The following is a 144179-nucleotide window of genomic DNA, read 5'->3' as shown; positions in this document are numbered from 1 at the left end:
AATTCCAGCATGACAATACAGCTAAGGAAAGGTAAAACTATGACCAAAGATGGACGCAAAATCACATCAGGAATGTTACAAAGTAAGACAGAAGTAGAGAAGCTGGTAAGAAATAAAGATGCAATCAGATTATTAGTTTATTAGTTAGTTTATTAGTTTATTAGTTTCAGATGTAGCCATTCTTGTATTTGCTGGTTTGTGTTGTTGTGTTTGCACATCTCTGTTGCTTGTGGGGCTCGCACACAAGAATTTCACTCGCATGTGCTGTGCCAATGTGCCTGCACATGCGATGTGACAATAAAAAGTGATTTGATTTGATTTGATTTAGATTTATGCAGCCACTCAGAGGAACCCCAGCTTACTGGCAGAAAACTACCAAAGATCTATTCAGTATGGTTCGCCAAATAGGAACACCTCAGTTCTTTGTCACTTTCTCTGCTGCTGAGATGAGATGGCCTGAAGTGATTCAAGCAATAAAGAGACAGCAAGGTGAAGAGGTTGGTTTTGAAGCCCTGGACTGGTCAGAAAAGTGTGAAATTCTAAGATCAAATCCAGTAACCACCATGCGAATGTTTGATAAGCGTGTTCAGGCTTTGTTCAGAGATTTGCTTTTTTCTCCTGCACAGCCCCTTGGTGAGATCATTGATTACTTTTACAGAGTTGAGTTCCAGCACAGAGGTAGTCCACATATACACATGTTGCTGTGGATTCGAGAAAAGGTAGAAGTAGATGAGGATGATGACCAAACTGTCTGTGACTTTGTGGACAGATACATCTCAGCTCAGCTCCCTGATCCAGAAAAGCAACCTGAACTGCACAAAAAAGTCACTGAACTACAAAAGCACAGCAAAAACCACACAAAGACATGCTTTAAGAGTGTGAACTCTGGTTGTAGATTTGGGTTTCCAAAACCACCAGCCACAAGAACAATGATTGTGAGACAGGATGAGGATTCAGACACTGAAGCTGCAAAAGCCAAACTCAGACCTTTGTTGAACCTGCTGAAGGAACCTGAAGCTGCTTCCCTCACCATAGAGCAGATTCTGTCACGATGCAACTTGACAATGAATAAGTATGAACAATGCCTCCAGGACATAAACAAGAAAACAGCTCTGATTCTGAAACGTGACCCAAATGAGTGTTGGATCAACAATTACAACCCAGACCTGCTTGAAGCCTGGAACTCTAATTTAGATGTCTCATTCATTTTGAATGCCTATTCATGTGTAGAATACCTCTGTAAATATATAACGAAGAAAGAATCTGGCCTCTCTGAATACCTGAAGACAGTTATTGACAACTCTGATAAGAACACCGTCAATGAATGTGATGAAATGAGAGCTGTGATGCAGGCTTACTCAAAAAAGAGAGAAATCAGCGCACAGGAGTGTGTGACTCGAGTCTGTGGCCTATAAATGAAAAAATGTTCCCACAGTGTTGTATTTGTACCAACAGATGATAACCCGGTAAAAATGAGTCGGCCCATGAGCTTCCTGGAAAGCACAACACACGACAGTTGTAATATTTGGATGACAAGTTTGACTGATAAATACAAATGCAGACCTGAGACCCCAGAATATGAGGAAATGTCACTGGCTGATTTTGCTGCCTTGTGCAGGTTGGTGAGTGGTCCAAATGAAGGAAAAGATGTGCTTCCTCTTCTAAACCAGCTTGGATTTGTACAAAGGCGAAAGAATGATAAACCAGCTATAATCAGATATTACCACTGTTCACAGGAAAAAGATCCTGAGCAATATTATGGTCGACTGTTGAGACTTTACCTTCCACACAGATCAGAGCAGGAACTGAAACCACAAGGGTTCCAAACCTATCAGTCCTTCTACAACTCGGGTTTTGTGCGACTTCCATGTTCAGACCACAGTGAGTCTGTTAAACGGATTGTGAAAAGAAATAAAGAGAAGTATGAGAAGAACTCTGAGGATATTGAGAGTGCACTGGAAGAGTTTGAACAAAATAGGGATGTTGTGATCGATGAATGGTGTAATCTGGCTCCTGAATCTGAAGTTGTGAGGCTGCAATGTGATGAGAATATTCCTGAGAGACATTCTGATGATGAGAACGAACAGGAAAATGTTCCCGACTACAGTCGTCAGTCTGATGCTGTAACAGAGATCAGAGCCATCAGAGAACAACCTGCAGTAGATCCAGCCGTGGTACGTGTAATGTATCAGAATCTGAACCAGAAGCAGGCCTGCGTGTTCTATGCTATAAGAGACTGGTGTATTCTGCGAGTTTGTGGTTTGAACCCAGATCCATTTTTCTTTTATATCAACGGTGGTGCAGGAACTGGAAAGTCACATCTGATTAAGTGTATTCACTCTGAAGCATCAAAGATCCTGAGCAGACTGCCTGCTAATGCAGAAGAAGCTGACATATCAAATCCAACTGTTTTACTTACTTCATTTACCGGGACAGCAGCTTTTTCTATCAGTGGCTCTACATTACATTCTCTACTGAAACTACCCAGGAGTCTGAAACCACCCATTCAAGGACTTGGTAACCAACTGGATGAAGTCAGATCTGAGCTTATGAATGCAGAAATTATTGTTATTGATGAGATTTCAATGGTTTCAAAACCCCTTTTTGCCTATGTGGATGCAAGACTGAAACAAATCAAAGGCACTCAGAGACCTTTTGGTGGAATGTCAGTTTTAGCTGTTGGAGATTTTTACCAGCTGCCACCAGTGCGACAGTCTAAACCTCTCTGCGTTTACGATCCAGAACAGATTGACCTATGGCAGGAACATTTTCAGATGATCACTCTAACCGAGATCATGCGTCAGAAAGATGATGTGGCCTTTGCAGAGATGCTGAACAGGATTAGAGTGAAAGAAAAGACAGATGAGCTTTCTCAGTGCGACAGAGATTTGTTGTCACAGGCTGTGACTGCACCAGAAGAATGTCCAACTGAGGTCTTACACATTTATGCCACCAACAAGAATGTGGAATCCCATAACACAGATACCCTGAAGAAGCTTCATTCAAACATTATAATCATCACTGCAGACGATTTCCAGAAGGATAAACGTACAGGCAGTATGGCACGAAGAGACAAACCATTTACAGGTGGGAGAAATGATTTACCCGACACCCTGAACGTCGCTGAAGGAGCTCGAGTCATGCTGACCAGAAACTTGGACACACTAAACGGTTTGGTCAACGGTGCTTTTGGTATACTGGTAAAGGTGGTGAGATCTGAAAATGATGGACACATAATCAAACTGGGGCTCAGAATGGACAACCGGCAGCCTATGAGACACAACCGCAGTTCTAATGCAGCATCTGATGATCTGGTTTACATTGAGAGAGCAGAGGAGAGTCTGAAGTTTAAAGGAGCGGTATGCAGACAGTTTCCTGTAAAGCTAGCATTCGCCTGCACAATTCACAAAACTCAGGGTCTTACAACACAGACAGCTGTAGTTTCAATGAAGAACATTTTTGAACCAGGTATGGCTTATGTTGCTCTCAGCAGGGTGACGTCTCTCAGTGGACTCTATTTGCAGGACTTGGATGAGAAAAAGATTTACTCCAATCCCGAGGTAACTGCAGCGCTCCAAACCATGAGACAAGCCAGCGTTGAGGAAATGATGCCTCTTCTTCAGGTCAGAGAAACAGCCAGCAGACTTGACACTCTTACACTGATCCATCACAATACGGAGGGTTTGCCATCTCACATCAGTGACATCAAGAGTCATCATGAAATGTGTTTAGCAGATGTTTTGTGCCACACAGAGTCTCACCTCAAAGGCTCCTTTGTTGCAGACAGTCTACACCATGTTCAAACGCAACAGACATGTGTGCTACACAAACTTTCCTCACATGGCCAGCAGAAGTGGTGGTGGAGTTGTTGTGTATTTGAGGAATCATTTTCAGGTTCAGGTAAAACAGTATCTGCATAATGTCACTGATCTTGAGTTTTTAGTGTTGAAGGTTCAGGCTCCATTCCCTGCGCTCATTGCTGTTGTGTACAGACCCCCTGACTACAGTTTGACACCATTCATGCAAAACCTGGTAAGTCTTTTAGATTCACTTGAAATAATGGACTGTCACCCAATAATTGTGTGTGGAGATTTTAATGAAAACCAGTTGCAGAGTGGAAGAAAACAGATTCTGGAGCAGTTTCAGTCGAGAGGGTATACACAGCTGATCACTTCTGCCACTACAGACAAGAACACCCTGCTTGACCTCATTTTTATTTCTCAGCCACAGCAATGTCGTCATTCAGGTGTTCTGAGATCATACTACAGTTACCACAACCCTGTGTTTTGTGTCCTGTCCTCGAGCCAATCATGAAGGCGTCTGGTGAGTTTTGAAACAATTACAGATCATGTTTGTTACAGAGTTTACTGATTGTAGAGCATGAAAAATATTTTTCATTGAAAAAATTGTCTTCCCTACTCTGTCTGTAAGAAGACCCTTTCTTATTGCAATGTTATTAATCATTTCACCAAATCATGGCTGTACTTCATGCAGAGCCGGGAGATCTGCTTTCTGTTATCATGCACCTCAGATCTGAAATATACTGCAAAAAGTATTAAACGGACATAATTTATTTTTTATTCTCATGTTTTAAATGACTAAATCTACTTATACATTTTTTCATGGATGTTAATTGTCATCTCCTTTTTTGATACTTTTTTTACTGTGACGTATGTATGTCAACAAACGAGATCTTCCCCTCCAAGATGCTTTCAAATATGAAATAGTAAATAAATAAATCCCAGATAAATGCAGGTATTTATTATGGGTCACATGAATAAATACAGACAATTATATTTTCTTGATTATAGTAAATTTTGTAGAATCAAATGTTTTTGGGATGAATGAGGTTTTGCTTATCATGTTTTACAGGTAAAAAATGTTAAAAGTTTTAAACTATCTTTAGGCTACCAGAGATGTCTATAATTATACATTATATAGAGAAAAACATTTTTACAGCTTACAGAATATGTATAAAAACTGATTTAGAAGTACATGGAAAGTTTCTGCATCCATTTTCTGACTTGGCCTTTATCCGGGTGGGTTTGGGTTTGGGTGGATAAAGGCCAAGTCAGAATTCTCATAGCAGCTGGAAAAAGCTGCTAATAAACATAGACATCAGAAAGCGGGGGCTTTAGGTGTAGCCCCCACTTTCTGACGCACTAATTAGATTTAGTAACTGACACCCCATACCAGCATTATATAGACACTTGGGGGCTGAGATGGGTGGGTGGGGATGGTGGGTGGGTGGTGTTAAAAGCACTTTATGTTTTGTAGATGTATTTTTTTTTCAGACAGGGCACACACAGTCCTGTTTCCTTTGTGGGAAAACCTTCAAACTTCACCATCCTCAGCTGAAACAACAACATCTTAACACCATCTTCATCAACTGCTGAGCCAAACCTGATCTATCAGTGCTGGACTGCACAGATAACTACATGCCACACAGAGACTGCTGTTTTATGAACTGCCATACCAGTGTGTCTTCAATGGAGAAGATGACACACCCATCACCTGACCTCCTGCCTGATCTGGATACCATCATGATGCTACCACACTACACACCTCTGAGACCATGAATGATGACTCCTACTGAGGAAACTGTATTTCCTGTCAGAGATGCTCAGTGATCCTCAGAGCAGAGAGAGGTATGATTCTTTATCTTTGATAAAAAATGTCAGTGTTTTTAATTCAATTAATTAATTAAAATCCTGTTTATTGCATAAATAATTCCACACTCAAATGATTATACTTGTTGACACTTTTTGAGTTTTAATTCACATTATGGATTACAAATCTATGCTTTTTCTACTCTGTCTCTCTGTGCAGGTATTGCTGTCTTCTGAGTTCTTCAGTGTCCCAACTGAGACATTCAAACCTCATTGCAGAGCTCATGTCTTTCCTCACCATCATGTGAGTGTGAGATTGCTCTGGATTCTGGTTATGTGGCCTGCAGCACCTATAAGGTATTTCAACATTGTTCATTGTATAACTTATTTGTAGTTTTTAGGCCTTAACACAAATAAAATGTTCCTTTTTCTGTATTTTTTAGAACAAGCTCGTCCAGTGTGCCTGCATTCCAGCTTCTTAGACTCTACTCAAGTGGACAGAGTATCAGTGTTTGACCACTCTTACAGACACCAACTTCTGTCAACTCACTGCTACTGATCAGGCACCTCACTCCAGGAAGACAGAGGGCTGCAAGGCTGTCATCGTTTCCAGTGTGGCTTTGTATTCCCAGGGTAGCATCAGATTTTTCCCACAAATATTCAACGGTAACACTTATTTTGAGCTTATTTATTAAATCAAAAGTCTTCCATTGTGTAAATTATATTTGATATGTTTTTGTCTTCTTTTAGATTTAGATGCAGTGATCGGATGTGCTGGAGCTTTGTTAACTGCGTGGAAAACATCTGTTTGTGATGGTATTTAAAACTAGAAAGCGAAAATTTCTGAAGAAATTTTAAGTGTGCCTATGCCGCCGCTAATCAGTGTAGTTTGCCATTCAAACGGCTACAGAGAGCAAAACTCAGCAGAGCAGCCATTCTCCACCATAAACTATGGTAAAACCAAACACCGCTCGCGCCTCACAGATGACAGCTTACAGTTTTGAGTAAAGATGAGGTGACTTCGTACAGCCCCGATTTGTAGACGCTGTGCGCAGAGGTTCATAAGCAGACCCGACAATGTTTGCATGAACACGCTGTGAAGCATTACGTTATGGACCACTTTTCACACATAGTTGCTGTACCCACACAGCCGGCTGTAGCTTTTCATCTTACAGCCCGACACATACAAAAAAAAAAAAAAAAAAGAAACAGCCGAGAGAGCACAGACTTTACGCCTGAGAGGCGTGATTGCAGATGCCGCTGAGGTGGGTCCACCTCCCCTGCAGCGGCACAGCAGACCACGCCCTGCCACACACATCAAACACGTAAAATAAATATTTATGCACTTTTGCATTCACTTTTTGTTTTTTGTTACTTTTACAAAGTGTTCTGAATGATTAACAATGGTCTACAGCCAATCTTGTGTATTATTATACAAACTTTGGTTGTAAGATTCAGATAACTATTTAATAAAAGCTAAATATTTTATATGAGAGTAAGAGAAAAAAGTATATCTTTGTGTCCCCCTCTCCCTGTTAATGCCCTACTTGGCCCCGTGGCAAAAGCTGTGCTAGCTCCGCCCCTGCACAGTTACCAGCTGTCAGCTACACAAAAAAAGGAGCTTGGTGTTAGTTGTCTCTCAGAAACAGTTCATAACTTCCCTTCAACTCATTCATGTCACCTAAAAGGTAAACCTGTTTCTCCATCACCAGTTCAGCTCTGATGACTCAGTAAGGACATCTCATGGTTAGGACAAGCCCTTTTTTTTCAGCTGTGGCTCCATCAAACATCAGCTGATACTAGAAATTAAAATCAAATGAATTCTAACAACAGCTGATCAAGCTTAAACGTGCTGCTGTTGTTTAGCGCGATAAACAAACAAGAGAGAAAAGCCAATCATTGATCAGTTTCACGATTGAAGTTGCAACAGGCGAGAGAATGACAGGGGAGGCTGAGTAACGACAGAATAAATCCAGCTTTGTGTCTTCTTCCATTCTACCTGAAGTATGGGACAAACTGTGTTCCTTTTCAGCTCAATACGAAACGCGTAATATTTTCTCTGAATGCGGGATGATTTCGTTTGCACGGGACGGTTGGCAACCCAATAACTAACCTTATGAATACAATAAAGTTCACCATCAGTAACACAGCACCCACCCAGCTGTACGACTTATTGGTCGTGTCCAAATTCATGGGCTGCATCCTCCTGAGGCCGCATTTGTAGACCGATTACGTCATGGCGCGGCCCAGCCAAACTCCAGTTTCCAGCAATGGCAACTGAACTTGAAAGTGTTACTCATTTGTTTTATGACTGTTTATATAGTGCTACATTTTGGAGAGAGCTTGAAAATTATATACTGTGCAAGACAACATACGAAATCAAAATTGAAGGGAAGAACATTATCACTTATTTTGAAACTAAAGAAAAAGAAAATGTGCCATTGTCAATCTTTATATCTTATTAGGGAAATTCCATATACATAAATGTAAATTTCAAAACTCAACCCCATCATTTAATTTGTTTTTGATTGAAATTGAATATCATTTAAACTCTCTTAAATTAACTTCCAATAAGAAAGGTTTATCACTGATTGAAATTCATTCAGAAATGTTTAACAAATGAGCTGTCACAAGTACTAAATTATGAAGTCTGTCACATCCCCCCCTTTTTTTTTCTTTTTTCTCTCCTTTATTTATTTGTCCTTCTTGTTTCATTGTACTGTATATTGTTGCTTTTGTTTGTCTTGTATGTCCACTATTCAGGCTGAACTGGAATGACTGGCTGTTCATTTTGTAAGTTCAATAAAGTTTGAAAAAAAAAAAAACGTTTCCAGCAATGGCGGCCGCTACTAAGTTTTAAAATTACTCTTACTAATCTTTCTGGGTCACAAAATAAACTTTTAACATATTTTCAGGCGAGAAAGTAGCTGTGTAAACATCAAATATCTGCTCGGTTTATCAAGATATCGCATTTTTGCCAAAGTGCTTCGACAGGTTAGGGTTCGGCTGCTTTTTAAGCGAAGCGGCGCTAGCTAGCCGGCTAGCGTCAGTACACAGGAACTACTTCCGGTAGTTATACAAAATAAAAGCGTCCCCCATTATAATCTGCTACAATGCTCTTATTGTGAAGGGCAAGCGGGACGCCATACTTCCGGTCAAACTACGTTCGCTATTTTTAGAAACGTTCCTACCGTTTAACATTTACCTGATACTACAAGTAACAGCGCACACAGATGTATAGAAACTCCGTCGTGCTAGCTAGCACGCAGTACGAGTTATCGTTAGCCACCACCGGTTGATCGGGGGTGAAAGGAGAGACTGAAAGGGTGTTTTTTAGCGAAGGGTCGCGAGCCGCGGCTAGCTAGCCGGCTAGCAGCAACATCGTGAGAAATCTCTTGCTAATATGGGATGTTTTGACAAAAAGAGCAGATATTTGACGTTTGCACACCTACATTCTCGCCTGAAAATATCTTAAAAGTTTACTTTGTGACCTAGAAACACGAATAAGAGGAATATATTAAACGAAATGGTGGCCGCCATTGTTTGACTCCGTAGAGGCGTGCTTTGAATTGTGGATTATGCAGTTTTCCACCAAGCATACACCCTTGCGGTTACCGTAACTAGTAAAAGGTTCGCGCAACCTTAAAAATTCCAATGGTTCCTGAAAGCAGCGACGCTGTGCGCGCCGTTAATATTGTCGTCATTACGGTAATCCAAATACTCCCGACATACCGCTAGAGTGAGCCAGCACACCACAAATGAAGTTTTCCTTAAGGTTCACTTTGTTGTCCATTCATTTCAATGGGCAAAAACTTGCATTAAAATATTCATATTTAAAAAACTATAGAAGTAATAAACACCAAAAGTCATAGCAACTCATTCCAGCTCCAGCCGCACAAAATGATATAACATTTGTGAACCTTGTCTCAAAACTGTGGGGCGAGTTACGGTCCAAAATTTCAGGCGGAAAAAGGAAAATAATAAAAACTAGAAAAATTTGCATTTCCTGCGAAAATGCAGTGTGGATGCTTAAAGCTGAAGCTGTATGCAAAAAGTAGCTGAAAAAGCTGAAAAGTTGCAGAAATTGTAAAAACTTTGCAGAAGCAAAAGAAGTTTGCTAAAATGGAATAACTTAGCAAAACTGCAATATCTTAGAGGAAACATAATACTTGGCAGAAATACAATAGCATAGCAGAATTTAGCAGAAATATTGTAACTTACCAGAAACATGATAACTTCTCAAAAATACAAGAATTTAGGAGAAATAGTATAAGATAACAGAAAGAATATATTTAGCCAAAAATACTTAAACATTACAGAAACACTATGATTTAGAAAAATAGTACAACAGAGCAGAAATATTGTGATTTACCAGAGACACTGTGATGAACTATGAATATTGTAATTTTAAATTAAGACTATGTTTTAGCACAAATATTATAATTTGGCATAAATACTATAATTTAGCAGAAATACTATATTAAGCACAAATCCTATAAAAAGCAGAAATGGTATGATTAAGCATAAATACTACATTTAGTAGAAATACTTTGTTTTAGCACAAATCCCATAAAAAGCAGAAATACTGTACTATGATTTAGTAGAAAGACTATAATTAATCAGAAATACTAAATTTAGCAGAAATACTATATTAAGCACAAATCCTATGAAAAGCAGAAATAGTATGATTAAGCATAAATACTACATTTAGCAGAAATACTATATTAAGCACAAATCTTATAAAATAGCAGAAATAGTGTGATTTAGCACAATAGTAATAAGTTAAACAGAAAAATTGGAAAAGCAAAATGGACAGCTGAAAAAATGCTGAACATGCTGAGGTTCCCTCAAATATACTTGTTAAATGACAAAAATCAGCAAAAAAATTTATGACTGCCACACAATTACAAATATGTACACATGAGGAAACACACATGCACAGAGAGACACACACACAAGATCCAATTCAGTCAACCAGTCTAAATATATTGAATTTGAATCTTACAATGGGATCATCCCATTAAAAGGCTTTCTCTCTCTCTCTCTCTCTCTGTCACACACACACACAAACACACACACACACACACACACACACAGGGAGAGAGGACTAAGTTTCTAGGTCAGCCTGGGAGCTGCTGAATTTGAATCCACCAATCAGAGAGGCTGTTTACGTTTTCCCGCCAAAACAGGTGCATCTGTTTACACACGCAGCAGCACAGAGAGACACAGGATTTTTGCAGTCTATTTCTCATAGTGACGACTCCCCTCAAACAAATGACCGTAATTTCCTAACCGTAGGGGCTAGAACGGTCATTCTTACACCGTTTTGTTCAGAAGAGATGGGGGAATCTTCAAGTGTTGACAATTTAATATTAAAATATGAATTTTTAGAGATATATGACATGGATGACTTGTTGACTTGAAAGCCACGAATTCCCCAATATGCAAATTTGAATGCCTGAGACCACATATGTGATTGGCTGGCTGGGAAGCCGTGCAGGCCCTGATTTGTGGATTTGAATTCCTCAGCCCTCAGATATGATTGGCTGGCTTAGAAGCCACGAAGGCCCCAATATGCAAATTTGAATGCCTCAGGACACTTATTTGATTGGCTGGGAAACTGTGCAGGCCCTGATTTGAAAATTTGAATGTCTCAGTCCTCACAGAGGATTGGCTGCCTGGGGACCTGGCAGAAATATATAGAAATACTATTATTAAGCATAAATACTACATTTAGTAGAAATACTATGTTTTAGCACAAATACTATAAAAAGAAGGAAAACTATAATTTAGCAGAAATACTATATTAAGCACAAATCCTATAAAAAGCAGAAATACTATAATTTAGAACAAATAGTATAAAAAGCAGAAATACTATAATTTAGCAGAAATACTATGTTAGGCACAAATCCTATAAAAAGCAGAAATACTATAATTTAGCAGAAATACTATGTTAGGCACAAATCCTATAAAAAGCAGAAATACTATAATTTAGCAGAAATACTATATTAGGCATAAATCCTATGAAAAGCAGAAATACTGTATTTAGCACAAGTACCGAAAAGTACCAGAAATACTATGATTTAGCAGAAATACTGTATTTAGCACAAGTACCGAAAAGTACCAGAAACACTATGATTTAGCAGAATAGTAATAACTTATTGAAACACAAATGCACAGAGGGACACACAAACACAGGCTCTAATCCAGTCAACCAGTCTAACTATGTTCAATTTAAATCCTACAATGACATGCTGTCAAATAAGGGCAGGGTCCTCTCTCTCCCACTAAACACACACACACACACACACACACACACACAGGGAGAGAGGACTAAGTTTCTAGGTCAGCCTGGGAGCTGCTGAATTTGAATCCACCAATCAGAGAGGCTGTTTACGTTTTCCCGCCAAAACAGGTGCATCTGTTTACACACGCAGCAGCACAGAGAGACACAGGATTTTTGCAGTCTATTTCTCATAGTGACGACTCCCCTCAAACAAATGACCGTAATTTCCTAACCGTAGGGGCTAGAACGGTCATTCTTACACCGTTTTGTTCAGAAGAGATGGGGGAATCTTCAAGTGTTGACAATTTAATATTAAAATATGAATTTTTAGAGATATATGACATGGATGACTTGTTGACTTGAAAGCCACGAATTCCCCAATATGCAAATTTGAATGCCTGAGACCACATATGTGATTGGCTGGCTGGGAAGCCGTGCAGGCCCTGATTTGTGGATTTGAATTCCTCAGCCCTCAGATATGATTGGCTGGCTTAGAAGCCACGAAGGCCCCAATATGCAAATTTGAATGCCTCAGGACACTTATTTGATTGGCTGGGAAACTGTGCAGGCCCTGATTTGAAAATTTGAATGTCTCAGTCCTCACAGAGGATTGGCTGCCTGGGGACCTGGCAGAAATATATAGAAATACTATTATTAAGCATAAATACTACATTTAGTAGAAATACTATGTTTTAGCACAAATACTATAAAAAGAAGGAAAACTATAATTTAGCAGAAATACTATATTAAGCACAAATCCTATAAAAAGCAGAAATACTATAATTTAGAACAAATAGTATAAAAAGCAGAAATACTATAATTTAGCAGAAATACTATGTTAGGCACAAATCCTATAAAAAGCAGAAATACTATAATTTAGCAGAAATACTATGTTAGGCACAAATCCTATAAAAAGCAGAAATACTATAATTTAGCAGAAATACTATATTAGGCATAAATCCTATGAAAAGCAGAAATACTGTATTTAGCACAAGTACCGAAAAGTACCAGAAATACTATGATTTAGCAGAAATACTGTATTTAGCACAAGTACCGAAAAGTACCAGAAACACTATGATTTAGCAGAATAGTAATAACTTATTGAAACACAAATGCACAGAGGGACACACAAACACAGGCTCTAATCCAGTCAACCAGTCTAACTATGTTCAATTTAAATCCTACAATGACATGCTGTCAAATAAGGGCAGGGTCCTCTCTCTCCCACTAAACACACACACACACACACACACACACACACAGGGAGAGAGGACTAAGTTTCTAGGTCAGCCTGGGAGCTGCTGAATTTGAATCCACCAATCAGAGAGGCTGTTTACGTTTTCCCGCCAAAACAGGTGCATCTGTTTACACACGCAGCAGCACAGAGAGACACAGGATTTTTGCAGTCTATTTCTCATAGTGACGACTCCCCTCAAACAAATGACCGTAATTTCCTAACCGTAGGGGCTAGAACGGTCATTCTTACACCGTTTTGTTCAGAAGAGATGGGGGAATCTTCAAGTGTTGACAATTTAATATTAAAATATGAATTTTTAGAGATATATGACATGGATGACTTGTTGACTTGAAAGCCACGAATTCCCCAATATGCAAATTTGAATGCCTGAGACCACATATGTGATTGGCTGGCTGGGAAGCCGTGCAGGCCCTGATTTGTGGATTTGAATTCCTCAGCCCTCAGATATGATTGGCTGGCTTAGAAGCCACGAAGGCCCCAATATGCAAATTTGAATGCCTCAGGACACTTATTTGATTGGCTGGGAAACTGTGCAGGCCCTGATTTGAAAATTTGAATGTCTCAGTCCTCACAGAGGATTGGCTGCCTGGGGACCTGGCAGAAATATATAGAAATACTATTATTTAGCAGAAATACTACATTTAGTAGAAATACTATGTTTTAGCACAAATACTATAAAAAGAAGGAAAACTATAATTTAGCAGAAATACTATATTAAGCACAAATCCTATAAAAAGCAGAAATACTATAATTTAGAACAAATAGTATAAAAAGCAGAAATACTATAATTTAGCAGAAATACTATGTTAGGCACAAATCCTATAAAAAGCAGAAATACTATAATTTAGCAGAAATACTATGTTAGGCACAAATCCTATAAAAAGCAGAAATACTATAATTTAGCAGAAATACTATATTAGGCATAAATCCTATGAAAAGCAGAAATACTGTATTTAGCACAAGTACCGAAAAGTACCAGAAATACTATGATTTAGCAGAATTACTGTATTTAGCACAAGTACCGAAAAGTACCAGAAACACTATGATTTAGCAGAATAGTAATAACTTATTGAAACACAAATGCACAGAGGGACACACAAACACAGGCTCTAATCCAGTCAACCAGTCTAACTATGTTCAATTTAAATCCTACAATGACATGCTGTCAAATAAGGGCAGGGTCCTCTCTCTCCCACTAAACACACACACACACACACACACACACACACACACAGGGAGAGAGGACTAAGTTTCTAGGTCAGCCTGGGAGCTGCTGAATTTGAATCCACCAATCAGAGAGGCTGTTTACGTTTTCCCGCAAAAACAGGTGCATCTGTTTTACACACGCAGCACAGAGACATAGACCTGCTTCTTTCAGTTTATTTCACATAGTGAGGATTCCCCTCAAACAAATGACCATAATTTCCTAACCATAGGGGCTAGAGCGGTCATTCTTACACCGTTTTGTTCAGAAGAGATGGGGGAATCTTCAAGTGTTGACAATTTATCATTAAAATATGAATTTTTAGAGATATATGACATGGATGACTTGTTGACTTAGAAGCCACGAATTCCCCAATATGCAAATTTGAATACCTGGAGCCCACATACATGATTGGCTGGCTGGGAAGCCGTGCAGGCCCTGATTTGTGGATTTGAATTCCTCAGCCCTCAGATATGATTGGCTGGCTTAGAAGCCACGAAGGCCCCAATATGCAAATTTGAATGCCTCAGGACACTTATATGATTGGCTGGGAAGCCGTGCAGGCCCTGATTTGAAAATTTGAATGTCTCAGTCCTCACAGAGGATTGGCTGCCTGGGGACCTGGCAGAAATATATAGAAATACTATTATTAAGCATAAATACTACATTTAGTAGAAATACTATGTTTTAGCACAAATACTATAAAAAGAAGGAAAACTATAATTTAGCAGAAATACTATATTAAGCACAAATCCTATAAAAAGCAGAAATACTATAATTTAGAACAAATAGTATAAAAAGCAGAAATACTATAATTTAGCAGAAATACTATGTTAGGCACAAATCCTATAAAAAGCAGAAATACTATAATTTAGCAGAAATACTATGTTAGGCACAAATCCTATAAAAAGCAGAAATACTATAATTTAGCAGAAATACTATATTAGGCATAAATCCTATGAAAAGCAGAAATACTGTATTTAGCACAAGTACCGAAAAGTACCAGAAACACTATGATTTAGCAGAATAGTAATAACTTATTGAAACACAAATGCACAGAGGGACACACAAACACAGGCTCTAATCCAGTCAACCAGTCTAACTATGTTCAATTTAAATCCTACAATGACATGCTGTCAAATAAGGGCAGGGTCCTCTCTCTCCCACTAAACACACACACACACACACACACACACACACTCACACACACACACACACACACAGGGAGAGAGGACTAAGTTTCTAGGTCAGCCTGGGAGCTGCTGAATTTGAATCCACCAATCAGAGAGGCTGTTTACGTTTTCCCGCCAAAACAGGTGCATCTGTTTTACACACGCAGCACAGAGACATAGACCTGCTTCTTTCAGTTTATTTCACATAGTGAGGATTCCCCTCAAACAAATGACCATAATTTCCTAACCATAGGGGCTAGAGTGGTCATTCTTACACCGTTTTGTTCAGAAGAGATGGGGGAATCTTCAAGTGTTGACAATTTATCATTAAAATATGAATTTTTAGAGATATATGACATGGATGACTTGTTGACTTAGAAGCCACGAATTCCCCAATATGCAAATTTGAATACCTGGAGCCCACATACATGATTGGCTGGCTGGGAAGCTGTGCAGGCCCTGATTTGTGGATTTGAATTCCTCAGCCCTCAGATATGATTGGCTGGCTTAGAAGCCATGAAGGCCCCAATATGCAAATTTGAATGCCTCAGGACACATATATGATTGGCTGGGAAGCCGTGCAGGCCCTGATTTGAAAATTTGAATTTCTCAGTCCTCACAGAGGATTGGCTGCCTGGGGACCTGGCAGAAATATATAGAAATACTATGATTAAGCATAAATACTACATTTAGTAGAAATACTATGTTTTAGCACAAATACTATAAAAAGCAGAAATACTATAATTTAGCAGAAATACTATATTAAGCACAAATCCTATAAAAAGCAGAAATAGAATGATTAGGCATAAACACTACATTTAGTAGAAATACTATATTAGGCACAAATCCCATAAAAAGCAGAAATAGTATGATTAAGCATAAATACTACATTTAGTAGAAATACTATGTTTTAGCACAAATAGTATAAAAAGCAGAAATATTGTAATTTAGCAGAAATACTATATTAGGCACAAATCTTATAAAATAGCAGAAATAGTATTATTTAGCACAATAGTAATAAGTTAAACAGAAAAATTGGAAAAGCAAAATGGACAGCTGAAAAAATGCTGAACATGCTGAGGGTCCCTCAAATATACTTGTTAAATGAAAAAATCAGCAAAAAAATGCACAGGGAGAGAGAAGTAAGTTTCTAGGTCAGCCTGGGAGCTGCTGAATTTGAATCCACCAATCAGAGTGGCTGTTTACGTTTTCCCGCCAAAACATGTGCCTCTTTTTACACACGCAGCACAGAGAGGCACAGGATTATTGCAGCCTATTTCTCATAGTGAGGACTCCCCTCAAACAAATGACCATAATTTCCTAACCGTAGGGGCTAGAGCGGTCATTCTTACACCGTTTTGTTCAGAAGAGATGGGGGAATCTTCAAGTGTTGACAATTTATCATTAAAATATGAATTTTTAGAGATATATGACATGGATGACTTGTTGACTTAGAAGCCACGAATTCCCCAATATGCAAATTTGAATACCTGGAGCCCACATACATGATTGGCTGGCTGGGAAGCTGTGCAGGCCCTGATTTGTGGATTTGAATTCCTCAGCCCTCAGATATGATTGGCTGGCTTAGAAGCCATGAAGGCCCCAATATGCAAATTTGAATGCCTCAGGACACATATATGATTGGCTGGGAAGCCGTGCAGGCCCTGATTTGAAAATTTGAATTTCTCAGTCCTCACAGAGGATTGGCTGCCTGGGGACCTGGCAGAAATATATAGAAATACTATGATTAAGCATAAATACTACATTTAGTAGAAATACTATGTTTTAGCACAAATACTATAAAAAGCAGAAATACTATAATTTAGCAGAAATACTATATTAAGCACAAATCCTATAAAAAGCAGAAATAGAATGATTAGGCATAAACACTACATTTAGTAGAAATACTATGTTTGAGCAAAAATCCTATAAAAAGCAGAAATACTATATTAGGCACAAATCCCATAAAAAGCAGAAATAGTATGATTAAGCATAAATACTACATTTAGTAGAAATACTATGTTTTAGCACAAATAGTATAAAAAGCAGAAATATTGTAATTTAGCAGAAATACTATATTAGGCACAAATCTTATAAAATAGCAGAAATAGTATTATTTAGCACAATAGTAATAAGTTAAACAGAAAAATTGGAAAAGCAAAATGGACAGCTGAAAAAATGCTGAACATGCTGAGGGTCCCTCAAATATACTTGTTAAATGAAAAAATCAGCAAAAAAATGCACAGGGAGAGAGAAGTAAGTTTCTAGGTCAGCCTGGGAGCTGCTGAATTTGAATCCACCAATCAGAGTGGCTGTTTACGTTTTCCCGCCAAAACATGTGCCTCTTTTTACACACGCAGCACAGAGAGGCACAGGATTATTGCAGCCTATTTCTCATAGTGAGGACTCCCCTCAAACAAATGACCATAATTTCCAAACCGTAGGGGCTAGAGCGGTCATTCTTACACCGTTTTGTTCAGAAGAGATGGGGGAATCTTCCAGTGTTTACAATTTATCATTAAAATATGAATTATTAAAGATATTTGACTTGTAATGCACCATAACTGAGTAGAGCGAAGCAAAAACTGCCTTGACTTGCCCTCAAACAACGCTTTGTGACTTGAAATCTATTTGGAGTATCGATATCATTCTTTCACCGTAAGAGACAGCAGGCTTTGGTGAACAATCATGGAAATTTTCAGGTCTCTGTGGAAATCCAACAAAAAGTTATGACGAGAGAAAAAAGTGGTTCATTTCCACAGTTTGAAATCTGAAGAAATCTGAGCGAAGGACGAATTTCCTACCCTCAAACAAGTCCAACTCATTTCAGAACGGTAATAGGTGAGAAAGAAATTCTTGAATTGTGAGCGTCAGGGGTGTCTGAAGATATTCGGGGACAAGCCTCATGTCTTAACTTTGCTTCGTTAAGGAGATATGACGATTCGAATATGCCTCTCATTACAGAAATCCAGCGGTGATTTTGAACAAGCTCTCCATTCACTTTATATGGAGAGTTTTGAGACCTTGTGTTGGTCTGAGGAGATTTGCAAAAATTCTATAAATCCCACAACAATGATGGTGACATTTTCTGAAAGCCAGCAAAAATACCTACGTTTTGATGTATAATTTGTGGAAGTTGAGTGAAAATTGAGCAAGTAGCAGGAAGTTGTTCGGACATGAAGTGAAAATTGCAAAACCTTCAGTGGAACACTGGAAGCCAAGAGCATAGCAACCATAACAACACATGTATTTTGTGAAAAATCACAATTTTGCAACTCAAAACTTTAAGAGGCATAAAAGTAAAACAGTAAAAGATTTGAAAAAGCTGAATCATACCTGAATAGCCCAATAATTTGTGAACATTTTAAAGTTTGAATGGTTGTTCTAGGTGAAAATATGAGGAAGTAGTTAAGTTTCAAAAACAAGCAAATTTTAGCAGAATTGCTGAAGTTTCCCATTCATTTCAATGGGACAAATTAAAGGAAAAAAGTGGAATATTTTAAAAAGTATAATAGTTAAAAATAGCAAAAATCATAGCGTAAATTAGCAGAAATAGCAGAATAGTTTAAAATTTGAACGGTGAAAATCGGCTGAAAATTGTGGAAGTAGTTAAGTGCCAAAAAGTGTACGGAAGCAACTAGAATAATAACTAGAAAAATTTGCATTTCCTGCGAAAATGCAGTGTGGATGCTTTAAAGCTGAAGCTGTATGCAAAAAGTAGCTGAAAAAGCTGAAAAGTTGCAGAAATTGTAAAAACTTTGCAGAAGCAAAGGAACTTTGCTAAAATGGAATAACTTAGCAGAACTGCAATATCTTAGAGGAAACATAATACTTGGCAGAAATACAATAGCATAGCAGAACTTAGCAGAAATATTGTAACTTACCAGAAACATAACTTCTCAAAAATACAAGAATTTAGGAGAAATAGTATAAGATAACAGAAAGAATATATTTAGACAAAAATACTTAAGCATTACAGAAACACTATGATTTAGAAAAATAGTACAACAGAGCAGAAATATTGTGATTTACCAGAGACACTGTGATGAACTATGAATATTGTAATTTTAAATTGAGACTATGTTTTAGCACAAATATTATAATTTGGCAGAAATACTATAATTTAGCAGAAATACTATATTAAGCACAAATCCCATAAAAAGCAGAAATGGTATGATTAAGCATAAATACTACATTTAGTAGAAATACTTTGTTTTAGCACAAATCCCATAAAAAGCAGAAATACTGTACTATGCTTTAGTAGAAAAACTATAATTAATCAGAAATACTAAATTTAGCAGAAATACTATATTAAGCACAAATACTATGAAAAGCAGAAATAGTATGATTAAGCATAAATACTACATTTAGCAGAAATACTATATTAAGCACAAATCCTATAAAAGCAGAAATAGTATATTAAGCACAAATCTTATAAAATAGCAGAAATGCTATGATTTAGCACAATAGTAATAAGTTAAACAGAAAAATTGGAAAAGCAAAATGGACAGCTGAAAAAATGCTGAACATGCTGAGGGTCCCTCAAATATACTTGTTAAATGACAAAAATCTGCAAAAAAATTTATTACAGCCACACAATCACAAATATGTACACATGAGGAAACACACATGCACATAGAGACCCACACACAAGATCCAATTCAGTCAACCAGTCTAAATATATTGAATTTAAATCTTAGAATGAGATCATCCCATTAAAAGCCTTTCTCTCTCTCTCTCTCTCTCTGTCTCTGTCTCTGTCTCTGTCACACACACACACAGACACAGACACAGACACACACACACACACACACACACACACAGGGAGAGAGAAGTAAGTTTCTAGGTCAGCCTGGGAGCTGGTGAATTTGAATCCACCAATCAGAGAGGCTGTGCACTTTTCCCCACCAAAACAGGTGCATCTGTTTACACACGCAGCAGCACAGAGAGACACAGGATTTTTGCAGTCTATTTCTCATAGTGACGACTCCCCTCAAACAAATGACCGTAATTTCCTAACCGTAGGGGCTCGAACGGTCATTCTTACACCGTTTTGTTCAGAAGAGATGGGGGAATCTTCAAGTGTTGACAATTTAATATTAAAATATGAATTTTTAGAGATATATGACATGGATGACTTGTTGACTTAGAAGCCACGAATTCCCCAATATGCAAATTTGAATGCCTGAGGCCACATATATGATTGGCTGCCTGGGAAGCCGTGCAGGCCCTGATTTGTGGATTTGAATTCCTCAGCCCTCAGATATGATTGGCTGGGAAACCGTGCAGGCCCTGATTTGAAAATTTGAATGTCTAAGTCCTCACAGAGGATTGGCTGCCTGGGGACCTGGCAGAAATATATAGAAATACTATGATTAAGCATAAATACTACATTTAGTAGAAATACTATGTTTTAGCACAAATACTATAAAAAGCAGAAATACTATAATTTAGCAGAAATACTATATTAAGCACAAATCCTATAAAAAGCAGAAATAGGATGATTAAGCATAAACACTACATTTAGTAGAAATATTATGTTTGAGCAAAAATCCTATAAAAAGCAGAAATACTATATTAGGCACAAATCCCATAAAAAGCAGAAATAGTATGATTAAGCATAAATACTACATTTAGTAGAAATACTATGTTTTAGCACAAATAGTATAAAAAGCAGAAATACTGTAATTTAGCAGAAATACTATATTAGGCACAAATCTTATAAAATAGCAGAAATAGTATGATTTAGCACAATAGTAATCAGTTAAACAGAAAAATTGGAAAAGCAAAATGGACAGCTGAAAAAATGCTGAACATGCTGAGGGTCCCTCAAATATACTTGTTAAATGACAAAAATCAGCAAAAAAATGCACAGGGAGAGAGAAGTAAGTTTCTAGGTCAGCCTGGGAGCTGCTGAATTTGAATCCACCAATCAGAGAGCCTGTGTACTTTTTCCCGCCAAAACAGGTGCCTCTTTTTACACACGCAGCACAGAGATGCACAGGATTATTGCAGCCTATTTCTCATAGTGAGGACTCCCCTCAAACAAATGACCATAATTTCCAAACCGTAGGGGCTAGAGCGGTCATTCTTACACCGTTTTGTTCAGAAGAGATGGGGGAATCTTCCAGTGTTTACAATTTATCATTAAAATATGAATTATTAAAGATATTTGACTTCTAATGCACCATAACTGAGTAGAGCGAAGCAAAAACTGCCTTGACTTGCCCTCAAACAACGCTTTGTAACTCGAAATCTATTTGGAGTATCGATATCATTCTTTCACCGTAAGAGACAGCAGGCTTTGGTGAACAGTCATGGAAATTTTCAGGTCTCTGTGGAAATCCAAAAAAAAGTTATGACGAGAGAAAAAAGTGGTTCATTTCCACAGTTTGAAATCTGAAGAAATCTGAGCGAAGGACGAATTTCCTACCCTCAAACAAGTCCAACTCATTTCAGAACGGTAATAGGTGAGAAAGAAATTCTTGAATTGTGAGCGTCAGGGGTGTCTGAAGATATTCGGGGACAAGCCTCATGTCTTAAAGTCGCTTCGTTAAGGAGATATGACGATTCGAATATGCCTCTCATTACAGAAATCCAGCGATGATTTTGAACAAGCTCTCCATTGACTTTATATGGAGAGTTTTGAGACCTTGTGTTGGTCTGAGGAGATTTGCAAAAATTCTATAAATCACACAACAATGATAGTGACATTTTCTGAAAGCCAGCAAAAATACCTACGTTTTGATGTATAATTTGTGGAAGTTGAGTGAAAATTGAGCAAGTAGCAAGAAGTTGTTCGGACATGAAGTGAAAATTGCAAAACCTTCAGTGGCACACTGGAAGCCAAGAGCATAGCAACCATAACAACGCATGTATTTTGTGAAAAATCACAATTTTGCAACTCAAAACTTTAAGAGGCATAAAAGTAAAACAGTAAAAGATTTCAAAAAGCTGAATCATACCTGAATAGCCCAATAATTTATGAACATTTTAAAGTTTGAATGGTTGTTCTAGGTGAAAATATGAGGAAGTAGTTAAGTTTCAAAAACAAGCAAATTTTAGCAGAATTGCAGAAGTTTCCCATTCATTTCAATGGGACAAATTAAAGGAAAAAAGTGGAATATTTTAAAAAGTATAATAGTTAAAAATAGCAAAAATCGTATCAAGAAAGAGCAAAAATAGCAGAATAGTTTAAAATTTGAACGGTGAAAATCGGCTGAAAATTGTGGAAGTAGTTAAGTGCCAAAAAGTGTACGGAAGCAACTAGAATAATAATAATAATAATAATAATAATAAAGAATAAAGAGAAACAGGAACTCAATAGTGTGGATGCTTAAAGCATCCACACAATAATAATAACTAGAAAAATTTGCATTTCCTGCGAAAATGCAGTGTGGATGCTTAAAGCTGAAGCTGTCTGCAAAAAGTAGCTGAAAAAGCTGAAAAGTTGCAGAAATTGTAAAAACTTTGCAGAAGCAAAAGAACCTTGCTAAAATGTAATAACTTAGCAGAACTGCAATCACTTAGAGGAAACTGTAAAGCTGAAGCTGTCTGCTGAAAATAGTTGAAAATAGCTGAAGAAGCTGAAGAAATCAAAGTCAGTGTTTAAAAAGTTGCTGAAATTTTAATAACTTTGCAGAACAATATCAAGTTAAGAAAAATGTAATAACTTAGCAGAAATGCAATAATTTAGAATAACATAACTTAACATAACATAACAAACAAAAGTAGTGTAACCTAGCAGGAATAATATAATTTAGTAGAAAATTAAAAACTTGGCAGAAATATTACAACTTATCAGAACTGCTAGAAATTTGCAGAAATGTAATAATTAGGCAAAACTGTCAACAGATAACAGCTGAAAATGCTGAAGTAACCTCAAAGTTACTTGTTTAACTGTGAAAAATTACCAAAAACATTAGAAAAGGAAGAAAACGTGCCAGCAGATAAACTAATGTGGAACAAAACCAAGGTAAAATTGCGAGTTTGCACAGCTGGTGAAATCTAAAAATGGCAAAAAAACATAACAAAGGCAAGACCCACACAAACAACATTTAGGTAATAAATGCACAAGATGCTGCGGTCAGAGATTAAAACACCCAAAAATAATGTTATTGAAATGCCAAAAAGTGGCAGAAAGTTTAGAAAGTAGAAAACCAGTAGTAGAAAAGTAGAACATTCAAATATTTTTAGAAACATATGATACAAAATATTTACTCAGTTGTTTCCAATGATTACAATAATGGCATAAAGAAATAAAAATACCATTTGGGACAAACAGAAAAATATTAATAGAAAATGCAAATCAAATTGATCTAAAATCTATACAAACAATTGAAGCATCTGTTGGAATTGTGAACATATCCTTGTTTGCCATGTTTATGTTTATGGCCCTAAGATGCGCAGACACATGATAGGCTATTAACTGCAAAAATATACACATATATAGCAAGTGAGAGACAAAAATATATCCTCTGATTTGCTGGAGTTTTGTGTAAATACCATTTGGCAAGGATAAACAACATGTTCCTATGCCACATTAAAATTTTCATAAGCTTAATTTTTTCAATTAGTTTACAGTTTCCTGATTTGATGATAAATATGGTACCAATCTACAAAATACTGTCAAAATGAAGTCCACATTGTGATATATTTGAGGTGTGGAGAGTCACACAGCTGAACAATCGATTTGCATATTTAAAGAAACAAGGATCAAATAAAGAACATCGTTGTGGAATAAATTACAGTGAAAAATAATCACTGCTTTGCGTTAGTGAGTGACTTATGATGAGGTATTAATTGGCTTAACTTTACCTCTAACAGCTTTTCACATAGTGCTGTGACCAGGGTGAAATCCATCATAAAGTAACTGTAAACAGTAGAACCATTAGCATGAATGTCATGGTTCTACTCTGATCAAAACTCAAGTCAGCTGTTTGACCTGATATAAAATGATAAAGAGGAACACATATAAATGACCTTTATGAACTTTTCAAAATGACTTTATATGTCTGACCCATTATCTATATATATTACAGCAGCGGTCCCCAACCCCCGGGCCTCGGACCGGTACCGGTCCGTGAGTCGTTTGGTACCGGGCCGCGAGAGATGAGGCTCAGGTGTGAAATGTATAGTTTTCAGGGTTTTTATCGGTTTTCAGCGTTATTTTGTTATCGTTTTTATCGTTTACTTGGTTTTCCTGGGTCTTTTCACGTGTGTTATGAATAAATTTTCTTTTTTTCAGTACCGGTACTAGTTTTATTTTGTTATATTTATCCGCGACACCTTAAAGGCCGGTCCATGAAAATATTGTCGGGCATAAACCGGTCCGTGGCGCAAAAAAGGTTGGGGACTGCTGTATTAGAGCAGATGTGGAAAACCACTGTTAGACCTACTCTATACTAATGTAGTTACTGACACCCCATACTAAGGCAGGATTCATACAAACACACATTATTTATTCTCTTAAACACTTTCTTTTTTCACATTTTGAGATTGTGTAATTTCTAAAAAGAATACATGTAATGGTTCAATAGATATAGTTATTTAAATGTCCATAATAATCACATGATCATTTTTGTACATCCTACAATCCAGGATTTAGAGCTGTGTGTCTGTATGAATTCAGCTTGCTATACTTATAGACTTAGATATATTAATCCACTATTTACCCAAACAAGTTACATTGTTTGGGTAAATAGATTGGGTTTGTTCTACAAAATAATTATTCAACAATAAAAAAAAACACAAAAAAAATCTGCACATTAATCCAGAGTTCAGTTTCATATGTCTGATATTGTTAGTTAAATCTGATGACACAAACACAGTCAATAATTCATTGCTAGTGTGACATGTGGTCCTTTTTGCCTTTGACCAATGATATGCTGGGTACTTGGACCAGTTTAGTATTTGCTGTCACAGAGGAATGTTAACCATAAATCCAGAAGATAAAACTTTAAAAAAATATGTTAATTGCAAACATGTTTTTGCTTAGTAAAAGGATTGAAATTACATGGAAACTGTCACCTTAAAGCCTCATTGTAAATATCATCACAAACAGATGTTTTCCACACAGTTAACAAAGCTCCACCACATCCGATCAGTGCACATAAATCTAAAAGAAAACAAAAACAAATAAAATAAAAAAAATTAACACAAGGGAAGACTTTTGATTTAATAACTAAGCTTAAAACAAGTGTTACCTTTGAATATTTGTGGGAAAAATCTGATGCTACCCCAAGAATACAAAGCCACACTGGAAACGATGACAGGCTTGCAGCCCTGTGTCTTCCTGGAGTGAGGTGCCTGATCAGTAGCAGTGAGTTGACAGAAGTTGGTGTCTGTAAGAGTGGCCAAACACTGATACTCTGTCCACTTGAGTAGAGTCTAAGAAGCTGGAATGCAGGCACACTGGACGAGCTTGTTCTAAAAAATACAGAAAAAGGAACATTTTATTTGTGTTAAGGCCTAAAAACTACAAATAAGTTATACAATGAACAATGTTGAAATACCTTATAGGTGCTGCAGGCCACATAACCAGAATCCAGAGCAATCTCACAGTCACATGATGGTGAGGAAAGACATGAGCTCTGCAATGAGGTTTGAATGTCTCAGTTGGGACACTGAAGAACTCAGAAGACAGCAATACCTGCACAGAGAGACAGAGTAGAAAAAGCATAGATTTGTAATCCGTAATGTGAATTAAAACTCAAAAAGTGTCAACAAGTATAATCATTTGAGTGTGGAATTATTTATGCACTAAACAGGATTTTAATTAATTAATTGAATTAAAAACACTGCCATTTTTTATCAAAGATAAAGAATCATACCTCTCTCTGCTCTGAGGATCACTGAGCATCTCTGACAGGAAATAGTTTCCTCAGTAGGAGTCATCATTCATGGTCTCAGAGGTGTGTAGTGTGGCAGCATCATGACGGTCTCCAGATCAGGCAGGAGGTCAGGTGATGGGTGTGTCATCTTCTCCATTGAAGACACACTGGTATAGCAGTTCATAAAACAGCAGTCTCTGTGTGGCATGTGGTTATCTGTGCAGTCCAGCACTGATGGATCAGGTTTGGCTTAGCAGTTCATGAAGATGGTGTTAAGATGTTGTTGTTTCAGCTGAGGATGGTGAAGTTTGAAGGTTTTCCCACAAAGGAAACAGGACTGTGTGTGCCCTGTCTGAAAAAAATACATCTACAAAACATACAGTGCTTTTAACACCACCCACCCACCCTCCCCACCCACCCATCTCTGCCCCCAAGTGTCTATATAATGCTGGTATGGGGTGTCAGTTACTAAATCTAATTAGTGCGTCAGAAAGCGGGGGCTACACCTAAAGCCCCCGCTTTCTGATGTCTTTGTTTATTATCAGCTTTTTCCAGCTGCTCAGAGAATTCTGACTTGGCCTTTATCCACCCAAACCCAAACCCACCCAGATAAAGGCCAAGTCAGAAAATGGATGCAGAAACTTTCCATGTACTTCTAAATCAGTTTTTATACAAATTCTGTAAGCTGTAAAAATGTTTTTCTCTACATAATGTATAATTATAGACATCTCTGTTAGCCTGAAGATAGTTTAAAACTTTAAAAAAAATTTACCTGTAAAACATGATAAGCAAAACCTCATTCATCCCAAAAACATTTGATTCTACAAAATTTACTATAATCAAGAAAATATAATTGTCTGTATTTATTCATGTGACCCATAATAAATACCTGAATTTATCTGGGATTTATTTATTTACTATTTCATATTTGAAAGCATCTTTGAGGGGAAGATCTCGTTTGTTGAGATACATACGTCAGAGTAAAAAAAGTATCAAAAAAGGAGATAACAATTAACATCCATGAAAAAATGTATAAGTAGATTTAGTCATTTAAAACATGAGAATAAAAAATAAATTATGTCCGTTTAATGCAGTATATTTCAGATCTGAGGTGCATGATAACAGAAAGCAGATCTCCCGGCTCTGCATGAAGTACAGCCATGATTTGGTGAAATGATTAATAACATTGCAATAAGAAAGGGTCTTCTTACAGACAGAGTAGGGAAGACAATTTTTTCCAATGAAAAATATTTTTCATACTCTACAATCAGTAAACTCTGTAACAAACATGATCTGTAATTGTTTCAAAACTCACCAGACGCCTTCATGATTGGCTCAAGGACAGGACACAAAACACAGGGTTGTGGTAACTGTAGTATGATCTCAGAACACCTGAATGACGACATAGCTGTGGCTGAGAAATAAAAATGAGGTCAAGCAGGGTGTTCTTGTCTGTAGTGGCAGAAGTGATCAGCTGTGAATACCCTCTCGACTGAAACTGCTCCAGAATCTGTTTTCTTCCACTCTGCAACTGGTTCTCATTAAAATCTCCACACACAATTATTGGGTGACAGTCCATTATTTCAAGTGAATCTAAAAGACTTACCAGGTTTTGCATGAATGGTGTCAAACTGTAGTCAGGAGGTCTGTACACAACAGCAATGAGTGCAGGGAATGGAGCCTGAACCTTCAACACTAAAAACTCAAGATCAGTGACATTATGCAGATACTGTTTTACCTGAACCTGAAAATGATTCCTCAAATACACAACAACTCCACCACCACTTCTGCTGGCCATGTGAGGAAAGTTTGTGTAGGACACATGTCTGTTGCGTTTGAACATGGTGTAGCCATCCAAATGAAGACTGTCTGCAACAAAGGAGCCTTGGAGGTGAGACTCTGTGAGACACAAAACATCTGCTAAACACATTTCATGATGACTCTTGATGTCACTGATGTGAGATGGCAAACCCTCCGTATTGTGATGGATCAGTGTAAGAGTGTCAAGTCTGTTGGCTGTTTCTCTGACCTGAAGAAGAGGCATCATTTCCTCAACACTGGCTTGTCTCAAGGTTTGGAGCGCTGCAGTTACCTCGGGATTGGCGTAAATCTTTTTCTCATCCAAGTCCTGTAAATACAGTCCACTGAGAGACGTCACCCTGCTGAGAGCAACATAAGCCATACCTGGTTCAAAAATGTTCTTCATTGAAACTACAGCTGTCTGTGTTGTAAGACCCTGAGTTTTGTGAATTGTGCAGGCGAATGCTAGCTTTACAGGAAACTGTCTGCGTACCGCTCCTTTAAACTTCAGACTCTCCTCTGCTCTCTCAATGTAAACCAGATCATCAGATGCTGCATTAGCACTGCGGTTGTGTCTCATAGGCTGCCGGTTGTCCATTCTGAGCCCCAGTTTAATTATGTGTCCATCATTTTCAGATCTCACCACCTTTACCAGTATACCAAAAGCACCGTTGACCAAACCGTTTAGTGTGTCCAAGTTTCTGGTCAGCATAACTCGAGCTCCTTCAGCAACATTCAGAGTGTCAGGTAAATCATTTCTCCCACCTGTAAATGGTTTGTCTCTTCGTTCCATTCTGCCTGTACGTTTATCCTTCTGGAAATCGTCTGCAGTGATGATTATGATGTTTGAATGAAGCTTCTTCAGGGTATCTGTGTTATGGGATTCCACATTCTTGTTGGTGGCATAAATGTGTAAGACCTCAGTTGGACATTCTTCTGGTGCAGTCACAGCCTGTGACAACAAATCTCTGTCGCACTGAGAAAGTTCATCCGTCTTTTCTTTCACTCTAATCCTGTTCAGCATCTCTGCAAAGGCCACATCATCTTTCTGACGCATAATCTCGGTTAGAGTGATCATCTGAAAATGTTCCTGCCATAGGTCAATCTGTTCTGGATCGTAAACGCAGAGAGGTTTAGACTGTCGCACTGGTGGCAGCTGGTAAAAATCTCCAACAGCTAAAACTGACATTCCACCAAAAGGTCTCTGAGTGCCTTTGATTTGTTTCAGTCTTGCATCCACATAGGCAAAAAGGGGTTTTGAAACCATTGAAATCTCATCAATAACAATAATTTCAGCATTCATCAGCTCAGATCTGACTTCATCCAGTTGGTTACCAAGTCCTTGAATGGGTGGTTTCAGACTCCTGGGTAGTTTCAGTAGAGAATGTAATGTAGAGCCATTGATAGAAAAAGCTGCTGTCCCGGTAAATGAAGTCAGTAAAACAGTTGGATTTGATATGTCAGCTTCTTCTGCATTAGCAGGCAGTCTGCTCAGGATCTTTGATGCTTCAGAGTGAATACACTTAATCAGATGTGACTTTCCAGTTCCTGCACCACCGTTGATATAGAAGAAAAATGGATCTGGGTTCAAACCACAAACTCGCTGAATACACCAGTCTCTTATGGCATAGAACACGCAGGCCTGCTTCTGGTTCAGATTCTGATACATTACACGTACCACGGCTGGATCGACTGCAGGTTGTTCTCTGATGGCTCTGATCTCTGTTACAGCATCAGACTGACGACTGTAGTCGGGGACATTCTCCTGTTCGTTCTCATCATCAGAATGTCTCTCAGGAAGATTCTCATCACATTGCAGCCTCACAACTTCAGATTCAGGAGCCAGATTACACCATTCATCGATCACAACATCCCTATTTTGTTCAAACTCTTCCAGTGCACTCTCAATATCCTCAGAGTTCTTCTCATACTTGTCTTTATTTCTCTTCACAATCCGTTTCACAGACTCACTGTGGTCTGAACATGGAAGTCGCACAAAACCTGAGTTGTAGAAGGACTGATAGGTTTGGAAACATTGTGGTTTCAGTTCCTGCTCTGATCTGTGTGGAAGGTAAAGTCTCAACAGTCGACCATAATATTGCTCAGGATCTTTTTCCTGTGAACAGTGGTAATATCTGATTATAGCTGGTTTATCATTCTTTCGCCTTTGTACAAATCCAAGCTGGTTTAGAAGAGGAAGCACATCTTTTCCTTCATTTGGACCACTCACCAACCTGCACAAGGCAGCAAAATCAGCCAGTGACATTTCCTCATATTCTGGGGTCTCAGGTCTGCATTTGTATTTATCACTCAAACTTGTCATCCAAATATTACAACTGTCATGTGTTGTGCTTTCCAGGAAGCTCATGGGCCGACTCATTTTTACCGGGTTATCATCTGTTGGTACAAATACAACACTGCGGGAACATTTTTTCATTTTTAGGCCACAGACTCGAGTCACACACTCCTGTGCACTGATCTCTCTCTTTTTTGAGTAAGCCTGCATCACAGCTCTCATTTCATCACATTCATTGACCATGTTGTTTCCAGAGTTATCAATAACTGTCTTCAGGTATTCAGAGAGGCCAGATTCTTTCTTCGTTATATATTTACAGAGGTATTCTACACATGAATAGGCATTCAAAATGAATGAGACATCTAAATTAGAGTTCCAGGCTTCAAGCAGGTGTGGGTTGTAATTGTTGATCCAACAGTCCTTTGGGTCACGTTTCAGAATCAGACCTGTTTTCTTGTTTATGTTCTGGAGGCATTGTTCATACTCATTCATTGTCAAGTTGCATCGTGACAGAATCTGCTCTATGGTGAGGGAAGCAGCTTCAGGTTCCTTCAGCAGGTTCAACAAAGGTCTGAGTTTGGCTTTTGCAGCTTCAGTGTCTGAATCCTCATCCTGTCTCACAATCATTGTTCTTGTGGATGGTGGTTTTGGAAACCCAAATCTACAACCAGAGTTCACACTCTTAAAGCATGTTTTTGTGTGGTTTTTGCTGTGCTTTTGTAGTTCAGTGACTTTTTTGTGCAGTTCAGGTTGCTTTTCTGGATCAGGGAGTTGAGCTGAGATGTATCTGTCCACAAAGTCACAGACAGTTTGGTCGTCATCCACATCTGCTTCTACCTTTTCTCGAATCCACAGCAACATGTGTATATGCGGACTACCTCTGTGCTGGAACTCAACTCTGTAAAAGTAATCAATGATCTCACCAAGGGGCTGTGCAGGAGAAAAAAGCAAATCTCTGAACAAAGCCTCAACACGCTTATCAAACATCCGCATGGTAGTTACTGGATTTGATCTTAGAATTTCACACTTTTCTGACCAGTCCAGGGCTCCAAAATCAACCTCTTCACCTTGCTGTCTCTTTATTGCTTGAATCACTTCAGGCCATCTCATCTCAGCAGCAGAGAAAGTGACAAAGAACTGAGGTGTTCCTATTTGACGAATCATACTGAATAAATCTTTGGTAGTTTTCTGCCAGTAAGCTGGAGTTCCTCTGAGTGGCTGCATAAATCTGATTGCATCTTTATTTCTTACCAGCTTCTCTACTTCTGTCTTACTTTGTAACATTCCTGATGTGATTTTGCGTCCATCTTTGGTCATAGTTTTACCTTTCCTTAGCTGTATTGTCATGCTGGAATTAGCCAAATGTATTTCAGTGACAAACTGTGAGAAAAACAGGTAATTTGTGTCTTTAGCAAATCTTGCATCAATGTTGAAAAGCCTTGACTTGAAGTAAGCACTTGGTGTGAGTTTAAGAAGTCTCTTTTCATCCAGTGTATTCTGACCAGTAGGAAACTGCACAGGAAATGCCATGGCTTCCAAATGAGGAGTTCTGAAGAAGCTGACAGGATTGTTTCTTTCTGCAGGAGCCACACAATATGTGTTATCACTGAAACAGAGAATCTCTTCTGAAATGTCAACAGGCTGCAGACAACTTTCTAGAGCAAAACCTCCATTGTTCAAATCACTTTCTGGTTCATCTGGATTTTGTTCCTCTGGTTGTTCATCACAGGATTGCATATTAATAGCTTGTTCACTTTCAGACTCACTTTCGCACAAAAGGGCATCTTTTTCATAGTTGTCAATTTCCATTAAATCTGCTTCATCATAATCATCACTTCCCATGCTGGCTTCATCACTGCTGTCATCATCAGGTAATGTTGGATCACAAAGCAATGCATCATCTCTGATAACAATATCTGTGTACTGTGGGTGAATCTGTTTCAGTTTACGCAGGGCTTCGATCAGTTTAGACCAGGTGACAGTCTGGAACAGCTGATGGCCTTTGTAGCACAGTCGTCTTTTCAATTTCACCCTCATGATCTGTGATTGGCTTCTGAGCCGAGGTAGATAGTCAACTGTTTGTTGGACTTCAGATGGTACACACACCACATTACCACGTATGAGTCTTTGTCTGCCCTTTGGAAGAGGAATAATCTTTGCAAATGGTATGCATTTGGCAATCAGATGTCTCTCCAGAATGTTGAGATCACACAGTTCAGCTGGAATATCCTGCAGTTCTAAACCGTTGACAGCAGCAAGCCTGGGCATGCATCCACTTTTGAGGGAACTGTGACACGTGTGACAGATATACTCCTTTTTTCTCTCAACGGGAAAGCTGCAGTGATCATTACATGCTTCATCACACACATGAACAAATTTACCAGTTAGACACTGCTGAGCTACAGTTTGGTGTTTTGAGTAATTTTCTCTTTTGCAGATTTTCACCTGATTAGGAAAAGAAGCTTTTAGACAAACAGTACAAACATAAGATGGTGCTGACTTAATGTTGGATCTGAAACGAGATATGGCCTCATTCATTAAACTGTTATCTGGATGACACTGTAAACTTTCAGCTGGTCGATGCATCTGACGATATTTTCTTTTTATGTTCATTGCACATCTGATATTATGCATCTGTCTAAAAGAAAAACCGTTCCAATATTTTACTCTCATTCGTTCTCTCATATTCTCTTTGTGTTGTTGCTGAAATTGTCTCTCTTCTCCATAACGTTTAGTGATGTAACATTTTTTTTTCTGTCTAAATTCTACACTTTCTTTATATAGGTTAGAAACATATGACCTCATGTAAGCTTTATGTTTCTCTCTGAATTCGGCACAAGTTCTGTATGTTCTTGTTATTCGTTCCTTCTGCTTTTCTCGGAACACGGGAGATTCTCTGTATGTTCTTGTTATTCGTTCCTTCTGCTTTTCTCGGAACACGGGAGATTCTTTGTATGTTCTTGTTATTCGTTCCTTCTGCTTTTCTCGGAACACGGGAGATTCTCTGTATGTTCTTGTTATTCGTTCCTTCTGCTTTTCTCGGAACACAGGAGATTCTCTGTATGTTCTTGTTATTCGTTCCTTCTGCTTTTCTCGGAACACGGGAGATTCTTTGTATGTTCTTGTTATTCGTTCCTTCTGCTTTTCTCTGAATAAAGAATCTTCTTTATACATCCTTATGACACGTTCTCTTTTTCTCTCTCTAATTTTAGCACTTTCTCTATAGATCCTTCTCATTTGCGCCTTCTGTTTTTCCTTAAAATCATCTCTTTCCTTATAGATCTTTCTCAAATGTTCCCTCTGTTTCTCTCTATATATAGGATTTAGCTTATATAGATTACTTTTGTACACAGTCTTCTTTTGTCTGTGATCAGGATCCTTTCTTTTTGGTAGTTTTTGTTGGGCCAATGATCTTCTCCTCATTTTTTTCCTTCCCTGTTTACTATATTTCAGCAGTTTATGTGAAAGTTCCTGTGTTGTCTTTGTTGAACAGCGGTTGGCAGCGGTTGGATCCTTCTGAGGAACAGAATCTGATGTTACCTGAGGTTCTCTCACAGAAGATGCAGAGGTTTCTATTTCTAAATAATCAGAATTGTTCAGCTCAGCAGCTGGCTCATTTGAATAATCCACTCTGGATGACATCACTTCAGTAGCTAAAGTGTCGGCCACAGTTTTCTGTGTCTGCTCAGTGGACTTTGGGGTTTCAAATTCAGGTTCATTTAAAGCTGGTGCTGAAACAGTTGTAGCTGTTTGTCTGTTTTCATCAGCATTTCTTTGGTCAGCAGCGTTTTCACTGTGGAACTCAACAGGCTGTAGCTCATAAGCACAGGTTGGTGCGATGCTACACATTCGGTACAAACGTTTGATCCTGTCAATCATGTCGTTAAGACGTGTGAATTTTAACATAACTGCAGTTCCACCACTTACACTTAGCGACAATGGCATTCCTGTAGACTTACGTGGGTGAGGGTCAAAGTATGCGTATTCACCTGAAGTCAGCCTGGAAACTGCGATGGCTGTTCCTCCCATGACTAGCAAAGCGTAGCGAAACTCTGAAGCCAAACGCTGTAGTCCCTGTTCAAGGCTCGGAAGATGATCTGTACCGTCAAATGTGCCATAATGAGCAAACTGAGACATGTCGACTTGATACTCGTGTCTGCGGCTGATGATCACAGTGGGAAGTTCATCACAGGCTAGAAACACGCTGTTCACAAACCTCTTTCTGGCATCTGAATACACGGCATGGCCTTTGTCCAACACACGGTTGAGATCTGCTCTGGTAATGAATTCATCCTCGTGTAAGAATGACAGGAAAACCAAACTGTTCGCCATGCATTGCTGATTCCGGTACTTTCCATACTTAGCATTGGCCTGGCTTCGAGACGCACAGATGCTACTCACTCGTGGACGACTTTCACTGTTTGTAACCTGTACATGAGACGGTCCTGGAGCTTCTCCATCATGCTGCGTTTGCACAGTTAGCTGGGGTTCAGTCTGGATTACCTGTTGTTCTTTAGCATTTGGCACAGATGATGAGCAAACACCTCTCTTTACCACATCTGCATAAGACACTGCGGCCGTCTGAACGCTGAGCTGCACTTCTGGACTGGGAATACTTGTAACAGACACCTTTACCTGCTCACCGGTCTGAGAAAGATTTACCTGTTCCTTCTGCTTTTGCCATCTAAGCTTCTGGGACTGTGACCTTTGACCTTTCCTTGGCATTTTGTGCAAGTACAAATTGGACCTTATATGTATTTATACACAAATGTATACAAAACTCAACCTGTAAACACTGAAAAACTCCTCAAGTTTCTATTAAATGGATCAACTATACAAATGGTAAAGTGTTCTTATGACCGTTTAATTGATGTAAAAGGCTGGCTTAAATACAAACTCAATATAAAAGTTATTGAAAGATCCTTAAAAACGTTTTATTGTAGCTTTTTCAACAACTGTATATTATTACTTCTTTTTTTTAACCAGACTGGTTAATGAATAGGTCTATACTTCTGTGAAGTAATATGCAGAATAAATCTCAACAATCAATCAACAGGCTATAATAAAACTCTTAGCTTTGAAGTAGACTTTGTGTAAATCTTTGAGATATCTAAAATCTAAAGCAAATATAAGGAGCTGTGGTGGTGTGGTGATCAGATGACAGGCAATGAGGATTCTTCAGCTGGATGTTCTGCAGCAGTCAGGAAACAGGAAGTCTGGGTCCTCAGGGCAGCTTCTCAATGACAATTGTAACTCAATACTTACACTGAGTAATAGAAATGGGTTTGTCCTTAAATAATATTAGTATAAACTTACTGTAGTCAAATGTTATAGTCAATGAAACAGACTTGAAAAATGTATTTGAATCTAATTTAATATTTATGTAAATAGAGCAGTCTGAATGTATATATTACAAAATAACCAGATTGTCTTATTACAAATAAACCTTTAAGAGGTGTATATTTTATATAATTTATCAAAGCAATTGCACCTGTAAGCCAATCAATGTTTATTCCAAAGTGTAATGCAAAATTAAAATGACAAATGTAGGGCTGTGTAAGTAGTTTCTACAGTGACTTCTACTGTACTGTATATTCAACTTCTTACTTGTAATTTCCAGTAAAATGAGTGGATATGAGAGAGTTTAACGACAGGAAAGAAGGAGCAGTGAGAGCAGAGATCTCTCAGATTTCTGAAAACAGATCGTCGAAGTTGCGGTAACTTCAATTTCCAAAAACTTGGTTTGTTGTCAACCTTGGTTTGTTGTCAAACTTGGTTTCTTGTCAAACTAGGGCTTATGCTTGTCAAAATTAGATAGAGTACATGGCGGAGAAATGATAGAAGATAGAATCCCTTGTCAAAAAAGATGGAGCAGGGAGAGGGAGAGTGATAGGACAGACTGAATTTGCTTGTTAATGGCTTGTTAATGATAGAGGGAGAGGGTTTTCTGCAGCAGGTCACCTGTAAGACAGAAAGAAAGTGGAATTAGACACACTTCCAATAAACCTGGCTTTACCGTATTTTTCAGACTATAAGGCACATTTAAAAGCCTTTAATTTTCTCAAAAATAGACAGTGCACCTTCTGTATGGTTGTGCTTACTGATTTCAAACCAATTCTATGTGGTACACGGCACTCTGTCAAATGTTTTAGTATGACTTTGGTAAGCTACAAAGCAGCACCACTTGATGTATTGTCGGAGCATGGCTTTTCTTTTTTTTTTTTTTCTTTTTTTCTAAGGAGCATGGCTAACATAGTCAGCACCCTCATAGAGCAATTCGTACTGTGCTTCAACATAATATGGTGTGTGTGTGTATAAGGGCCTGGCACCTGTTGAGAGCCATGCTTATGAAGCAGATTTCAAACTGATCAATCCACATTCATCAGTCCATAAATCCTGAAAAGTGAGTGTATTGTTCTGTATTTTATGTCTTACAACTGAACAATTTTGAGAGTTATTGTAAATGAGTTGAATAAAGTTTGACTTATCTGTTTTGTTTGGCTTAATGTGCCTTAGAATTTAGTGCGCCTTACAGTCCGAAAAATACAGAACACATATATCATTACACACTGAAGAGTCGTACAGTACATTATTAGATTCAACTGAATGAAAATGTTTATCATATGGTGGTGGAACATTTCTAAGGACATTTTTGCATTCTATTAACACAATAAAAACAAACACAGTCTGTAAACCAAGATGTGGTGCTACAGTAACTTACTATAAACATTATATGGTCAAGCTAAACCTACACAATGAAGTCAGAGCAGACAGTTTCAGACCACCTGCTTTAAACACTTCACAGCACTCAACTCACATGATCCTAAATGCCCAAAGGTCTCAAATTCCCGTTTCTGTGTGTACTTACCTGGTTCAACAGTATATCATAATGTCTGGGGAGCCGTTAACATAAAAGTAAAAAATAATTTACTCAGTATGACTTTTGGCAAAATGAAAAATTTGGAGACAGATGACTCCTAAACAGCAGTTTGTACATTTTTCAGTCAAATATGGGGCATGTTTAATACACACTCCACTAAATCTACAATAAACTTAGCATGGCCGATATTAGGGCCTAATTAAAAATGTACTATGATGATAAGAGAGATCTGTAAGTCTGGAAATGTTTACACAGACTTTTCTACGATCTGATTATTCCCAAGAGCTGTGCTGACTCACTCCACTAAACTGAATGTCCTATAATGAGAAACATTTCCCAGCACTGTACCTCAGACAAACCTTTACTTACCAGACTGGAGACGATCAGATCAGCAGTCTAGAGAAAGGAAACAATTCATCAGATCACTGTTTGATGATTCAGACTGTTGAGCCTCTTCACACACAATCCAATTTACTGTGACATAAATTAACTAGTAAAATTCTTAATTTATTTAAGGCTTTATGAGCTTAATGTAGTCTAAAGAGGAGATAAATGAACTGCAGCGTCTCACATGGCTGTAGCAAGTGTAATAAAAGCATTCATTACTACAGAAATATAAAGAATAGCCACCAATATTTGTTGGCACAAGTGCAGGATATACCAAATATTTCCTACACAGAAGCTTTGTGGCTCCAACATTTTCTACAACAGGTCAGTACTACTAAAGTGTGAAAGCCAAAACTTTTAAAAATGTTAGATACAAAATAATTATATAAATCAGAAGCAACAGAAAACCTCGTCATGTCTGATATGAATATGTAAATCTTAAAATAGTTTTAAATATTGACATGTTACAATAGCAGAGGTGCACCATGTTTTGTAATTAAAATTAAATGTCTTAAATTTTTACACTAAAAAGTCCTTTCATTATACCTGTTGCTAGGAATATTTATGTATTTTGCAGTGTACCTTTTTGGCAACTTTTCTATTAAATTTTAAAACACATTATATTCACCAAATAAGTGATAAACTAATTAGACACACTGGCTGTAATGTACCTAACAATGTCCACTCACACCTCTGGTTTTCTTAGTTTTTCATTATTGCTTAACTGTACAAAATACTTCTACAGTGTTCTGACTTTAATGTAACACATCAGCAGAATTTGAGAGACAATATGAATCAATACCTGTGCAGCTCTTAAGTGTTTGAGCAACCACTTATACTGACTCCCCTAAAACACTTTCATTGTTTTGTCTGCTACTTAAATCCACAAACATAAGGAGAAAATGAACAACTGACATTTAGCTATGTTTGGATTCAATAAGCCATAAGAAATTTAAATCATACATAAATGGGCTATTAAACTTCAGGGACATTTTCAGGGACAGTCAGAGGTCCCGTGTGAGGACTTTGCTGCTACAGGTAATAAATCCTGACTTTGTGTTTTTGCCCATCAGTAAATGGAAACATATCACAAAAAGTCAAACTACTGTATGTAAGTTGCCAAATGTGCTACGCAATGCCAGGTTCATACTGCCTCAGTTACAATCACTGTTTACTTACCAGCAAAGGCAAAACCAAAGATCTCTTTCACTCTGCGTAACAAAAGACAAAGCACAAAAATACAGAATGAGACAACTCAAATCAGCATCACAGTCAATACTGCATCACTCTGTGTAGTACAAAAGATTCAGTACATTCTTTGTTTACCACAGCAACAAACAACTCACCTTTTTCTACACCTTATTAAAGATTACTGTCTTCATTAAGGTAAAATATGGTTTCATCCATTTGTAATAAGCCACACACGTCTCTTAGTTATGTGATAGCTCTATTAGTTTGGTGCTATTAGATAACACAGTAGATTTAATAAGCAATGATTTGCTACACCTAGCTCTGCACACTTTATCAAATTCTGACATCACAATTTCAAAGCATGAACAATCATAAATGAAAGCTTGGATGATATTTTTGTAGGCTTCAACATTTGAGTTCGTCTGCATTCAAATTCTGCTTCCTAAAAATATTATCACCTGCACACAGTATCATTTAATATGCTGTTGTTTTAAATATCTACATATCATATTTATAATATTAATGGTGCACTGCTGCATTTTATTTATTTGAAGGTGGACTTTTTTATATTTCGTTAGTTTTTCACAAAGTGAGAAGTTAAACAGAGCTGCAGGTGTAGGTTTCATTTAAAAAAAAAAAAACAACCTGCACAAACAAGTGTTTGTTAAACAGTTCTTAAAATTTAACTAAAAAACTAAAATTACCTAATTAAAAAAAACTTCTTGTTAAGAGATGTTATTATTCTTATATTATGTGTTTCATCCTCACTCTCTCTCTCCCTTCTGTTAATTAACCCACAGCACAAAAACACACCGGTACAGGCACGTGACTCTTTTTCTCCCGGCTTTCAGTCAGAAGCTGTGTCCCAAAATGTCGGCTGCATCCTCCGGAGGCCGCATTTGAAGGCCGATTATGTCACAGCCAGTCGACGAAGGCTGTCTCAAATGCGGCCGACAAATGAGTCCTTCATTTCCCCGAATAAACTTTTAACATATTTTTAGGCGAGAAAGTAGCGGTGTAAATATCTGCTTGGTTTATCAAGACATCGCATATTTGCAAAAGTGTGCCGACGTTTTCAGAGACGTCTGTCACCCACCGGCTCGATGGCAAGCCGGGAGGGGGGTTCAGACCCCCGCTCTTTCGCTACTCAGGTTAAACATGATATACAAGTCACTCTGATAACTTAAAAATGTAATTGTTTGCCTTTTTCTGTGTTTTATTTGTTCTGGAGTAAATCGGTTTGGCTGAGATCAAAGTTATTAGATTATTAGATTAAATAAAGCTTTATTAATCAATCCGGTGGGTTCCTCCGGGATTTTCACACAGCTCAATAAACGTTAAACGGTCGAGAATTTACGCCAGTGTCCTGTTATATTTTAAATAGCAAGGAGCAGACGGCCGAGTTTATTAAACTCCAGCGAGACAGCGGTGACGCAAATCTGAAGGCTAGACCGTCCAGTTTCACAGCCTTCTCGGTCCACGTAGACCGCGAAGGCTGGGTCCTCCGAAAGATGCAGCCGACGTTTTGGGAAACAGCTAATGGCGGTAAAATGGCTCCTTTGAAGTTGCCGACCCTGCTGCTTCAGCAGCTAATCAGTGGTTCTAAAATGACGGCTCATTACCTTACAACCGAAAGAATGAGGCCGTTTTTAACTGACTGATTTGTGAAGAGAATTAACTTCAGCTTCCCTAACAGACTCAGAAACACTAACACACCGAATGAACCAAATACAACACAATAACTGTAATAAACAATCAAATGAACCATATTAATTTCACACTGGGCCTATAGCAGCTAGGCTAGGCATTAGCACTTAGTGCTAGCATACCAAACACTCCTTTTAAATAGTAAAATTACAACGTTTCACTAAAAAAGCAGCCATTGTGTTACTTTAACATGACTTATACTTCGACTGGCTTCATAAGTCACTAACAACAACTGGGTAAATCCCTCATACAGCTTATAGACATTTCATTTCAGAAAAGAGAGACAGAGAAGCAGCGCTTACCGGTGGGGATCGAGCTGAGAGTGGACGGAGATTCAGGAGTCAGGCAGAGACGTTAAAAAAAGAGGCATTCACGGGTAGTGGGAAACTCCGCAATTACACAAAATTGGCATGGAAAACGTGAAAAATATATGTAAATTTAAATATTATTATACTAGATTTTTTTGCAACAAAAAGCAACTAGCAGAAATTTAATTCTATAAGTTTAATAAATGTTTAAAACAGGATTCTTTGAATTTGAAATAATGGTTAAAAGACATAAATAAACACAAGGTCATTATGTTAAAATGTACTTTATTATGATAGATTTATTTAACTGACTGCAGTAATAAGAACAGTCTTCTGCTGAACACCAACACCAAGGAGCTGGTGTTGGTGATCGCCTAAGCATCCTCACAGTAGGAGCTGCAGAGGTTCATCTCACTCCACTGCAGGACTCAAGAGGTTCAGGAGGTCCCTTAACCACACTGCTATGAGACTTTTTAACAGGGACTCCTGATATGTTCATTGCACATTTGTTTCTTTTATTCTACTACATATTGGTTGTAATCATGAATTCTGAATTGCTTTAAAGCTGAAGCTGTCTGCTAAAACTAGCTGAAAAAGCTGAAAAGTTGCAGAAATTGTAAAAACTTTGCAGAAGCAAAGGAACTTTGCTAAAATGGAATAACTTAGCAGAACTGCAATATCTTAGAGGAAACATAATACTTGGCAGAAATACAATAGCATAGCAGAACTTAACAGAAATATTGTAACTTACCAGAAACATGATAACTTCTCAAAAATACAAGAATTTAGGAGAAATAGTATAAGATAACAGAAAGAATATATTTAGCCAAAAATACTTAAACATTACAGAAACATTATGATTTAGAAAAATAGTACAACATAGCAGGAATACTGTGATTTACCAGAAATACAATTATGGAGGACTAATACTTTAAAATGGGAGACATATTGATACACACACACATACACAGAGCCTAAAGGGAAGAGTATTTGTGCCATGGAGTCTTAACAAGAATGTGAGGTCCATATTAGAAAAGCTGGTAAAATCATAAAAGTTTGCAGAATTGTAATAAATGATGAATATGAATTACTGGTCTGTGACAGTGTATTAATTTGTAGGGAAAAAAACATGTTGACCAAGGTGGAATCGAACCCACGATCTTTGGCTTGCAGACCCATGTCATTACCAACTGCGCCACTGGGAAAGAGAGGAGCCGTTTTGAAAAACAGGGTAATGAGGAGTCAGAATTAGATTGCGGCGAGAGGCGAAAAACGCCGTTTTTTGGAGTTACAAAACGTTGTGTAACTCAAAACCTAGGTGGACTAGAAGCATATTTCTTGTACTGGGTGAATCAGCGGACTTTGGTGTACTTTGACTGCGATTTTCATTGCTCTATGTACATCCATCGCTGAGATATGACGAGAGAGGAAACGGAAAACCTCAGATATGATTGGCTGGCTGGGAGGCCGTGCAGGCCCTGATATGTGATATGTGTCTGAGTCTTCACAGAGGATTGGCTGCCTGGCAGAAATATATAGAAATAGTATGATTAAGCATAAATACTACATTTAGCAGAAATACTATATTAAGCACAAATCCTATAAAAAGCAGAAATACTATATTAAGCACAAATCCTATTAAAAGCAGAAATAGTATGATTTAGCACAATAGTAATAAGTTAAACAGAAAAATCGGAAAAGCAAAATGGACAGCTGAAAAAATGCTGAACATGCTGAGGGTCCCTCAAATATACTTGTTAAATGAAAAAAATCAGCAAAAAAAATATATAACAGCCACACAATCAGAAATATGTACACATAAGGAAACACACATGCACAGAGAGACACACACACAAGATCCAATTCAGTCAACCAGTCTAAATATATTGAATTTGAAGCTTAGAATGAGGTCATCCCATTAAAAGCCTTTCTCTCTCTCTCTCTCTGTCACACACACACACACACACACACACACACACACACACACTCACACACACACACACACACACAGAGGGAGAGAGAAGTAAGTTTCTAGGTCAGCCTGGGAGCAGCTGAATTTGAATCCACCAATCAGAGAGGCTGTGCACTCTTTCCCGCCAAAACAGGTGCTTCTGTTTACACACGCAGCACAGAGACACACAGGATTTTTGCAGTCTATTTCTCATAGTGACGACTCCCCTCAAACAAATGACCATAATTTCCTAACCGTAGGGGCTAGAAGGGTCATTCTTACACCGTTTTGTTCAGAAGAGATGGGGGAATCTTCAAGTGTTGACAATTTATCATTAAAATATGAATTTTTAGAGATATATGACATGGATGACTTGTTGACTTAGAAGCCACGAATTCCCCAATATGCAAATTTGAATACCTGGAGCCCACATACATGATTGGCTGGCTGGGAAGCCGTGCAGACCCTGATTTGTGGATTTGAATTCCTCAGCCCTGATATGATTGGCTGGCTTAGAAGCCATGAAGGCCCCAATATGCAAATTTGAATGCCTCAGGACACATATATGATTGGCTGGGAAACCGTGCAGGCCCTGATTTGAAAATTTGAATGTCTAAGTCCTCACAGAGGATTGGCTGCCTGGGGACCTGGCAGAAATATATAGAAATACTATGATTAAGCATAAATACTACATTTAGTAAAAATACTATATTTTAGCACAAATACTATAAAAAGCAGAAATACTATAATTTAGCAGAAATACTATATTAAGCACAAATCCTATAAAAAGCAGAAATAGGATGATTAAGCATAAACACTACATTTAGTAGAAATACTATGTTTGAGCAAAAATCCTATAAAAAGCAGAAATACTATATTAGGCACAAATCCCATAAAAAGCAGAAATAGTATGATTAAGCATAAATACTACATTTAGTAGAAATACTATGTTTTAGCACAAATAGTATAAAAAGCAGAAATACTGTAATTTAGCAGAAATACTATATTAGGCACAAATCTTATAAAATAGCAGAAATAGTATGATTTAGCACAATAGTAATAAGTTAAACAGAAAAATTGGAAAAGCAAAATGGACAGCTGAAAAAATGCTGAACATGCTGAGGGTCCCTCAAATATACTTGTTAAATGAAAAAATCAGCAAAAAAATGCACAGGGAGAGAGAAGTAAGTTTCTAGGTCAGCCTGGGAGCTGCTGAATTTGAATCCACCAATCAGAGAGCCTGTGTACTTTTTCCCGCCAAAACATGTGCATCTTTTTACACACGCAGCACAGAGAGGCACAGGATTATTGCAGCCTATTTCTCATAGTGAGGACTCCCCTCAAACAAATGACCATAATTTCCAAACTGTAGGGGCTAGAGCGGTCATTCTTACACCGTTTTGTTCAGAAGAGATGGGGGAATCTTCCAGTGTTAACAATTTATCATTAAAATGTGAATTTTTAGAGATATATGACATGGATGACTTGTTGACTTAGAAGCCACGAATTCCCCAATATGCAAATATGAATGCCTGAGACCACATATATGATTGGCTGGCTGGGAAGCCGTGCAGGCCCTGATTTGTGGATTTGAATTCCTCAGCCCTCAGATATGATTGGCTGGCTTAGAAGCCATGAAGGCCCCAATATGCAAATTTGAATGCCTCAGGACACATATATGATTGGCTGGGAAACTGTGCAGGCCCTGATTTGAAAATTTGAATTTCTCAGTCCTCACAGAGGATTGGCTGCCTGGGGACCTGGCAGAAATATATAGAAATACTATGATTAAGCATAAATACTACATTTAGTAGAAATACTATGTTTTAGCACAAATACTATAAAAAGCAGAAATACTATATTAGGTACAAATCCTATAAAAAGCAGAAATACTATATTAGGCACAAATCTTATAAAAAGCAGAAATACTATATTAGGCACAAATAGTATAAAAAGCAGAAATACTATAATTTAGCAGAAATACTATGTTAGGCACAAATCTTATAAAAAGAATAAATACTATAATTTAGCAGAAATACTATATTAGGCACAAATCTTATGAAAAGCAGAAATAGTATGATTTAGCAGAATAGTAATAACATACAAAATTACAAATATGGAGGCATATTGAAACACAAATGCACAGAGGGACACACAAACACAGGCTCTAATCCAGTCAACCAGTCTAACTATATTCAATTTAAATCCTACAATGACATGCTGCCAAATAAGGGCAGGGTCCTCTCTCTCCCACTAAACACACACACACACACACACACACACACACACACACACACACACACAGACACACAGACACACACACACACACAGACAGACACAGAGGGAGAGAGCTGCCGAATTTAAATCCACCAATCAGAGTGGCTGTTTACGTTTTCCCGCCAAAACAGGTGCATCTTTTTACACACGCAGCACAGAGAGGCACAGGATTATTGCAGCCTATTTCTCATAGTGAGGCCTCCCCTCAAACAAATGACCATAATTTCCTAACCGTAGGGGCTAGAGCGGTCATTCTTACACCGTTTTGTTCAGAAGAGATGGGGGAATCTTCCAGTGTTAACAATTTATCATTAAAATATGAATTATTAAAGATATTAGACTTCTAATGCACCATAACTGAGCAGAGCGAAGCAAAAACTGCCTTGACTTGCCCTCAAACAACGCTTTGTAACTCTAAATCTATTTGGAGTATCGATATCATTCTTTCACCGTAAGAGACAGCAGGCGTTGGTGAACAGTCATGGAAATTTTCAGGTCTCTGTGGAAATCCAACAAAAAGTTATGACGAGAGAAAAAAGTGGTTCATTTCCACAGTTTGAAATCTGAAGAAATCTGAGCGAAGGACGAATTTCCTACCCTCAAACAAGTCCAACTCATTTCAGAACGGTAATAGGTGAGAAAGAAATTCTTGAATTGTGAGCGTCAGGAGTGTCTGAAGATATACCGGGACAAGCCTCATGTCTTAAAGTCGCTTCGTTAAGGAGATATGACGATTCGAATATGCCTCTCATTACAGAAATGCAGCGGTGATTTTGAACAAGCTCTCCATTCACTTTATATGGAGAGTTTTGAGACCTTGTGTTGGTCTGAGGAGATTTGCAAAAATTCTATAAATCCCACAACAATGATGGTGACATTTTCTGAAAGCCAGCAGAAATACCTACGTTTTGATGTATAATTTGTGGAAGTTGAGTGAAAATTGAGCAAGTAGCAAACAGTTGTTCGGACATGAAGAGAAGACTGCAAAACCTTCAGTGTCACACTGCAAGCCAAGAGCATAGCAACCATAACAACGCATGTATTTTGTGAAAAATCACAATTTTGCAACTGAAAACTTTAAGAGGCATAAAAGTAAAACGGTAAAAGATTTGAAAAAGCTGAATCATACAAGAATAGCCCAATAATTTGTGAACATTTTAAAGTTTGAATGGTTTTTCTAGGCGAAAGTATGAGGAAGTAGTTAAGTTTCAAAAACAAGCAAAATTTAGCAGAATTTTGGAAGTTTTCCATTCATTTCAATGGGACAAATTAAAGGAAAAAAGCTTAATATTTTAAAAAGTATAACAGCAAAAAATAGCAAAAATCATAGCGCAAATTAGCAGAAATAGCAGAATAGTTTAAAATTTGAACCGTGAAAATAGCACAAAAATTGTGGAAGTAGTTAAAGGACGAAAAACGAGCAACTTGAAGAATAATAATAATAATAAAGAATAAAGAGAAACAGGAACTCAATAGTGTGGATGCTTAAAGCATCCACACAATAATAAAGAATAAAGAGAAACAGGAACTCAATAGTGTGGATGCTTAAAGCATCCACACAACTAGAAAAATTTGCATTTCCTGCGAAAATGCAGTGTGGATACTTAAAGCTGAAGCTGTATGCAAAAACTAGCTGAAAAAGCTGAAAAGTTGCAGAAATTGTAAAAACTTTGCAGAAGCAAAAGAAGTTTGCTAAAATGGAATAACTTAGCAGAACTGCAATATCTTAGAGGAAACATAATACTTGGCAGAAATACAATAGCATAGCAGAATTTAGCAGAAATATTGTAACTTACCAGAAACATGATAACTTCTCAAAAATACAAGAATTTAGGAGAAATAGTATAAGATAACAGAAAGAATATATTTAGCCAAAAATACTTAAACATTACAGAAACACTATGATTTAGAAAAATAGTACAACAGAGCAGAAATATTGTGATTTACCAGAGACACTGTGATGAACAATGAATATTGTAATTTTAAATTAAGACTATGTTTTAGCACAAATATTATAATTTGGCAGAAATACTATAATTTAGCAGAAATACTATATTAAGCACAAATCCCATAAAAAGCAGAAATACTATACTATGATTTAGTAGAAAAACTATAATTATTCAGAAATACTACATTTAGCAGAAATACTATATTAAGCACAAATCTTATAAAAAGCAGAAATACTATATTAAGCACAAATCCTATAAAAGCAGAAATAGTATATTAAGCACAAATCTTATAAAATAGCAGAAATAGTATGATTTAGCACAATAGTAATAAGTTAAACAGAAAAATTGGAAAAGCAAAATGGACAGCTGAAAAAATGCTGAACATGCTGAGGTTCCCTCAAATATACTAGTTAAATGACAAAAATCTGCAAAAAAATTTATGACAGCCACATAATTACAAATATGCACACATGAGGAAACACACACACACACAAGATCCAATTCAGTCAAACAGTCTAAATATATTGAATTTGAATCTTACAATGAGATCATCCCATTAAAAGGCTTTCTCTCTCTCTCTCTCTCTCTCTGTCACACACACACACACACACACACACACACACACACACACACACACACACACACACAAACACACACAGACAGACACAGAGGGAGAGAGCTGCCGAATTTAAATCCACCAATCCGAGTGGCTGTTTACGTTTTCCCGCCAAAAAAGGTGCATCTTTTTACACACGCAGCACAGAGAGGCACAGGATTATTGCAGTCTATTTCTCATAGTGACGACTCCCCTCAAACAAATGACCGTAATTTCCTAACCGTAGGGGCTAGAGCGGTCATTCTTACACCGTTTTGTTCAGAAGAGATGGGGGAATCTTCCAGTGTTTACAATTTATCATTAAAATATGAATTATTAAAGATATTTGACTTCTAATGCACCATAACTGAGTAGAGCGAAGCAAAAACTGCCTTGACTTGCCCTCAAACAACGCTTTCTAACTCGAAATCTATTTGGAGTATCGATATCATTCTTTCACCGTAAGAGACAGCAGGCTTTGGTGAACAGTCATGGAAATTTTCAGGTCTTTGTGGAAATCCAACAAAAAGTTATGACGAGAGAAAAAAGTGGTTCATTTCCAGGGTTTGAAATCTGAAGAAATCTGAGCGAAGGACAAATTTCCTACCCTCAAACAAGTCCAACTCATTTCAGAACGGTAATAGGTGAGAAAGAAATTCTTGAATTGTGAGCGTCAGGGGTGTCTGAAGATATTCGGGGACAAGCCTCATGTCTTAACTTTGCTTCGTTAAGGAGATATGACGATTCGAATATGCCTCTCATTACAGAAATGCAGCGGTGATTTTGAACAAACTCTCCATTGACTTTATATGGAGAGTTTTCCGACATTGTGTTGGTCTGAGGAGATTTGCGAAAGTTCTATGAATACCACAACAATGATAGTGACATTTTCTGAAAGCCAGCAAAAATACCTACGTTTTGATGTATAATTTGTGGAAGTTGAGTGAAAATTGAGCAAGTAGCAAACAGTTGTTCGGACATGAAGAGAAGACTGCAAAAGCTTCAGTGGCACACTGGAAGCCAAGAGCATAGCAACCATAACAACGCATGTATTTTGTGAAAAATCACAATTTTGCAACTGAAAACTTTAAGAGGCATAAAAGTAAAACAGTAAAAGATTTCAAAAAGCTGAATCATACCTGAATAGCCCAATAATTTATGAACATTTTAAAGTTTGAATGGTTGTTCTAGGTGAAAATATGAGGAAGTAGTTAAGTTTCAAAAACAAGCAAATTTTAGCAGAATTGCAGAAGTTTCCCATTCATTTCAATGGGACAAATTAAAGGAAAAAAGTGGAATATTTTAAAAAGTATAATAGTTAAAAATAGCAAAAATCATAGCAAGAAAGAGCAAAAATAGCAGAATAGTTTAAAATTTGAACGGTGAAAATCGGCTGAAAATTGTGGAAGTAGTTAAGTGCCAAAAAGTGTACGGAAGCAACAAGAATAATAACTAGAAAAATTTGCATTTCCTGCGAAAATGCAGTGTGGATGCTTAAAGCTGAAGCTGTATGCAAAAAGTAGCTGAAAAAGCTGAAAAGTTGCAGAAATTGTAAAAACTTTGCAGAAGCAAAATAAGTTTGCTAAAATGGAATAACTTAGCAGAACTGCAATATCTTAGAGGAAACATAATACTTGGCAGAGATACAATAGCATAGCAGAATTTAGCAGAAATATTGTAACTTACCAGAAACATGATAACTTCTCAAAAATACAAGAATTTAGGAGAAATAGTATAAGATAACAGAAAGAATATATTTAGCCAAAAATACTTAAACATTACAGAAACACTATGATTTAGAAAAATAGTACAACAGAGCAGAAATATTGTGATTTACCAGAGACACTGTGATGAACTATGAATATTGTAATTTTAAATTAAGACTGTTTTAGCACAAATATTATAATTTGGCAGAAATACTATATTAAGCACAAATCCTATAAAAAGCAGAAATAGTATGATTAAGCATAAATACTACATTTAGTAGAAATACTATGTTTTAGCACAAATCCTATAAAAAGCAGAAATACTATAATTTAGCAGAAATACCATATTAAGCACAAATCATATAAAAAGCAGAAATACTATATTAAGCACAAATTCTATAAAAAGCAGAAATACTATATTAAGCACAAATCCTATTAAAAGCAGAAATACTATATTAAGCACAAATCTTATGAAATAGCAGAAACAGTATGATTTAGCACAATAGTAATAAGTTAAACAGAAAAATTGGAAAAGCAAAATGGACAGCTGAAAAAATGCTGAACATGCTGAGGGTCCCTCAAATATACTTGTTAAATGAAAAAATCAGCATAAAAATGCACAGGGAGAGAGAAGTAAGTTTCTAGGTCAGCCTGGGAGCTGCTGAATTTGAATCCACCAATCAGAGAGCCTGTGTACTTTTTCCCGCCAAAACAGGTGCATCTTTTTACACACGCAGCAGAGAGAGGCACAGGATTATTGCAGCCTATTTCTCATAGTGAGGACTCCCCTCAAACAAATGACCATAATTTCCTAACCGTAGGGGCTAGAGCGGTCATTCTTACACCGTTTTGTTCAGAAGAGATGGGGGAATCTTCCAGTGTTAACAATTTATCATTAAAATGTGAATTTTTAGAGATATACGACATGGATGACTTGTTGACTTAGAAGCCACGAATTCCCCCAATATGCAAATTTGAATGCCTGAGGCCACATATATGATTGGCTGCCTGGGAAGCCGTGCAGGCCCTGATTTGTGGATTTGAATTCCTCAGCCCTCAGATATGATTGGCTGGCTTAGAAGCCATGAAGGCCCCAATATGCAAATTTGAATGCCTCAGGACACATATATGATTGGCTGGGAAGCCGTGCAGGCCCTGATTTGAAAATTTGAATGTCTAAGTCCTCACAGAGGATTGGCTGCCTGGGGACCTGGCAGAAATATATAGAAATACTATGATTAAGCATAAATACTACATTTAGTAGAAATACTATGTTTTAGCACAAATACTATAAAAAGCAGAAATACTATAATTTAGCAGAAATACTATATTAAGCACAAATCCTATAAAAAGCAGAAATAGGATGATTAAGCATAAACACTACATTTAGTAGAAATACTATGTTTGAGCAAAAATCCCATAAAAAGCAGAAATACTGTACTATGATTTAGTAGAAAAACTATAATTAATCAGAAATACTAAATTTAGCAGAAATACTATATTAAGCACAAATCTTATAAAAAGCAGAAATACTATATTAAGCACAAATCCTATAAAAGCAGAAATAGTATATTAAGCACAAATCTTATAAAATAGCAGAAATAGTATGATTTAGCACAATAGTAATAAGTTAAACAGAAAAATTGGAAAAGCAAAATGGACAGCTGAAAAAATGCTGAACATGCTGAGGGTCCCTCAAATATACTTGTTAAATGACAAAAATCTGAAAAAAAATTTATGACAGCCACACAATTACAAATATGTACACATGAGGAAACACACATGCACAGAGAGACACACACACAAGATCCAATTCAGTCAACCAGTCTAACTATATTCAATTTAAATCCTACAATGACATGCTGCCAAATAAGGGCATGGTCCTCTCTCTCCCACTAAACACACACACACACACACACACACACACACACACACAGAGGGAGAGAGCTGCCGAATTTAAATCCACCAATCAGAGTGGCTGTTTACGTTTTCCCGCCAAAACAGGTGCATCTTTTTACACACGCAGCAGCACAGAGAGGCACAGGATTATTGCAGTCTATTTCTCATAGTGAGGACTCCCCTCAAACAAATGACCATAATTTCCTAACCGTAGGGGCTAGAGCGGTCATTCTTACACTGTTTTGTTCAGAAGAGATGGGGGAATCTTCCAGTGTTAACAATTTATCATTAAAATGTGAATTTTTAGAGATATATGACATGGATGACTTGTTGACTTAGAAGCCACGAATTCCCCAATATGCAAATATGAATGCCTGAGACCACATATATGATTGGCTGGCTGGGAAGCCGTGCAGGCCCTGATTTGTGGATTTGAATTCCTCAGCCCTCAGATATGATTGGCTGGCTTAGAAGCCATGAAGGCCCCAATATGCAAATTTGAATGCCTCAGGACACATATATGATTGGCTGGGAAGCCGTGCAGGCCCTGATTTGAAAATTTGAATTTCTCAGTCCTCACAGAGGATTGGCTGCCTGGGGACCTGGCAGAAATATATAGAAATACTATGATTAAGCATAAATACTACATTTAGTAGAAATACTATGTTTTAGCACAAATACTATAAAAAGCAGAAATACTATAATTTAGCAGAAATACTATATTAAGCACAAATCCCATAAAAAGCAGAAATAGTATGATTAAGCATAAATACTACATTTAGTAGAAATACTATGTTTTAGCACAAATAGTATAAAAAGCAGAAATATTGTAATTTAGCAGAAATACTATATTAGGCACAAATCTTATAAAATAGCAGAAATAGTATTATTTAGCACAATAGTAATAAGTTAAACAGAAAAATTGGAAAAGCAAAATGGACAGCTGAAAAAATGCTGAACATGCTGAGGGTCCCTCAAATATACTTGTTAAATGAAAAAATCAGCAAAAAAATGCACAGGGAGAGAGAAGTAAGTTTCTAGGTCAGCCTGCTGAATTTGAATCCACCAATCAGAGAGCCTGTGTACTTTTTCCCGCCAAAACATGTGCCTCTTTTTACACACGCAGCACAGAGAGGCACAGGATTATTGCAGCCTATTTCTCATAGTGAGGACTCCCCTCAAACAAATGACCATAATTTCCAAACCGTAGGGGCTAGAGCGGTCATTCTTACACCGTTTTGTTCAGAAGAGATGGGGGAATCTTCCAGTGTTTACAATTTATCATTAAAATATGAATTATTAAAGATATTTGACTTCTAATGCACCATAACTGAGTAGAGCGAAGCAAAAACTGCCTTGACTTGCCCTCAAACAACGCTTTCTAACTCGAAATCTATTTGGAGTATCGATATCATTCTTTCACCGTAAGAGACAGCAGGCTTTGGTGAACAATCATGGAAATTTTCAGGTCTCTGTGGAAATCCAATAAAAAGTTATGACGAGAGAAAAAAGTGGTTCATTTCCACAGTTTGAAATCTGAAGAAATCTGAGCGAAGGACGAATTTCCTACCCTCAAACAAGTCCAACTCATTTCAGAACGGTAATAGGTGAGAAAGAAATTCTTGAATTGTGAGCGTCAGGGGTGTCTGAAGATATTCGGGGACAAGCCTCATGTCTTAACTTTGCTTCGTTAAGGAGATATGACGATTCGAATATGCCTCTCATTACAGAAATCCAGCGGTGATTTTGAACAAGCTCTCCATTCACTTTATATGGAGAGTTTTCTGACCTTGTGTTAGTCTGAGGAGATTTGCAAAAATTCTATAAACCCCACAACAATGATGGTGACATTTTCTGAAAGCCAGCAAAAATACCTACGTTTTGATGTATAATTTGTGGAAGTTGAGTGAAAATTGAGCAAGTAGCAGGAAGTTGTTCGGACATGAAGTGAAAATTGCAAAACCTTCAGTGGCACACTGGAAGCCAAGAGCATAGCAACCATAACAACACATGTATTTTGTGAAAAATCACAATTTTGCAACTCAAAACTTTAAGAGGCATAAAAGTAAAACAGTAAAACATTTGAAAAAGCTGAATCATACCTGAATAGCCCAATAATTTGTGAACATTTTAAAATTTGAATGGTTGTTCTAGGTGAAAATATGAGGAAGTAGTTAAGTTTCAAAAACAAGCAAATTTTAGCAGAATTGCAGAAGTTTCCCATTCATTTCAATGGGACAAATTAAAGGAAAAAAGCTTAATATTTTAAAAAGTATAATAGTTAAAAATAGCAAAAATCATAGCGTAAATTAGCAGAAATAGCAGAATAGTTTAAAATTTGAACGGTGAAAATCGGCTGAAAATTGTGGAAGTAGTTAAGTGCCAAAAAGTGTACGGAAGCAACTAGAATAATAATAATAATAATAAAGAATAAAGAGAAACAGGAACTCAATAGTGTGGATGCTTAAAGCATCCACACAACTAGAAAAATTTGCATTTCCTGCGAAAATGCAGTGTGGATGCTTAAAGCTGAAGCTGTATGTAAAAAGTAGCTGAAAAAGCTGAAAAGTTGCAGAAATTGTAAAAACTTTGCAGAAGCAAAAGAAGTTTGCTAAAATGGAATAACTTAGCAGAACTGCAATATCTTAGAAGAAACATAATACTTGGCAGAAATACAATAGCATAGCAGAATTTAGCAGAAATATTGTAACTTACCAGAAACATGATAACTTCTCAAAAATACAAGAATTTAGGAGAAATAGTATAAGATAACAGAAAGAATATATTTAGCCAAAAATACTTAAACATTACAGAAACACTATGATTTAGAAAAATAGTACAACAGAGCAGAAATATTGTGATTTACCAGAGACACTGTGATGAACTATGAATATTGTAATTTTAAATTAAGACTATGTTTTAGCACAAATATTATAATTTGGCAGAAATACTATAATTTAGCACAAATACTATAAAAAGCAGAAATACTATAATTTAGCAGAAATACTATATTAAGCACAAACCCTATAAAAAGCAGAAATACTGTACTATGATTTGGTAGAAAAAACTATAATTAATCAGAAATACTATATTTGGCAGAAATACGGTATTTGGCACAAATCTTATAAAATAGCAGAAATACTATGATTTAGCACAATAGTAATAACTTAAACAGAAAAATTGGAAAAGCAAATATGGACAGCTGAAAAAATGATGAACATGCTGAAGGTCCCTCAACTATACTTGTTAAATGAAAAAAATCAGCAAAAAAATCTATAACAGCCACACAATCACAAATATGTACACATAAGAAAACACACATGCACAGAGAGACACACACACACACAAGATCCAATTCAGTCAACCAGTCTAAATATATTGAATTTGAATCTTACAATGAGATCATCCCATTAAAAGCCTTTCTCTCTCTCTCTCTCTCTCTCTCTGTCACACACACACACACACACACACACACACACACAGGGAGAGAAAAGTGAGTTTCTAGGTCAGCCTGGGAGCTGCTGAATTTGAATCCACCAATCAGAGAGCCTGTGCACTCTTTCCCTCCAAAACAGGTGCATCCTTTTTACACACGCAGCACAGAGAGACACAGGATCATTGCAGTCTATTTTATGACACGGATGACTTGTTGACTTAGAAGCCACGAATTCCCCAATATGCAAATTTGAATACCTGGAGCCCACATACATGATTGGCTGGCTGGGAAGCTGTGCAGGCCCTGATTTGTGGATTTGAATTCCTCAGCCCTCAGATATGATTGGCTGGCTTAGAAGCCATGAAGGCCCCAATATGCAAATTTGAATGCCTCAGGACACATGTATGATTGGCTGGGAAACCGTGCAGGACCTGATTTGAAAATTTGAATGTCTAAGTCCTCACAGAGGATTGGCTGCCTGGGGACCAGGCAGAAATATATAGAAATACTATGATTAAGCATAAATACTACATTTAGTAGAAATACTATGTTTTAGCACAAATCCTATAAAAAGCAGAAATACTATAATTTAGCAGAAATACTATATTAAGCACAAATCCTATAAAAAGCAGAAATAGGATGATTAAGCATAAATACTACATTTAGTAGAAATACTATGTTTTAGCACAAATCCTATAAAAAGCAGAAATACTATAATTTAGCAGAAATACCATATTAAGCACAAATCATATAAAAAGCAGAAATACTATATTAAGCAAAAATCCTATAAAAAGCAGAAATACTATATTAGGCACAAATCCCATAAAAAGCAGAACTAGTATGATTAAGCATAAATACTACATTTAGTAGAAATACTATGTTTTAGCACAAATACTATAAAAAGCAGAAATACTATAATTTAGCAGAAATACTATATTAAGCACAAATCCCATAAAAAGCAGAAATAGTATGATTAAGCATAAATACTACATTTAGTAGAAATACTATGTTTTAGCACAAATACTATAAAAAGCAGAAATACTATAATTTAGCAGAAATACTATATTAAGCACAAATCCCATAAAAAGCAGAAATAGTATGATTAAGCATAAATACTACATTTAGTAGAAATACTATGTTTTAGCACAAATAGTATAAAAAGCAGAAATATTGTAATTTAGCAGAAATACTATATTAGGCACAAATCTTATAAAATAGCAGAAATAGTATTATTTAGCACAATAGTAATAAGTTAAACAGAAAAATTGGAAAAGCAAAATGGACAGCTGAAAAAATGCTGAACATGCTGAGGGTCCCTCAAATATACTTGTTAAATGAAAAAATCAGCAAAAAAATGCACAGGGAGAGAGAAGTAAGTTTCTAGGTCAGCCTGCTGAATTTGAATCCACCAATCAGAGAGCCTGTGTACTTTTTCCCGCCAAAACATGTGCCTCTTTTTACACACGCAGCACAGAGAGGCACAGGATTATTGCAGCCTATTTCTCATAGTGAGGACTCCCCTCAAACAAATGACCATAATTTCCAAACCGTAGGGGCTAGAGCGGTCATTCTTACACCGTTTTGTTCAGAAGAGATGGGGGAATCTTCCAGTGTTTACAATTTATCATTAAAATATGAATTATTAAAGATATTTGACTTCTAATGCACCATAACTGAGTAGAGCGAAGCAAAAACTGCCTTGACTTGCCCTCAAACAACGCTTTCTAACTCGAAATCTATTTGGAGTATCGATATCATTCTTTCACCGTAAGAGACAGCAGGCTTTGGTGAACAATCATGGAAATTTTCAGGTCTCTGTGGAAATCCAACAAAAAGTTGTTGACTTGTTGACTTAGAAGCCACGAATTCCCCAATATGCAAATTTGAATACCTGGAGCCCACATACATGATTGGCTGGCTGGGAAGCTGTGCAGGCCCTGATTTGTGGATTTGAATTCCTCAGCCCTCAGATATGATTGGCTGGCTTAGAAGCCATGAAGTCCCCAATATGCAAATTTGAATGCCTCAGGACACATATATGATTGGCTGGGAAACCGTGCAGGACCTGATTTGAAAATTTGAATGTCTAAGTCCTCACAGAGGATTGGCTGCCTGGGGACCTGGCAGAAATATATAGAAATACTATGATTAAGCATAAATACTACATTTAGTAGAAATACTATGTTTTAGCACAAATCCTATAAAAAGCACAAATACTATAATTTAGCAGAAATACTATATTAAGCACAAATCCTATAAAAAGCAGAAATAGTATGATTAAGCATAAATACTACATTTAGTAGAAATACTATGTTTTAGCACAAATCCTATAAAAAGCAGAAATACTATAATTTAGCAGAAATACCATATTAAGCACAAATCATATAAAAAGCAGAAATACTATATTAAGCACAAATTCTATAAAAAGCAGAAATACTATATTAAGCACAAATCCCATAAAAAGCAGAAATACTGTACTATGATTTAGTAGAAAAACTATAATTAATCAGAAATACTAAATTTAGCAGAAATACTATATTAAGCACAAATACTATGAAAAGCAGAAATAATATGATTAAGCATAAATACTACATTTAGCAGAAATACTATATTAAGCACAAATCCTATAAAAGCAGAAATAGTATATTAAGCACAAATCTTATAAAATAGCAGAAACAGTATGATTTAGCACAATAGTAATAAGTTAAACAGAAAAATTGGAAAAGCAAAATGGACAGCTGAAAAAATGCTGAACATGCTGAGGGTCCCTCAAATATACTTGTTAAATGACAAAAATCTGCAAAAAAATTTATTACAGCCACACAATCACAAATATGTACACATGAGGAAACACACATGCACAGAGAGACCCACACACAAGATCCAATTCAGTCAACCAGTCTAAATATATTGAATTTAAATCTTAGAATGAGATCATCCCATTAAAAGCCTTTCTCTCTCTCTCTCTCTCTCTCTCTCTGTCACACACACACACACACACACACACACACACACACACACACACACACACACACACACACACACACACACAGGGAGAGAGAAGTAAGTTTCTAGGTCAGCCTGGGAGCTGGTGAATTTGAATCCACCAATCAGAGAGGCTGTGCACTTTTCCCCACCAAAACAGGTGCATCTGTTTACACACGCAGCAGCACAGAGAGACACAGGATTTTTGCAGTCTATTTCTCATAGTGACGACTCCCCTCAAACAAATGACCGTAATTTCCTAACCGTAGGGGCTAGAATGGTCATTCTTACACCGTTTTGTTCAGAAGAGATGGGGGAATCTTCAAGTGTTGACAATTTAATATTAAAATATGAATTTTTAGAGATATATGACATGGATGACTTGTTGACTTAGAAGCCACGAATTCCCCAATATGCAAATTTGAATGCCTGAGACCACATATGTGATTGGCTGGCTGGGAAGCCGTGCAGGCCCTGATTTGTGGATTTGAATTCCTCAGCCCTCAGATATGATTGGCTGGCTTAGAAGCCACGAAGGCCCCAATATGCAAATTTGAATGCCTCAGGACACTTATTTGATTGGCTGGGAAACTGTGCAGGCCCTGATTTGAAAATTTGAATGTCTCAGTCCTCACAGAGGATTGGCTGCCTGGGGACCTGGCAGAAATATATAGAAATACTATTATTAAGCATAAATACTACATTTAGTAGAAATACTATGTTTTAGCACAAATACTATAAAAAGAAGAAAAACTATAATTTAGCAGAAATACTATATTAAGCACAAATCCTATAAAAAGCAGAAATACTATAATTTAGAACAAATAGTATAAAAAGCAGAAATACTATAATTTAGCAGAAATACTATGTTAGGCACAAATCCTATAAAAAGCAGAAATACTATAATTTAGCAGAAATACTATGTTAGGCACAAATCCTATAAAATAGCAGAAATACTATAATTTAGCAGAAATACTATATTAGGCATAAATCCTATGAAAAGCAGAAATAGTATGATTTAGCAGAAATACTGTATTTAGCACAAGTACCGAAAAGTACCAGAAATACTATGATTTAGCAGAATAGTAATAACTTATTGAAACACAAATGCACAGAGGGACACACAAACACAGGCTCTAATCCAGTCAACCAGTCTAACTATGTTCAATTTAAATCCTACAATGACATGCTGTCAAATAAGGGCAGGGTCCTCTCTCTCCCACTAAACACACACACACACACACACACACACACACACACACACACACACACACACACACACACACACACAGAGGGAGAGAGCTGCCGAATTTAAATCCACCAATCAGAGTGGCTGTTTACGTTTTCCCGCCAAAACAGGTGCATCGTTTTACACACGCAGGACAGAGAGGCACAGGATTATTGCAGCCTATTTCTCATAGTGAGGACTCCCCTCAAACAAATGACCATAATTTCCTAACCGTAGGGGCTAGAGTGGTCATTCTTACACCGTTTTGTTCAGAAGAGATGGGGGAATCTTCCAGTGTTAACAATTTATCATTAAAATATGAATTATTAAAGATATTTGACTTGTAATGCACCATAACTGAGTAGAGCGAAGCAAAAACTGCCTTGACTTGCCCTCAAACAACGCTTTCTAACTCTAAATCTATTTGGAGTATCGATATCATTCTTTCACCGTAAGAGACAGCAGGCTTTGGTGAACAATCATGGAAATTTTCAGGTCTCTGTGGAAATCCAACAAAAAGTTATGACGAGAGAAAAAAGTGGTTCATTTCCACAGTTTGAAATCTGAAGAAATCTGAGCGAAGGACAAATTTCCTACCCTCAAACAAGTCCAACTCATTTCAGAACGGTAATAGGTGAGAAAGAAATTCTTGAATTGTGAGCGTCACGAGTGTCTGAAGATATACCGGGACAAGCCTCATGTCTTAACTTTGCTTCGTTAAGGAGATATGACGATTCGAATATGCCTCTCATTACAGAAATGCAGCGGTGATTTTGAACAAACTCTCCATTGACTTTATATGGAGAGTTTTCTGACCTTGTGTTAGTCTGAGGAGATTTGCCAAAATTCTATAAATCCCACAACAATGATGGTGACATTTTCTGAAAGCCAGCAAAAATACCTACGTTTTGATGTATAATTTGTGGAAGTTGAGTGAAAATTGAGCAAGTAGCAAGAAGTTGTTCGGACATGAAGTGAAAATTGCAAAACCTTCAGTGACACACTGGAAGCCAAGAGCATAGCAACCATAACAACGCATGTATTTTGTGAAAAATCACAATTGTGCAACTCAAAACTTTAAGAGGCATAAAAGTAAAATGGTAAAAGATTTGAAAAAGCTGAATCATACATGAATAGCCCAATAATTTGTGAACATTTTAAAGTTTGAATGGTTGTTCTAGGTGAAAGTATGAGGAAGTAGTTAAGTTTCAAAAACAAGCAAAATTTAGCAGAATTTTGGAAGTTTCCCATTCATTTCAATGGGACAAATTAAAGGAAAAAAGTGGAATATTTTAAAAAGTATAATAGCAAAAAATAGCAAAAGTCATAGCGATCATTAGCAGAAATAGCAGAATAGTTTAAAATTTGAACGGTGAAAATCGGCTGAAAATTGTGGAAGTAGTTAAGTGCCAAAAAGTGTACGGAAGCAACTGGAATAATAAAGTAGAATAAAGAATAAAGAGAAACAGGAACTCAATAGTGTGGATGCTTAAAGCATCCACACAATAATAACTAGAAAAATTTGCATTTCCTGCGAAAATGCAGTGTGGATGCTTAAAGCTGAAGCTGTATGCAAAAAGTAGCTGAAAAAGCTGAAAAGTTGCAGAAATTGTAAAAACTTTGCAGAAGCAAAAGAAGTTTGCTAAAATGGAATAACTTAGCAGAACTGCAATATCTTAGAGGAAACATAATACTTGGCAGAAATACAATAGCATAGCAGAATTTAGCAGAAATATTGTAACTTACCAGAAACATGATAACTTCTCAAAAATACAAGAATTTAGGAGAAATAGTATAAGATAACAGAAAGAATATATTTAGCCAAAAATACTTAAACATTACAGAAACACTATGATTTAGAAAAATAGTACAACAGAGCAGAAATATTGTGATTTACCAGAGACACTGTGATGAACTATGAATATTGTAATTTTAAATTGAGACTATGTTTTAGCACAAATATTATAATTTGGCAGAAATACTATAATTTAGCAGAAATAGTATATTAAGCACAAATCCTATAAAAAGCAGAAATGGTATGATTAAGCACAAATACTACATTTAGTAGAAATACTTTGTTTTAGCACAAATCCCATAAAAAGCAGAAATACTGTACTATGATTTAGTAGAAAAACTATAATTAATCAGAAATACTAAATTTAGCAGAAATACTATATTAAGCACAAATACTATGAAAAGCAGAAATAGTATGATTAAGCATAAATACTACATTTAGCAGAAATACTATATTAAGCACAAATCCTATAAAAGCAGAAATAGTATATTAAGCACAAATCTTATAAAATAGCAGAAACAGTATGATTTAGCACAATAGTAATAAGTTAAACAGAAAAATTGGAAAAGCAAAATGGACAGCTGAAAAAATGCTGAACATGCTGAGGGTCCCTCAAATATACTTGTTAAATGACAAAAATCTGCAAAAAAATTTATTACAGCCACACAATCACAAATATGTACACATGAGGAAACACACATGCACAGAGAGACCCACACACAAGATCCAATTCAGTCAACCAGTCTAAATATATTGAATTTAAATCTTAGAATGAGATCATCCCATTAAAAGCCTTTCTCTCTCTCTCTCTCTCTCTGTCACACACACACACACACACACACACACACACACACACACACACACACACACACACACACAGGGAGAGAGAAGTAAGTTTCTAGGTCAGCCTGGGAGCTGGTGAATTTGAATCCACCAATCAGAGAGGCTGTGCACTTTTCCCCACCAAAACAGGTGCATCTGTTTACACACGCAGCAGCACAGAGAGACACAGGATTTTTGCAGTCTATTTCTCATAGTGACGACTCCCCTCAAACAAATGACCGTAATTTCCTAACCGTAGGGGCTAGAACGGTCATTCTTACACCGTTTTGTTCAGAAGAGATGGGGGAATCTTCAAGTGTTGACAATTTAATATTAAAATATGAATTTTTAGAGATATATGACATGGATGACTTGTTGACTTAGAAGCCACGAATTCCCCAATATGCAAATTTGAATGCCTGAGACCACATATTTGATTGGCTGGCTGGGAAGCCGTGCAGGCCCTGATTTGTGGATTTGAATTCCTCAGCCCTCAGATATGATTGGCTGGCTTAGAAGCCACGAAGGCCCCAATATGCAAATTTGAATGCCTCAGGACACTTATTTGATTGGCTGGGAAACTGTGCAGGCCCTGATTTGAAAATTTGAATGTCTCAGTCCTCACAGAGGATTGGCTGCCTGGGGACCTGGCAGAAATATATAGAAATACTATTATTAAGCATAAATACTACATTTAGTAGAAATACTATGTTTTAGCACAAATACTATAAAAAGAAGAAAAACTATAATTTAGCAGAAATACTATATTAAGCACAAATCCTATAAAAAGCAGAAATACTATAATTTAGAACAAATAGTATAAAAAGCAGAAATACTATAATTTAGCAGAAATACTATGTTAGGCACAAATCCTATAAAAAGCAGAAATACTATAATTTAGCAGAAATACTATATTAGGCATAAATCCTATGAAAAGCAGAAATACTGTATTTAGCACAAGTACCGAAAAGTACCAGAAATACTATGATTTAGCAGAAATACTGTATTTAGCACAAGTACCGAAAAGTACCAGAAACACTATGATTTAGCAGAATAGTAATAACTTATTGAAACACAAATGCACAGAGGGACACACAAACACAGGCTCTAATCCAGTCAACCAGTCTAACTATGTTCAATTTAAATCCTACAATGACATGCTGTCAAATAAGGGCAGGGTCCTCTCTCTCCCACTAAACACACACACACACACACACACACACACACACACACACACACAGGGAGAGAGGACTAAGTTTCTAGGTCAGCCTGGGAGCTGCTGAATTTGAATCCACCAATCAGAGAGGCTGTTTACGTTTTCCCGCCAAAACAGGTGCATCGTTTTACACACGCAGCACAGAGACATAGACCTGCTTCTTTCAGTTTATTTCACATAGTGAGGATTCCCCTCAAACAAATGACCATAATTTCCTAACCATAGGGGCTAGAGCGGTCATTCTTACACCGTTTTGTTCAGAAGAGATGGGGGAATCTTCAAGTGTTGACAATTTATCATTAAAATATGAATTTTTAGAGATATATGACATGGATGACTTGTTGACTTAGAAGCCACGAATTCCCCAATATGCAAATTTGAATACCTGGAGCCCACATACATGATTGGCTGGCTGGGAAGCTGTGCAGGCCCTGATTTGTGGATTTGAATTCCTCAGCCCTCAGATATGATTGGCTGGCTTAGAAGCCATGAAGGCCCCAATATGCAAATTTGAATGCCTCAGGACACATATATGATTGGCTGGGAAGCCGTGCAGGCCCTGATTTGAAAATTTGAATTTCTCAGTCCTCACAGAGGATTGGCTGCCTGGGGACCTGGCAGAAATATATAGAAATACTATGATTAAGCATAAATACTACATTTAGTAGAAATACTATGTTTTAGCACAAATACTATAAAAAGCAGAAATACTATAATTTAGCAGAAATACTATATTAAGCACAAATCCTATAAAAAGCAGAAATAGGATGATTAAGCATAAACACTACATTTAGTAGAAATACTATGTTTGAGCAAAAATCCTATAAAAAGCAGAAATACTATATTAGGCACAAATCCCATAAAAAGCAGAAATAGTATGATTAAGCATAAATACTACATTTAGTAGAAATACTATGTTTTAGCACAAATACTATAAAAAGCAGAAATACTATAATTTAGCAGAAATACTATATTAAGCACAAATCCCATAAAAAGCAGAAATAGGATGATTAAGCATAAACATTACATTTAGCAGAAATACTATGTTTGAGCACAAATAGTATAAAAAGCAGAAATATTGTAATTTAGCAGAAATACTATATTAGGCACAAATCTTATAAAATAGCAGAAATAGTATTATTTAGCACAATAGTAATAAGTTAAACAGAAAAATTGGAAAAGCAAGATGGACAGCTGAAAAAATGCTGAACATGCTGAGGGTCCCTCAAATATACTTGTTAAATGAAACAAATCAGCAAAAAAATGCACAGGGAGAGAGAAGTACGTTTCTAGGTCAGCCTGGGAGCTGCTGAATTTGAATCCACCAATCAGAGAGCCTGTGTACTTTTTCCCGCCAAAACATGTGCCTCTTTTTACACACGCAGCACAGAGAGGCACAGGATTATTGCAGCCTATTTCTCATAGTGACGACTACCCTCAAACAAATGACCATAATTTCCAAACCGTAGGGGCTAGAGCGGTCATTCTTACACCGTTTTGTTCAGAAGAGATGGGGGAATCTTCCAGTGTTTACAATTTATCATTAAAATATGAATTATTAAAGATATTTGACTTGTAATGCACCATAACTGAGTAGAGCGAAGCAAAAACTGCCTTGACTTGCCCTCAAACAACGCTTTCTAACTCGAAATCTATTTGGAGTATCGATATCATTCTTTCACCGTAAGAGACAGCAGGCTTTGGTGAACAATCATGGAAATTTTCAGGTCTCTGTGGAAATCCAACAAAAAGTTATGACGAGAGAAAAAAGTGGTTCATTTCCACAGTTTGAAATCTGAAGAAATCTGAGCGAAGGACGAATTTCCTACCCTCAAACAAGTCCAACTCATTTCAGAACGGTAATAGGTGAGAAAGAAATTCTTGAATTGTGAGCGTCAGGGGTGTCTGAAGATATTCGGGGACAAGCCTCATGTCTTAACTTTGCTTCGTTAAGGAGATATGACGATTCGAATATGCCTCTCATTACAGAAATCCAGCGGTGATTTTGAACAAGCTCTCCATTCACTTTATATGGAGAGTTTTCTGACCTTGTGTTAGTCTGAGGAGATTTGCAAAAATTCTATAAATCCCACAACAATGATGGTGACATTTTCTGAAAGCCAGCAAAAATACCTACGTTTTGATGTATAATTTGTGGAAGTTGAGTGAAAATTGAGCAAGTAGCAGGAAGTTGTTCGGACATGAAGTGAAAATTGCAAAACCTTCAGTGGCACACTGGAAGCCAAGAGCATAGCAACCATAACAACACATGTATTTTGTGAAAAATCACAATTTTGCAACTCAAAACTTTAAGAGGCATAAAAGTAAAACAGTAAAAGATTTGAAAAAGCTGAATCATACCTGAATAGCCCAATAATTTGTGAACATTTTAAAGTTTGAATGGTTGTTCTAGGTGAAAATATGAGGAAGTAGTTAAGTTTCAAAAACAAGCAAATTTTAGCAGAATTGCTGAAGTTTCCCATTCATTTCAATGGGACAAATTAAAGGAAAAAAGCTTAATATTTTAAAAAGTATAATAGTTAAAAATAGCAAAAGTCATAGCGCACATTAGCAGAAATAGCAGAATAGTTTAAAATTTGAACGGTGAAAATCGGCTGAAAATTGTGGAAGTAGTTAAGTGCCAAAAAGTGTACGGAAGCAACTAGAATAATAATAAAGAATAAAGAGAAACAGGAACTCAATAGTGTGGATGCTTAAAGCATCCACACAACTAGAAAAATTTGCATTTCCTGCGAAAATGCAGTGTGGATGCTTTAAAGCTGAAGCTGTATGCAAAAAGTAGCTGAAAAAGCTGAAAAGTTGCAGAAATTGTAAAAACTTTGCAGAAGCAAAGGAACTTTGCTAAAATGGAATAACTTAGCAGAACTGCAATATCTTAGAGGAAACATAATACTTGGCAGAAATACAATAGCATAGCAGAACTTAGCAGAAATATTGTAACTTACCAGAAACATGATAACTTCTCAAAAATACAAGAATTTAGGATAAATAGTATAAGATAACAGAAAGAATATATTTAGACAAAAATACTTAAGCATTACAGAAACACTATGATTTAGAAAAATAGTACAACATAGCAGAAATACTGTGATTTACCAGAGACACTGTGATGAACTATGAATATTGTAATTTTAAATTAAGACTATGTTTTAGCACAAATATTATAATTTGGCAGAAATACTATGATACAGCACAAATACTCTGGTTTAGCACAAATATTATAACATAGCAGAAATACAATTATATAGCAGAAATGCTATATTTAGAAAGAAAAATATAATATAGTAGAAATAGTATGATTGAGCAGAAATACTACAATATAGCATAATAACAATGATTTAGCAGAAATACTATGATTGAGCAGAAGTACTAAGATGTAGTAAAAGTACTTTGATTTAACAGAAATACAATTATGGAGGAGTAATACTTTAAAATGGGAGAAATATTGATACACACACACACATACAAAGAGCCTAAAGGGAAGAGTATTTGTGCCATGGAGTGTTAAGAATGTGAGGTCCATATTAGAAAAGCTGGTAAAATCATAAAAGTTTGCAGAATTGTAATAAATGATGAATATGAATTACTGGTCTGTGACAGTGTATTAATTTGTAGGGAAAAAAACATGTTGACCAAGGTGGAATCGAACCCACGATCTTTGGCTTGCAGACCTGTGTCATTACCAACTGCGCCACTGGGAGATGAGCAGTCAGAATTAGATCCCAGTGAGAGGCGAAAAACGCCGTTTTTTGGAGTTACAAAACATTGTGTAACTCAAAAACTAGGTGGACTGGGTGAATCAGCGGACTTTGGTGTACTTTGACTGCGATTTTCATTGCTCTTTGTACAACCGTCGCTGAGATATGACGAGAGAGGAAACGGAAGACCTCAGACATGATTGGCTGGCTGGGAAGCCGTGCAGGCCCTGATATGTGATATGTGTCTGAGTCCGCACAGAGGATTGGCTGCCTGGCAGAAATATATAGAAATAGTATGATTAAGCATAAATACTACATTTAGCAGAAATACTATATTAAGCACAAATCCTATAAAAAGCAGAAATAGTATATTAAGCACAAATCCTATAAAAAGCAGAAATACTATATTAAGCACAAATCCTATAAAAAGCAGAAATACTATATTAAGCACAAATCCTATTAAAAGCAGAAATAGTATATTAAGCACAAATCTTATAAAATAGCAGAAATAGTATGATTTAGCACAATAGTAATAAGTTAAACAGAAAAATTGAGAAAGCAAAATGGACAGCTGAAAAAATGCTGAACATGCTGAGGGTCCCTCAAATATACTTGTTAAATGAAAAAAATCAGCAAAAAAATATATAACAGCCACACAATCAGAAATATGTACACATAAGGAAACACACATGCACAGAGAGACACACACACAAGATCCAATTCAGTCAACCAGTCTAAATATATTGAATTTGAATCTTAGAATGAGATCATCCCATTAAAAGGCCCTCTCTCTCTCTCTCTCTCTCTCTCTCTCTCACACACACACACACACACACACACACAGGGAGAGAGAAGTAAGTTTCTAGCTCAGTCAGCCTGGGAGCTGCTGAATTTGAATCCACCAATCAGAGAGCCTGTGCACTTTTTCCCGCCAAAACAGGTGCATCTATTTACACACGCAGCACAGAGAGACACAGGATTATCCGGTTGTTCAGTCTGACGTCACTAGCCGTGTCTGGGTCTAAACTCCGCTGCAGGTCCATATATCAAACGATCACTATGGCATTACTGTGAGTTGAAAAACTGTCTAAAGTCTTTCATCTTTAATAAAATGATCAGCGTTCTGCTCTACCAGGTGTAACAATTGAGTTTAACATCCAGGCATCCATGAAAACAGAATTTATGACATTTAACGGAGTTAGAAGTTAGCAGGGAGTTAGCTCGCTAGCTTCTATCTAAATACAATATAGCATGTCCTGACTGCGGGGTTTTGGAAACAAATTAAAACGTACAGCTCTGTTATCACTTCCAACATAAATGAAGACAGAAAGCTAAACAGCAGTGACGTTTGTAGGGTTACTGAAGTTTGGCTAGCTGGTATATAATGATGTGCTACGTGACCGCTAGCGACACAGCTATGTTAGCATAATATAAACAAGCTAACTTTTTTTCCACTTGATAAAAGTTACCGTGAGTGTTCTCGGTGGTCAGGAACAAATGTAATCGCATGGCAGGATGCTGTAAACGGACCAAACTTCAGCCAGGAGAACAACTGAGATAATCCATCCACAATACGAGGTTAGTCATTCATATACTGCTGCATGGGCTGGGCTGTAGTTACATCCTAAGGTTTTAAAAACTGAGCTTAAATAAATGATTAGCGGTAATAAAAGCCGAGGGAGGTCAACAGTGATCGCTGACTGTTTTAGGAGCTTTTTGAGATCAAATAGAAGAAAATACATAACATTAAACATGTTAACAACACAAATGCCATATTAAACGCAGACTACTTTAGACCCGGAAGTAGGATTCGTCGCGTCATCACTGAACAACCGGATTGCAGTCTATTTCTCATAATGACGACTCCCCTCAAACAAATGACCATAATTTCCTAACCGTAGGGGCTAGAGCGGTCATTCTTACACCGTTTTGTTCAGAAGAGATGGGGGAATCTTCAAGTGTTGACAATATATCATTAAAATATGAATTTTTAGAGATATATGACATGGATGACTTGTTGACTTAGAAGCCACGAATTCCCCAATATGCAAATTTGAATGCCTCAGACCACATATATGATTGGCTGGCTGGGAAGCCGTGCAGGCCCTAATTTGTGGATTTGAATTCCTCAGCCCTCAGATATGATTGGCTGGCTTAGAAGCCATGAAGGCCCCAATATGCAAATTTGAATGCCTCAGGACACATATATGATTGACTGGGAAGCCGTGCAGGCCCTGATTTGAAAATTTGAATGTCTCAGTCCTCACAGAGGATTGGCTGCCTGGGGACCTGGCAGAAATATATAGAAATACTATGATTAAGCATAAATACTACATTTAGTAGAAATACTATGTTTTAGCACAAATACTATAAAAAGCAGAAATACTATAATTTAGCAGAAATACTATATTAAGCATAAATCCTATAAAAAGCAGAAATAGTATGATTAAGGATAAACACTACATTTAGTAGAAATAATATGTTTTAGCACAAATCCTATAAAAAGCAGAAATAGTATATTAGGCACAAATCCTATAAAAAGCAGAAATAGTATGATTAAGCATAAATACTACATTTAGTAGAAATACTATGTTTTAGCACAAATCCTATAAAAAGCAGAAATACTGTACTATGATTTAGTAGAAAAACTATAAATAATCAGAAATACTATATTTGGCAGAAATACTATATTTTGCACAAATCTTATAAAATAGCAGAAATAGTATGATTTAGCACAATAGTAATAAGTTAAACAGAAAAATTGGAAAAGCAAAATGGACAGCTGAAAAAATGCTGAACATGCTGAGGGTCCCTCAAATATACTTGTTAAATGAAAAAATCAGCAAAAAAATGCACAGGGAGAGAGAAGTAAGTTTCTAGGTCAGCCTGGGAGCTGCTGAATTTGAATCCACCAATCAGAGAGCCTGTGTACTTTTTCCCGCCAAAACAGGTGCATCTATTTACACACGCAGCACAGAGAGGCACAGGATTATTGCAGCCTATTTCTCATAATGACGACTCCCCTCAAACAAATGACCATAATTTCCTAACCGTAGGGGCTAGAGCGGTCATTCTTACACCGTTTTGTTCAGAAGAGATGGGGGAATCTTCCAGTGTTGACAATTTATCATTAAAATGTGAATTATTAAAGATATTTGACTTCTAATGCACCATAACTGAGTAGAGCGAAGCAAAAACTGGCTTGACTTGCCCTCAAACAACGCTTTGTAACTCGAAATCTATTTGGAGTATCGATATCATCCTTTCACCGTAAGAGACAGCAGGCTTTGGTGAACAGTCATGGAAATTTTCAGGTCTCTGTGGAAATCCAACAAAAAGTTATGACGAGAGAAAATGTGGTTCATTTCCAGGGTTTGAAATTTGAAGAAATCTGAGCGACGGACGAATTTCCTACCCTCAAACAAGTCCAACTCATTTCAGAACGGTAATACGTGAGAAAGAAATTCTTGAATTGTGAGCGTCAGGAGTGTCTGAAGATATACCGGGACAAGCCTCATGTCTTAACTTTGCTTCGTTAAGGAGATATGACGATTCGAATATGCCTCTCATTACAGAAATGCAGCGGTGATTTTGAACAAACTCTCCATTGACTTTATATGGAGAGTTTTCCGACATTGTGTTGGTCTGAGGAGATTTGCGAAAGTTCTATGAATACCACAACAATGATAGTGACATTTTCGGAAACCCAGCAAAAATACCTATGTTTTGATGTATAATTTGTGGAAGTTGAGTGAAGATTGAGCAAGTAGCAAGAAGTTGTTCGGACATGAAGAGAAGACTGCAAAACCTTCAGTGGCACACTGGAAGCCAAGTGCATAGCAACCATAACAACGCATGTATTTTGTGAAAAATCACAATTTTGGAACTGAAAACTTTAAGAGGCATAAAGGTAAAACGGTAAAAGATTTGAAAAAGCTGAATCATACCTGAATAGCCCAATAATTTGAGAACATTTTAAAGTTTGAATGGTTGTTCTACGTGAAAATATGAGGAAGTAGTTAAGTTTCAGAAACAAGCAAATTTTAGCAGAATTGCAGAAGTTTCCCATTCATTTCAATGGGACAAATTAAGCTTAATATTTTAAAAAGTATAATAGTGAAAAATACCAAAAGACATAGCAGGAATTAGCAGAAATAGCAGAATATTTTAAAATTTGAACGGTGAAAATCGGCTGAAAATTGTGGAAGTAGTTAAGTGCCAAAAAGTGTACGGAAGTCCCAAGAGGAACTCAATAGTGTGGATGCTTAAAGCATCCACACAATAATAAAAATAAAGAATAAAGAGAAACAGGAACTCAATAGTGTGGATGCTTAAAGCATCCACACAATAATAATAATAAAGAATAAAGAGAAACAGGAACTCAATAGTGTGGATGCTTTAAGCATCCACACAATAATAACTAGAAAAATTTGCATTTCCTGCGAAAATGCAGTGTGGATGCTTAAAGCTGAAGCTGTATGCAAAAAGTAGCTGAAAAAGCTGAAAAGTTGCAGAAATTGTAAAAACTTTGCAGAAGCAAAAGAAGTTTGCTAAAATGGAATAACTTAGCAGAACTGCAATATCTTAGAGGAAACATAATACTTGGCAGAGATACAATAGCATAGCAGAATTTAGCAGAAATATTGTAACTTACCAGAAACATGATAACTTCTCAAAAATACAAGAATTTAGGAGAAATAGTATAAGATAACAGAAATAATATATTTAGCCAAAAATACTTAAACATTACAGAAACACTATGATTTAGAAAAATAGTACAACAGAGCAGAAATATTGTGATTTACCAGAGACACTGTGATGAACTATGAATATTGTAATTTTAAATTAAGACTATGTTTTAGCACAAATATTATAATTTGGCAGAAATACTATAATTTAGCAGAAATACTATATTAAGCACAAATCCTATAAAAAACAGAAATGGTATGATTAAGCATAAATACTACATTTAGTAGAAATACTTTGTTTTAGCACAAATCCCATAAAAAGCAGAAATACTGTACTATGATTTAGTAGAAAAACTATAATTAATCAGAAATACTAAATTTAGCAGAAATACTATATTAAGCACAAATCCTATGAAAAGCAGAAATAATATGATTAAGCATAAATACTACATTTAGCAGAAATACTATATTAAGCACAAATCTTATAAAAAGCAGAAATACTATATTAAGCACAAATCCTATAAAAGCAGAAATAGTATATTAAGCACAAATCTTTTAAAATAGCAGAAATAGTATGATTTAGCACAATAGTAATAAGTTAAACAGAAAAATTGGAAAAGCAAAATGGACAGCTGAAAAAATGCTGAACATGCTGAGGGTCCCTCAAATATACTTGTTAAATGACAAAAATCTGCAAAAAAATTTATGACAGCCACACAATAACAAATATGTACACATGAGGAAACACACATGCACAGAGAGACACACACACAAGATCCAATTCAGTCAACCAGTCTAACTATATTCAATTTAAATCCTACAATGACATGCTGCCAAATAAGGGCAGGGTCCTCTCTCTCCCACTAAACACACACACACACACACACACACACACACACACACACACACACACACACACACACACACACACAAACACACACACACACAGAGGGAGAGAGCTGCCGAATTTAAATCCACCAATCAGAGTGGCTGTTTACGTTTTCCCGCCAAAACAGGTGCATCTTTTTACACACGCAGGACAGAGAGGCACAGGATTATTGCAGCCTATTTCTCATAGTGAGGACTCCCCTCAAACAAATGACCATAATTTCCTAACTGTAGGGGCTAGAGCGGTCATTCTTACACCGTTTTGTTCAGAAGAGATGGGGGAATCTTCCAGTGTTAACAATTTATCATTAAAATATGAATTATTAAAGATATTTGACTTCTAATGGACCATAACTGAGCAGAGCTAAGCAAAAACTGCCTTGACTTGCCCTCAAACAACGCTTTCTAACTCTAAATCTATTTGGAGTATCGATATCATTCTTTCACCGTAAGAGACAGCAGGCTTTGGTGAACAGTCATAGAAATTTTCAGGTCTCTGTGGAAATCCAACAAAAAGTTATGACGAGAGAAAAAAGTGGTTCATTTCCACAGTTTGAAATCTGAAGAAATCTGAGCGACGGACGAATTTCCTACCCTCAAACAAGTCCAACTCATTTCAGAACGGTAATAGGTGAGAAAGAAATTCTTGAATTGTGAGCGTCAGGGGTGTCTGAAGATATTCGGGGACAAGCCTCATGTCTTAAAGTCGCTTCGTTAAGGAGATATGACGATTCGAATATGCCTCTCATTACAGAAATCCAGAGATGATTTTGAACAAGCTCTCCATTGACTTTATATGGAGAGTTTTGAGACCTTGTGTTGGTCTGAGGAGATTTGCGAAAATTCTATAAATCCCACAACAATGATAGTGACATTTTCTGAAAGCCAGCAAAAATACCTACGTTTTGATGTATAATTTGTGGAAGTTGAGTGAAAATTGAGCAAGTAGCAAGAAGTTGTTCGGACATGAAGTGAAAATTGCAAAACCTTCAGTGACACACTGGAAGCCAAGAGCATAGCAACCATAACAACGCATGTATTTTGTGAAAAATCACAATTTTGCAACTGAAAACTTTAAGAGGCATAAAAGTAAAATGGTAAAAGATTTGAAAAAGCTGAATCATACATGAATAGCCCAATAATTTGTGAACATTTTAAAGTTTGAATGGTTTTTCTAGGCGAAAGTATGAGGAAGTAGTTAAGTTTCAAAAACAAGCAAAATTTAGCAGAATTTTGGAAGTTTTCCATTCATTTCAATGGGACAAATTAAAGGAAAAAAGCTTAATATTTTAAAAAGTATAATAGCAAAAAATAGCAAAAATCATAGCGCAAATTAGCAGAAATAGCAGAATAGTTTAAAATTTGAACGGTGAAAATAGCACAAAAATTGTGGAAGTAGTTAAAGGACGAAAAATGAGCAACTTGAAGAATAATAATAATAATAATAACTAGAAAAATTTGCATTTCCTGCGAAAATGCAGTGTGGATGCTTAAAGCTGAAGCTGTATGCAAAAAGTAGCTGAAAAAGCTGAAAAGTTGCAGAAATTGTAAAAACTTTGCAGAAGCAAAAGAAGTTTGCTAAAATGGAATAACTTAGCAGAACTGCAATATCTTAGAGGAAACATAATACTTGGCAGAGATACAATAGCATAGCAGAATTTAGCAGAAATATTGTAACTTACCAGAAACATGATAACTTCTCAAAAATACAAGAATTTAGGAGAAATAGTATAAGATAACAGAAAGAATATATTTAGCCAAAAATACTTAAACATTACAGAAACACTATGATTTAGAAAAATAGTACAACAGAGCAGAAATATTGTGATTTACCAGAGACACTGTGATGAACTATGAATATTGTAATTTTAAATTGAGACTATGTTTTAGCACAAATACTATAAAAAGCAGAAATACTATAATTTAGCAGAAATACCATATTAAGCACAAATCATATAAAAAGCAGAAATACTATATTAAGCACAAATTCTATAAAAAGCAGAAATACTATATTAAGCACAAATCTTATGAAATAGCAGAAACAGTATGATTTAGCACAATAGTAATAAGTTAAACAGAAAAATTGGAAAAGCAAAATCGACAGCTGAAAAAATGCTGAACATGCTGAGGGTCCCTCAAATATACTTGTTAAATGAAAAAATCAGCAAAAAAATGCACAGGGAGAGAGAAGTAAGTTTCTAGGTCAGCCTGGGAGCTGCTGAATTTGAATCCACCAATCAGAGAGCCTGTGTACTTTTTCCCGCCAAAACAGGTGCATCTATTTACACACGCAGCACAGAGAGGCACAGGATTATTGCAGCCTATTTCTCATAATGACGACTCCCCTCAAACAAATGACCATAATTTCCTAACCGTAGGGGCTAGAGCGGTCATTCTTACACCGTTTTGTTCAGAAGAGATGGGGGAATCTTCCAGTGTTGACAATTTATCATTAAAATGTGAATTATTAAAGATATTTGACTTCTAATGCACCATAACTGAGTAGAGCGAAGCAAAAACTGGCTTGACTTGCCCTCAAACAACGCTTTGTAACTCGAAATCTATTTGGAGTATCGATATCATCCTTTCACCGTAAGAGACAGCAGGCTTTGGTGAACAGTCATGGAAATTTTCAGGTCTCTGTGGAAATCCAACAAAAAGTTATGACGAGAGAAAATGTGGTTCATTTCCAGGGTTTGAAATTTGAAGAAATCTGAGCGACGGACGAATTTCCTACCCTCAAACAAGTCCAACTCATTTCAGAACGGTAATACGTGAGAAAGAAATTCTTGAATTGTGAGCGTCAGGAGTGTCTGAAGATATACCGGGACAAGCCTCATGTCTTAACTTTGCTTCGTTAAGGAGATATGACGATTCGAATATGCCTCTCATTACAGAAATGCAGCGGTGATTTTGAACAAACTCTCCATTGACTTTATATGGAGAGTTTTCCGACATTGTGTTGGTCTGAGGAGATTTGCGAAAGTTCTATGAATACCACAACAATGATAGTGACATTTTCGGAAACCCAGCAAAAATACCTATGTTTTGATGTATAATTTGTGGAAGTTGAGTGAAGATTGAGCAAGTAGCAAGAAGTTGTTCGGACATGAAGAGAAGACTGCAAAACCTTCAGTGGCACACTGGAAGCCAAGTGCATAGCAACCATAACAACGCATGTATTTTGTGAAAAATCACAATTTTGGAACTGAAAACTTTAAGAGGCATAAAGGTAAAACGGTAAAAGATTTGAAAAAGCTGAATCATACCTGAATAGCCCAATAATTTGAGAACATTTTAAAGTTTGAATGGTTGTTCTACGTGAAAATATGAGGAAGTAGTTAAGTTTCAGAAACAAGCAAATTTTAGCAGAATTGCAGAAGTTTCCCATTCATTTCAATGGGACAAATTAAGCTTAATATTTTAAAAAGTATAATAGTGAAAAATACCAAAAGACATAGCAGGAATTAGCAGAAATAGCAGAATATTTTAAAATTTGAACGGTGAAAATCGGCTGAAAATTGTGGAAGTAGTTAAGTGCCAAAAAGTGTACGGAAGTCCCAAGAGGAACTCAATAGTGTGGATGCTTAAAGCATCCACACAATAATAAAAATAAAGAATAAAGAGAAACAGGAACTCAATAGTGTGGATGCTTAAAGCATCCACACAATAATAATAATAAAGAATAAAGAGAAACAGGAACTCAATAGTGTGGATGCTTTAAGCATCCACACAATAATAACTAGAAAAATTTGCATTTCCTGCGAAAATGCAGTGTGGATGCTTAAAGCTGAAGCTGTATGCAAAAAGTAGCTGAAAAAGCTGAAAAGTTGCAGAAATTGTAAAAACTTTGCAGAAGCAAAAGAAGTTTGCTAAAATGGAATAACTTAGCAGAACTGCAATATCTTAGAGGAAACATAATACTTGGCAGAGATACAATAGCATAGCAGAATTTAGCAGAAATATTGTAACTTACCAGAAACATGATAACTTCTCAAAAATACAAGAATTTAGGAGAAATAGTATAAGATAACAGAAATAATATATTTAGCCAAAAATACTTAAACATTACAGAAACACTATGATTTAGAAAAATAGTACAACAGAGCAGAAATATTGTGATTTACCAGAGACACTGTGATGAACTATGAATATTGTAATTTTAAATTAAGACTATGTTTTAGCACAAATATTATAATTTGGCAGAAATACTATAATTTAGCAGAAATACTATATTAAGCACAAATCCTATAAAAAACAGAAATGGTATGATTAAGCATAAATACTACATTTAGTAGAAATACTTTGTTTTAGCACAAATCCCATAAAAAGCAGAAATACTGTACTATGATTTAGTAGAAAAACTATAATTAATCAGAAATACTAAATTTAGCAGAAATACTATATTAAGCACAAATCCTATGAAAAGCAGAAATAATATGATTAAGCATAAATACTACATTTAGCAGAAATACTATATTAAGCACAAATCTTATAAAAAGCAGAAATACTATATTAAGCACAAATCCTATAAAAGCAGAAATAGTATATTAAGCACAAATCTTTTAAAATAGCAGAAATAGTATGATTTAGCACAATAGTAATAAGTTAAACAGAAAAATTGGAAAAGCAAAATGGACAGCTGAAAAAATGCTGAACATGCTGAGGGTCCCTCAAATATACTTGTTAAATGACAAAAATCTGCAAAAAAATTTATGACAGCCACACAATAACAAATATGTACACATGAGGAAACACACATGCACAGAGAGACACACACACAAGATCCAATTCAGTCAACCAGTCTAACTATATTCAATTTAAATCCTACAATGACATGCTGCCAAATAAGGGCAGGGTCCTCTCTCTCCCACTAAACACACACACACACACACACACACACACACACACACACACACACACACACACACACACACAAACACACACACACACAGAGGGAGAGAGCTGCCGAATTTAAATCCACCAATCAGAGTGGCTGTTTACGTTTTCCCGCCAAAACAGGTGCATCTTTTTACACACGCAGGACAGAGAGGCACAGGATTATTGCAGCCTATTTCTCATAGTGAGGACTCCCCTCAAACAAATGACCATAATTTCCTAACTGTAGGGGCTAGAGCGGTCATTCTTACACCGTTTTGTTCAGAAGAGATGGGGGAATCTTCCAGTGTTAACAATTTATCATTAAAATATGAATTATTAAAGATATTTGACTTCTAATGGACCATAACTGAGCAGAGCTAAGCAAAAACTGCCTTGACTTGCCCTCAAACAACGCTTTCTAACTCTAAATCTATTTGGAGTATCGATATCATTCTTTCACCGTAAGAGACAGCAGGCTTTGGTGAACAGTCATAGAAATTTTCAGGTCTCTGTGGAAATCCAACAAAAAGTTATGACGAGAGAAAAAAGTGGTTCATTTCCACAGTTTGAAATCTGAAGAAATCTGAGCGACGGACGAATTTCCTACCCTCAAACAAGTCCAACTCATTTCAGAACGGTAATAGGTGAGAAAGAAATTCTTGAATTGTGAGCGTCAGGGGTGTCTGAAGATATTCGGGGACAAGCCTCATGTCTTAAAGTCGCTTCGTTAAGGAGATATGACGATTCGAATATGCCTCTCATTACAGAAATCCAGAGATGATTTTGAACAAGCTCTCCATTGACTTTATATGGAGAGTTTTGAGACCTTGTGTTGGTCTGAGGAGATTTGCGAAAATTCTATAAATCCCACAACAATGATAGTGACATTTTCTGAAAGCCAGCAAAAATACCTACGTTTTGATGTATAATTTGTGGAAGTTGAGTGAAAATTGAGCAAGTAGCAAGAAGTTGTTCGGACATGAAGTGAAAATTGCAAAACCTTCAGTGACACACTGGAAGCCAAGAGCATAGCAACCATAACAACGCATGTATTTTGTGAAAAATCACAATTTTGCAACTGAAAACTTTAAGAGGCATAAAAGTAAAATGGTAAAAGATTTGAAAAAGCTGAATCATACATGAATAGCCCAATAATTTGTGAACATTTTAAAGTTTGAATGGTTTTTCTAGGCGAAAGTATGAGGAAGTAGTTAAGTTTCAAAAACAAGCAAAATTTAGCAGAATTTTGGAAGTTTTCCATTCATTTCAATGGGACAAATTAAAGGAAAAAAGCTTAATATTTTAAAAAGTATAATAGCAAAAAATAGCAAAAATCATAGCGCAAATTAGCAGAAATAGCAGAATAGTTTAAAATTTGAACGGTGAAAATAGCACAAAAATTGTGGAAGTAGTTAAAGGACGAAAAATGAGCAACTTGAAGAATAATAATAATAATAATAACTAGAAAAATTTGCATTTCCTGCGAAAATGCAGTGTGGATGCTTAAAGCTGAAGCTGTATGCAAAAAGTAGCTGAAAAAGCTGAAAAGTTGCAGAAATTGTAAAAACTTTGCAGAAGCAAAAGAAGTTTGCTAAAATGGAATAACTTAGCAGAACTGCAATATCTTAGAGGAAACATAATACTTGGCAGAGATACAATAGCATAGCAGAATTTAGCAGAAATATTGTAACTTACCAGAAACATGATAACTTCTCAAAAATACAAGAATTTAGGAGAAATAGTATAAGATAACAGAAAGAATATATTTAGCCAAAAATACTTAAACATTACAGAAACACTATGATTTAGAAAAATAGTACAACAGAGCAGAAATATTGTGATTTACCAGAGACACTGTGATGAACTATGAATATTGTAATTTTAAATTGAGACTATGTTTTAGCACAAATACTATAAAAAGCAGAAATACTATAATTTAGCAGAAATACCATATTAAGCACAAATCATATAAAAAGCAGAAATACTATATTAAGCACAAATTCTATAAAAAGCAGAAATACTATATTAAGCACAAATCTTATGAAATAGCAGAAACAGTATGATTTAGCACAATAGTAATAAGTTAAACAGAAAAATTGGAAAAGCAAAATCGACAGCTGAAAAAATGCTGAACATGCTGAGGGTCCCTCAAATATACTTGTTAAATGAAAAAATCAGCAAAAAAATGCACAGGGAGAGAGAAGTAAGTTTCTAGGTCAGCCTGGGAGCTGCTGAATTTGAATCCACCAATCAGAGAGCCTGTGTACTTTTTCCCGCCAAAACATGTGCCTCTTTTTACACACGCAGCAGAGAGAGGCACAGGATTATTGCAGCCTATTTCTCATAGTGAGGACTCCCCTCAAACAAATGACCATAATTTCCAAACCGTAGGGGCTAGAGCGGTCATTCTTACACCGTTTTGTTCAGAAGAGATGGGGGAATCTTCCAGTGTTAACAATTTATCATTAAAATGTGAATTTTTAGAGATATACGACATGGATGACTTGTTGACTTAGAAGCCACGAATTCCCCCAATATGCAAATTTGAATGCCTGAGGCCACATATATGATTGGCTGCCTGGGAAGCCGTGCAGGCCCTGATTTGTGGATTTGAATTCCTCAGCCCTCAGATATGATTGGCTGGCTTAGAAGCCATGAAGGCCCCAATATGCAAATTTGAATGCCTCAGGACACATATATGATTGGCTGGGAAACCGTGCAGGCCCTGATTTGAAAATTTGAATGTCTAAGTCCTCACAGAGGATTGGCTGCCTGGGGACCTGGCAGAAATATATAGAAATACTATGATTAAGCATAAATACTACATTTAGTAGAAATACTATGTTTTAGCACAAATACTATAAAAAGCAGAAATACTATAATTTAGCAGAAATACTATATTAAGCACAAATCCTATAATAAGCAGAAATAGCATGATTAGGCACAAATCCTATAAAAAGCAGAAATAGTATGATTAAGCATAAATACTACATTTAGTAGAAATACTATGTTTTAGCACAAATAGTATAAAAAGCAGAAATATTATAATTTAGCACAAATAGTATAAAAAGCATAAATACTACATTTAGTAGAAATACTATGTTTTAGCACAAATAGTATAATAAAGCAGAAATACTATAATTTAGCAGAAATACTGTATTTAGCACAAGTACCGAAAAGTACCAGAAATACTATGATTTAGCAGAATAGCAATAACTTAGAAAATTACAAATATGGAGGCATATTGAAACAGAAATGCAGAGAGGGACACACAAACACAGGCTCTAATCCAGTCAATCAGTCTAACTATATTCAATTTAAATCCTACAATGACATGCTGCCAAATAAGGGTAGGGTTCTCTCTCTCCCACTAAACACACACACACACACACACACACACACACACACATACGGGTCTATGTGGTATGGCGGGACTATACTACGTCAATCCGCCCGGTGGTGGTTTAAGTGGACTACCCTTTTGAAAGGACTTAGAGCCAAGGGAGCGAGGTTAAAGTGTTCGAAAAAATCTGAAAAAAATTTGGGTCACTTCAGACCTCATACACTCCCTATAGAAGTCTAGATACACTGATACACACCAACCAGACTCTATTGTGTTTTCTGGAGACATTGTCCACTTGACAACAATGTGTTTTATGAGGTCCAAAAAAAGCAATATTGGGTCTTTAAAGGGACAATGATGTAATATTTAAATAGCTCATCATTACCATGAATACACATCTGACAGGACACAGGATTACTGGAACATCATTTTATTAGTGTTCTTGGATCTGAACATTAATTTTAACCATAAATAAAAAAAGAAATCTATGGACAAAAATGCCCACGCTTCCCACAGAAATATAAAAATATAGAAAACAGAAAAATTAAAAACATTTAAAATGAATTTTAATAGTTTAAAGGTAAATATTAAGGGGAGAAAATATGCATTTATAATTTTTTATTTTAAATATAACCCGTCAAAAAAAACCCTAAATAAATTAAATGTAAAAATTATGAAATACAAACTACTTCTGTATTTAACAAGAACTTTTTTTTCTTTAAACAGAACATCAGTGTTAACAACAATTGGCAATCTGACCAAGATGTAAAACCACAGCTCTCTAAACAGTTATTTTAGTTCATTTTTTTCTGCCTTTTTGCAGTTAATCCTCTGTTTCTTACAAAATCTCTTATGTTTTGAACTGTTCTTCCTGCCAACACCGGATCTTCTACCAATTTGCAATGACTGCATTCATTTTTGGTGGCTAGTTTCCCTTCGTTTATGTGGTCTTTCAAATGCCTCATCACTGCAGCAACCTCAGCCTTGGACCACATGTTTTTGGGAGCTCTTCGGGAATTGTGGGATTGAGCAGCATTTTTCTCTGGAAGATATATAAAGTAGTAGTAGTTAAAACAAACAAAAAACCAAACAAAAAAAACAAAAAACATTTGCTTGTTAAAAGAATGGATGCTACCCTGTACTAACTTCTGAAATGTGTTGCTACCATCAATATCAAAACGAGCTAAAATTCTGTTTGAAAATTTATCAAATTTCTAAAATGAGACAACATTTAGTGTTCCGCTGTGAATAAAAGACTGAATAAAAAGTTGAATAAAAGTCTCTTGATGCATGCTCAATCATCCAGGTAAGTAAATCCCAAAACGTTGATTCTGTTAATCTGGACGTAGCGTTTTCAGTGGGAGAAACATTTTGTCACTCATCCAAGTGACTTTTTGCCACCACTCTGCAGTTTGCCATATGTTGCAAAGTGATGAAACAATAATAAGCTTCGAGAACCAACTGCACCCCTTACCTTCAGAGGGAGCAGCAGTCTCACTTGCTGCAGGCATTGTGAGTAGTCCTTCATCTGCTGATTACACAATTTGATTAAGTTTTAATATTTGTAACAAACATTTTATCCACAGAAACCAAGCTAGTGGTAACTTACCACAATCTACAGTGTCTTGGGGCTGCGCTGTGTTTGTGGAATCAGCTACTGCATGTACAGGCTCACTGGTGCCACACGCCGACATTGTGAGTGATGTGTCATCATCATCTGATTCACTCTCACTGTCCTTTGTTTCAGCATCACTTAATGCAATTTCATCTGAGAAATTGTGGGGGAAAAAAACCAAAAAAACCAAACACATACAACCCCCCCAAAAACTATAATTAATCAGAAATACTAAATTTAGCAGAAATACTATATTAAGCACAAATCCTATGAAAAGCAGAAATAATATGATTAAGCATAAATACTACATTTAGCAGAAATACTATATTAAGCACAAATCTTATAAAAAGCAGAAATACTATATTAAGCACAAATCCTATAAAAGCAGAAATAGTATATTAAGCACAAATCTTTTAAAATAGCAGAAATAGTATGATTTAGCACAATAGTAATAAGTTAAACAGAAAAATTGGAAAAGCAAAATGGACAGCTGAAAAAATGCTGAACATGCTGAGGGTCCCTCAAATATACTTGTTAAATGACAAAAATCTGCAAAAAAATTTATGACAGCCACACAATAACAAATATGTACACATGAGGAAACACACATGCACAGAGAGACACACACACAAGATCCAATTCAGTCAACCAGTCTAACTATATTCAATTTAAATCCTACAATGACATGCTGCCAAATAAGGGCAGGGTCCTCTCTCTCCCACTAAACACACACACACACACACACACACACACACACACACACACACACACACACACACACACACACACACACAAACACACACACACACAGAGGGAGAGAGCTGCCGAATTTAAATCCACCAATCAGAGTGGCTGTTTACGTTTTCCCGCCAAAACAGGTGCATCTTTTTACACACGCAGGACAGAGAGGCACAGGATTATTGCAGCCTATTTCTCATAGTGAGGACTCCCCTCAAACAAATGACCATAATTTCCTAACTGTAGGGGCTAGAGCGGTCATTCTTACACCGTTTTGTTCAGAAGAGATGGGGGAATCTTCCAGTGTTAACAATTTATCATTAAAATATGAATTATTAAAGATATTTGACTTCTAATGGACCATAACTGAGCAGAGCTAAGCAAAAACTGCCTTGACTTGCCCTCAAACAACGCTTTCTAACTCTAAATCTATTTGGAGTATCGATATCATTCTTTCACCGTAAGAGACAGCAGGCTTTGGTGAACAGTCATAGAAATTTTCAGGTCTCTGTGGAAATCCAACAAAAAGTTATGACGAGAGAAAAAAGTGGTTCATTTCCACAGTTTGAAATCTGAAGAAATCTGAGCGACGGACGAATTTCCTACCCTCAAACAAGTCCAACTCATTTCAGAACGGTAATAGGTGAGAAAGAAATTCTTGAATTGTGAGCGTCAGGGGTGTCTGAAGATATTCGGGGACAAGCCTCATGTCTTAAAGTCGCTTCGTTAAGGAGATATGACGATTCGAATATGCCTCTCATTACAGAAATCCAGAGATGATTTTGAACAAGCTCTCCATTGACTTTATATGGAGAGTTTTGAGACCTTGTGTTGGTCTGAGGAGATTTGCGAAAATTCTATAAATCCCACAACAATGATAGTGACATTTTCTGAAAGCCAGCAAAAATACCTACGTTTTGATGTATAATTTGTGGAAGTTGAGTGAAAATTGAGCAAGTAGCAAGAAGTTGTTCGGACATGAAGTGAAAATTGCAAAACCTTCAGTGACACACTGGAAGCCAAGAGCATAGCAACCATAACAACGCATGTATTTTGTGAAAAATCACAATTTTGCAACTGAAAACTTTAAGAGGCATAAAAGTAAAATGGTAAAAGATTTGAAAAAGCTGAATCATACATGAATAGCCCAATAATTTGTGAACATTTTAAAGTTTGAATGGTTTTTCTAGGCGAAAGTATGAGGAAGTAGTTAAGTTTCAAAAACAAGCAAAATTTAGCAGAATTTTGGAAGTTTTCCATTCATTTCAATGGGACAAATTAAAGGAAAAAAGCTTAATATTTTAAAAAGTATAATAGCAAAAAATAGCAAAAATCATAGCGCAAATTAGCAGAAATAGCAGAATAGTTTAAAATTTGAACGGTGAAAATAGCACAAAAATTGTGGAAGTAGTTAAAGGACGAAAAATGAGCAACTTGAAGAATAATAATAATAATAATAACTAGAAAAATTTGCATTTCCTGCGAAAATGCAGTGTGGATGCTTAAAGCTGAAGCTGTATGCAAAAAGTAGCTGAAAAAGCTGAAAAGTTGCAGAAATTGTAAAAACTTTGCAGAAGCAAAAGAAGTTTGCTAAAATGGAATAACTTAGCAGAACTGCAATATCTTAGAGGAAACATAATACTTGGCAGAGATACAATAGCATAGCAGAATTTAGCAGAAATATTGTAACTTACCAGAAACATGATAACTTCTCAAAAATACAAGAATTTAGGAGAAATAGTATAAGATAACAGAAAGAATATATTTAGCCAAAAATACTTAAACATTACAGAAACACTATGATTTAGAAAAATAGTACAACAGAGCAGAAATATTGTGATTTACCAGAGACACTGTGATGAACTATGAATATTGTAATTTTAAATTGAGACTATGTTTTAGCACAAATACTATAAAAAGCAGAAATACTATAATTTAGCAGAAATACCATATTAAGCACAAATCATATAAAAAGCAGAAATACTATATTAAGCACAAATTCTATAAAAAGCAGAAATACTATATTAAGCACAAATCTTATGAAATAGCAGAAACAGTATGATTTAGCACAATAGTAATAAGTTAAACAGAAAAATTGGAAAAGCAAAATCGACAGCTGAAAAAATGCTGAACATGCTGAGGGTCCCTCAAATATACTTGTTAAATGAAAAAATCAGCAAAAAAATGCACAGGGAGAGAGAAGTAAGTTTCTAGGTCAGCCTGGGAGCTGCTGAATTTGAATCCACCAATCAGAGAGCCTGTGTACTTTTTCCCGCCAAAACATGTGCCTCTTTTTACACACGCAGCAGAGAGAGGCACAGGATTATTGCAGCCTATTTCTCATAGTGAGGACTCCCCTCAAACAAATGACCATAATTTCCAAACCGTAGGGGCTAGAGCGGTCATTCTTACACCGTTTTGTTCAGAAGAGATGGGGGAATCTTCCAGTGTTAACAATTTATCATTAAAATGTGAATTTTTAGAGATATACGACATGGATGACTTGTTGACTTAGAAGCCACGAATTCCCCCAATATGCAAATTTGAATGCCTGAGGCCACATATATGATTGGCTGCCTGGGAAGCCGTGCAGGCCCTGATTTGTGGATTTGAATTCCTCAGCCCTCAGATATGATTGGCTGGCTTAGAAGCCATGAAGGCCCCAATATGCAAATTTGAATGCCTCAGGACACATATATGATTGGCTGGGAAACCGTGCAGGCCCTGATTTGAAAATTTGAATGTCTAAGTCCTCACAGAGGATTGGCTGCCTGGGGACCTGGCAGAAATATATAGAAATACTATGATTAAGCATAAATACTACATTTAGTAGAAATACTATGTTTTAGCACAAATACTATAAAAAGCAGAAATACTATAATTTAGCAGAAATACTATATTAAGCACAAATCCTATAATAAGCAGAAATAGCATGATTAGGCACAAATCCTATAAAAAGCAGAAATAGTATGATTAAGCATAAATACTACATTTAGTAGAAATACTATGTTTTAGCACAAATAGTATAAAAAGCAGAAATATTATAATTTAGCACAAATAGTATAAAAAGCATAAATACTACATTTAGTAGAAATACTATGTTTTAGCACAAATAGTATAATAAAGCAGAAATACTATAATTTAGCAGAAATACTGTATTTAGCACAAGTACCGAAAAGTACCAGAAATACTATGATTTAGCAGAATAGCAATAACTTAGAAAATTACAAATATGGAGGCATATTGAAACAGAAATGCAGAGAGGGACACACAAACACAGGCTCTAATCCAGTCAATCAGTCTAACTATATTCAATTTAAATCCTACAATGACATGCTGCCAAATAAGGGTAGGGTTCTCTCTCTCCCACTAAACACACACACACACACACACACACACACACACACACATACGGGTCTATGTGGTATGGCGGGACTATACTACGTCAATCCGCCCGGTGGTGGTTTAAGTGGACTACCCTTTTGAAAGGACTTAGAGCCAAGGGAGCGAGGTTAAAGTGTTCGAAAAAATCTGAAAAAAATTTGGGTCACTTCAGACCTCATACACTCCCTATAGAAGTCTAGATACACTGATACACACCAACCAGACTCTATTGTGTTTTCTGGAGACATTGTCCACTTGACAACAATGTGTTTTATGAGGTCCAAAAAAAGCAATATTGGGTCTTTAAAGGGACAATGATGTAATATTTAAATAGCTCATCATTACCATGAATACACATCTGACAGGACACAGGATTACTGGAACATCATTTTATTAGTGTTCTTGGATCTGAACATTAATTTTAACCATAAATAAAAAAAGAAATCTATGGACAAAAATGCCCACGCTTCCCACAGAAATATAAAAATATAGAAAACAGAAAAATTAAAAACATTTAAAATGAATTTTAATAGTTTAAAGGTAAATATTAAGGGGAGAAAATATGCATTTATAATTTTTTATTTTAAATATAACCCGTCAAAAAAAACCCTAAATAAATTAAATGTAAAAATTATGAAATACAAACTACTTCTGTATTTAACAAGAACTTTTTTTTCTTTAAACAGAACATCAGTGTTAACAACAATTGGCAATCTGACCAAGATGTAAAACCACAGCTCTCTAAACAGTTATTTTAGTTCATTTTTTTCTGCCTTTTTGCAGTTAATCCTCTGTTTCTTACAAAATCTCTTATGTTTTGAACTGTTCTTCCTGCCAACACCGGATCTTCTACCAATTTGCAATGACTGCATTCATTTTTGGTGGCTAGTTTCCCTTCGTTTATGTGGTCTTTCAAATGCCTCATCACTGCAGCAACCTCAGCCTTGGACCACATGTTTTTGGGAGCTCTTCGGGAATTGTGGGATTGAGCAGCATTTTTCTCTGGAAGATATATAAAGTAGTAGTAGTTAAAACAAACAAAAAACCAAACAAAAAAAACAAAAAACATTTGCTTGTTAAAAGAATGGATGCTACCCTGTACTAACTTCTGAAATGTGTTGCTACCATCAATATCAAAACGAGCTAAAATTCTGTTTGAAAATTTATCAAATTTCTAAAATGAGACAACATTTAGTGTTCCGCTGTGAATAAAAGACTGAATAAAAAGTTGAATAAAAGTCTCTTGATGCATGCTCAATCATCCAGGTAAGTAAATCCCAAAACGTTGATTCTGTTAATCTGGACGTAGCGTTTTCAGTGGGAGAAACATTTTGTCACTCATCCAAGTGACTTTTTGCCACCACTCTGCAGTTTGCCATATGTTGCAAAGTGATGAAACAATAATAAGCTTCGAGAACCAACTGCACCCCTTACCTTCAGAGGGAGCAGCAGTCTCACTTGCTGCAGGCATTGTGAGTAGTCCTTCATCTGCTGATTACACAATTTGATTAAGTTTTAATATTTGTAACAAACATTTTATCCACAGAAACCAAGCTAGTGGTAACTTACCACAATCTACAGTGTCTTGGGGCTGCGCTGTGTTTGTGGAATCAGCTACTGCATGTACAGGCTCACTGGTGCCACACGCCGACATTGTGAGTGATGTGTCATCATCATCTGATTCACTCTCACTGTCCTTTGTTTCAGCATCACTTAATGCAATTTCATCTGAGAAATTGTGGGGGAAAAAAACCAAAAAAACCAAACACATACAACCCCCCCAAAAACCTCACATTAACAACGAGATATGACAAAAAACAGAGCAAATACTGGAAATTATAGTACATAGTTTTACTATTTAAGGCCTGCTGCTGGGTTGTTGCCCTCCTATGGCCTACTCCACATCCAGGTAGCACCTCCATGCTCTGGACACTACACTAACAGACACAGCAAACCTTCTTGCCACAGCTCACATTGATGTGCTACGCTAGATGAGCTGCACTACCTGAGCCACTTGTGTGGGTTGTAGACTGTCTCATGCTACCACTAAAATGAAATCACCGCCAGCATTCAAAAGTGACCATAACATCAGCCAGAAAGAATAAGTGCTGAGAAGTGGTCTGTGGTCACCACCTGCAGAACCAGTCCTTTATTATGGTGAATTGACTATAATTTCCACTTGTTGTCTACTCTATTTGCAAAACAGCATGTGAAACTGGTTGTCAGTGTTACTTCCTAAGTGAACAGTTTGATATAACAGAAGTGTGACTGACTTGGAGTAACATCGCATTGTTTAAGTGTTCCCTTTATTATTTTGAGCAGTTTATGTTATGGAATGGGGAATTGAGGACAATCCCAAGTATACCATTTTTACAAGGTCCTGCACCAATGAGGTAATACTACATTTCTTTAATTAGACGTGACCACCCATTAATTAAAAAGGGAGCAGTGTTCATTTCAGCTAGTCTTAACTTGTTGAACTCCATTAATGCTTTTTACTATATAATGTACCTATTCACTAAATGCCTCACCTTTGCACTTATAGCCAAGCCACTTGAGGGAGGAAACCAGTCCCACACACTGAATGCACTTGTCCAAAGATGATATTGTTGTGCACACCAGACGATGATTGTGACACTGTTAGCAAAATATTGCAACATTTATTTGTTTTGGACAGTTGGAAAGGTGTGTTTTCAATTCAGTTGCAGATATCAACTAATAAACTTCGTCCATGTAAATCACATCACACCCAGGTGACTGCCAAACACACACACACACAGCATCCATAAAGAATGATGATAGATTAAATTATTAGTTCATTAAGTGGTACACTGGATTATATTTACCCTTTCAGGCTCTGGATGTTTCAGGTCCAGATCATTGTTTGGAAAGCTGTTTGGTTGCGGCTTTAGGCAGCTCACAGTCTTCTGAATCTGGCTGGTCTCAGTCTTCGTGTGTAACAGATAGAGAATGAAGACAAAAGAACAGTAATCTGACAGTTACTAAAAATGCATCACTCAAGAGGATGAATAGACCATTTCACTATCGGCAAATAGCGTAAGGTACACATCGTGCATGAGAAACATTCATTAAAATCTGTCCTAGGTCAATGTTACCTCTTCAAAATCTTGCACTGAAGAAGAATGCATGGCTTCTGAGCCTTGCTGAGGCATTTCTTCATCAAGATCCTGCAACAAAGAAAAGATGGCACAAAGATTAGACCAAGTGCTCTTCTTGCAACTGTACTGGGCAGGCCTGTGCTTCTGTTTTTAATTTGCATGTGTGTGTGTGTGTGTGTGGGGGGGGGGGGGGGCTTTCCACTCAAGAAATGTTTTCTTCTGAAAAAAATACTGGCTACAATAATTAACAACTGATTCCTTTGCAATCATCCATCCTCTTCCACTTATCCTTATCAGGATTGTGGGGTAGCAGTTTTGGGGCCTATACCAGCTACCATAGGGCAGTACAACCTGGACAGATCACCAGTCTAACATGGAAGGACAAGCATTTGCATTCACACCAAAGGGCAGTTTTGAATCACCAGTTAACCTAACCCCATAAGCTACATCTTTGGACTGTGGGAAGAAGCCAGAGTACACAGCGAGAGAGCCCATACACTACCAGCAGTAAAAAGTGCCTAAAACAAGTTAAGTTGTATAGTACTATCTATCTTAATGTTCAAGCCTGAGTTTCAAACCACATAGAAACAAAGCACATGCAGTCAGTTCTGCATGCTGTAGGTCAAACTGTCAAGAAATACGAGAAGACCCCTCCTAAAACCAGAGTGATGTCACCATGAAGCAAACTTTGACGGAGTCCCCCAATAACAGTGTGGTCCTCCTAAGTCACATTTGGGTGGTTAACACACACACACACACTCAGATGTTATCCAGACTTGCACTTTGAAACAATGAAAAGGACCTACAAGCCACAGTCCATGTAAATCACATCACACCCAGGTGACTGCCAAACACACACACACACACACACACAGCATCCATAAGGAATGATGATAGATTAAATTATTAGTTCATTAAGTGGTACACTGGATTATATTTACCCTTTCAGGCTCTGGATGTTTCAGGTCCAGATCATTGTTTGGAAAGCTGTTTGGTTGCGGCTTTAGGCAGCTCACAGTCTTCTGAATCTGGCTGGTCTCAGTCTTCGTGTGTAACAGATAGAGAATGAAGACAAAAGAACAGTAATCTGACAGTTACTAAAAATGCATCACTCAAGAGGATGAATAAACCATTTCACTATCGGCAAATAGCGTAAGGTACACATCGTGCATGAGAAACATTCATTAAAATCTGTCCTAGGTCAATGTTACCTCTTCAAAATCTTGCACTGAAGAAGAATGCATGGCTTCTGAGCCTTGCTGAGGCATTTCTTCATCAAGATCCTGCAACAAAGAAAAGATGGCACAAAGATTAGACCAAGTGCTCTTCTTGCAACTGTACTGGGCAGGCCTGTGCTTCTGTTTTTAATTTGCATGTGTGTGTGTGTGTGGGGGGGGGGGGGGCTTTCCACTCAAGAAATGTTTTCTTCTGAAAAAAATACTGGCTACAATAATTAACAACTGATTCCTTTGCAATCATCCATCCTCTTCCACTTATCCTTATCAGGATTGTGGGGTAGCAGTTTTGGGGCCTATACCAGCTACCATAGGGCAGTACAACCTGGACAGATCACCAGTCTAACATGGAAGGACAAGCATTTGCATTCACACCAAAGGGCAGTTTTGAATCACCAGTTAACCTAACCCCATAAGCTACATCTTTGGACTGTGGGAAGAAGCCAGAGTACACAGCCAGAGAGAGCCCATGCACTAAAGCAGTAAAAAGTGCCTAAAACAAGTTAAGAAGTTGTATAGTACTATCTATCTTAATGTTCAAGCCTGAGTTTCAAACCACATAGAAACAAAGCACATGCAGTCAGTTCTGCATGCTGTAGGTCAAACTGTCAAGAAATACGAGAAGACCCCTCCTAAAACCAGAGTGATGTCACCATGAAGCAAACTTTGACGGAGTCCCCCAATAACAGTGTGGTCCTCCTAAGTCACATTTGGGTGGTTAACACACACACACACACTCAGATGTTATCCAGACTTGCACTTTGAAACAATGAAAAGGACCTACAAGCCACAGTCCATGTAAATCACATCACACCCAGGTGACTGCCAAACACACACACACACACACACACAGCATCCATAAGGAATGATGATAGATTAAATTATTAGTTCATTAAGTGGTACACTGGATTATATTTACCCTTTCAGGCTCTGGATGTTTCAGGTCCAGATCATTGTTTGGAAAGCTGTTTGGTTGCGGCTTTAGGCAGCTCACAGTCTTCTGAATCTGGCTGGTCTCAGTCTTCGTGTGTAACAGATAGAGAATGAAGACAAAAGAACAGTAATCTGACAGTTACTAAAAATGCATCACTCAAGAGGATGAATAAACCATTTCACTATCGGCAAATAGCGTAAGGTACACATCGTGCATGAGAAACATTCATTAAAATCTGTCCTAGGTCAATGTTACCTCTTCAAAATCTTGCACTGAAGAAGAATGCATGGCTTCTGAGCCTTGCTGAGGCATTTCTTCATCAAGATCCTGCAACAAAGAAAAGATGGCACAAAGATTAGACCAAGTGCTCTTCTTGCAACTGTACTGGGCAGGCCTGTGCTTCTGTTTTTAATTTGCATGTGTGTGTGTGTGTGGGGGGGGGGGGGGGCTTTCCACTCAAGAAATGTTTTCTTCTGAAAAAAATACTGGCTACAATAATTAACAACTGATTCCTTTGCAATCATCCATCCTCTTCCACTTATCCTTATCAGGATTGTGGGGTAGCAGTTTTGGGGCCTATACCAGCTACCATAGGGCAGTACAACCTGGACAGATCACCAGTCTAACATGGAAGGACAAGCATTTGCATTCACACCAAAGGGCAGTTTTGAATCACCAGTTAACCTAACCCCATAAGCTACATCTTTGGACTGTGGGAAGAAGCCAGAGTACACAGCCAGAGAGAGCCCATGCACTAAAGCAGTAAAAAGTGCCTAAAACAAGTTAAGAAGTTGTATAGTACTATCTATCTTAATGTTCAAGCCTGAGTTTCAAACCACATAGAAACAAAGCACATGCAGTCAGTTCTGCATGCTGTAGGTCAAACTGTCAAGAAATACGAGAAGACCCCTCCTAAAACCAGAGTGATGTCACCATGAAGCAAACTTTGACGGAGTCTCCCAATAACAGTGTGGTCCTCCTAAGTCACATTTGGGTGGTTAACACACACACACACACACACACTCAGATGTTATCCAGACTTGCACTTTGAAACAATGAAAAGGACCTACAAGCCACAGTCCATGTAAATCACATCACACCCAGGTGACTGCCAAACACACACACACACAGCATCCATAAGGAATGATGATAGATTAAATTATTAGTTCATTAAGTGGTACACTGGATTATATTTACCCTTTCAGGCTCTGGATGTTTCAGGTCCAGATCATTGTTTGGAAAGCTGTTTGGTTGCGGCTTTAGGCAGCTCACAGTCTTCTGAATCTGGCTGGTCTCAGTCTTCGTGTGTAACAGATAGAGAATGAAGACAAAAGAACAGTAATCTGACAGTTACTAAAAATGCATCACTCAAGAGGATGAATAAACCATTTCACTATCGGCAAATAGCGTAAGGTACACATCGTGCATGAGAAACATTCATTAAAATCTGTCCTAGGTCAATGTTACCTCTTCAAAATCTTGCACTGAAGAAGAATGCATGGCTTCTGAGCCTTGCTGAGGCATTTCTTCATCAAGATCCTGCAACAAAGAAAAGATGGCACAAAGATTAGACCAAGTGCTCTTCTTGCAACTGTACTGGGCAGGCCTGTGCTTCTGTTTTTAATTTGCATGTGTGTGTGTGTGTGGGGGGGGGGGGGGCTTTCCACTCAAGAAATGTTTTCTTCTGAAAAAAATACTGGCTACAATAATTAACAACTGATTCCTTTGCAATCATCCATCCTCTTCCACTTATCCTTATCAGGATTGTGGGGTAGCAGTTTTGGGGCCTATACCAGCTACCATAGGGCAGTACAACCTGGACAGATCACCAGTCTAACATGGAAGGACAAGCATTTGCATTCACACCAAAGGGCAGTTTTGAATCACCAGTTAACCTAACCCCATAAGCTACATCTTTGGACTGTGGGAAGAAGCCAGAGTACACAGCCAGAGAGAGCCCATGCACTAAAGCAGTAAAAAGTGCCTAAAACAAGTTAAGAAGTTGTATAGTACTATCTATCTTAATGTTCAAGCCTGAGTTTCAAAAAATTTCAACATAGAAACAAAGCACATGCAGTCAGTTCTGCATGCTGTAGGTCAAACTGTCAAGACATACGAGAAGACCCCTCCTAAAACCAGAGTGATGTCACCATGAAGCAAACTTTGACGGAGTCCCCCAATAACAGTGTGGTCCTCCTAAGTCACATTTGGGTGGTTAACACACACACACACACACACTCAGATGTTATCCAGACTTGCACTTTGAAACAATGAAAAGGACCTACAAGCCACGGTCCATGTAAATCACATCACACCCAGGTGACTGCCAAACACACACACACACAGCATCCATAAAGAATGATGATAGATTAAATTATTAGTTCATTAAGTGGTACACTGGATTATATTTACCCTTTCAGGCTCTGGATGTTTCAGGTCCAGATCATTGTTTGGAAAGCTGTTTGGTTGCGGCTTTAGGCAGCTCACAGTCTTCTGAATCTGGCTGGTCTCAGTCTTCGTGTGTAACAGATAGAGAATGAAGACAAAAGAACAGTAATCTGACAGTTACTAAAAATGCATCACTCAAGAGGATGAATAGACCATTTCACTATCGGCAAATAGCGTAAGGTACACATCGTGCATGAGAAACATTCATTAAAATCTGTCCTAGGTCAATGTTACCTCTTCAAAATCTTGCACTGAAGAAGAATGCATGGCTTCTGAGCCTTGCTGAGGCATTTCTTCATCAAGATCCTGCAACAAAGAAAAGATGGCACAAAGATTAGACCAAGTGCTCTTCTTGCAACTGTACTGGGCAGGCCTGTGCTTCTGTTTTTAATTTGCATGTGTGTGTGTGTGTGTGTGGGGGGTGGGGGGTGGGGGGGGGGCTTTCCACTCAAGAAATGTTTTCTTCTGAAAAAAATACTGGCTACAATAATTAACAACTGATTCCTTTGCAATCATCCATCCTCTTCCACTTATCCTTATCAGGATTGTGGGGTAGCAGTTTTGGGGCCTATACCAGCTACCATAGGGCAGTACAACCTGGACAGATCACCAGTCTAACATGGAAGGACAAGCATTTGCATTCACACCAAAGGGCAGTTTTGAATCACCAGTTAACCTAACCCCATAAGCTACATCTTTGGACTGTGGGAAGAAGCCAGAGTACACAGCCAGAGAGAGCCCATGCACTAAAGCAGTAAAAAGTGCCTAAAACAAGTTAAGAAGTTGTATAGTACTATCTATCTTAATGTTCAAGCCTGAGTTTCAAAAAATTTCAACATAGAAACAAAGCACATGCAGTCAGTTCTGCATGCTGTAGGTCAAACTGTCAAGACATACGAGAAGACCCCTCCTAAAACCAGAGTGATGTCACCATGAAGCAAACTTTGACGGAGTCCCCCAATAACAGTGTGGTCCTCCTAAGTCACATTTGGGTGGTTAACACACACACACACACACACTCAGATGTTATCCAGACTTGCACTTTGAAACAATGAAAAGGACCTACAAGCCACGGTCCATGTAAATCACATCACACCCAGGTGACTGCCAAACACACACACACACAGCATCCATAAAGAATGATGATAGATTAAATTATTAGTTCATTAAGTGGTACACTGGATTATATTTACCCTTTCAGGCTCTGGATGTTTCAGGTCCAGATCATTGTTTGGAAAGCTGTTTGGTTGCGGCTTTAGGCAGCTCACAGTCTTCTGAATCTGGCTGGTCTCAGTCTTCGTGTGTAACAGATAGAGAATGAAGACAAAAGAACAGTAATCTGACAGTTACTAAAAATGCATCACTCAAGAGGATGAATAGACCATTTCACTATCGGCAAATAGCGTAAGGTACACATCGTGCATGAGAAACATTCATTAAAATCTGTCCTAGGTCAATGTTACCTCTTCAAAATCTTGCACTGAAGAAGAATGCATGGCTTCTGAGCCTTGCTGAGGCATTTCTTCATCAAGATCCTGCAACAAAGAAAAGATGGCACAAAGATTAGACCAAGTGCTCTTCTTGCAACTGTACTGGGCAGGCCTGTGCTTCTGTTTTTAATTTGCATGTGTGTGTGTGTGTGTGTGGGGGGTGGGGGGTGGGGGGGGGGCTTTCCACTCAAGAAATGTTTTCTTCTGAAAAAAATACTGGCTACAATAATTAACAACTGATTCCTTTGCAATCATCCATCCTCTTCCACTTATCCTTATCAGGATTGTGGGGTAGCAGTTTTGGGGCCTATACCAGCTACCATAGGGCAGTACAACCTGGACAGATCACCAGTCTAACATGGAAGGACAAGCATTTGCATTCACACCAAAGGGCAGTTTTGAATCACCAGTTAACCTAACCCCATAAGCTACATCTTTGGACTGTGGGAAGAAGCCAGAGTACACAGCCAGAGAGAGCCCATGCACTAAAGCAGTAAAAAGTGCCTAAAACAAGTTAAGAAGTTGTATAGTACTATCTATCTTAATGTTCAAGCCTGAGTTTCAAAAAATTTCAACATAGAAACAAAGCACATGCAGTCAGTTCTGCATGCTGTAGGTCAAACTGTCAAGACATACGAGAAGACCCCTCCTAAAACCAGAGTGATGTCACCATGAAGCAAACTTTGACGGAGTCCCCCAATAACAGTGTGGTCCTCCTAAGTCACATTTGGGTGGTTAACACACACACACACACACACTCAGATGTTATCCAGACTTGCACTTTGAAACAATGAAAAGGACCTACAAGCCACGGTCCATGTAAATCACATCACACCCAGGTGACTGCCAAACACACACACACACAGCATCCATAAAGAATGATGATAGATTAAATTATTAGTTCATTAAGTGGTACACTGGATTATATTTACCCTTTCAGGCTCTGGATGTTTCAGGTCCAGATCATTGTTTGGAAAGCTGTTTGGTTGCGGCTTTAGGCAGCTCACAGTCTTCTGAATCTGGCTGGTCTCAGTCTTCGTGTGTAACAGATAGAGAATGAAGACAAAAGAACAGTAATCTGACAGTTACTAAAAATGCATCACTCAAGAGGATGAATAGACCATTTCACTATCGGCAAATAGCGTAAGGTACACATCGTGCATGAGAAACATTCATTAAAATCTGTCCTAGGTCAATGTTACCTCTTCAAAATCTTGCACTGAAGAAGAATGCATGGCTTCTGAGCCTTGCTGAGGCATTTCTTCATCAAGATCCTGCAACAAAGAAAAGATGGCACAAAGATTAGACCAAGTGCTCTTCTTGCAACTGTACTGGGCAGGCCTGTGCTTCTGTTTTTAATTTGCATGTGTGTGTGTGTGGGGGGGGTGGGGGGTGGGGGGGGGGCTTTCCACTCAAGAAATGTTTTCTTCTGAAAAAAATACTGGCTACAATAATTAACAACTGATTCCTTTGCAATCATCCATCCTCTTCCACTTATCCTTATCAGGATTGTGGGGTAGCAGTTTTGGGGCCTATACCAGCTACCATAGGGCAGTACAACCTGGACAGATCACCAGTCTAACATGGAAGGACAAGCATTTGCATTCACACCAAAGGGCAGTTTTGAATCACCAGTTAACCTAACCCCATAAGCTACATCTTTGGACTGTGGGAAGAAGCCAGAGTACACAGCCAGAGAGAGCCCATGCACTAAAGCAGTAAAAAGTGCCTAAAACAAGTTAAGAAGTTGTATAGTACTATCTATCTTAATGTTCAAGCCTGAGTTTCAAAAAATTTCAACATAGAAACAAAGCACATGCAGTCAGTTCTGCATGCTGTAGGTCAAACTGTCAAGACATACGAGAAGACCCCTCCTAAAACCAGAGTGATGTCACCATGAAGCAAACTTTGACGGAGTCCCCCAATAACAGTGTGGTCCTCCTAAGTCACATTTGGGTGGTTAACACACACACACACACACTCAGATGTTATCCAGACTTGCACTTTGAAACAATGAAAAGGACCTACAAGCCACGGTCCATGTAAATCACATCACACCCAGGTGACTGCCAAACACACACACACACAGCATCCATAAAGAATGATGATAGATTAAATTATTAGTTCATTAAGTGGTACACTGGATTATATTTACCCTTTCAGGCTCTGGATGTTTCAGGTCCAGATCATTGTTTGGAAAGCTGTTTGGTTGCGGCTTTAGGCAGCTCACAGTCTTCTGAATCTGGCTGGTCTCAGTCTTCGTGTGTAACAGATAGAGAATGAAGACAAAAGAACAGTAATCTGACAGTTACTAAAAATGCATCACTCAAGAGGATGAATAGACCATTTCACTATCGGCAAATAGCGTAAGGTACACATCGTGCATGAGAAACATTCATTAAAATCTGTCCTAGGTCAATGTTACCTCTTCAAAATCTTGCACTGAAGAAGAATGCATGGCTTCTGAGCCTTGCTGAGGCATTTCTTCATCAAGATCCTGCAACAAAGAAAAGATGGCACAAAGATTAGACCAAGTGCTCTTCTTGCAACTGTACTGGGCAGGCCTGTGCTTCTGTTTTTAATTTGCATGTGTGTGTGTGTGTGGGGGGGGGGGGGGGGGGGGGGGCTTTCCACTCAAGAAATGTTTTCTTCTGAAAAAAATACTGGCTACAATAATTAACAACTGATTCCTTTGCAATCATCCATCCTCTTCCACTTATCCTTATCAGGATTGTGGGGTAGCAGTTTTGGGGCCTATACCAGCTACCATAGGGCAGTACAACCTGGACAGATCACCAGTCTAACATGGAAGGACAAGCATTTGCATTCACACCAAAGGGCAGTTTTGAATCACCAGTTAACCTAACCCCATAAGCTACATCTTTGGACTGTGGGAAGAAGCCAGAGTACACAGCCAGAGAGAGCCCATGCACTAAAGCAGTAAAAAGTGCCTAAAACAAGTTAAGAAGTTGTATAGTACTATCTATCTTAATGTTCAAGCCTGAGTTTCAAAAAATTTCAACATAGAAACAAAGCACATGCAGTCAGTTCTGCATGCTGTAGGTCAAACTGTCAAGACATACGAGAAGACCCCTCCTAAAACCAGAGTGATGTCACCATGAAGCAAACTTTGACGGAGTCCCCCAATAACAGTGTGGTCCTCCTAAGTCACATTTGGGTGGTTAACACACACACACACACACTCAGATGTTATCCAGACTTGCACTTTGAAACAATGAAAAGGACCTACAAGCCACGGTCCATGTAAATCACATCACACCCAGGTGACTGCCAAACACACACACACACAGCATCCATAAAGAATGATGATAGATTAAATTATTAGTTCATTAAGTGGTACACTGGATTATATTTACCCTTTCAGGCTCTGGATGTTTCAGGTCCAGATCATTGTTTGGAAAGCTGTTTGGTTGCGGCTTTAGGCAGCTCACAGTCTTCTGAATCTGGCTGGTCTCCGTCTTCGTGTGTAACAGATAGAAAATGAATATACAGTGCATTTTTGAAGAGGATTTTGAAACATTAAATAAACTGTATGAGAAAGATAAGTTTCAAGCTATTGTCTTTAAAATATTCACTGTCATGTATAGAGAATTTAAGGCCCTATGATTAAGAGACAAATAGTCAGTGTGATTTCTTTATTTTTTAAGCCATTGCTAAAGGAGTAAAACAATCACCTGTAGCAGCAACGAACTGTCACTAGGGCCCATTTATCTTCGAGGGACAAAATTTAAAATGAATCTAACTAAAGAGGCTACACAGCAAAATCTCCAGTGTTAAATTAACACTAGAGAGTGTCTATATGGGTCCACACAACACTGTTGAGTGTTGAATTAACACTTTTGACAGTGTTATATGTTTAAAAGTAACCTAGTCAGTTTTGAAGATTAACAAAGACTAACACTGAGCAGTGCTGATTTTCTAACACTGGAATATTTCTAACATTTTGAGTTATTTTCCAGTGTTAGAAAATCAGCACTGCTCAGTGTTAGCCATTGTTAATCTTCAAAACTGACTAGGTTACTTTTAAACATATAACACTGTCAAAAGTGTTAATTTAACACTCAACAGTGTTGTATTTAACACTCAGAGGTGTGGACCCTTATAGACACTCTCCAGTGTTAATTTAACACTGGAGATTTTGCTGTGTAGAATCACATTAAACATCAATCACTGTTAAAATTTAGAAACCGAAAGCCATTTTTTATTTCTGCATACCTGCTGATATTTTTTTAGTGCTTTTAGAGGGCTTTGATGTGGCAGCCATCACAATTGCCTGTTTTCCATTAGTACCTACCCCTGTTTTTCCAGTAGGTTATAGTACCATGTAGTTTTTCAGTAACTACTGCACCAAGGTTCCAAGTGATCCAAAGTGATCAGAAAATTTGACATAGACTGAATGCCACCAGGTGGCTGGTCAATGGTGTCACTCGATAAGTTATGAGTGCGCCTCCTTCGTGAAAATCCAAGCCATCATTTTTGAAACTCTGAAATGTTTGAAATAGCGACCAAAATTAACAGCGTGATCCCTGAATTGAACACTAAAGTATAGACTGAGCAGCAGGCATTTTGTCACCTTGACGTCCATGCTTGCTGTGGCATTTATATCACTGGATGCTCGGCTGCATTGCTATAGTTACCCCAGGCACAGTAGGTGATACTCAATTTCAGTGAAAAACTAGATGCCGTAAGTCACGTTAAGCCAATTTGAGTAGGTACAAATGTAAAAATGGCTTAGGGTATGCAATTTATCAGTTCCAAAAAGTACAATTGTAGAAATACCTTGCATCTCCAGAGCCAATCCGAGTCACCATAATTATAGTCTATTTCTTCACCTGGACTTATGTCTCTGCTTGCAAATAAGCATAGATGGGGCTTTCCATTGATATTTAATATTTTCATCTTAGCACTTGGACTGATGTGGTTGTCGTTGACAAGTCTGCCTAATGACCCATCTTCTTGAGATGCATCCACACTGTGGGGTTAGGCAAAAAAGTATTAGCTTAACTAGTTAGGAAGCTTTTTTTTCATAAATCAAAAGCAATGTGTAATTTAATCTTAATCAAACTACACTGATATAATACGCACCACCAGAGTTTTCCATCAAACTTGAATTCAAACATGAACACCTTCAGGCTGTCATGATAAACTCTGTGTCTCCGCTCACATTCTTCTTTTGTTATGAGTTTACCTCTGTATTCCAAAAGAAAGTCTCCTTTTTGGAATGGAACAGTCGTGAAAATGCCCCGACCTGAATTGCAGAGGCATACCAAGTGAGTGACAAAAGACAAAGTGACAAACTCCAAATCTAATCCAAACTAAAGACCAACTTACCTTTGAAGGCATTTATGTAGTGGATATCAAGTCCCAGTTTGTCCCTTCCAGCAGAAACATGACAGACTGCATCCTCCCGTGGAGGAATGCGTCTCCTTCGCATGTTCTCCTGTACGTTTTGATTGGCTGTATTACCAAAGCATATAAAGTATTACGATTATCGTCATCATTGTCATCATCATCAGTAGTAGCAGAACTAGCAGTAGTGTAGTTTACAGCATAAACACAGCTGACTTATTCATAGTGCTAATTTATGCCTTCTTTTAAAATGTTAAAGGCCTAGTACTCAAAATGGCGACATGTGACATTTCTGTAATGGCGACTGCAGAGAGTGATACAAGTACTGAGAAAGCTTAGGCATCAAAACTGTAAGAAGTTTTTTCTTCAGGCATATAAATAAATACACGACTAAATACACTTATACCCTTGCTTTTATTTTAGGGCTGTCAGCAGAATGGACAGACATTGGACAAACTGCCCGAAATTAGCTAACAGCGACATCAGGGATTTTGACTCAGACTGCGCTGGTTTAATTGTTAATCGCGTTAGTCGCGATGTCGGCATTAACACGTTTAAGCCACAATAATGCTTTAACACCGAGTAAATCCTAACACGGGTTAGCCCGCTTTATCGCGTTGACGCGGTTAGTCGTCAGCCCTATTTTATTTACTCAATGACAAACGCTGGGGCCGTTTTACTTCTTCAAAGACTCACTAACAGTCCATAAAGCATAAATTAAACCAGTTTAATATAGGCCTGTGCACCTATAATTTCATATAGTATTAAAGTCATGGTGCATTTTACATTAAAAAAGGCTTACCTTTGTGTTTTTAATCCGTCTTCGTATTGCCGTCGACATACACTTGTTAAAGGGCACGCGCGCGAAAGTTGTGGCGCCGTTTCCTGTAGGTACCGCCTATATATATAGCCTACCAATCACAATGACTTCCGGCCGTGTGTATTGAAAATGTGTATTAAATTGCAGTACCTACACACATCCACTCTAACTCGAAACGTCGCTGTGCAATACACTGGAATACACAAAAATAAGGTGAGGGGTATAGGTGGACTTTTAAGAAAATCAGAAAATCTTTTAATTATAGTTTAATAAATGAATTTACACTACAGTTTAAGCAAATACAGGTCAAAAGATAAATAATGACCTCATAAGAAGTAGAAAAAATTATTATTTAGACACTTAAAAATGCATTTACAAGTCATGTTTTAGGGGGACACATGAATACACAGCAAAAAGTCGAAATGTCCCCGGAGCCCAGGTACAGCGCAGGTCAAATGTCAATCCATACCACATAGACGCACTCACACACACACACACACACACACACACACACACACACACAGACAGACACAGAGGGAGAGAGCTGCCGAATTTAAATCCACCAATCAGAGTGGCTGTTTACGTTTTCCCGCCAAAACAGGTGCATCTTTTTACACACGCAGCACAGAGAGGCACAGGATTATTGCAGCCTATTTCTCATAGTGAGGACTCCCCTCAAACAAATGACCATAATTTCCTAACCGTAGGGTCTAGAATGGTCATTCTTACACCGTTTTGTTCAGAAGAGATGGGGGAATCTTCCAGTGTTAACAATTTATCATTAAAATATGAATTATTAAAGATATTTGACTTGTAATGCACCATAACTGAGTAGAGCGAAGCAAAAACTGCCTTGACTTGCCCTCAAACAACGCTTTCTAACTCTAAATCTATTTTGAGTATCGATATCATTCTTTCACCGTAAGAGACAGCAGGCTTTGGTGAACAATCATGGAAATTTTCAGGTCTCTGTGGAAATCCAACAAAAAGTTATGACGAGAGAAAAAAGTGGTTCATTTCCACAGTTTGAAATCTGAAGAAATCTGAGCGAGGGACAAATTTCCTACCCTCAAACAAGTCCAATTCATTTCAGAACGGTAATAGGTAAGAAAGAAATTCTTGAATTGTGAGCGTCAGGAGTGTCTGAAGATATACCGGGACAAACCTCATGTCTTAAAGTCGCTTCGTTAAGGAGATATGACGATTCGAATATGCCTCTCATTACAGAAATCCAGCGATGATTTTGAACAAGCTCTCCATTGACTTTATATGGAGAGTTTTGAGACCTTGTGTTGGTCTGAGGAGATTTGCGAAAATTCTATAAATCCCACAACAATGATAGTGACATTTCCTGAAAGCCAGCAAAAATACCTACGTTTTGATGTATAATTTGTGGAAGTTGAGTGAAAATTGAGCAAGTAGCAAGAAGTTGTTCGGACGTGAAGTGAAAATTGCAAAAGCTTCAGTGGCACACTGGAAGCCAAGAGCATAGCAACCATTACAACGCATGTATTTTGTGAAAAATCACAATTGTGCAACTCAAAACTTTAAGAGGCATAAAAGTAAAACAGTAAAAGATTTGAAAAAGCTGAATCATACCTGAATAGCCCAATAATTTGTGAACATTTTAAAGTTTGAATGGTTGTTCTAGGCGAAAGTATGAGGAAGTAGTTAAGTTTCAAAAAAGAGCAAATTTTAGCAGAATTTTGGAAGTTTTCCATTCATTTCAATGGGACAAATTAAAGGAAAAAAGTGGAATATTTTAAAAAGTATAATAGCAAAAAATAGCAAAAATCATAGCGATGTTTAGCAGAAATAGCAGAATAGTATAAAATTTGAATGGTGAAAATAGCATAAAAATTGTGGAAGTAGTTAAGTGCCAAAGAAAGCAGAAAAAGTGGCAACTAGAATAATAATAATAAAAATAAAGAATAAAGAGAAACAGGAACTCAATAGTGTGGATGCTTAAAGCATCCACACAATAATAATAATAAAGAATAAAGAGAAACAGGAACTCAATAGTGTGGATGCTTAAAGCATCCACACAATAATAATAACTAGAAAAATTTGCATTTCCTGCGAAAATGCAGTGTGGATGCTTAAAGCTGAAGCTGTATGCAAAAAGTAGCTGAAAAAGCTGAAAAGTTGCAGAAATTGTAAAAACTTTGCAGAAGCAAAAGAACTTTGCTAAAATGTAATAACTTAGCAGAACTGCAATCACTTAGAGGAAACTGTAAAGCTGAAGCTGTCTGCTGAAAATAGTTGAAAATAGCTGAAGAAGCTGAAGAAATCAAACTCAGTGTTTAAAAAGTTGCTGAAATTTTAATAACTTTGCAGAACAATATCAAGTTAAGAAAAATGTAATAACTTAGCAGAAATGCAATCATTTAGAATAACATAACTTAACATAACATAACACAACAAACAAAAGTAGTGTAACCTAGCAGAAATAATATAATTTAGTAGAAAATTAAAAACTTTGCAGAAATATTACAACTTATCAGAACTGCTAGAAATTTGCAGAAATGTAATAATTAGGCAAAACTGTCAACAGATAACAGCTGAAAATGCTGAAGTAACCTCAAAGTTACTTGTTTAACTGTGAAAAATTACCAAAAACATTAGAAAAGGAAGAAAACATGCCGGCAGATAAACTAATGTGGAACAAAACCAAGGTAAAATTGCGGAGTTTGCACAGCTGGTGAAATCTAAAAATGGCAAAAAAACAAACAAAAGCAAAACCCACACAAACAACATTTAGGTAATAAATGCACAAGATGCTGCGGTCAGAGATTAAAACACCCAAAAATAATGTTATTAAAATGCCAAAAAGTGGCAGAAAGTTTAGAAAGTAGAAAACCAGTAGTAGAAAAGTAGAACATTCAAATATTTTTAGAAACATATGATACAAAATTTTTACTCAGTTGTTTCCAATGATTGCAATAATGGCATAAAGAAATAAAAATACCATTTGGGACAAACAGAAAAATATTAATAGAAAATGCAAATCAAATTAATCTAAAATCTATACAAACAATTGAAGCATCTGTTGGAATTGTGAACATATCCTTGTTTGCCATGTTTACGTTTATGGCCCTAAGATGCGCAGACACATGATAGGCTATTAACTGCAAAAATATACACATATATAGTAAGTGAGAGACAAAAATATATCCTCTGATTTGCTGGAGTTTTGTGTAAATACCATTTGGCAAGGATAAACAACATGTTCCTATGCCACATTAAAATTTTCACAAGCTTCATTTTTTCAATTAGTTTACAGTTTCTTGATTTAATGATAAATATGGTACCAATCTACAAAATACTGTCAAAATGAAGTCCACATTGTGATATATTTGAGGTGTGGAGAGTCACACAGCTGAACAATCGATTTGCATATTTAAAGAAACAAGGATCAAATAAAGAACATTGTTGTGGAATAAATTACAGTGAAAAATAATCACTGCTTTGCGTTAGAGAGTGACTTATGATGAGGTATTAATTTTCTTAACTTTACCTCTAACAGCTTTTCACATAGTGCTGTGACCAGGGTGAAATCCATCATAAAGTAACTGTAAACAGTAGAACCATTAGCATGAATGTTATGGTTCTACTCTGATCAAAACTCAAGTCAGCTGTGTGACCAGATATAAAATGATAAAGAGGAACACATATAAATGGATGTGACCTTTATGAACTTTTCAAAATGACTTTATATGTCTGACCCATTATCTATATATATATTAGACCAGCAGTCCCCAACCCCCGGGCCTAGGACCGGTACCAGTCCGTGAGTCGTTTGGTACCGGGCCGCGAAAGTTGAGGCTCAGGTGTGAAATGTATAGTTTTCAGGGTTTTTATCGGTTTTCAGCGTTATTTTGTTAACGTTTTTATCGTTTACTCGGTTTTCCTGGGTCTTTTCACGTGTGTTATGAATAAATTTTCTTTTTTTCGGTACCGGTACTAGTTTTATTTTGTTATATTTATCCGCGACACCTTAAAGGCCGGTCCATGAAAATATTGTCGGGCATAAACCGGTCCGTGGCGCAAAAAAGGTTGGGGACCTGTATTAGAGCAGATGTGGAAAACCACTGTTAGACTTACTCTATACTAATGTAGTTACTGACACCCCATACTAAGGCAGGATTCATACAAACACACATTATTTATTCTCTTAAACACTTTCTTTTTTCACATTTTGAGATTGTGTAATTTCTAAAAAGAATACATGTAATGGTTCAATAGATATAGTTATTTAAATGTCCATAATAATCACATGATCATTTTTGTACATCCTACAATCCAGGATTTAGAGCTGTGTGTCTGTATGAATTCAGCTTGCTATACTTATAGACTTAGATATATTAATCCACTATTTACCTAAACAAGTTACATTGTTTGGGTAAATAGATTGGGTTTGTTCTACAAAATAATTATTCAACAATAAAAAAAACCACAAAAAAAATCTGCACATTAATCCAGAGTTCAGTTTCATATGTCTGATATTGTTTGTTAAATCTGGTGACACAAACACAGTCAATAATTCATTGCTAGCGTGACATGTGGTCCTTTTTGCCTTTGACCAATGATATGCTGGTTACTTGGACCAGTTTAGTATTTGCTGTCACAGAGGAATGTTAACCATAAATCCAAAAGACAAAACTTAAAAAATATATGTTAATTGCAAACATGTTTTTGCTTAGTAAAAGGATTGAAATTACATGGAAACTGTCACCTTAAAGCCTCATTCTAAATATCATCACAAACAGATGTTTTCCACACAGTTAACAAAGCTCCACCACATCCGATCACTGCATATAAATCTAAAAGAAAACAAACAAAAAAAATAAATAAATAAAATTAACACAAGGGAAGACTTTTGATTTAATAACTAAGCTTAAAATAAGTGTTACCTTTGAATATTTGTGGGAAAATCTGATGCTACCCCAAGAATACAAAGCCACACTGGAAACAATGACAGGCTTGCAGCCCTCTGTCTTCCTGGAGTGAGGTGCCTGATCAGTAGCAGTGAGTTGACAGAAGTTGGTGTCTGTAAGAGTGGCCAAACACTGATACTCTGTCCACTTGAGTAGAGTCTAAGAAGCTGGAATGCAGGCACACTGGACGAGCTTGTTGTAAAAAATACAGAAAAAGGAACATTTTATTTGTGTTAAGGCCTAAAAACTACAAATAAGTTATACAATGAACAATGTTGAAATACCTTATAGGTGCTGCAGGCCACATAACCAGAATCCAGAGCAATCTCACACTCACATGATGGTGAGGAAAGACATGAGCTCTGCAATGAGGTTTGAATGTCTCATTTGGGACACTGAAGAACTCAGAAGACAGCAATACCTGCACAGAGAGACAGAGTAGAAAAAGCATAGATTTGTAATCCATAATGTGAATTAAAACTCAAAAAGTGTCAACAAGTATAATCATTTGAGTGTGGAATTATTTATGCACTAAACAGGATTTAAATTGATTAATTGGATTAAAAACACTGACTTTTTTTTTTTTTTATCAAAGATAAAGAATCATACCTCTCTCTGCTCTGAGGATCACTGAGCATCTCTGACAGGAAATACAGTTTCCTCAGTAGGGGTCATCATTCATGGTCTCAGAGGTGTGTAGTGTGGCAGCATCATGATGGTCTCCAGATCAGGCAGGAGGTCAGGTGATGGGTGTGTCATCTTCTCCATTGAAGACATACTGGTATGGCAGTTCATAAAACAGCAGTCTCTGTGTGGCATGTAGTTATCTGTGCAGTCCAGCACTGGTGGATCAGGTTTGGCTCAGCAGTTCATGAAGATGGTGTTAAGATGTTGTTGTTTCAGCTGAGGATGGTGAAGTTTGAAGGTTTTCCCACAAAGGAAACAGGACTGTGTGTGCCCTGTCTGAAAAAAATACATCTACAAAACATAAAGTGCTTTTAACACCACCCACCCCCCCCCCCCCATACCCACCCATCTCAGCCCCCAAGTGTCTATATAATGCTGGTATGGGGTGTCAGTTACTAAATCTAATTAGTGCGTCAGAAAACGGGGGCTACACCTAAAGCCCCCGCTTTCTGATGTCTTTGTTTATTAGCAGCTTTTTCCAGCTGCTCAGAGAATTCTGACTTGGCCTTTATCCACCCAAACCCAAACCCACCCGGATAAAGGCCAAGTCAGAAAATGGATGCAGAAACTTTCCATGTACTTCTAAATCAGTTTTTATACATATTCTGTAAGCTGTGAAAATGTTTTTCTCTACATAATGTATAATTATAGACATCTCTGGTAGCCTAAAGATAGCTTAAAACTTTTAACATTTTTTACCTGTAAAACATGATAAGCAAAACCTCATTCATCCCAAAAACATTTGATTCTACAAAATTTACTATAATCAAGAAAATATAATTGTCTGTATTTATTCATGGGACCCATAATAAATACCTGCATTTATCTGGGATTTGTTTATTTACTATTTCATATTTGAAAGCATCTTGGAGGGGAAGATCTCGTTTGTTGAGATACATACATCAGAGTAAAAAAAGTATCAAAAAAGGAGATGACAATTAACATCCATGAAAAAATGTATAAGTAGATTTAGTCATGTAAAACATGAGAATAAAAAATAAATTATGTCCGTTTAATGCAGTATATTTCAGATCTGAGGTGCATGATAACAGAAAGCAGATCTCCCGGCTCTGCATGAAGTACAGCCATGATTTGGTGAAATGATTAATAACATTGCAATAAGAAAGGGTCTTCTCACAGACAGAGTAGGGAAGACAATTTTTTCCAATGAAAAATATTTTTCATACTCTACAATCAGTAAACTCTGTAACAAACATGATCTGTAATTGTTTCAAAACTCACCAGATGACTTCATGATTGGCTCGAGGACAGGACACAAAACACAGGGTTGTGGTAACTGTAGTATGATCTCAGAACACCTGAATGACGACATAGCTGTGGCTGAGAAATAAAAATGAGGTCAAGCAGGGTGTTCTTGTTTGTAGTGGCAGAAGTGATCAGCTGTGAATACCCTCTAGACTGAAACTGCTCCAGAATCTGTTTTCTTCCACTCTGCAACTGGTTTTCATTAAAATCTCCACACACAATGATTGGGTGACAGTCCATTATTTCAAGTGAATCTAAAAGACTTACCAGGTTTTGCATGAACGGTGTCAAACTGTAGTCAGGGGGTCTGTACACAACAGCAATGAGTGCAGGGAATGGAGCCTGAACCTTCAACACTAAAAACTCAAGATCAGTGACATTATGCAGATACTGTTTTACCTGAACCTGAAAATGATTCCTCAAATACACAACAACTCCACCACCACTTCTGCTGGCCATGTGAGGAAAGTTTGTGTAGGACACATGTCTGTTGCGTTTGAACATGGTGTAGCCGTCCAAATGAAGACTGTCTGCAACAAAGGAGCCTTGGAGGTGAGACTCTGTGTGGCACAAAACATCTGCTAAACACATTTCATGATGACTCTTGATGTCACTGATGTGAGATGGCAAACCCTCCGTATTGTGATGGATCAGTGTAAGAGTGTCAGGTCTGCTGGCTGTTTCTCTAACCTGAAGAAGAGGCATCATTTCCTCAACACTGGCTTGTCTCATGGTTTGGAGCGCTGCAGTTACCTCGGGATTGGCGTAAATCTTTTTCTCATCCAAGTCCTGCAAATAGAGTCCACTGAGAGACGTCACCCTGCTGAGAGCAACATAAGCCATACCTGGTTCAAAAATGTTCTTCATTGAAACTACAGCTGTCTGTGTTGTAAGACCCTGAGTTTTGTGAATTGTGCAGGCGAATGCTAGCTTTACAGGAAACTGTCTGCGTACCGCTCCTTTAAACTTCAGACTCTCCTCTGCTCTCTCAATGTAAACCAGATCATCAGATGCTGCATTAGCACTGCGGTTGTGTCTCATAGGCTGCCGGTTGTCCATTCTGAGCCCCAGTTTGATTATGTGTCCATCATTTTCAGATCTCACCACCTTTACCAGTATACCAAAAGCACCGTTGACTAAACCGTTTAGTGTGTCCAAGTTTCTGGTCAGCATGACTCGAGCTCCTTCAGCAACATTCAGAGTGTCAGGTAAATCATTTCTCCCACCTGTAAATGGTTTGTCTCTTCGTTCCATTCTGCCTGTACGTTTATCCTTCTGGAAATCGTCTGCAGTGATGATTATGATGTTTGAATGAAGCTTCTTCAGGGTATCTGCGTTATGGGATTCCACATTCTTGTTGGTGGCATAAATGTGTAAGACCTCAGTTGGACATTCTTCTGGTGCAGTCACAGCCTGTGACAACAAATCTCTGTCGCACTGAGAAAGCTCATCTGTCTTTTCTTTGACTCTAATCCTGTTCAGCATCTCTGCAAAGGCCACATCATCTTTCTGACGCATGATCTCGGTTAGAGTGATCATCTGAAAATGTTCCTGCCATAGGTCAATCTGTTCTGGATCGTAAACACAGAGAGGTTTAGACTGTCGCACTGGTGGCAGCTGGTAAAAATCTCCAACAGCTAAAACTGACATTCCACCAAAAGGTCTCTGAGTGCCTTTGATTTGTTTCAGTCTTGCATCCACATAGGCAAAAAGGGGTTTTGAAACCATTGAAATCTCATCAATAACAATAATTTCAGCATTCATCAGCTCAGATCTGATTTCATCCAGTTGGTTACCAAGTCCTTGAATGGGTGGTTTCAGACTCCTGGGTAGTTTGAGTAGGGAATGTAATGTAGAGCCATTGATAGAAAAAGCTGCTGTCCCGGTAAATGAAGTCAGTAAAACAGTTGGATTTGATATGTCAGCTTCTTCTGCATTAGCAGGCAGTCTGCTCAGGATCTTTGATGCTTCAGAGTGAATACACTTAATCAGATGTGACTTTCCAGTTCCTGCACCACCGTTGATATAGAAGAAAAATGGATCTGGGTTCAAACCACAAACTCGCTGAATACACCAGTCTCTTATGGCATAGAACACGCAGGCCTGCTTCTGGTTCAGATTCTGATACATTACACGTACCACGGCTGGATCTACTGCAGGTTGTTCTCTGATGGCTCTGATCTCTGTTACAGCATCAGACTGACGACTGTAGTCGGGGACATTCTCCTGTTCATTCTCATCATCAGAATGTCTCTCAGGAAGATTCTCATCACATTGCAGCCTCACAACTTCAGATTCAGGAGCCAGATTACACCATTCATCGATCACAACATCCCTATTTTGTTCAAACTCTTCCAGTGCACTCTCGATATCCTCAGAGTTCTTCTCATACTTGTCTTTATTTCTTTTCACAACCCTTTTCACAGACTCACTGTGGTCTGAACATGGAAGTCGCACAAAACCCGAGTTGTAGAAGGACTGATAGGTTTGGAAACATTGTGGTTTCAGTTCCTGCTCTGATCTGTGTGGAAGGTAAAGTCTCAACAGTCGACCATAATATTGCTCAGGATCTTTTTCCTGTGAACAGTGGTAATACCTGATTATAGCTGGTTTATCATTCTTTCGCCTTTGTACAAATCCAAGCTGGTTTAGAAGAGGAAGCACATCTTTTCCTTCATTTGGACCACTCACCAACCTGCACAAGGCAGCAAAATCAGCCAGTGACATTTCCTCATATTCTGGGGTCTCAGGTCTGCATTTGTATTTATCACTCAAACTTGTCATCCAAATATTACAACTGTCATGTGTTGTGCTTTCCAGGAAGCTCATGGGCCGACTCATTTTTACTGGGTTATCATCTGTTGGTACAAATACAACACTGCGGGAACATTTTTTCATTTTTAGGCCACAGACTCGAGTCACACACTCCTGTGCGCTGATTTCTCTCTTTTTTGAGTAAGCCTGCATCACAGCTCTCATTTCATCACATTCATTGACCATGTTGTTTCCAGAGTTATCAATAACTGTCTTCAGGTATTCAGAGAGGCCAGATTCTTTCTTCGTTATATATTTACAGAGGTATTCTACACATGAATAGGCATTCAAAATGAATGAGACATCTAAATTAGAGTTCCAGGCTTCAAGCAGGTCTGGGTTGTAATTGTTGATCCAACACTCATTTGGGTCACGTTTCAGAATCAGACCTGTTTTCTTGTTTATGTCCTGGAGGCACTGTTCATACTCATTCATTGTCAAGTTGCATCGTGACAAAATCTGCTCTATGGTGAGGGAAGCAGCTTCAGGTTCCTTCAGCAGGTTCAACAAAGGTCTGAGTTTGGCTTTTGCAGCTTCAGTGTCTGAATCCTCATCCTGTCTCACAATCATTGTTCTTGTGGCTGGTGGTTTTGGAAACCCAAATCTACAACCAGAGTTCACACTCTTAAAGCATGTCTTTGTGTGGTTTTTGCTGTGCTTTTGTAGTTCAGTGACTTTTTTGTGCAGTTCAGGTTGTTTGTCTGGATCAGGGAGTTGAGCTGAGATGTATCTGTCCACAAAGTCACAGACAGTTTGGTCATCATCCACATCTACTTCTACCTTTTCTCGAATCCACAGCAACATGTGTATATGCGGACTACCTCTGTGCTGGAACTCAACTCTGTAAAAGTAATCAATGATCTCACCAAGGGGCTGTGCAGGAGAAAAAAGCAAATCTCTGAACAAAGCCTCAACACGCTTATCAAACATCCGCATGGTGGTTACTGGATTTGATCTTAGAATTTCACACTTTTCTGACCAGTCCAGGGCTTCAAAATCAACCTCTTCACCTTGCTGTCTCTTTATTGCTTGAATCACTTCAGGCCATCTCATCTCAGCAGCAGAGAAAGTGACAAAGAACTGAGGTGTTCCTATTTGACGAATCATACTGAATAAATCTTTGGTAGTTTTCTGCCAGTAAGCTGGAGTTCCTCTGAGTGGCTGCATAAATCTGATTGCATCTTTATTTCTTACCAGCTTCTCTACTTCTGTCTTACTTTGTAACATTCCTGATGTGATTTTGCGTCCATCTTTGGTCATAGTTTTACCTTTCCTTAGCTGTATTGTCATGCTGGAATTAGCCAAATGTATTTCAGTGACAAACTGTGAGAAAAACAGGTAATTTGTGTCTTTAGCAAATCTTGCATCAATGTTAAAAAGCCTTGACTTGAAGTAAGCACTCGGTGTGAGTTTAAGAAGTCTCTTTTCATCCAGTGTATTCTGACCAGTAGGAAACTGCACAGGAAATGCCATGGCTTCCAAATAAGGAGTTCTGAAGAAGCTAACAGGATTGTTTCTTTCTGCAGGAGCCACACAATATGTGTTATCACTGAAACAGAGAATCTCTTCTGAAATGTCAACAGGCTGCAGACAGCTTTCTAGAGCAAAACCTCCATTGTTCAAATCACTTTCTGGTTCATCAGGATTTTGTTCCTCTGGTTGTTCATCACAGGATTGCATATTAATAGCTTGTTCACTTTCAGACTCACTTTCGCACAAAAGGGCATCTTTTTCATAGTTGTCAATTTCCATTAAATCTGCTTCATCATAATCATCGCTTCCCATGCTGGCTTCATCACTGCTGTCATCATCAGATAACGTTGGATCACAAAGCAATGCATCATCTCTGATAATAATATCTGTGTACTGCGGATGAATATGTTTCAGTTTATGCAAGGCTTGAATTAGTTTAGACCAAGTAACAGTCTGGAACAGCTGATGGCCTTTGTAGCACAGTCGTCTTTTCAGCTTTATCCTCATGATCTGGGAATGGTTTCTTAACCGAGGCAAACAGTCAACTGTTTGTTGGACTTCAGATGGTACACACACCACATTACCACGTATGAGTCTTTGTCTGCCCTTTGGAAGTGGAATAATCTTAGCAAAAGGTATGCATTTGGCAATCAGATGTCTCTCCAGAATGTTGAGATCGCACAGTTCAGCTGGAATATCCTGCAGTTCTAAACCGTTAACAGCAGCAAGTCTTGGCATGCGTCCACTTTTGAGGGAACTGTGACACGTGTGACAGATATATTCTTTTTTTCTCTCAACAGGAAAGCTGCAGTGATCATGACATGCTTCATCACACACATGAACAAATTTACCAGTTAGACACTGCTGAGCTACAGTCTGGTGTTTTGAGTAATTTTCTCTTTTGCAGATTTTCACCTGATTAGGAAAAGAAGCTTTTAGACAAACAGTACAAACATAAGATGGTGCTGACTTAATGTTGGATCTGAAACGAGATATGGCCTCATTCATTAAAGTGTTATCTGGATGACACTGTAAACTTTCAGCTGGTCGATGCATCTGACGATATTTTCTTTTTATTTTCATTGCACATCTGATATTATGCATCTGTCTAAAAGAAATACTGTTCCAATATTTTACTCTCATTCGTTCTCTCATATTGTCCTTGTGTTGCTGCTGAAATTGTCTCTCTTCTCCATAACGTTTAGTGATGTAACATTTTTTTTTCTGTCTAAATTCTACACTTTCTTTATATAGGTTAGAAACATATGACCTCATGTAAGCTTTATGTTTCTCTCTGAATTCAGCACAAGTTCTGTAATTTCTTCTTACATGTTCCTTCTGCTGTTCTCGGAACACGGGAGATTCTCTGTATTTTCTTGTTATTCGTTCCTTCTGCTTTTCTCGGAACACGGGAGATTCTCTATATGTTCTTGTTATTCGTTCCTTCTGCTTTTCTCGGAACACGGGAGATTCTCTGTATTTTCTTGTTATTCGTTCCTTCTGCTTTTCTCGGAACACGGGAGATTCTCTATATGTTCTTGTTATTCGTTCCTTCTGCTTTTCTCTGAATAAAGAATCTTCTTTATACATCCTTATGACACGTTCTCTTTTTATCTCTCTAATTTTAGCACTTTCTCTATAGATTTTTCTAAAATGTTCTCTCTGTTTCTCTCTGTATGTAGCATTGAGTTTATATAGATTCTTTTTGTACACACTCTTTTTCTTACTGTGATCAGAATCATGAGACTTTCTACTAGAATCTTTTTTCTTTGCCTTAAAGCTTTCATCAAAAGTGTACATCTGTCTTTCTTTCTTTTTCTCATTTTCCTTTCTCTGTGATAGTTTTTCTTGGACCAATAGTTGTCTCCTAATCTTTCTCCTTTGCTGTTTATTATGCTTCAACAGTTTATGTGAGAGTTCCTCTGTTGTCATAGTTAAACAGGAGGCAGTGTTTAAATCATTCTGAGGAACAGAATCTTTTATTACCTGAGTGTCTCTTACAGAAGATGCAGAGGTTTCTATTTCTAAATAATCAGAAGGACGATTGTTCAGCTCAGCAGCTGGCTCATTTGAATAATCCACTCTGGATGACATCACGTCAGTAGCTAAAGTGTCGGCCACAGTTTTCCGTGTCTGCTCAGTGGACTTTGGGGTTTCAAATTCAGGTTCATTTAAAGCTGGTGCTGGAACAGTTGTAGCTGTTTGTCTGTTTTCATCAGCATCTCTTTGGTCAGCAGCGTTTTCACTGTGGAACTCAACAGGCTGTAGCTCATAAGTGCAGGTTGGTGCGATGCTACACATTCGGTACAAACGTTTGATCCTGTCAATCATGTCGTTAAGACGTGTGAATTTTAACACAACTGCAGTTCCACCACTTACACTTAGCGACAATGGCATTCCTGTAGACTTACGTGGGTGAGGGTCAAAGTATGCGTATTCACCTGAAGTCAGCCTGCAAACTGCGATGACTGTTCCTCCCATGACTAGCAAAGCGTAGCAAAACTCTGAAGCCAAACGCTGTAGTCCCTGTTCAAGGCTCGGAAAGTGATCTGTACCATCAAATGTGCCGTAATGAGCAAACTGAGACATGTCGACTTGATACTCGTGTCTGCGGCTGGTGACAACTGAGGGAAGTTCATCGCAGGCTAGAAACACGCTGTTCACAAACCTCTTTCTGGCATCTGAATACACGGCATGGCCTTTGTCCAACACACGGTTGAGATCTGCTCTGGTAATGAATTCATCCTCGTGTAAGAATGACAGGAAAACCAAACTGTTCGCCATGCATTGCTGATTCCGGTACTTTCCATACTTAGCATTGGCCTGGCTTTGGGATGCACAGATGCTACTCACTTGTGGGCGACTTTCACTGTTTGTAACCTGTACATGAGATGGTCCTGGAGCTTCTCCATCATGCTGCGTTTGCACAGTTAGCTGGGGTTCAGTCTGGATTACCTGCTGTACTTTAGCATTTGGCACAGATGATGAGCTAACACCTCTCTTTACCACATCTGCATAAGACACTGCGGCTGTCTGAACGCTGAGCTGCACTTCTGGACTGGGAATACTTGTAACAGACACCTTTACCTGCTCACCGGTCTGAGAAACATTTACCTGTTCCTTCTCCTTTTGCCATCTAAGCTTCTGGGCCTGTGACCTTTGACCTTTCCTTGGCATTTTGTGCAAGTACAAACTGGACCTTATATGTATTTATACACAAATGTATACAAAAATCAACCTGTAAACACTGAAAAACTCCTCAAGTTTCTATTAAATGGATAAATGTAAAACTATACAAATGGTAAAGTGTTCTTATAACTGTTTAATTGATGTAAAAAGGCTGGCTTAAATACAAACTCAATATAAAAGTTATTGAAAGATCCTTAAAAGGTTTTATTGTAGCTTTTTCAAAAACTGTATATTATTCTTTTTTTTAACCAGACTGGTTAATGAATAGGTCTATACTTCTGTGAAGTAATATGCAGAATAAATCTCAACAATCAATCAACAGGCTATAATAAAACTCTTAGCTTTGAAGTAGACTTTGTGTAAATCTTTCAGATATCTAAAATTTAAAGCAAATATAAGGAGCTGTGGTGGTGTAGTGATCAGATGACAGGCGATGAGGATTCTTCAGCTGGATGTTCTGCAGCAGTCAGGAAACAGGAAGTCTGGGTCCTCAGGGCAGCTTCTCAATGACAATTGTAACTCAATACTTACACTGAGTAACAGAAATGGGTTTGTCCTTAAATAATATTAGTATAAACTTAATGTAGTCAAATGTTATAGTCAATGAAACCGACTTGAAAAATGTAGTTCAATCTAATTTAATATTTATGTAAATAGAGCAGTCTGAATGTATATATTACAAAATAACCAGATTGTCTTATTACAAATAAACCTTTAAGAGGTGTATATTTTATATAATTTATCAAAGCAATTGCACCTGTAAGCCAAACAGCCAATCAATGTTTATTCCAAAGTGTAATGCAAAATTAAAATGACAAATGTAGGGCTGTGTAAGTAGTTTCTACTGTGAGTTCTACTGTACTGAAATTCTACTACTGTAATTTTAACTTTCTACTTGTGATTTCCAGAAAAATGACTGGATGTGAGAGAGTTTAACAACAGGAAAGATGGAGCAGTGAGAGCAGAGATCTCTCAGAATTCTGAATACAGATTGACGAAGTTCAGGTAACTTCAATTTCAAAAACTTAGATTCTGGTAAGACTGGATTTCAAGTCACAGGATTGCGTTTCAACTCAGGTTCAAGTTTGTCAAATTAGATAGAGCACATGGCGGAGAATGGATAGAAGATAGAATGGCTTGTCAAAAAAGATTGAGCAGGGAGAGGGAGAGTGATAGGACAGACTGAATTGCTTGTTAATGATAGAGGGAGAGGGTTTTCTGCAGCAGGTCACCTGTAAGACAGAAAGAAAGTGGAATTAGACACACTTCCAATAAACCTGGCTTTACCGTATTTTTCAGACTATAAGGCACATTTAAAAGCCTTTAATTTTCTCAAAAATAGACAGTGCACCTTATGTATGGTTGTGCTTACTGATTTCAAACCACTTCTATGTGCTACACGGCACTCTGTCAAATCTGTCAAATGTTTTAGTATGACTTTGGTAAGCTACAAAGCAGCACCACTTAATGTATTGTCGGAGCATGGCTACCATAGTCAGCACCCTTGTAGAGTAATTAGTGTGAATGCTTGAAAAGCATTCACAGTATTGTTATTCTAATCTTTATTATTAGTGTGAATGCTTGAAAAGCATTCACAGTATTGTTATTCGAATCTTTATTATTAGTGTGAATGCTTGAAAAGCATTCACAGTATTGTTCTTCTAATCTTTATTAGTGTGAATGCTTGAAAAGCATTCACAGTATTGTTATTCTAATCTTTATTATTATTATTATTATTATATATTCCGTACGTTTTTTGGCATCTCACTCCTTCAAAACCGTTCAACTTAGAAAAACCATTCAAACACCGTTAGATTCCTATTCTTTTGGACAACACTGCTTCTATTTTTCATATTTTTAACATTTATATTTTTAATTTTATTCAACTTTATTCAACAAAAATTTATAATGTATTTCAATGGGGAGACCCTTCAAATCCTCATTCAACTTACTCATTTTTAAACTCTTACTACTTCCACATACATTGACATAGAGCCACCATTCAAACTTTAAAACGAAGACAAGACATTCAACTATTCAACTTGTATTTATCTTTTCAATATCTATTATACTTTTTCTTCAGTTCCAGTTTAAGTTTCATGATGTTTTTTCACCCGTTTCAGAGTTTATAATGGGTGTGTATGGGACGGAATGTTGGGGCTAGAGTGAGACAGCTCAACTGCTAGAGTGAGAGGAGCAAAAAAATTAATCTTAAAATCTTTTTTAAAACTGCTGCTGTGTCCACAGCGTTTGCTCTACAGGTATGATTTTACCCTCAAAACGTAGCCATGGCTGTCCTCTTTCATCCAATGTGTTTACTATTGTACTAGGTGTTATGGTTCTTTCATAAATGTCACCAATGCACAGCCTCCTCCCTCCAACTCTTCCATAGACTCTAATGTTAAAACGGCTCAGAAGGTTGGTTTGAAAATCAGAAGAGCATGGTGTTTTTACACTGTCACCACGTCCATATAATAAACTCCACAGGCATGAAAACTGAGAATTAGGTAGACTAGACATTGCTGCCGCTCACGGTGAAAGAATTTCGTCAATACGACCTATACTTTTCATTTGGGAGCGATTTGTTTCGGCCTGACTTTTCTGTTCATTTTAAGCAGCAAAAGTGAGGCGCATGTCTGTGTACGTGTGTATGGAGCCATTGGGTGCAGTCACTATAGCAACCAGGCTCACACCTGCCTGCTTAACGAGCTCTGCCTGCCACTGTGCCAAGATTCATCTTAAGCACTTCTCTTTCAACTGCTGCTGTGTCCACAGTGTTATAGCCATCATTTTACCCTCAAAATGTCACCATTATTGTTCTCTTTCCAACACCGTATCTTTCAAAGCTCAGGCATTTAAACTTTTTAAACTGTGTGGATCAAAGTGGAGGGATCACATTTGAGTCATTCAGTGATTCAAAGAATATGACCTTTTAATATTCATTCAGATGTTTTCTGACTCTAAATGTTCTCTTCTCATTTCTTAGGGTTTTCTAATTTACATTTAAAACATTTTCAGTTTTTTTCCAACTCCTTCTTCTGTGTAACCTTCAGCTTTTAGCAGTTCAGCACCTTTGTTTTCAGGTTAAATTCGTTTTTTTTTTTTTGTTTTTTTTTAATCTCATTCAATATTTTTAACTCAAAATTCAGCAATTAATTCATTTCAGTGCATACATTCAGATTCAAGCATTCACACTGCAGTTTCTTCAGAAAATGCACTTTCTAGTTATTATATCATCTTCCGTACGTTTTTTGGCATCTAACTCCTTCAAAACCGTTCAACTTAGAAAAACCATTCAAACACCGTTAGATTCCTATTCTTTTGGACATGACTGCTTCTATTTTTCTCATTTTTAACATTTATATTTTTAATTTTATTCAACTTTATTCAACAAAAATTTACAATGTATTTCAATGGGGAGACCCTTCAAATCCTCATTCAACTTACTCATTTTTAAACTCTTACTACTTCCACATACATTGACATAGAGCCACCATTCAAACTTTAAAACGAAGACAAGACATTCAACTATTCAACTTGTATTTATCTTTTCAATATCTATTATACTTTTTCTTCAGTTCCAGTTTAAGTTTCATGATGTTTTTTCACCCGTTTCAGAGTTTATAATGGGTGTGTATGGGACGGAATGTTGGGGCTAGAGTGAGACAGCTCAACTGCTAGAGTGAGAGGAGCGAAAAAAATTAATCTTAAAATCTTTTTTTAAACTGCTGCTGTGTCCGCAGCGTTTGCTCTACAGGTATGATTTTACCCTCAAAACGTAGCCATCGCTGTCCTCTTTCATCCAATGTGTTTACTATTGTACTAGGTGTTATGGTTCTTTCATAAATGTCACCAATGCGCAGCCTCCTCCCTCCAACTCTTCCATAGACTCTAATGTTAAAATGGCTCAGAAGGTTCGTTTGAAAATCAGAAGAGCATGGTGTCTTTACACTGTCACCACGTCCATATAATAAACTCCACAGGCATGAAAACTGAGAATTCAGTAGACTAGAAGCTGCTGTCGCTCACGGTGAAAGAATTTCGTCAATACGACTTGTACTTTTCATATGGGAACGATTTGTTTCGGCCTGACTTTTCTGTTCATTTTAAGCAGCAAAAGTGAGGTGCATGTCTGTGTCCGTGTGTATGGAGCCATTGGGTGCGGTCACTATAGCAACCAGGCTCACACCTGCCTGCTTAACGAGCTCTGCCTGCCACTCTGCCAAGATTCATCTTAAGCACTTCTCTTTCAACTGCTGCTGTGTCCACAGTGTTAAAGCCATCATTTTACCCTCAAAACGTCGCCATCGTTGTTCTCTTTCCAACATCTTGTCTTTCAAAGCTCAGAGATGTAAACTTTTTAAACTGTGTGGGTCCAAGTGGAGGGATCACATTTTAGTCATTCAGTGATTCAAAGAATATGAACTTTTAATATTCTTTCAGATGTTTTCTGACTCTAAATGTTCTTTTCTCATTTCTTAGGTTTTTCTAATTTACAATTAAAACATTTTCAGCTTTTTTCCAACTTCTTCTTCTGTGTAACCTTCAGCTTTTAGCAGTTCAGCACTTTTGTTTTCAGGTTAAATTCGGGTTGTTTTTTTTTTATCTCATTCAAAATTTTTAACTTAAATTCAGTAATTATTTCATTTCAATGCATACATTCAGATTCAAGCATTCACACTGCAGTTTCTTCAGAAAATGCACTTTCTAGTTAGTGTGAATGCTTGAAAAGCATTCACAGTATTGTTATTCGAATCTTTATTATTATTATATATTCCGTACGTTTTTTGGCATCTAACTCCTTCAAAACCGTTCAACTTAGAAAAACCATTCAAACACCGTTAGATTCCTATTCTTTTGGACATGACTGCTTCTATTTTTCATATTTTTAACATTTATATTTTTAATTTTATTCAACTTTATTCAACAAAAATTTCCCATGTATTTCAATGGGGAGACCCTTCAAATTCTCATTCAACTTCCTCCTCTTTAAACTGTATCTACTTCCACATACATTGACATAGAGCCACCATTCAAACTTTAAAACGAAGACAAGACATTCAACTATTCAACTTGTATTTATCTTTTCAATATCTATTATACTTTTTCTTCAGTTCCAGTTTAAGTTTCATGATGTTTTTTCACCCGTTTCAGAGTTTATAATGGGTGTGTATGGGACGGAATGTTGGGGCTAGAGTGAGGCAGCTCAACTGCTAGAGTGAGAGGAGCAAAAAAATTAATCTTAAAATCTTTTTTAAAACTGCTGCTGTGTCCGCAGCGTTTGCTCTACAGGTATGATTTTACCCTCAAAACGTAGCCATCGCTGTCCTCTTTCATCCAATGTGTTTACTATTGTCCTAGGTGTTATGGTTCTTTCGTAAATGTCACCAATGCACAGCCTCCTCCCTCCAACTCTTCCATAGACTCTAATGTTAAAATGGCTCAGAAGGTTCGTTTGAAAATCAGAAGAGCATGGTGTCTTTCCACTGTCACCACGTCCATATAATAAACTCCACAGGCATGAAAACTGAGAATTCAGTAGACTAGACATTGCTGTCACTCACGGTGAAAGAATTTTGTCAATACGACCTATACTTTTCATTTGGGAACGATTTGTTTCGGCCTGACTTTTCTGTTCATTTTAAGCAGCAAAAGTGAGGCGCATGTCTGTGTACGTGTGTATGGAGCCATTGGGTGCGGTCACTATAGCAACCAGGCTCACACCTGCCTGCTTAACGAGCTCTGCCTGCCACTGTACCAAGATTCAGCTTAAGCACTTCTCTTTCAACTGCTGCTGTGTCCACAGTGTTACAGCCATCATTTTACCCTCAAATTGTCGCCATTATTGTTCTCTTTCCAACACCGTATCTTTCAAAGCTCAGGCATTTAAACTTTTTAAACTGTGTGGATCAAAGTGGAGGGATCACATTTGAGTCATTCAGTGATTCAAAGAATATGACCTTTTAATATTCATTCAGATGTTTTCTGACTCTAAATGTTCTTTTCTCATTTCTTAGGGTTTTCTAATTTACATTTAAAACATTTTCAGTTTTTTTCCAACTCCTTCTTCTGTGTAACCTTCAGCTTTTAGCAGTTCAGCACCTTTGTTTTCAGGGTAAATTCGTTTTTTTTTTTTGTTTTTTTTTAATCTCATTCAATATTTTTAACTCAAAATTCAGCAATTAATTCATTTCAGTGCATACATTCAGATTCAAGCATTCACACTGCAGTTTCTTCAGAAAATGCACTTTCTAGTTATTATTATATATTCCGTACGTTTTTTGGCATCTAACTCCTTCAAAACCGTTCAACTTAGAAAAACCATTCAAACACCGTTAGATTCCTATTCTTTTGGACAACACTGCTTCTATTTTTCATATTTTTAACATTTATATTTTTAATTTTATTCAACTTTATTCAACAAAAATTTATAATGTATTTCAATGGGGAGACCCTTCAAATCCTCATTCAACTTACTCATTTTAAAACTCTTACTACTTCCACATACATTGACATAGAGCCACCATTCAAACTTTAAAACGAAGACAAGACATTCAACTATTCAACTTGTATTTATCTTTTCAATATCTATTATACTTTTTCTTCAGTTCCAGTTTAAGTTTCATGATGTTTTTTCACCCGTTTCAGAGTTTATAATGGGTGTGTATGGGACGGAATGTTGGGGCTAGAGTGAGACAGCTCAACTGCTAGAGTGAGAGGAGCAAAAAAATTAATCTTAAAATCTTTTTTAAAACTGCTGCTGTGTCCGCAGCATTTGCTCTACAGGTATGATTTTATCCTCAAAACGTAGCCATCGCTGTCCTCTTTCATCCAATGTGTTTACTATTGTCCTAGGTGTTATGGTTCTTTCGTAAATGTCACCAATGCACAGCCTCCTCCCTCCAACTCTTCCATAGACTCTAATGTTAAAATGGCTCAGAAGGTTCGTTTGAAAATCAGAAGAGCATGGTGTCTTTCCACTGTCACCACGTCCATATAATAAACTCCACAGACATGAAAACTGAGAATTCAGTAGACTAGACTTTGCTGTCACTCACGGTGAAAGAATTTTGTCAATACGACTTTTACTTTTCATTTGGGAACGATTTGTTTCGGCCTGACTTTTCTGTTCATTTTAAGCAGCAAAAGTGAGGCGCATGTCTGTGTACGTGTGTATGGAGCCATTGGGTGCAGTCACTATAGCAACCAGGCTCACACCTGCCTGCTTAACGAGCTCTGCCTGCCACTGTACCAAGATTCATCTTAAGCACTTCTCTTTCAACTGCTGCTGTGTCCACAGTGTTACAGCCATCATTTTACCCTCAAATTGTCGCCATTATTGTTCTCTTTCCAACACCGTATCTTTCAAAGCTCAGGCATTTAAACTTTTTAAACTGTGTGGATCAAAGTGGAGGGATCACATTTGAGTCATTCAGTGATTCAAAGAATATGACCTTTTAATATTCATTCAGATGTTTTCTGACTCTAAATGTTCTTTTCTCATTTCTTAGGGTTTTCTAATTTACATTTAAAACATTTTCAGTTTTTTTCCCAACTCCTTCTTCTGTGTAACCTTCAGCTTTTAGCAGTTCAGCACCTTTGTTTTCAGGTTAAATTCGGTTTTTTTTTTGTTTTTTTTTAATCTCATTCAATATTTTTAACTCAAAATTCAGCAATTAATTCATTTCAGTGCATACATTCAGATTCAAGCATTCACACTGCAGTTTCTTCAGAAAATGCACTTTCTAGTTATTAGTGTGAATGCTTGAAAAGCATTCACAGTATTGTTCTTCTAATCTTTATTCTATTTTATTATTATTCTGTATTCCGTACGTTTTTTGTAATCTATCTCCTTCAAAACCGTTCAACTTAGAAAAACCATTCAAACACCGTTAGATTCCTATTCTTTTGGACAACATTGCTTCTATTTTTCTCATTTTTAACATTTATATTTTTAATTTTATTCAACTTTTTTCAACAAAAATTTATAATGTATTTCAATGGGGAGACCCTTCAAATTCTCATTCAACTTCCTCCTCTTTAAACTGTATCTACTTCCACATACATTGACATAGAGCCACCATTCAAACTTTAAAACGAAGACAAGACATTCAACTATTCAACTTGTATTTATCTTTTCAATATCTATTATACTTTTTCTTCAGTTCCAGTTTAAGTTTCATGATGTTTTTTCACCCGTTTCAAAGTTTATAATGGGTGTGTATGGGACGGAATGTTGGGGCTAGAGTGAGACAGCTCAACTGCTAGAGTGAGAGGAGCAAAAAAATTAATCTTAAAATATTTTTTAAAACTGCTGCTGTGTCCGCAGCGTTTGCTCTACAGGTATGATTTTACCCTCAAAACGTAGCCATCGCTGTCCTCTTTCATCCAATGTGTTTACTATTGTCCTAGGTGTTATGGTTCTTTCGTAAATGTCACCAATGCACAGCCTCCTCCCTCCAACTCTTCCATAGACTCTAATGTTAAAATGGCTCAGAAGGTTCGTTTGAAAATCAGAAGAGCATGGTGTCTTTCCACTGTCACCACGTCCATATAATAAACTCCACAGGCATGAAAACTGAGAATTCAGTAGACTAGAAGCTGCTGTCGCTCACGGTGAAAGAATTTCGTCAATACGACTTGTACTTTTCATATGGGAACGATTTGTTTGGGCCTGACTTTTCTGTTCATTTTAAGCAGCAAAAGTGAGGTGCATGTCTGTGTCGTGTGTATGGAGCCATTGGGTGCAGTCACTATAGCAACCAGGCTCACACCTGCCTGCTTAACGAGCTCTGTCTCTCTCTCTGCCAAGATTAAATCAAAAATGTGTGTTATATCTAAGCAGTTGTAGTAAGATTAACTTTTTCAATAGGTATAATAAGACAGGTTTGACAGGCTTTTGCCACAGATTAACAGTATGTCAGTAGTTAGTATAGGCTAACTGAATAGTGCCCTGAATTATTGCCCTGTTAAATTCAAGTTGATTGTGTATTGGTGGACTTGTCTTCTCCACACAGGTTTTTCAGATCTGGGCAGTTTGAGTCAGTTGATGACTTTAAAATAATCTTTTCTGACTGGATAATTAAAGCTCACAGCATCTACCTGTCTGTAGTGTATTTTCCCACATTTTAAATAATCTAATCTCATTTAATGTCTCTGTTTTTAGTCTGTATAGTTTATCTCCCCACAAATACGCTCAAAGTAGTCTTAAAATAAAATCCATAAAACAGTTCAAGATGATGACTTTTTATTTGCTCATTTAATGCCAGTTGCCCTCTTTCCTGAGTATAAGCGAATGAGTGACATAAAGAGAAAAAGTACCAATTTGTATGCTGGTGAGTCTTGTGTATTTTTTTCTCTGTCTCTCTATGACAGAGAAATATATATGCTCATTATTGATGTTCAAACTGATGCTCAAATTTCCAAGCACCACCTGAACGCCTCATCGGTCTTTAACTAATCACTACACCAACGGTTGTCATTCCGCTTTGCTCTCTGCTGTGGTAAGTACAATACATTCAGTACAGCACTGTTTTAATTTTATGATGGTAAAAATACATGTTTGACATTTAAACTCACATATCAAGTCTTTTTAAAGTTCAACAGAGTTCAAAGAATAAAGAAAGCAAAAAAAGAATAACCTTTGCTACCATTTATATAGGTTTATGACTTTTGCTGTTAGCAGCAGTGCTAACGCTAGCTTCAATGCTAATGCTAGCTATAGTGCTAACATTAGCCTTAGCAGTTGTTAACTGACAAAAAGAATATTCTTGTGATATTCCCATGATATTTATTGGCGGTCAGTGAGACAAAAGTAACAAATGAGATTTATTATTGCCATTGTGGCTCAGTTTTAACAGTAAGAGTACTTCATGACTTTTGCTGTTAGTAGCAGTGCTAATGCTAGCTTCGATGCTAATGCTAGCATCAATGCTAACGCTAGCTATAGTGCCAACACTAGCCTTAGCAGTTTTTAACTGACAAAAAGAATATTCCTGTGATATTCCTGTGATATTTATTGGCGGTCAGTGAGACAAAAGTAACAAATGAGCTTTATTATTGCCATTGTGCCTCAGTTTTAACAGTAAGAGTGCTAGTTCTACCAGCAGTGCTAACACTAACTGAAGTGCTAACGCTAGCAGGAATGCTAGCGTTAGCAGCGATGCTAAGGCTAGTAACAGTCTAACAGTAGCCTTATATAAGTACTTAAATAAATACTTCAGTTAATTAGTTTGAATTATAAAATGGCTGCTGTATCAGCTGGTGTGCTATATTACTCTATAATTACCCTGCTGACTATAAGTTCAGTGTATCATGTCGTGTGGGCTTTGTTTTTTTGTTAGTCTGATAACACTGTACAGACAACTAACATGTTATTTCTCGTCTTACACTTTCAGGAACTTGACTCACATCTGTGCTTTGCCTGGTAGGTGTGCACATACTGTTAGAGAAGTATACCAAAATAAAAAAAAAAGAGTCTGACTAATATAAGCTTTAAAGTGATGGGTTCAAACTTTGTGCTAGACCTTTTAAACACATTTTTATAATAAATACACATAAGTTCAGCTTAACAATTGGGCTAAAATATTTTTTTCGTACATTTTTGCACATTACATGTGATTAGTTAACAATTCACTCAATCATATTTGTATTTAAAAATATTATTGCTGAATTTAATTAAATATTTATTCTTTTAAAAAGTGCCCAATTATGCAACTTTTTGCACGTGGCAGCCGACGGCAGTATATTTATTTTGTCCTTTTTCAGTAGTCACAATTAGTTTATACAATTACCATGTGATATCATTTTAATAAAATTATTATTTTTTCTTGTTTTTTGTTCACAGTGTGCAGAAGAAGAACAAGGACCAGATCTCCAGTCTTCTCTCTCACATCCCAACCCCCCAACCCCTCTATCCTCTGTCCTGCTCCACCTGTTGTCTCTGCCTTCTTTCCATCTGTATTTCACTCTGTGGTTTGTGAGAAATTTTGCCAAACCAAGAATCTTATTGCGGTTTGATTTAAAGCCGTGTCTCTCCTGCTCTGTCTGTTCTCTCTGCTAAATTTTCTCTCTACCTGTTTTTCACTCTTGGCTTGCTGCTGAAAAACGCCAAGCCAATAAAGCAATAAAGAGTGCATATTTTGCCTCAACCTATGAACAAACTGAACAAACAAAGAAAACTCTGCGGTTTGATTTAAAGCCGTGTCTCTCCTGCTCTGTCTGTTCTCTCTTCTAAATTTTCTCTCTACCTGTTTTTCACTCTTGGCTTGCTGCTGAAAAACGCCAAGCCATTAAAGCAATAAAGAGTGCATATATTGCCTCTACCTGAGAACAAACTGAACAAACAAAGAAAACTCTAATTCACGGTTTGATTGTGATTTCCCAGCCGTGTCTCTCCTGCTCTGTCTGTTCTCTCTTCTAAAGTTTCTCTCTACCTGTTTTTCATTCTGGGCTTGCTGCTAAGTTGTGCCAAGCCAATAAAGAGAGTGCATATTATTCTCTCGACTGACGAACAAACTGTCAAACAAACAAAGACATCTGTTTCTGAGAAATAAAAACTGAAATATAAAGACAAAGAAAACATCTGCTGTGTGCCACTCTTATTTTTCAAATACATTTTCTAAAGACTAACAGAAACACTTAAAGGTGTGTAAAAATGCCAAAAAAGCAGAAAAAGTCACAAGCTGCAAAACAACGCTGGAAGAAGTTCCATGAGTTTCAAAAAGTACCAACATGTGAACAAGCTGAGTGTGATTTTCCTCAGAGCTCTGCAGAAGACTTTGTGTCTGCAAAGACCAATGCTGATGGTGTCAAACAGGCAGGTCAACATGTTCCTGCACATGTACAACAGATATCCTATGCAGATGCTGTGAAGGCTGGATTGCAGCATGAATTTAATGAACATCTGGTAAACCACAGAGACCAACATGAGGTTTCAAGTGCCCCACAGGTGGGTTATGCTGATATTGTGAAAAGAGGCCGTCACAGTGATGTGGCAGGACCATCTCATGCAGAAAAAGTGAACTTTGAAAACCAGCCCTCTGTAACACATGTCTGTGCATCTCACAGCCAGGCACATCCGAAATATGGAGACTCCAGAAACAAGCAGTGCACATGTAACTCACTCACATTTCTTGGATTCCTTCATGAGAATGAAAACATGTCTACAGTTGACCTTAATCTGGTCTTGGATAAAGGTGATGTGATGTACAAAGAGGCCAAGAAAAGATTCCCCAAAAGTATTCATTTGGCAACCGATGAGCTGCCAGGCAAAGTTGATGCTCGCAGGTCTATGTATCATATCAACATGACACAGCTTTCCCGGTATGGGACATTTGAAGAACCTCCAGAGGAGGCAGTAGATACCTTTCTCAGCTTAGAAGCAGGACTGAGCTGCCTGTTGTCAGATGTGCAGTATGCCTTACTGATTATGAGTGGATTGTGTATTGCAGTGTTCAGATCCACATCAGGCAAATATGGGTTCTTTGACCCACACCCCAGAACACCCAGTGGTCTTCCTCTAGCACTATGGTCACGTAATCGTGGTACAGCTGTGATGCTGAAATTCACACTCCTCAGTGACATGATTAAGAGGCTCCAAGATTCTTATGAAATGATGGAGATATCACCTTCTTGTACCTATGAACTGAAGCCTGTGCAGTTCTACAGTATGAGCACAGTCAACCTGAGTGATAGTATCACAGACACAGTCTGCAGACCAACAGCTGCCACTACTGTGGCACCTACTGACTCTGATACAACTGTTGATGAAGCAAACTCCTCTACTCCAAGGAGAAACACAACCACTGATCTGACTGAGAACATCTTTTGTCAAATGTCCATTTGTACGCCACTGGTGAAACAAAAAGAAGTCCACATGACTCAGTTCACATCATATGAAGATCAGAATGAACCTCCTAATATACCCACTGACGAACTATGCAGTGAATTAAATTTGCTTCCATCAAATGATGTTTTTTCATGTCAATCAAATGCTGCAATAAACAATGTTGCTGCCTGTGACCTTTCTGATATAGTTTTACAAAAAGTGAAAAAAGTTAATAAACAACAAAGGCACAAAATGAAAAGAAGATTAATGGCATCAGAGAAACCCAGAAATCAGAGAAAAGAAAACCAAAAAAGGAAAGAACGACAAAAGAATGCTTCAAATAAAGATTACAAAGAAAAGAAAAAATCTTGCACAAGCAAGGCATATAAAAACAATCCTGAAGTTAGACAGAAAAAACAACAGTATATGAAAAGATGTTACCATGCGAATGCTGAATTCAGAAAGAAACAACAACAGTATGTTAAAAGACGTTACTGTGAGAATGCAGAATTCAGACAGAAACAACAACAGTATGTTAAAAGACGTTACTGTGAGAATGCAGAATTCAGACAGAAACAACAACAGTATGTTAAAAGACGTTACTGTGAGAATGCAGAATTCAGACAGAAACAACAACAGTATGTTAGAAGACGTTACTGTGAGAATGCTAAAGTTAGACAAAAACAAAAACAATATATAAAAAGACGTTACTATGAGAATACTGATTTCAGAGAGGAGAAAAAAAGCTACATCACTAAAAGGTATCGAGAAAACTTTGAATTCAGAGAGAGACAGAGACAACTGATGAAACAACTAATGCGAGACAGGTATCAAAGTAATCTTGCATTCAGGATTATGCACAACATGAGATGTGCAATGAAAATAAAAAGGAAATACAGATGGGTGAACAGACAAACCCAAGAGAGTGACAACAGTGTGATCAACGAGGCCATATCTGTGTTCAAATCACAAATCAAAGCTGGACCATCATACCCATGTACTGTATGCTTCAAGGCTTCATTTCCAAACCAAGTGCGACCCTGCACAAGGTCAAAGTATGTCAAAAACCCACATGTGGTTGCAACATGTTTGACTGGAAGATTTGTTCATGTTTGTGATGAAAACTGCAGAAATGAGCAGTGCAATGTTCCCGATGAGAGAAAGAGAGAGTGGATTTGTCACACCTGCCACGATCATCTTAAAAATGGATCCATGCCAGCGCTTGCTGTTGCCAATAAACTGGATCTTGCTGATACTCCACCTGAACTGTCTGATCTCAACATACTGGAGAGACATCTCATAGCCAAGTGCATACCATTTGCCAAGATCATTCCTCTTCCCAAAGGCAGACAAAGAGCAATTAGAGGAAATGTGGTCTGTGTCCCATCAGAGGTACAGGAAACTGTTGAAGCATTGCCTCGATTAAGAATTAATTCTCAGGTCATGAGAATAAAACTGAAGAGACGCTTGTCTTACAAAGGTCATCAGCTGTTTCAGACTGTAAGCTGGTCTAAACTTGTGCAAGCACTGCATAAACTCAAGCAGATTCATCCACAGTATAAGGATGTGAGCATCAGAGATGATGCTGAGCTGTGTGATCCAACACTTCCTGATGAAGATGATGATGATGATGAAAACATGAATGAGGACGATTATGATGAGGCTGATTTAATGGAAATTGACAGCTGTGAGAAAAATGCACTGAGTGAAGCACAAAATATAAATGAACAGGACATTGACATGTTACCCTGTGATGGTGAACAATCACATGAACAGATGAGAGATGATTCAGAGCAAGCAGATGGACTGACTAATGGTGGTTTTGCACTCGAGTCCTGTTTGCAGCCCCCTGATGTGGCTGAGGAGATATTATGTTTCAGTGAAGGAATCTACTCTGTTGCTCCTGCAGAGAGAAACAATCCAATAAGTTTTTTCAAAACACCTAAACTGGAGGCCATGGCCTTCCCTGTGCAGTTTCCTACAGGCCAAAACACACTTGATGAAAGAAGGCTGATCAAAGTATCCCCCAGTGGGTATTTCAAATCAAGACTTTTCTGCATTGATGATCGTTTTGCCAAAGACACAAACTATTTATTCTTTGCACAGTTTGTGACTGAAATACACTTGGCTACATCCAGCATGACAGTACAGTTAAGGAAGGCAAAGCCTCTGACCAGAGATGGTAGAAAAATAACCTCAGGCATGTTACAAGATAAACATGAGGTGGAGAAACTGGTGCGAAATAAAGATGCAGTGAGATTCATGCAGCCTCTGAGAGGAACCCCAGCCTATTGGGAGAAAACAACAAGAGATCTTTTTGCCATGATCAGACAGTTGGGAACTCCCACGTTCTTTTGCACATTTTCAGCTGCTGAAATGCGCTGGCCTGAAGTGATCGAGGCAATAACAAGGCAGCAAGGTGAACAAGTGAATTTTGAAGGACTCGACTGGTCAGCAAAGTGTGACATCCTGAGAAGCAATCCTGTCACAACAATGCGCATGTTTGACAAGAGAGTTGAAGCATTATTCAGAGATTTACTCTTATCTCCCGCAGAGCCACTTGGCAAAGTCATTGACTACTTTTACAGAGTTGAGTTTCAGCACAGAGGAAGCCCACACATACACTGCCTCCTGTGGGTAGAAGGTGCTCCTGTGTTTGAGGAGGATGATGAGCAAACTGTTGTTGATTTTATAAACAAATACATCACAGCTCAGCTGCCTGATCCACATAAACAACCTGAACTGTACAAAAAAGTAACAGAAGTGCAAAAACACAGTAAGAACCACACAAAGACGTGCTTTAGGAGTTTAAGCTCCGGGTGCCGTTTTGGTTTTCCCAAACCACCCTGCAATGAGACAATGATCACAAGACCCAGTGAGGATGATGCACTGGAAGTAGAAATGGCAAAGAACAAGCTCAGACCACTGAACCAGCTGCTGAATGAACCTGAAACTGCTTCCATGAGTTTAGAGCAGCTCTTGGAAAGATGCAAGTTGACACATGCAGAATATGAGAGATACCTGAATAAAATGAACATGAGGAGTACGATCATACTAAAGCGTGATCCAAAAGACTCTTGGATAAACGGCTATAATCCACATCTGCTTGAAGCCTGGAACAGAAATATCGACATAAGCTTTGTTTTAGATGCTTTTGGTGCTGCAAATTATTTAATGAAATATATATCAAAAAAAGAGGGCGGGCTATCTGAGTACCTGAAAACTGTCATTGAGAACTCCCATAAGGACAGTGTAAATGAGTGCGATGAAATGAGAGCCGTCATGCAGGCATATTCAAAGAAGCGAGAGATCAGTGCACAGGAGTGTGTTGCTCGTGCATGTGGTCTTCACATGAAGCAATGCTCACGTGCTGTAATATTCATTCCAACTGATGATAATCCTGTGAAAATGAGTCGTCCCCTGTCAGTTCTGGACAACACAACACCTGAGTCTTCCAATGTTTGGATGACATCTTTGAATGACAAATACAAAGCCAGACCTGAAACACCAGAGTATGAGGAGATGTGCATGGCAGACTTTGCTGCTACTTGCAGGATTGTCTATGGCCAACAGAAAAAAGGTAAAGATGTTTTGCCCCTTCTCAATGAGATGGGGTTTGTGCAAAGGCGCAAAAACAATAAGCCTGCTATCATCAGATTTCACCGCTGCTCACAAGAAAAACATCCAGAGCAATATTATGGAAGACTGCTTAAACTGTACCTTCCTCATCGTTCAGACCACGAACTGAAAACACCATCTTTGCCAACCTATCAGGCTTTCTATGGTGCTGGCTGTGTACAGCTACCAGGTACTGATCGTCTTGAGTACGTGCAACACATTGTCAAAAGAAATAGAGAAAAATATGAGAAAAACAGTGAGGAGATCGAGAGCGCTGTTGAGGAATATGAGCAGAACAGAGGTGTGACTGACGAATGGTGTAATCTGGCACCTGAATCAGATCTCGTAAGGTTGCCACTTGTTGAACAAGAAAGAGAGCGAGACAATGAAAATGAACAGGAAGATGTGCCCGACTACAGCCGTCAGGCTGATGCTTCAACAGAAGTCAGAGCCATCAGGGAACCCCCTGCTATTGATCCCACATTGTTACGTCAGATGTTTCAAAATCTGAATAAGAAGCAAGCCTGCATATTTTATGCAGTTAGAGACTGGTGCATTAAAAGAGTCTGTGCTCTAAATCCAGAGCAGTTTTTCTTTTATATTAATGGTGGTGCTGGAACAGGAAAATCACATCTTATCAAATGCATCTACTCAGAAGCATCTAAGATACTGAGCAAAGTGCCCAGATATGCAGACGACGTTGACATATCAAAACCCACTGTCCTGTTAACTGCTTTCACTGGGACTGCAGCATTTAACATTTCTGGAACAACACTGCATTCTCTTCTCAAGCTGCCTAGAAGCTTAAAACCTCCCATTCAGGGACTTGGCAATCAGCTGGATGAAGTCAGATCAGAACTTATGAATGCTGAAATAATCGTCATTGACGAAGTGTCTATGGTGTCAAGACATCTCTTTGCATATGTAGATGCAAGACTCAAACAGATCAAAGGGACTCGGAGACCCTTTGGAGGCATGTCAGTCATTGCTGTCGGAGACTTCTATCAGCTACCCCCAGTGCGACAGTCTAAACCTCTCTGTGTGCACAACCCATCCGAGATCGACCTGTGGCGGGAGCATTTTCAGATGATCACTCTGACCGAGATTATGCGTCAGAAAGATGATGTTGTCTTTGCAGAGATGCTGAACAGAATTCGTGTAAAAGGAAAGTTGGATGAGCTTTGCGAAGCAGATAGAGATTTGTTGTTACAGGCCATAACTGAACCAGCCCATTGTCCGACTGATGCATTGCACATTTTTGCAACTAATAAAGAAGTGGATGCACACAACTCTGCAACACTGGCTCTGCTCCACACTCATGTCATTGACATCGATGCAGATGATTTTAGAAAAGATCCTAGAACTGGCAGAATGGCACTTCAAGACAGACCATTCAAAGGAGGTAAAAACGAGTTACCAGACACACTGAAAGTTGCAGAAGGAGCTCGTGTCATGCTCACCAGAAACATTGACATACAAAATGGTTTGGTTAATGGAGCTTTTGGAAAACTACTTAGAGTAGTTTACTCTGAAAACGACCAACACATCATCAAGCTTGGACTTAAAATGGATAATGAGACATCTGGAAAGAATAACCGCACACCAGCAGACGACATGGTGTACATTGAGAGAGCAGAGGAGAATCTGAAGCAGAAAGGAGTGGTACGAAGACAGTTCCCAGTGAAGCTGGCCTTTGCATGTACAATACATAAGGTACAGGGTATGACAACTACATCAGCTGTTGTCTCTCTTAAGAGCATTTTTGAGCCCGGCATGGCCTACGTAGCTGTCAGTAGAGTGACGTCTCTCAGTGGACTGTATCTTCTTGATATGGAGGAGAAAAAAATATTCACCAACCCAGAAATCACTGCAGCACTTGAGAACATGAGACAAGCCAACCTTGATGACATGATGCCTCTTCTACACGTGAGACAAACCCTCAGCAGGTCAGAGGTTTTCACCATTGTTCATCATAATACAGAGGGACTGCCAGCTCACATTAATGACATCAAAAGTCACCATGAATTGTGTCTAGCAGATGTTTTGTGCCTAACAGAAACACACCTGCGGGGCTCTTTTGTCGCAGAGAGTCTCCACTTGGAAAATTATAATTTGTTCAAACGCAACAGACACCTGTCCTACACAAACTTTCCCCAGATGGCTAACAGAAGTGGTGGTGGAGTTGCTGTTTATGTGAAAAGTGACATTCAAGTGCATGAAAAACAGTACATCCATAATGTAACTGACCTTGAATTTCTGGCTTTAAAGGTTGAAGCACCAGTCAGTGCTCTGATTGCAGTTGTATACAGACCTCCAGACTACACTCTGAGGCCATTCCTGAAAAACCTGGTAAGCCTATTAGACTCATTGGAGATCATGGACTGTCATCCCATCATAGTTTGTGGTGATTTTAATGAGAATGTTTTATCCAGTGCAAACAAACCAATCATGGAGTTGTTTGAGTCTAGGGGATACGCACAGGTCATCACTGCCCCTACCACAGAGAAGAACACACTGCTTGACCTTATTTTCATTTCTCAGTCAGATCGATGTCTCCATTCTGGAGTCATGAAGACATACCATAGTTACCATGACCCAGTATACTGTGTATTGTCCTGTGATGATTCATGATCTAGATCTTTGAATACAGTAAGTAATATCTATATTTTTGAATGACTTAAGAAAGTAGAGCGCTATTTAAAAGTTGACGCCCTGCATTGCAGTATAATGTTTGAATTGTTTACATAAAATACAATTACATGAATTAAGTAATGATATCAGTAAAAGATGACAATTTTATTTATTACAGAAAATCTAAAATTCACTAACAGTAACCTATAAATGTCAGAAAAATCAAATATAGCAGTTTAAAATGAATAGTGTAGGCATATCCTCTCTGCAGCCAGGCTTCAACATCCTGCCAGGCTGCCCCAGTCTCACTGTGGCTGGGAGGGAGGGAGGGTGGACCAGAGGATTGCCCACACAACACATAAATGTTCAACAGCTTCTTCATTGTTTCTGAGAGAACAATAATGACTAAAGGTTGCTTTTTAAAAAAACAAACAAACAAACAAACAAACAAACAAACAAACAAACAAACAAACAAACAAACAAACAAACAAACAAACCTAATTACAGCAATAATGACAGTTAAGCCACTTTATGTGTGCCTCTATTTTGAAATACTATTTACAAAAATATTATTATTTTGGTTTGTTATAAACTTTAAACTTTTTCAAAAGTACACAATTATATTTTTGGACCAATTTTACTATGAAACATAAATTTTTATGAGCTTTTATCATGTTTCTGGCCAGTGCAATCATCAGGGTGGGTCTGGGTTGATAACTGCACATTTCTGGCCAGAAATGTTTCAGCAGTGTTACATATGTAGTGCATATGTTACACTTGCTTTCTGTTACCAGCTGATACCCTACATTTGTATAGACATTTGATGGTGTGAGGTTGGGGAGTTGAGTGGGAGGGGGGGGGGGGGGGAGGGTACGGTGGGAGTTGAGGGGGGGTTTCCTTTCCTGTTAGGTTTCCTTTTTTTTTTCTTTTTTTTTTTTAAGCAAGACACAGTCCTCCTGTGTCTTCTCCAATCTTCACATGTAAAATCCAACAATGTGAAGCACATAGCAGCTAGAAACTGTAATGCCACAGATCAGAGAAACTTCATCATCAACATCTTCATCGCCATACGATCAGAGCGTGAGACTTCACATCTGGAGCACAGGAGACATTCTGTGATAAGTCCTCCTTCTAGCTTGTCCCACAAGCAGTCGGTGAGATTTACTAACAACAAAAAGGGTTAATGACATTATTTCCATGAAAACATGTATTCATTCTTTGTGAAGTGTTTAAATTGTGTTTTCACTTGACCTTAGGAGTGTTAGAGTGTATTGTAATGTCTGTACTCAGGTGTTTCCCTCTGTGATCCATCCCCTTCAGAGCCGAGACACTCAGGACTGAACAGACTGCACAGTTTCTGTGACTGAGCCTCCAAAACACCTTCTTTGAAACCACTCATGATAGAAGGGCTTCATATTTGCAGCAGCACTACTACAGGTATTCAGTTTATTACAGGATGTGTTTGTTTCTTAGGACCAGCTCTGAGTGCACACTACCTAACATATACACCTTTCTGTTTATTACAAACCCACTACTCTGGATCATACGGCCAGTTGGCAGGAATGTTGCTGCAGGAAAACATCCCTGGAGATCACCATCATTGTCAGACTGACTGTGCCTCCTCTGTGCAGTGTCAAGATCCTCCCTAAATGAGTGTGTAAGTTAACATTTTCATTATTTTATTCCCTTTGACAAGACAAGTATCACTGATATTTACATTTACAACTACATATTCCTGTTTTCTGCTCTTCTTTTAAAGTCCTCAGCTATCCTGCTTCTGTGCTGCTTGCCACACATCAAACACTGGCCGGATGACAGGGAGGATCCACTCTGAAGTCACTGGACATGATGAGGATCATATGGGACTTCATAGTTTCACAGAAACGTTGTGCTCTGTGATTACAGGTTTTAAATGGACATAATGACTGCCTCTCTCTGATCAACAGGCTAAAGGATTGTTGTCATTGTTAGTGCTCTGTACAATGTATGCTTATTTAGTATTTCATCACAGAGCAAACCTTTATTTATTTAACATATTTTTATTTTGTTTTAATGTTGAATTAACTGTGGGGATTTTTTTAAGTGGGCACTCGGGATGTCATATGGCCAGAAATGTGGTAACTGGAATTCAACGTTATGGAAGAAAAAATCTGCTAAGAACAAAACACACACAAAACCCCCCAAGAAAATTCAAATTCATTCCATGTAATCCAATCTAAAACATTTTAAACTGCTGAACAGCAACACAAACAGTGTTAAAAAACAGTGTTAACAGAATGATTATGATGATTTTGTACCAAAGTTTCAGGTCACATGGCACACCTAGTGTGTAGTGTGGGGTATCAGCTGGTAAGTATAGGTTTTTTTTTCATATTTGTGTACTTAGAGTTTAGATAGATAAAGCCTTGTGTATAATAATTAGTCATAACCACAACTCAAAGTCAGGGACTAACTAATTTTGGGACTTTGTGTCTGAGCCCAGGTTAAAACAATGTGTAAAAAAGCATTTAGTGGCATGGCTGAACAATGCTGTATTGATACTTATTTATCCATGTTCACAAAAAGGACTAATGTGTTTATTTGATTATTTGCACGTGTTAAACTGTGTCACCACCTTAGGCTTTCATTTGAGTTTACTCAAAAATCTCTATACAGTTCTCTTTTACCACTGTGTGGACTCTGTTTACATTAAAACATAAAGAAGAATGAGTAATAAAAAGATGTGTAGACAGATTAAGTAGGACGATAGAAACAGCTGTTCAGCCATGTTCTAAGAAACCAACACAATTTAAAGGTTCAGGATTGTGGTTTTAAAAGTTGAATTTTCATGTATTTCATATCTTGCTTATTATTTTTTATTTAGTTATTTAATTTAGTTATTTTTATTTATTCTACTAGTCCTTTTCAGAAAGAAGCTGTAAAATATGACTTAAGATTTTTTATTTTTATTTTCTATGACATACAAAACAAATTGATGTATGTAATACTATTAAACATGATATACACATGTGTATATGTCTGAAAAACATTATGCTGTATATTAAAGTTTGCATTTTCTCCAGAATTTTTGTTCATCTTTTAAGTTCATTTCAGTTAGAAGAATTTGAACTTTTAATATTCATTCAGAGATTTTCTGACTCTAAATTTTCTTTTGTCATTACTCATTTTTTTTATTATTTACATTTTAAACATGTTTAGCTTTTTTCCAACTTCTTCTTCTGTGTAACCTTCAGCTTTTAGCAGTTCAGCACCTTTGTTTTCAGGTTAAATTCGTTTTTTTTTTGTTTTTTTTTAATCTCATTCAATATTTTTAACTCAAAATTCAGCAATTAATTCATTTCAGTGCATACATTCAGATTCAAGCATTCACACTGCAGTTTCTTCAGAAAATGCACTTTCTAGTTATTATTATATATTCCGTACGTTTTTTGGCATCTCACTCCTTCAAAACCGTTCAACTTAGAAAAACCATTCAAACACCGTTAGATCCCTATTCTTTTGGACAACACTGCTTCTATTTTTCATATTTTTAACATTTATATTTTTAATTTTATTCAACTTTATTCAACAAAAATTTATAATGTATTTCAATGGGGAGACCCTTCAAATCCTCATGCAACTTACTCATTTTTAAACTCTTACTACTTCCACATACATTGACATAGAGCCACCATTCAAACTTTAAAACGAAGACAAGACATTCAACTATTCAACTTGTATTTATCTTTTCAATATCTATTATACTTTTTCTTCAGTTCCAGTTTAAGTTTCATGATGTTTTTTCACCCGTTTCAGAGTTTATAATGGGTGTGTATGGGACGGAATGTTGGGGCTAGAGTGAGGCAGCTCAACTGCTAGAGTGAGAGGAGCAAAAAAATTAATCTTAAAATCTTTTTTAAAACTGCTGCTGTGTCCGCAGCGTTTGCTCTACAGGTATGATTTTACCCTCAAAACGTAGCCATCGCTGTCCTCTTTCATCCAATGTGTTTACTATTGTCCTAGGTGTTATGGTTCTTTCATAAATGTCACCAATGCACAGCCTCCTCCCTCCAACTCTTCCATAGACTCTAATGTTAAAATGGCTCAGAAGGTTCGTTTGAAAATCAGAAGAGCATGGTGTCTTTACACTATCACCACGTCCATATAATAAACTCCACAGACATGAAAACTGAGAATTAGGTAGACTAGACATTGCTGTCGCTCACGGTGAAAGAATTTCGTCAATACGACTTTTACTTTTCATTTGGGAGCGATTTGTTTCGGCCTGACTTTTCTGTTCATTTTAAGCAGCAAAAGTGAGGTGCATGTCTGTGTACGTGTGTATGGAGCCATTGGGTGCAGTCACTATAGCAACCAGGCTCACACCTGCCTGCTTAACGAGCTCTCTCTCTCACTCTGCCAAGATTCATCTTAAACACTTCTCTTTCAACTGCTGCTGTGTCCACAGTGTTAAAGCCATCATTTTACCCTCAAAACGTCGCCATCGTTGTTCTTTTTCCAACATCTTGTCTTTCAAAGCTCAGAGATGTAAACTTTTTAAACTGTGTGGGTCCAAGTGGAGGGATCACATTTTAGTCATTCAGTGATTCAAAGAATATGACCTTTTAATATTCTTTCAGATGTTTTCTGACTCTAAATGTTCTTTTCTCATTTCTTAGGTTTTTCTAATTTACAATTAAAACATTTTCAGCTTTTTTCCAACTTCTTCTTCTGTGTAACCTTCAGCTTTTAGCAGTTCAGCACTTTTGTTTTCAGGTTAAATTCGGGTTTTTTTTTTTATCTCATTCAATATTTTTAACTCAAAATTCAGCAATTAATTCATTTCAGTCCATACATTCAGATTCAAGCATTCACACTGCAGTTTCTTCAGAAAATGCACTTTCTAGTTAGTGTGAATGCTTGAAAAGCATTCACAGTATTGTTCTTCTAATCTTTATTCTATTTTATTATATTTTATTATTATGGATTCCGTACGTTTTTTGTAATCTATCTCCTTCAAAACCGTTCAACTTAGAAAAACCATTCAAACACCATTAGATTCCTATTCTTTTGGACATGACTGCTTCTATTTTTCTCATTTTTAACATTTATATTTTTAATTTTATTCAACTTTTTTCAACAAAAATTTCCCATGTATTTCAATGGGGAGACCCTTCAAATTCTCATTCAACTTCCTCCTCTTTAAACTGTATCTACTTCCACATAAATTGACATAGAGCCACCATTCAAACTTTAAAACGAAGACAAGACATTCAACTATTCAACTTGTATTTATCTTTTCAATATCTATTATACTTTTTCTTCAGTTCCAGTTTAAGTTTCATGATGTTTTTTCACCCGTTTCAGAGTTTATAATGGGTGTGTATGGGACGGAATGTTGGGGCTAGAGTGAGGCAGCTCAACTGCTAGAGTGAGAGGAGCAAAAAAATTAATCTTAAAATCTTTTTTAAAACTGCTGCTGTGTCTGCAGCGTTTGCTCTACAGGTATGATTTTACCCTCAAAACGTAGCCATGGCTGTCCTCTTTCATCCAATGTGTTTACTATTGTACTAGGTGTTATGGTTCTTTCATAAATGTCACCAATGCACAGCCTCCTCCCTCCAACTCTTCCATAGACTCTAATGTTAAAATGGCTCAGAAGGTTCGTTTGAAAATCAGAAGAGCATGGTGTCTTTACACTGTCACCACGTCCATATAATAAACTCCACAGGCATGAAAACTGAGAATTCAGTAGACTAGAAGCTGCTGTCGCTCACGGTGAAAGAATTTCGTCAATACGACTTGTACTTTTCATATGGGAACGATTTGTTTCGGCCTGACTTTTCTGTTCATTTTAAGGAGCAAAAGTGAGGCGCATGTCTGTGTACGTGTGTATGGAGCCATTGGGTGCGGTCACTATAGCAACCAGGCTCACACCTGCCTGCTTAATGAGCTCTGCCTGCCACTGTACCAAGATTCATCTTAAGCACTTCTCTTTCAACTGCTGCTGTGTCCACAGTGTTACAGCCATCATTTTACCCTCAAATTGTCGCCATTATTGTTCTCTTTCCAACACCGTGTCTTTCAAAGCTCAGGCATTTAAACTTTTTAAACTGTGTGGATCAAAGTGGAGGGATCACATTTGAGTCATTCAGTGATTCAAAGAATATGAACTTTTAATATTCATTCAGATGTTTTCTGACTCTAAATGTTCTTTTCTCATTTCTTAGGGTTTTCTAATTTACATTTAAAACATTTTCAGTTTTTTTCCAACTTCTTCTTCTGTGTAACGTCCAGCTTTTAGCAGTTCAGCACCTTTGTTTTCAGGTTAAATTCGTTTTTTTTTTTTTTTTTTTTTTTTTATCTCATTCAATATTTTTAACTCAAAATTCAGCAATTAATTCATTTCAGTGCATACATTCAGATTCAAGCATTCACACTGCAGTTTCTTCAGAAAATGCACTTTCTAGTTATTAGTGTGAATGCTTGAAAAGCATTCACAGTATTGTTATTCGAATCTTTATTATTATTATATATTCCGTACGTTTTTTGGCATCTAACTCCTTCAAAACCGTTCAACTTAGAAAAACCATTCAAACACCGTTAGATTCCTATTCTTTTGGACATGACTGCTTCTATTTTTCTCATTTTTAACATTTATATTTTTAATTTTATTCAACTTTATTCAACAAAAATTTATAATGTATTTCAATGGGGAGACCCTTCAAATTCTCATTCAACTTACTCATTTTTAAACTCTTACTACTTCCACATACATTGACATAGAGCCACCATTCAAACTTTAAAACGAAGACAAGACATTCAATTATTCAACTTGTATTTATCTTTTCAATATCTATTATACTTTTTCTTCAGTTCCAGTTTAAGTTTCATGATGTTTTTTCACCCGTTTCAGAGTTTATAATGGGTGTGTATGGGACGGAATGTTGGGGCTAGAGTGAGGCAGCTCAACTGCTAGAGTGAGAGGAGCAAAAAAATTAATCTTAAAATCTTTTTTAAAACTGCTGCTGTGTCCGCAGCGTTTGCTCTACAGGTATGATTTTACCCTCAAAACGTAGCCATGGCTGTCCTCTTTCATCCAATGTGTTTACTATTGTCCTAGGTGTTATGGTTCTTTCATAAATGTCACCAATGCACAGCCTCCTCCCTCCAACTCTTCCATAGACTGTAATGTTAAAATGGCTCAGAAGGTTCGTTTGAAAATCAGAAGAGCATGGTGTCTTTCCACTGTCACCACGTCCATATAATAAGCTCCACAGGCATGAAAACTGAGAATTAGGTAGACTAGACATTGCTGTCGCTCACGGTGAAAGAATTTTGTCAATACGACTTTTACTTTTCATTTGGGAGCGATTTGTTTCGGCCTGACTTTTCTGTTCATTTTAAGCAGCAAAAGTGAGGCGCATGTCTGTGTACGTGTGTATGGAGCCATTGGGTGCGGTCACTATAGCAACCAGGCTCACACCTGCCTGCTTAACGAGCTCTGCCTGCCACTGTACCAAGATTCATCTTAAACACTTCTCTTTCAACTGCTGCTGTGTCCACAGTGTTACAGCCATCATTTTACCCTCAAATTGTCGCCATTATTGTTCTCTTTCCAACACCGTATCTTTCAAAGCTCAGGCATTTAAACTTTTTAAACTGTGTGGATCAAAGTGGAGGGATCACATTTTAGTCATTCAGTGATTCAAAGAATATGACCTTTTAATATTCATTCAGATGTTTTCTGACTCTAAATGTTCTTTTCTCATTTCTTAGGGTTTTCTAATTTACATTTAAAACATTTTCAGTTTTTTTTCCAACTCCTTCTTCTGTGTAACCTTCAGCTTTTAGCAGTTCAGCACCTTTGTTTTCAGGTTAAATTCGTTTTTTTTTTGTTTTGTTTTTTATCTCATTCAATATTTTTAACTCAAAATTCAGCAATTTATTCATTTCAGTGCATACATTCAGATTCAAGCATTCACACTGCAGTTTCTTCAGAAAATGCACTTTCTAGTTATTATTATTATTATATATTCCGTACGTTTTTTGGCATCTCACTCCTTCAAAACCGTTCAACTTAGAAAAACCATTCAAACACCGTTAGATCCCTATTCTTTTGGACAACACTGCTTCTATTTTTCATATTTTTAACATTTATATTTTTAATTTTATTCAACTTTATTCAACAAAAATTTATAATGTATTTCAATGGGGAGACCCTTCAAATCCTCATGCAACTTACTCATTTTTAAACTCTTACTACTTCCACATACATTGACATAGAGCCACCATTCAAACTTTAAAACGAAGACAAGACATTCAACTATTCAACTTGTATTTATCTTTTCAATATCTATTATACTTTTTCTTCAGTTCCAGTTTAAGTTTCATGATGTTTTTTCACCCGTTTCAGAGTTTATAATGGGTGTGTATGGGACGGAATGTTGGGGCTAGAGTGAGGCAGCTCAACTGCTAGAGTGAGAGGAGCAAAAAAATTAATCTTAAAATCTTTTTTAAAACTGCTGCTGTGTCCGCAGCGTTTGCTCTACAGGTATGATTTTACCCTCAAAACGTAGCCATGGCTGTCCTCTTTCATCCAATGTGTTTACTATTGTACTAGGTGTTATGGTTCTTTCATAAATGTCACCAATGCACAGCCTCCTCCCTCCAACTCTTCCATAGACTCTAATGTTAAAACGGCTCAGAAGGTTGGTTTGAAAATCAGAAGAGCATGGTGTCTTTCCACTGTCACCACGTCCATATAATAAACTCCACAGGCATGAAAACTGAGAATTAGGTAGACTAGACATTGCTGCCGCTCACGGTGAAAGAATTTCGTCAATACGACCTATACTTTTCATTTGGGAGCGATTTGTTTCGGCCTGACTTTTCTGTTCATTTTAAGCAGCAAAAGTGAGGCGCATGTCTGTGTACGTGTGTATGGAGCCATTGGGTGCAGTCACTATAGCAACCAGGCTCACACCTGCCTGCTTAACGAGCTCTGCCTGCCACTGTACCAAGATTCATCTTAAACACTTCTCTTTCAACTGCTGCTGTGTCCACAGTGTTACAGCCATCATTTTACCCTCAAATTGTCGCCATTATTGTTCTCTTTCCAACACCGTATCTTTCAAAGCTCAGGCATTTAAACTTTTTAAACTGTGTGGATCAAAGTGGAGGGATCACATTTGAGTCATTCAGTGATTCAAAGAATATGACCTTTTAATATTCTTTCAGATGTTTTCTGACTCTAAATGTTCTTTTCTCATTTCTTAGGGTTTTCTAATTTACA

General features: G+C 37.3%; 2 protein-coding genes and 4 long non-coding RNA genes across 7 annotated transcripts; 2 read left to right on the top strand and 4 right to left on the bottom strand.

The window, feature by feature from the left end:
• Positions 1-35641: 35641 nt before the first annotated feature.
• Positions 35642-41086, bottom strand: LOC147310760 (uncharacterized). Its single transcript, XR_015125344.1, has 4 exons — positions 40925-41086; positions 38904-38935; positions 37707-37733; positions 35642-36418 (listed from the first exon to the last, which is right to left on the bottom strand). It is a non-coding gene; the product is annotated as an uncharacterized LOC147310760 (long non-coding RNA).
• A 40188-nt stretch (positions 41087-81274) lies between these two features.
• LOC147310759 (uncharacterized) lies at positions 81275-82130 on the bottom strand. The gene is made up of 3 exons (XR_015125346.1): positions 81918-82130; positions 81783-81839; positions 81275-81350 (listed from the first exon to the last, which is right to left on the bottom strand). It is a non-coding gene; the product is annotated as an uncharacterized LOC147310759 (long non-coding RNA).
• Positions 82131-88864: 6734 nt separating this feature from the next.
• LOC147310758 (uncharacterized) lies at positions 88865-98999 on the bottom strand. Its single transcript, XM_086267452.1, has 18 exons — positions 98967-98999; positions 98649-98750; positions 97697-97768; positions 97427-97528; positions 96474-96545; positions 96204-96305; positions 95245-95316; positions 94975-95076; positions 94016-94087; positions 93746-93847; positions 92801-92872; positions 92531-92632; positions 91589-91660; positions 91319-91420; positions 90376-90447; positions 90106-90207; positions 89162-89233; positions 88865-88993 (listed from the first exon to the last, which is right to left on the bottom strand). Exons 1-18 carry the CDS (start codon positions 98997-98999, stop codon positions 88865-88867), a joined length of 1554 nt encoding a protein of 517 aa, XP_086123578.1.
• Positions 99000-99351: 352 nt separating this feature from the next.
• Positions 99352-101652, bottom strand: LOC147310757 (histone-lysine N-methyltransferase set-1-like). 2 transcript variants are annotated; one of them, XM_086267544.1, is made up of 4 exons: positions 101444-101652; positions 100624-100749; positions 100378-100540; positions 99352-100264 (listed from the first exon to the last, which is right to left on the bottom strand). In XM_086267544.1, the coding sequence occupies exons 2-4, from the start codon at positions 100724-100726 to the stop codon at positions 100024-100026; spliced, it is 507 nt and encodes a 168-aa protein (XP_086123670.1). In that variant the 5' UTR covers positions 100727-100749; positions 101444-101652; the 3' UTR covers positions 99352-100023. The 2 variants fall into 2 exon arrangements, with proteins under 2 accessions (XP_086123670.1, XP_086123671.1); XM_086267545.1 differs by having other exon boundaries at positions 99357-99776; positions 100072-100264; positions 100624-101652.
• Positions 101653-124801: 23149 nt separating this feature from the next.
• Positions 124802-127650, top strand: LOC147310756 (uncharacterized). Its single transcript, XR_015125347.1, has 3 exons — positions 124802-125330; positions 126225-126253; positions 126674-127650. It is a non-coding gene; the product is annotated as an uncharacterized LOC147310756 (long non-coding RNA).
• An 8158-nt stretch (positions 127651-135808) lies between these two features.
• On the top strand, positions 135809-138367 carry LOC147310755 (uncharacterized). The gene is made up of 3 exons (XR_015125505.1): positions 135809-136342; positions 136459-136562; positions 136665-138367. It is a non-coding gene; the product is annotated as an uncharacterized LOC147310755 (long non-coding RNA).
• The last annotated feature ends 5812 nt before the right edge of the window (positions 138368-144179 follow it).

Source organism: Aulonocara sp. 'chitande type north' Nkhata Bay, linkage group LG16 (genome assembly GCF_057382095.1).
Source record: "Aulonocara sp. 'chitande type north' Nkhata Bay isolate Kocher_YH1m ecotype deep benthic linkage group LG16, A_spYH_male_GT1.1, whole genome shotgun sequence".
Taxonomy (NCBI): domain Eukaryota; kingdom Metazoa; phylum Chordata; class Actinopteri; order Cichliformes; family Cichlidae; genus Aulonocara; species Aulonocara sp. 'chitande type north' Nkhata Bay.
This window is presented reverse-complemented; position numbering and strand designations above follow the sequence as displayed.

Excerpts from the sequence above, each read along its gene's own strand:
- LOC147310758 (XM_086267452.1), bottom strand. The coding sequence starts at position 98,999 with ATGGGCCCTAGTGACAGTTCGTTGCTGCTACAG. Across the intron at positions 94,088-94,974 it reads AACATCCAGAGCCTGAAAGG|GATCTTGATGAAGAAATGCC; the intron begins GTAAATATAATC and ends TCTTTGTTGCAG. Across the intron at positions 92,873-93,745 it reads AACATCCAGAGCCTGAAAGG|GATCTTGATGAAGAAATGCC; the intron begins GTAAATATAATC and ends TCTTTGTTGCAG.
- LOC147310757 (XM_086267545.1), bottom strand. The coding sequence starts at position 100,726 with ATGCGAAGGAGACGCATTCCTCCACGGGAGGATGCAGTCTGTCATGTT. Across the intron at positions 100,541-100,623 it reads CTACATAAATGCCTTCAAAG|GTCGGGGCATTTTCACGACT; the intron begins GTAAGTTGGTCT and ends TCTGCAATTCAG. Across the intron at positions 100,265-100,377 it reads TTTGATGGAAAACTCTGGTG|TGTGGATGCATCTCAAGAAG; the intron begins GTGCGTATTATA and ends CTAACCCCACAG.